The 144,179-nt window shown below is 33.8% G+C and overlaps 4 protein-coding genes and 1 long non-coding RNA gene across 6 annotated transcripts in view; all 5 read left to right on the top strand.

The window, feature by feature from the left end:
• Positions 1 to 13,784, top strand: part of LOC123558289 (centrosomal protein of 128 kDa-like) — a 46,284-nt gene extending 32,500 nt beyond the window's left edge. The window contains exons 14-16 of the mRNA XM_053543213.1: positions 1,404 to 1,484; positions 8,340 to 8,447; positions 9,322 to 13,784. Coding sequence (XP_053399188.1) covers positions 1,404 to 1,484; positions 8,340 to 8,447; positions 9,322 to 9,762 — 630 coding nt within the window. The 3' untranslated portion in view covers positions 9,763 to 13,784. The remainder of the gene's footprint in view (positions 1 to 1,403; positions 1,485 to 8,339; positions 8,448 to 9,321) is intronic.
• A 12,819-nt stretch (positions 13,785 to 26,603) lies between these two features.
• LOC128557470 (uncharacterized) lies at positions 26,604 to 33,990 on the top strand. Its single transcript, XR_008371174.1, has 2 exons — positions 26,604 to 28,469; positions 30,951 to 33,990. It is a non-coding gene; the product is annotated as an uncharacterized LOC128557470 (long non-coding RNA).
• Positions 33,991 to 39,059: 5,069 nt separating this feature from the next.
• Positions 39,060 to 51,562, top strand: LOC123556869 (uncharacterized). 2 transcript variants are annotated; one of them, XM_045347924.2, is made up of 9 exons: positions 39,060 to 39,290; positions 40,433 to 40,661; positions 41,157 to 41,323; positions 42,187 to 42,231; positions 43,971 to 44,054; positions 44,201 to 44,417; positions 45,284 to 45,364; positions 47,051 to 47,158; positions 47,421 to 51,562. In XM_045347924.2, exons 1-9 carry the CDS (start codon positions 39,244 to 39,246, stop codon positions 48,048 to 48,050), a joined length of 1,608 nt encoding a protein of 535 aa, XP_045203859.2. In that variant the 5' UTR covers positions 39,060 to 39,243; the 3' UTR covers positions 48,051 to 51,562. The 2 variants fall into 2 exon arrangements, with proteins under 2 accessions (XP_045203859.2, XP_045203860.2); XM_045347925.2 differs by having other exon boundaries at positions 39,062 to 39,290; positions 44,201 to 44,396; positions 47,421 to 51,561.
• A 5,881-nt stretch (positions 51,563 to 57,443) lies between these two features.
• LOC128546081 (trichohyalin-like) lies at positions 57,444 to 90,478 on the top strand. Its single transcript, XM_053544535.1, has 25 exons — positions 57,444 to 57,590; positions 59,110 to 59,338; positions 59,971 to 60,146; positions 62,212 to 62,301; positions 62,683 to 62,766; positions 63,081 to 63,158; positions 64,245 to 64,319; positions 65,923 to 65,997; positions 67,958 to 68,068; positions 68,417 to 68,491; positions 69,479 to 69,589; positions 69,934 to 70,017; positions 70,735 to 70,809; positions 71,624 to 71,734; positions 72,090 to 72,164; positions 73,986 to 74,060; positions 83,749 to 83,859; positions 84,180 to 84,263; positions 86,082 to 86,156; positions 86,321 to 86,437; positions 87,350 to 87,433; positions 87,970 to 88,165; positions 89,154 to 89,234; positions 90,132 to 90,204; positions 90,450 to 90,478. Exons 1-25 carry the CDS (start codon positions 57,535 to 57,537, stop codon positions 90,476 to 90,478), a joined length of 2,430 nt encoding a protein of 809 aa, XP_053400510.1. The 5' UTR covers positions 57,444 to 57,534.
• Positions 90,479 to 124,247: 33,769 nt separating this feature from the next.
• Positions 124,248 to 140,428, top strand: LOC123558900 (gamma-aminobutyric acid receptor alpha-like). Its single transcript, XM_053543212.1, has 9 exons — positions 124,248 to 124,360; positions 124,997 to 125,064; positions 127,335 to 127,448; positions 128,365 to 128,492; positions 134,451 to 134,533; positions 134,930 to 135,067; positions 136,241 to 136,393; positions 138,691 to 138,932; positions 139,868 to 140,428. Exons 1-9 carry the CDS (start codon positions 124,288 to 124,290, stop codon positions 140,144 to 140,146), a joined length of 1,278 nt encoding a protein of 425 aa, XP_053399187.1. The 5' UTR covers positions 124,248 to 124,287; the 3' UTR covers positions 140,147 to 140,428.
• Positions 140,429 to 144,179: the final 3,751 nt, after the last annotated feature.

The following is a 144,179-nucleotide window of genomic DNA, read 5'->3' as shown; positions in this document are numbered from 1 at the left end:
CAAATGAAATCTATTAGAAGATTCTTTGGAAGCATAAAATGCAACCAAGCACATTGATTGATTGTGTTCTTGACATTAAAAGAAAAGTGCAACACAACTTACCATTCCTAGCCCGCCCGCTTAGCTAAGTAGGGAGAGCGTTGGTCTACAGATCGCGGGGTCGCGAGTTCCATCCCCGGGCGGGGCGTATGTTCTCCGTGACGATTTGATAAAAGACATTGTGTCTGAAATCATTCGTCCTCCACCTCTGATAATTCATGCGGGGCAGTTGGCAGTTACTTGCGGAGAACAATTTGCACTGGTATAGAATCCAGGAACACTGGTTAGGTTAACTGCCCGCCGTTACATGACTGAAATACTGTTAAAACGGCGTTAAAATCAAACAAACAAACAATTTACCCTTCCTAGCGCCGGCTATTATCAAGACATTGAGAGTGAATTGTTACGACAACAGCCATACCAGAAGGATCTAACCAGAGGGACAGAGCGAGAGATAGAACAATATTAAAGAAAGAGAAAACATCCAGCTCTTTGCGAATATACAGCTTGTACTTTAACTTTGACCAGAATCCGAGCCCCATGTTTCAGGATTTTTTCTTACGCACTTACAGCAGCAACAAAAAAATCTCTTCAATAAACTACTATTTGATAGTTTAACAATCGAAGGTCTGTCATAATATAAGTTTCAATATTTATCTTTAGGCCGGTTATATTACTAGACAAAATGCCCGAATCTCAAACTAATTCCGGCGTGAAGTTTTATTGCTGATTTATAAGCTTTAGTTCAGTATACAAAATGTACAATACAGGACAATGTCATCAAAAGAATTTCAAGCCAAAGGTGATATTTAAAGGCAGCTTCATTTAGATTTTAGTTAAGTATTGTAAATATATCTTTAATAAAATCAAATAAATAAAGACCATTTTTTATTGACATGCATGCATCGCAAAATAAAGTAGTTCAAGAACCATGAACGATGGTGGACGTTGTACTTTAGAAATTCTACACTGACATAAATTTGATCTTATATTAGGACAAATGGTAGGAACTGGACGAATAAACTATTAATACAAATGTTCCATCTAAGTGTAAGCGTTGCAGAATGGTTTTTTATTGTAGAAAATCTTAACTCGAACATTTGTAGCAACGAAATACATCATTGAATATATCTAGGTATGTTTGTGAAGTATTCAAATATAAGCTGAACACCTCTTACATAAACATGATAACTACTCTACAGAGATTAAAATTCCTTTTTATGAACTAAAATCAAATAGAAACTTTTTTAAGTTATCATGCATTTGTCTGTTAACGAAACTTGTTTGTTATCCTAATTGATGAAGCAAGTTACAATTCATAGATCAAGAAAAGATAAGGATAAAATAAAACATTGTCCTTACAGACTGCGTACCATGAATGTTACAGACTGGCAAATGAACATTTCTTTGAAACAGTTCAAGCTGCAATAGAATGTCCAAGACAGGTGAGACAGTTATTTCTACTAACATTTGGGCTACATACCACCAAGATAACCATTTACTCATCAGGTGTTCGGGTTTGTTACTGAAGACCGTTTGTACTTGAGAAGAGTACAACTGTACTGATTCATTCTGCATAGATAATAGGCTTATTACTGATAAAAGTAGAATTGAAGATAAGTTCAATTCTTTGCTAATTTTTCGCTGCGCAATCGTTATATTAGGGACTATCTAGAATCTTGTGTTCGATAATCCTTCTTAAATACATCACTTAGCGGGTGGGTCGGTGCGTTTTGGTAATGGTACGGAATTTAGCAATGCCGTAGATACTCTTCAAAGGAGGCGCAAAATTATCACAATCCGGGAACTTGCTGGAACAACCAAAAAAAGCGCTAAACAATTTAACGCAATTAACGCATTTACAAGTTATTTCCAGTTGTTTCATTATGCCTAAACGAAAGAGTACCAAAGCGGCGTCACGGCCGGACAAGCGGGGACGATCCGAGACAAGAGTTTCTTCACCTAGAGCGCAGGACGAGACTTACGAGAGGCCGAAGCGGGGCAGACGTGATGCCGGCGTCGGTGACTCAAACACGAGGGACACAGAAAAAGAAGGCCATGGCCCATTAGAAGGTATATGTACGCCTTCCTTCAGATTTCCAGAACCACCATTAGATCTATTTCAATATGAGCCTTTTGAAAACTTGATTGATAGTACGTCTCGCCCACCAAATTCTGGGGTTTCGGATACCTGCAACAATTTAGGTAGTGGCATACCATTGAAAATAAGAGAAAAAATCTGGTCAGGGGAATTTATAGACTTGGCACTATTGTTAAAATCCACACGCCAAATACTCAGAAGACTGTCCATTTGGATAACTGCAGTTCAGAAGTGGCAAACTGTTCATCACCAAACCGAGGGGGTCATCTTCAAAATTGTCCATCGAACAATGGCCATCGGCCATCATTATATTTATAAGCGTCTTTCTTGAACGATTCCCACACAGGTCCCAGGAGCTTTTAAAATACCTCCGGGATATCCGCCTGGCAGCAACAAGGTCGGATTCATGGTGGAAATATGATGAACAATTTCGCCAGTTGCAATCGTCCAAACCCTCCAGTTCATGGGGCACCATTAACTTAGAACTTTGATTACTCAATGTTAATGGTCAATCCGCTAAAGCACCTGATTATGTTGGTCAACCCCCTATCATGCTTCATCTTACAGCATGCAACAACAACGACTCCCCCCTCAACCATCCACTGCTGCATTAAGGGTAATTAAACAACGTGGTTCTGTTCCCAAAGCATTAACATGCACTCATTACAATTCGGGACGTAATTGTCTTTTTATTCCTGTTTGTAGGTACAAGCATGCCTGCAGGCTCTGCGGAGGCAAGCATCCAAAGACAGTATGCCGCACTGCTCAATAAAACACCACCTCTGTACCAGACAGGTTACACACCTTTGAACATTTCTGAGTTAATTAAAACTTTGCAGTAATATCCAGACAGCACAGCAGAAGATCTAATAGCAGGTTTATCAAATGGTTTCCCCTTGTAATATGAGGGCCCCCGGGAACACAGAGACTCCCCAAATTTTCTAAGTGCTAAACAATTACCAGGGGTTTTACGTAACAAAATAATTAAAGAAATCCATGCCGGCAGGGTGGTAGGCCCATTTCTAAAGATTCCCTTTACTACCTTACAAATTTCTCCAGTCGGTTTAGTTCTAAGAAAGGCGGTGACTACCGCCTTATCCACCACTTATCATACCCCAGAAATAAGTCGATAAATGACTTCATTGATGAACGTCTTTGCTCAGTATTGTACTCCACCTATGGTCGCCAGACTGCTTTCCGCCTTCTCCCAATTTCCCCAGCAGACTTTGATCTGCTCGGTTTAAAGCATTGGTCAACTTAAAAGGCAAGATGTTTACCTATTATTTTTACGATAAAATGTTGCCTTTCTGGTCTTCAGTTAGCTGTGCTCTCTGGGAAAAACTTGCCACTTTTTTACACTGGGCAGTAGTTGCTGCTGGTCACAATTTTGACATTCACCATTATCTCGATGACTTCCTTTTTGGCGAGTCAAATATGTCGTGCCAACCAGGACATACGCTGCAGTCGTTTAAGAATACTTGTAAAATATTTGGAGTTCCTGTTGCACTTGAAAAAACTTGTACTCCATCAACATGTATAGTCTACTTAGGGGTTGAATTTGATACTGTTCAGATGACAAGCTCTTAGAACTGAGGCAAAAAATAATCTCGGCTATAAAGGCAAAAAAGATTTCCCTAAAAGATATGCAGTCCCTGCGTGCAGAGTAATTGCACCAGGGCGCGCATTCTGTAGAAGGCTTATTAACTCTACAATAAAAAAAAAACATCACAAAATACGAGTTTCGGTTAATATGCGGGAATACCTTGGAATTTGGTTACACTTCCTACGGTCCTACAATTAACCTTGATAGCCGACTCCATTTGGCTCTCAAATGACACTCTTCAATTATATACGGACAATACTGGTGGCAATACTGGGGGGTTTGGAATCTATTTCGTGGGTCATTGGTCACAGGGATTATGGCCTACCCAGTGGGTAGAAGGAGGCCTGGTCCGGGATATGACCCTGTTAGAGTTATTTCCAATTGTGGCAGCTATTGTCACTTGGTCAGAATCATTTCGCAATAAGAAAGTTCTATTCCATATAGATAACCAAGCTGTCATACACATTATTACATCCCAAACGTGCAAATCTGACAGAGTTATGAATCTGGTCAGGCATCTAGTTTTGGTTAACTAACAATATTTCTGTTCCCTTCAAGTAAGAATGTAATCGCAGATGCACGTTCTCGTTCACAGTGGGGCAGATTCAGACAGGCAGCGCAAGACGTAGACTGGCAACCCACACAGATTCCTTCCCACCTCTGGAACATCTAGATAGCCTTACGCTATTTTAATTACCAGTTCGGCGGCAGCCTCTACCCGTAAAACATACGCTTCAAGCATTCAAAAGTTATCCAACTTTAGGGTAAATTATCATTTACCAGACATATGGCCTGTCCCTCTAAAAGATCCGTTACTTTTTATCGTTCAATGCACCCATCAAGGTCTATCTGCATCTTCCCTTTCCACTTACATTTCGGGAATCAGTCATGCCCACAAGGTCCGGGGTCTTATGGACCCAACAGAATCTTTCTTGGTGGTTAAAGCAGTTGAGGGCCGTATTCAAGGAGGTCAGGTTAACGATCTAAGGGCTCCAATAACACTTCCCTTGCTTAGCGAAATAATAGGCAGTTTGAAGTACATCTGCAGCAATACATATGAACAAGTTTTGTTCACTGCAGCTTTCTCTTTGGCATTTTTTGGATTGTTATGTGTCAGTGAGTTCACTGCACCTAGCATCACGACAAGCAGTCAAAAACAATTGTTAGTCAGCGATGTACATGTGTCCCGCAACATGGTCCTCTTACAGATTAGATGGTCAAAAACCAACCAGCTTGGCTTGTCAGTCACTCTACAAACTGAAGCCAAAGATGGCATCTATTGTCCTGTTGATAGTTTATATAAGTATTTAAATATCCGCCTTAATTCAGACAGCAGTAATCTGTTCATCCACTTCAATACGAAACCGCTTACAAAGTACCAGTTCTGCTCGGTTTTGCAGAAAGCCTTGCGTTTCATAAACGCACCACGTCACGTCAAATCACACAGCTTCCATATTGGCGGAGCAACCTACCTTCATAATGCAGGTGTGTCCGATGAAAGAATTAAGGTCACGGGTCGGTGGAAGTCTGAGACTTTCACTCGATACATCAGGTAACCCCCTAAGCTCCTTTCCCATTCCACCTTACCTCATTATAATTATATCCTATTTTTCAAGTCATTCAATTTTTACCGTCCCCAAGTTATTTCAGGTCATCAACGTCTCTGGATAGTGGGGTCTTCAATTGTACATTGGGGCTGAACGGGCAGCAAAACAAGGTGACCCACAACTTGGACTCGGGAGGTTGAACATGTCAGTTAAGTGGATAGGACGCAGAGGCATCAACATGGATGAGCTAGATAATCTTACGGACTTGATGTTGAAAGAAACGCCAAAGCCATAATTCATAATGATCCATTGTGGCTCTAATGATTTGACATTAGACGGTATCTCAGGTAAAACTCTGATAGAGAAAATCCAGTGTTCCATCTTGCGGTACCAAGCACTTTTTCGGGACACTACAATAATATGGTCATCCATCCTTCAGAGACGTTATTGGCATTTCGCACTTCTTGATACTGGCAAAGAAATTGAGAAAAAGCGCACTAGAGTGAACGCTGCTATCAAGCAATATATCCGGACCAATGGTGGTAAATACATTAACAATGACAGTCATATCTCAGCTAAAGAAGTGAACTTATTCCATACAGATGGGACACATCTGTCTAATTTGGGGAACTCTATTCTAATCAGTAACTGGAAGGCAGCTTTACACTCACTATTTAATGAAACCACTGATAACACTATCCAACCACCAAGGTCAGGTAGCCTCTAGGGCCTGTGCTTGACCTTTCAGAAACCAGTGTCAAGTAACATAACTTTGCGGTGAACATTTCTTTATTCTTGTTACCTTACATATACAAGAACAGTCATCCAGTTAAAAAAAGCCAGATTTTTTCTTAACTCACAGGTGTGTGTCTGACAGTAAGAAATCAGTGTCAAGTAATATAATTTTTAAGTGCACATGCCTATTTTTGTTACCTTGCATAAACAAGGACAGTTCTATAGTTTTAAAGGCTAATTCTTCATAGCTTGCATGATTGTTCTTATTTTCCTTATTTGTTAATCTCTGTTGAAATTTTTATAGTGGGGGAAAATATATCATGTTCTGTGGCGGCCCGGGGAGACGAAGAAGGGGGTTACGGGTACATCAGCCTGGCTCTTTCTCCTGGCTTGACTTGCTTGAAGGCATGCAGGTTCATTGTGTGTATTAGTTTTGTGTGTTATGGTGGGGTGCACTCCAAGGTAACGTTGGCACCCCCTCCACCTCTATGTATGGAGGGTAGGCCTAGGGCAGGGTTACGTCAGGGAACGCAGTAGCTCAGGAGTCAGAAGTAATCCGGGCTGCCCGCTAACAATCGTCCTCATCAGGGTGTGAAACTGTTGGGACTGACACCAAGGTTTCCAACCTGGGTCACTGACTTGCCAGTGTACTGTTAAGGGAAGGCAGTTAGTTGTCTCCCCGGGACTGTATGAAATTTAGGCCCCGTCTGCAGCCAATATTCTGCCACAAGGTCTTATCATATAGCCTGAATAAAAGTATTGATGTCAAACAATTAAAATCTTGTTTATTTGTTGGTTCTGGTTGCACATGTATGTGCCTGTTAGGGACACACTGTGGAAATCAGTCAAATGATTGTCAAGAGTCAGAGTATTGACTTTGTTCCCAAGAACTATATATGTGTATTCTCCCTTTGTCTGGTAGAGAAATCTATGTATAGTGATCCCTCTTTGTCCGTCCCATAGTTTTTGGTTTTAATACTAGAAGTATGGAATTTGATTCGTTAATGCTTAGGTGAGTTTTTATGATCGCTCGATGTCCGGCGTCCGTCGTTTGTGTGTCGTATGTCTGTCAACATTTAGATTGTGTATGTGATAGAAGTTGTATTTATCAACCGATCTTCATGAAATTTTGTCAGAATGATTGCCTTGATAAAATCTAGGCCAGGTTTGAAAATGGGTTATCTGGGTTAAAAAACTAGGCCACTAGATCAAATTAAAGAAAAACATTGTTTATGCGATAGAGGCTGTATTTTTCAATTAATCTTCATGAATTTACTTCAGAATGATCCCCTAGATACAATCTAGGCCGGGTTTGAAAATGGGTTATTTGAGGTCAAAAACTAGGTCACTAGGTCAAAATAAAGAACAAAAAACTTATGTATGCGTTAGAAGCTGTGTCTTTAATTGATTTTCATGATTTTTTTTCAGAATGATTGCCTTAATGAAATCCAGGTCGAGTTTAAATATTGGTTATCTGGGATCAAAAACTAGGTCACTAAGTCAAATTATAGAAAAACCTTGTGTATGCGATAGAGGCTGTACTTTACAACTGACCTCCATGAAATTTAATCAGAATGATTGCCTTGTTAAAATCTAGGTCAGTATCTAATATGGGTTAGCTGGGATTAAAAAATAGGTCACTGGGTCAAATCAAAGAAAAAACTTTGTATACGATATAAGCTGTATTTTTCAATTGATTTTCATAAAATTATGTCAGAATGATTGCCTTGATAAAATTGAGGGCAAGTCTGAAAACGGTTTATCTGAGGTAAAAAACTAGGTCACTATGTCAAATCAAAGAAAAACATTTTCTATGCGATAGAGACAGTATTTTTCAATTGATCTTCATGAAATATGGTCGGAATAATTGCCTTGATAAAACGTAGGTCAAGTTTGAATATGCGTCATCAGGTGTCAAAAAGTAGGTCACTAGGTTGAATTAAAGAAAAAACAACTTGTGTTTGCAATAGAGACTGTATTTTTTGATTAGTCTTCATAAAATTTAGTAAGAATGATTGCCTTGATGATATCTAGGTCAAGTTTGAATATGGGTCATCCAGGTTCAAAAACTAGGTCACTAGGTCATATGTAAGAAAATACATGTTTAAACTCAAGAGACCACATTTTTGGTCCAATCTTAATGAAAATTGGCCAGAATATTTTTTTCATGAAATTACTAGGTCAAACATGTTTACAATTTTATAGCGTGTTTCTCAGGTGAGCGGCATAGGGCCATCTTGGCCCTCTTGTTACTAAATTTAATTTCTTAGTTCTTTTACTTTTTGCTTTTATTAAAGTTCAATATAAATAATAGGTTTTACAGCCATCGCGCTATCAGGTGGTGATGACGGATCAGCTGAAACAGCAAATCAAGGAATTCAGAAAAAATCGAGCACCAAAAATAATAGAGGAAATAGAAAAGGTAAGTTTGATTATCAAATTAGATTAGTTATTGTTATATGATTCCAAATGAATCGTCTTCGATAAACATATATGCATTAATCACATATCAGTTCATGTAGAACAATAGTAATTTCACAGCGTGTGGGCGACTGTTTTTGTTCTTAACAGGTCTGAGATGTACATGCTATAGACCAATGTGGCAGTATATTAGTGAAAAAAGGAGAACTTTTAAACAAATGAACTTAAACATTTGGCTACATTTATCACATTGTCAGTATCTTTCATTTTATTGTATTGCATGTTTATTTTGCACAGTGTTTTTTATTCATTTTTTGATCTGCATGAAACTTAGCCAGAACGACCCATCTAGTTCGAAATTGAGATATCTTTTTTATTTTTGAATAAGTGTAGAAATATTCAACATATGAACCCAATCAAAAAAGAATTGTTGGTGTGTTCTTTAGAAGTACTTCCCTTTAATATGGTGAAATATTTCATTACATAAGTTATCTTAGTTTCCATGTTTTTAAATATCATTTTTTTATTTATAGATCTTTAAGCAATCAATAACAGTCACTGTAGATTTATATATGTTCAAATTCTTATCCAAACATTGTATGTTACAATTTATTTTATATATAGCATGTTGAAAAATTGTATGTACATCATTGGCAGATGTCAGATCATTAGGTTATACTGCAGTTGAGATAATGATAGTCACCTTCCAGCAGGGGACTTTGTATTGCATTACAGCTCTTCATTCACTTGTTTTGTCTGTGTCTGTGTAGTTTTATTAATACTTGCTCTGCTTTAAGACAAGCTTTGAGGGAGACTTAAATTTTGGAACTTTGCCCTTGTTATTAACAGTATAAACGACGAATATCTATTCACAGATTGTAAAGCCAAGAATCCCACTCGCCAGCAATCGGTCTCAAGAGATCAACAGCTATCTGTCAAAGTGTGTTGAGATTGGTTGGCTAATGGTTGTTCAAGACCCGTCATTAGCACTTGTAGATAAATCCACTATTAGCTTTGACACAAACAAATTCAAGGACTACACGAAACGTGGTCGCTATATAGAGTACGTTGTTTGGCCGGCTCTTTTTCTACACGAGAAAGGACCCCTGTTAGGAAAGGGAGTTGCCCAGGGTTGTGACGTTAAGCCAGATCAAACAAGAAGCCTTGGAAGGGCATTGGGCAAGAGACAGGGAGGTCAGAATAGCAGGATGTTAGAGTCATGCATTCTGCAGACTAGTCCCAAGAGACCAGTTGTCGACGAACGGTTCTTTCAAGCACCTGTTCAAGAAAGTGCACGATCGTCAACAAATGTATAAGCTCTGTCCGCAATGATATGACATCCTATACCTAACCGCACATAATACTTCATACTAGTTATACTTATCATTTAGTAGATACGAATTCACATACCAAATTTGGTATATTTATATGTTGAAATGTGGGTGTTACAATCAAATGCACTAAAGTTTATGCGTAACTCTACACATATCGTATAAAAATACGCATTCAAAATATCTATCATTTTAGAAGAAATAATGTCTTGATAAAATGAAACATTTTTTTTATCTTAACATGTTAAACGCCGACTGTACAGTCTGATAATACTTTTTCCATTCAGGATAAGGATAAAACATTATCCCGTGCATTATTTTTCACGAGTTGTTTCTCTGGCTTGAAGCTTTTATGTATTTTTGCATGGTCATCTACTTGTCAGATTTTATTCATTAACTAATAATAACTTAACAACATTAAACAGCAAAAAACAGTTTTTCGGAGACTGAAACATGCAAACCAAATTCATTTCATGAACACAGTCTATCGAATTTTACCACTGTAAAATCCACACGTTTGAGAAAAAGTTTAGGAAATCTTAAATAATCAATACAAATCAATCTTTATAACTCCAGGATGAACCTTATTACAACATTAAGTGTAATAAAAACTACATCGTATTGTGTTGTTCATTATATTTCACAATCACTTTCTTTTCTGTCAAGAATAACAATTTTTGAATTTCACTATTTTTCATTTTCCATGTATAAAACTAGTGGAAAAATATCAAGCATTGTTATATACGTTTGTGTCTTTTTAACCCACCATCATCAGATGGTGGGCTAATCAAATCATTCTGCGTCCGTGGTCTGTCGTCTGTCCGTCCGTCCTTCCGTTTACAATTTCTCGTTTACGCATCTCCTCAAAAAGTATTGGGAGGATTTTGACCAAACTTTGTCAGAATGATGTATTGGTAACCTAGTTTTGTCCCCTTGAAAATCAGACTGGTTCAACAATTTACTAGTGGCTTATGGCCCTTTGTTTATTTTTATGATTTACATAGATTAATATAGCGAAAATGTTTCAATTTTTTTGTCCTAAACCACTAGGTATAGGGCTTTGATATTTGGTATGTAGCATCATCTAGCAGTCCTCTACCAAAAACATCCTAAATATTTCCCTAGTGTCAAATATGGCCACACCCCGGAGTCACATGGTTTATATAGACTTATATAAGGAAACACTTTGAAAATCTTCTTGTCATAACCTACAACATTCAGATTTGGACATTATGTATAATTTTGAGTGGCCGGATGAACCTTGACATGAGTTGACCTTCATCTTGACCTTGTGACCTACTTTTACATATCTGTACCTACAGCCTTCAAACTTGGACCACATGCATAGGTTTGTGTACCGAACTAAACTTTAACCTTGACATTGACCTAGTGACCTACTTTCACATTTGATTTGGACCACATGCATAGTTATGTGTTCGGAAACGAAATTTTTCCTTGATTTTGACCTAATGACCTACTTCCACATTTCTCAAGCTACAGCCATTAAATTTTGACCACAAGTATAGTTTTGTGTACCGAAATGAACTTTGACATTGAGATTGACCTAGTGACCTACTTTCACATTTCTGGACGTACAGCCTAGTAACCTATTTTCACATTTCTGTACCCACAGCCATCAAATTATGCATAGGTTTGTGTACAGAAATAAACTTTGACCTTGACATCAACCAACTTTCACATTTTTGAAGATACAGGCTTCAAATTTGGACCACACGCATAGTTTTGTGTACCAAAATGAACTTTGACCTTGAGATTGCCCTAGTGACTTACTTTCACATTTCTATAGCTACAGCCTTCAAAGTTGGACCACATGCATAGTTTTGTGTTCTGAATTGAAATTTGACCTTAATTTTTACGTAGTATCTATTTTCACATTTCTCAAGCTACAGCTTCAAATTTGGACCACGTGCATTAACTATATGCACAGTTTTGTGTACTGTAATAAAGTTTGACCTTGATTTTGACCTTGATCTAGTCTTGGAATTTGGAACGTTCAAAAATGGCTCAATGGTGGGCGCCAAGATCACTCTTTGATCTCTTGTTTATATGAAAATAGTTTTTTCTTGTAGAATTCATACTTTAAGATGTGTAATTATTTAAGTGTGCCTTTCAGGTACATATAGTAGGGTTATTATTACATTAGCTCGTTCTGGGATGCTGAATTCTGCTTGTGTGGATTTTGCAAGATCTGATCTCATGAGGCGCGCATGCGCCGAGTGTGATCCGTCCTCGGGCTTGCAAAATCCATGAGAGTCGAATGCAAAATTGCAGATCGAGCTACTGTTGTAATGACTCTTTAATTATATAATTTCACCTTTTTGTTTGTTTATTTGTAATCGAACGAAATCTTATATGTTTGTTGATGATAAAATCAAATGAGTTATGTTTTTGTGTGCGCTATTTATAACTGTGTCAGCTCATGCATATCAGTGGAAGTAGTCCGGCAACATACAATACGGTTGGAACAATACGGGATTTAAGAAGGTACAAGGATAGTTATCAGCCTGCTCTATTTCCTTGTGAAATGCAAACTGTTATTTTGGCAGAATTTATATAGGTATATGATAAATGGGCATACGTGCCGTCTAATGTTTAAATGCCGATTAGATCTTAACAATTCACGTCTGTATGTGTTTCTGGACAAATCACTGAGCAGAAAGAAAATGCTGCTGTACATGTTGTTCCCTACACCTACGTGTAATATAAGATCCGTGGTCATGAACAGGAAACTATACTAACCCATTTCAATCGTACATTTCTCTCTTCAACCCCAAAGCTTGGTAAATAGATACTATGCATATTGAACAAGTGCTAATTTATCTTCCATCATACATCAGACACTCTATCTCAGTATTTTGTATCGCTGAGACACCCTTGAAAATCTTGAACGAACTTCCCTAATGAACTTCCGGTCTAGACGGTACGGCGGTGTGCACATGTTAGGTGGAACGTAAACAAAAAAAAAAGCAGAATGTATTATATTCACAATTGTACAATTAAATTCGATTTGATGAATGAAAGTCATTTTAGAAATTATTATAAGTTTGAAATCATTCAATGGTACACATTTGTATTGCTCATTTAATTCACATTGCACATTCATTCATACACATTCTAACTAAAAGACGATTGACATGCATATTCCACTTCAGCCAGTCAGAATAATTTTGTTATCTAGACCAGGACTTCATAAGGTAAGTTAACTCAAGTTTATTTCTGTAACATTGAAGAAAATACAAACTATGCGGAATGTCTCTGCAATTAAAAATATGTTGAGGCAATGTGACTGGTTAGACGGTGAATACAAGTGGGTCTACTCATAATACATTGGTCACCTTTCAGCATAGCTTAGTGTATTAGTGTCAGAGCTTTTTCGTCCTCAGCGGACTGCACTATTAGATTTTGAACGCCGTGTTAAACACAATATAACTTCAATAGAGTATTACTTAACTGATATTGTGTTAATGCATCATACATTTGCCCGGAATTCTTCATTAATGTGCATCAAAGTCTAGAACTGTTTGAAAGGCGAGCCTTATAAATTATCCATCACGACTTTTCTAAACTAAAATTGCAAAATACTGACAATGACATCTTTCCATATTCATTTTAAACTTTTCATTACAGTTTCGATCATAAACGATGTGTCAAACGCCCACAAAAAAGACGAAATGTCGTTTCGAACGCGTAGATGCTAATTCAGTTGCATGCATATAATAAAATGATCATTAGGATTTTTCAATCTACCAAAGTGGGTCACACTTCCGGTTTGATCATTTGTAATACTTTTAACCTATTATATCATCAGTAGTTTAGTGATTTGTTGGTATAATATCGATTGCTTATGTATATTGTTTAGGATATCAAAGCATATCAAAGCATAATAAGTTGCATTTTAAACTAATAACATGTTGTGACTTATTTTTACTGCATACCCTGCGATAGTTATTTATCATCTAGTGAAATATATAAATAGTTAAAATCTATAGAGTTTACATTGTTAAAGTTTCTACATTTCGACCTATTAAACGTATAAGATCTTAATACGTCAACATTATCAAGAATGCCGCCGACACCAGTTTTTCTAATAGACACATAGTTCTTCTCTTATACTTCGAGTGGCGTTCAATATGTTATGTTACTCCGTATGTACAGTCGTAACTGGTGGTTATTTTGAGATGCGATTTTCGGCTCATCATATAACAATTTATTGGGAACACAATGCTTAGTAAATTATAAAAATCGGCAGGTTAAAAGTAAAAATATAATCTTTTTAGTGAGGTGTACTCAGGTATACTGGACCATAACTATAATGTAGGTTTGTCCTGGGCATCCAGAGTCTCAGAAAAATAGAATAACTTGTAAAATCACAAAATTATATCATTTTTCTACGAGGTACAGCCATTTGTGATGCGTTTGCATTTGTTTGAAACTATTTATTGCATTTTTAATTTTACAACACAACTAAAAAATCTAAACTCGAGGTTGATTCCATCTGGAATAGGTGTTGAGAGCGATTAATTAAAGTTGTAAGAACTAGTTTCGTAATCGAGAATTAAGATACAAGTATCAACTCAAAATACAAGAATTTTTAAACGATGATTATCGCGCCTGACAAAATTGCAGAGGCTTATTATACTAACCTTATCATTTTTCGAGTAAAAATATACACACTCAATTTAAAACTGTTATTAACTTGTTTATTTTAGTTTTCATAAGTTTTGTGAAGGTCATGATTCGTTCTATCTACTTAAACTGAAAATTTAACTATAGTTCTAGTTGTTGAATAGTAGAATCAAGGAATTGCATATTACAATATCAATATTTTGGACATAAAATTGTCCAGTATACATGAGTACACCTCACTCAAATGATTACATTTGTACTATGAATCTACCAATTTTTATTATTTATGTAACATTGTGTTGCCAATAAAGTTGTTTTAACGTGCCGAAAATCGCATCTAAAAATAACAAGCGGTTACGGAACTACATACGGAGTAACATTACATATTGAACGCCCCTCGTATTGGAACGTCACGGTTGTGTATGTAGTCAGTCTTTAGCTGGCCTACGAAAGGTCTGCGGGTGTACCAATGCACCCGCTGCATTTGACGGCATCTGGTGTCTGCCTCCAGACCACCGTCAAAGCTGGTAATTTGCTATATGACCTATAATTTTGTCAGTGTGACGTTAAACCCAAAAAAGAAAGACAATAAACAGTCTTTGCTCAATGTAATTTGTAATTTAGCCAAACAAAAAAAGCTGATCAGTCACAGTATATATTAATATACTGAAGGTTAATGTGCTGGTATAAGGTATACGTCCGTTATACTGATATAGAATTACGATTTTAGGTGTTTGCGTGACCTTTGGATAATTATTGTGTTCTATTTTAGTTACATTACCTATGCCAGTAAACCAAAGAACCACTTAATGTAATATGCTACTGGGGCCTCCATGACCGAGTAGTTAAGGTTGCTGACTTCGAAGCATTTGCCCCTCACGGTTGTTGCTTCGAACCTCGCTTTGGTTGTACAATTACTCCATATGACGAAGTTATCCGGCTGGCTTACGGAAGTTTTGTGGTTCTGCGAATGAGCCCGTTAGTGCTGAAATACTTCTAGGAGAGGCATGAATGTTCTTCCCACGAAAATTATATTCACTAAGACTTCTAGAACATTGTTCGTGATACGAGGCTATGTTCACATATTGAAGACCTCTATTTTCTGCAAAAGAATGAAATGATGAGCTCTTAAATCTCCTGCTGATATTTTCTCCGCTTTTGGTTGGACCTACGCATAATCAAACTTATGGTATACTACTTTCTTAAATGTACATAGTTTTCTAAAATGTAGCAATTCAGTTATCAAATTATCAAATGTTAGCGCTTTGTCGGGCATTGTAATTACAGACCACGAGTTCTCTGTTTTCTAGACAAGTGTACTGTCGGGATATGTAGTTATCAACTAGTAACAAAAACAATACGTACTGAGTCGAAGAGTCGTATAGTATCGTGAGAGGCATCCAATGAAACGTACCCATTCGTAGTGAAAGCGTGACACTAAGTCGCTATTGCATCTCAAACTGGACAATGCTGTTGTGTATTTGGCCACCTCCAACAGCCTTGCTGTTGGGTTAACCCTTAAGCGCAACTTGGTTGAGTTAGGATCAGGGGGTCCCAGGTTTAAACCCAGCTGAAGGCTTGGGCTTGTTTCTCCTCAAGTGTACCATAATGGCGACGAGGATAATTCGGTTTAGGCCGCCGACGGGAGCGGGAATGGGATAGAAACAGTTAGAATGTACAGTTGAGGCCCGGCTCCAGAAAGGTAACAGGGGAAGAGTATTGTGTATTTGGGCAAATACAACAGCTTTGCTATTGAGTTAATCCTTTAGCGACATGCTTATGTGTCCGCCTTAGGTCAGGGGATCCGAGCTTCAAACCAAGCTGGATGTTTGATATTATTTCTCCTCAAGTTTACTATAATACATAGTAAACACGTAATGGAAACTAACTATAAACCAAGGTAAAACACCAAAATCAGGCATCAACTTTTCAATCAATAGGGATGGGGAACATAGAAATAAATTGCTCTTGATACCTGACAGTGTAATTGGGCTTGACCGTCCAAAGGCGATAATCCTATTTTAAACATGTTTTTTGTTAGTATCGTTTTATGCATCATAAATTGTCTTGTATGTTCTTGATGTTTCTTACATACCAGATGGAGATTTCCGGTATTTTTACTTGTGCTGGAAATATCCATCTTACAGCCAGGAGTGTTGACTCTCGTGCTGTAAATGTCGGGAGCTTAAACCCCCAACTGCCATATAAAAGCCACAAGATGGTGCCGGGGCAGGTTTTTATATAAATTATGCATGTTTTACATCAGAGAGCCCTTTTTCAAAATTTTAAATAAACCACTGAATAAAAAGTTATGGCACATCTATTCCTATTGATGAGACAAGATTTCATGCGCAATACCCGGGCCATAGGTTAAAGGTTAAGGTCACACTTAGATACAAAAATGACTTTGTCCGGAGCATTTCCTCTCATGCATGGGGGGTTTTGATGCAACTTGAAACAAATGTTCACCGCTATGAGGCACCCTTGTTTTTTGAATAACGTTCCAATTTTGTTGCTATAACTATATTATATTGTTACCATTTTATTACTGGCCGTTGGGAAAATTCGAGATCACTTTTCTGTGGTACAACATGCATGTTACATCAATTTTTAAAATTTTTAGGTTTATGTTGTACGAAAGCCCGATTGTGACTTCCGAGTTCCGGGTTCCGGCTTCGCACTTCAGATTTTTCATACTATAAGCATATGGAAGTCAGAAGTCGGAACTCGGAACTCTGAAGTTAGAAGTCGGAAGTCGGAAGTCGGAGCTTGTAATGTCAAAATGAATCAATTTAGAAAAAAATATCAACATTCAGTCAGAAAAGCGCCACGTTTTATTTAGGTATGCATACCATAAATCTTCCTTCGCAAGAACATGAACCAACTGTTCAATTTTCATGTGAAACAACTCTTTCTTTCTATGATTTGGTGTTGTTTGACTTTTTTCTCTAAACGTACGGCTGAGCGATAAGGCTTTGAATTGATCTTTTTCAGCATGCTGTTTTAATGTTTTTAGCTCGACTATTCAAAAAAAAGGGGGAGCTAACCTACTCGCCCCGGCGTCAGCGTTAGCGTCACACAAATGTTTTAAAACGTTTGCGTATCACCACAAATATTTTCAAAGTCCACTGAGATATTGCTTTCATATTTTGTAAACTTGTTTACCATCATGACATCAGTCTGTATAAAGGAGAAGGCAACTCTATCAAGCATTTTGACTGTATTATGGCCCCTTTTTGACTTAGAATATGCTTAATGCAATATTAAAGTTTTACTCATAGCTTATATTATACTATCAAGCAACGAGAATTGTCGAGCTCGCTGTCAACTGACAGCTCTTGTTAATTTCCATGTAGCCGCTCCTGCAGATAGTCCTACCTATCAAGCTATTGATAAATATTTCATCCCGATTATTGCAGGAATAACTTCTCTCAATGACGGAAAATTGTAAGATAAATGCATATTTTATGATATCAGAAAATGTTGTAAGTCTAATAAAGTAAATTCAGATCCACTATTTAATCTGAAATTGAGATATAATGTTATTCGAACCATATCATATATCATTTATAAAAGAGATACAGAAAGAATTAAAAAAACCGATATGTAAGAATATTTAAATACTGGTTTCAAGTAATCAAAGCTAGTAATTGCATTATAAGCACTTTATATGAACGGTTGAAAACCGATATGTATAATAAGATTGTAAACTGGTGTTGTTATGCAAAGAACAGATCATACGTAAATGCTTTTGACTATGTATGGGAAACGCCAGCTGTAAACAGTTCATACCTGGAGAAACAGTGTACAAATTAATCAGGTGTTAATTGTATATAAGCATCTGAAACGAGTCTCTGTACGTTATTTAAAAGTTGAAACTGGACGTTATGGTCAAAGCAAAATTGACATAAGTGAACGAGCCTGTGATGTCTGTGATTCTAGAGACATAGAAGATGAGTTTTATATGATATGTTTTGCCCGCGTTATAAAATGTTGAGAAAACGTTATATTGATAGATATTACTATGAACGATCAAATATGTGGAAATTTATTAAATGTTTGCTATGTACACACAAGGAGACACTTAATAATTTAGCCTGTTTTATCAACTGTGTATTGAAACTAAGAAGAAATACGTTAGAACATTAAATAAGTATTTCAAAATGTATATATCCAAGAACATATTATTTATCAATATCTAATACTGATGATACCTTTATCTTACAATTGGTGAATGTTTTATGTTTTGTATTATAACACATTTAATTGACACTTATAGCGATTACTATATTTTAAATGTTTTGTAAATATGTTTTAATATTTGATGACCTTGATTTAATATGTATATGTTGTAAGGATGAGGAGCTCATAGCTCAAATCTGAATAAAGCTTACTGTATTCTGTATAAAACAAGAAAAAACTATACAGTATTTACCAAGAAAATTAACGTTACATTGGAATTTCTTTTCACTAAGCTGTAACATACAGATGACTGTATGGATGAATGCAAGGTAGGGCTATTATCTGAGTCATTGAGTGTTGTGGTCTCTCGGGCAAGTTTGACCGCACTTAAATTAAAAATCTAAATAAAGCACTAAAGGCTACCTACCACCTACTACCCTGTCACATTCTTACTGAAGTTTAATTTGTACAGTGAGTGATTTTCAACAAATGATTTTACAACTATAGCAATAAACTGATGTCAGGATGACATATTAAGATATCATTTCATGATACAGATACGCAAGTAAAGAAAAGAAATTTTAATAATCTTCAAACGATTTTCCAAAAATAATACTAAATCAAGTTTTGCAGTCAAAATATTCTCATTAAGTTACACTTTAATCGTAATCTAAACCCGTTAAATGGAATAATATGTACAATACTGTGAAAAAAATGATCTTAAAATGTATGAAGCGTAATGAATGCCGCAAAGTAAGTTTTCATGCCTTTTTGATTGTTTGGGTCTCATTACTTGGTAATATGGGTATAAGTTGCAACTTGTCATTGAATTTGCGAAATACAATATGAATAAAAAGCACCTGATAACTCCATTCGAATAGTAGAAACAGAAGCAGCTTCATACTGTAAATGAATTTTTTTAATGGAAGATGTGAAATTCCGTCTTGTAGAAATGGGAAACGCATTTAGCTACTTTTATACCACGAAGAGTAGCGAAACAATTTTCCGATTCAAAGTTTAAACCTCTTTCGGTCACTGGTGTGGAGTTTAATTGTGACATTATATACAATGCATTGTTCAAGATTATACGATTAATTTATACAAATTTATCATACTTGAAAATTATATACGCGTATAGCAATTTTAGTTTTCATAGCTTTAAATATGTCCATGATATTTGTGTCAAACAAATTAAGTAATTCATTGTAGATACCAAATTCAAACTTTGATCTTCCCCTTTCATTTTCAAATATGCTTCTTGATTGTAGCATCAGGGCCAAGGATGAGGGCCCATGGTGTTGCCTATATCAGTTTAGCCCGACTGTTCGAAGAATAAGGAGAGCTATCCTACTCACAACAGCGTCGTCGTCACACCTTGCTGAGGTTTTTCGTATCTGTTCACATTTTGACAAATCATTTTGTCATATAGCTTTGGAAACTTTCAACTCTTATGTACCATCACCTTGTCAAGTTTAAGGCTAGAGAACACAACTCTGTCAAGGATTTTGACTGAATTATGTCCTATTTTAACGTACACATCTTGGTGTTAAGTGTTTTGTAACAGTTCATATTTAGTGTTAACTGTTTTACATATAGCTTTGAAACTGTGCAAAGCCTAAAAACAAAAAGGGTAAAATACACCTCACACATGTACATGTAAGTACAGTGTTAAAACCGAAATGTTGTAAAAGTTGCTAATCGTTAATTAAAAACTGATATAAAATTGCATTAAAGCCCAATAAAAGCAAGAGTTCTCCGTAAGACAGCAAAGACAGCAGGCTTGACTTTCCTCAGCTAGAGCTGGGCTTAATTCTACCAAATATCGAAAGAAGCAATAAAACTGATCCGACGAGGGTATGAGGCTAGTGCCAATGTTTGCATATATTAGTAAACTATATTTTTTGTAGATTTGTATTTCAAAAAATATATAGGACTGTAGCCAGGTTGATTTTTTGATCTTAAACACCACATACTCCAGCCTCCTCCCCTTCGCAAAAACTATTACAAATCATTTGCGCAAATTATTTAGATTACATACTTACGAGGACATGTCTGAAGAATTATCAGACCTCGACGTTTCAGTCGTTCAATTAAGACGTTCCTTTTTTAATGAAATTTATTATCAAGTGGAGTGATTTATAAAACACTTCTGTTGCATATGCATATCTGAAACTCTGGGATACGGTCAAAATAAATATACTTGCATAAAGCATATAGATTCTAAATTTGCTTAATGCAGATGTTGGTACTCCTAGTCCTACAGCTAAGTAAATTTTTTACAACATTCATTTAAAAATTTCTACTGTAGACGTGCACTTTTATTTCACTATAAATGTTCATCTTGCTTAAATGTAGATGATACCATACTGGTTAATACCAACAAGTTGTACATTTATTACAAGAAGTGGATATCAGGTTAACATAATATGATATCCTCTTCCTGACTCAGACACGTCAGTAAAGAAATTTTAGTACTCTTCAAATCTTTTTAAGATTTAATTCTGAATTAAGTTACCGGTCAAAAAATGTTTACTGTCAAAATAACAGTATTTGATTCCAGATACATTTGCGCTGCTAAATGCAAACAAAAATTATCTAAAATACTATGAAAAAAAAATGGTGAAATTGCTTTTGAATATAAATATTGAAATGCATACCTATGTCAAGGTAGGTTTTTTGCCCTTTTAATTGCTTGGATCTCGTTACTTGGTAATTTGGGCAGAAGTGTCATTGCATTTTTAAAAAAAATGAGAGAAAAAGCTCCAAATAACTGCGTCCGAAACATATAAACAGAAAAACCGTAATATTGTAAATGTAGGGTAATAAAAAATAGCAGGAAAGAACAGTGTATGTTACCAATGGGAGACGTAAGATAAAAGCTCGTAATAACTGCGTTCGAATAATATAAACAGAAAAATGCGATAATACTGTAAATGTAAGGTAATTTAAAAATAGCAGGAAAAAAATGTCTTTTAACAATGGGAGACGTACACGTATTTAGCTATTTGAACCTAATGATAACTTCTTGTTACACGTTTACCCTTACCATTGCTTCAAAATTGTACTCGTGAGTATTTCATACGATTAAAAATTTATATATTTATCATGCTAGAAAAAGTATATTCGTTGAGTACACTTTAAGTCTTACAGCTTTAAATATATCCAAAGTGTCTGTCTAAAACAAATTTTGTCAAACATTGTAGATAACAGTTTAAACTTTGATCTTACCTAGTAAGCTTCAACATTGTAGCATCAGCCAAAGTGTTGCCCGAAAGTATATCAAAACAATGTCTTAGTACTTTTTATTCGGCACAATAGAATAGTCAGTTTGTGAAGTTTCTTGATTGGCTACTTAATGTTAAATACTTGTAATTGACCTCTAAGGCAGAATGTAAGGCTCGTTTAAATGGGTTAACCATGTTGTTGCACTTATTAAATAGACTTGCCCGGTTTATAGGTTGGTCAGGGCCTCGATTATGTATTGTATTTTGCTATCGAAATATTTTTATAAAATGCTTCTTTCCTTTCCGTTTGGATTCGTCCATGTTTACAAACACGTCTGTTTATTTTATGGACTGTACTGTATACTTCTATCACAGATCAACATATATGTCCTATATATGTAATAAAACAGGCCTGCTAAACCAACCAAATAGCTGTTTCCAAATATTCACAAGGATTGCATTTTTTCATGCGTGTAACATTCGGATCCCGAATTAAAATAGATCCCTCCCATCGTCATTTCGTACTTGGGCACTTATAGCCGGAGCAACGATTTATGGAACCTTGGAATCGGGAGGTAGGGGCATTAGAAAAGTTTACATACCTGCATTTTCTAGCTACTTTATGTCTAATTTCCTACAATATTTTTTTTTCAAACCTAATTTATTTCAAAGTACGGCCATCATTATAGTTTATATGTATTTCATTTTTATCATAATATCATTGATGGAGAACGGCGCGGTTTATATTTTTTTATTTTGAAGAAAATTAAGCGCGAAATTCTTGTTGAAGCCGACAATAGGTCGAACATATGGTATCGTGATCAGTTGATGAAACTCCATCTAATCTGTAATCATTAATTGATATGGATTTGAATGTTCTTTTCAACCTAATGAAGTTTTATTTTAATTTCATTTCGCAAACAATTTTTAAACGCATTTTTCTTACCTTATCAGTTATACTGATATCAAGCCTTTGTAAAAATATCCTTGTCATTGTATGAAAGAAGAACTTTTTATAGAAAACTAATGTCCTTTTCAGCATGAAGGCAACATTAGACGGACTTTTGATTTTAGGGAAAAGTGTGGTTTTTATATCATAAATCCTATTTTGGGGAGCCCCCTAAGACACCCTCCTATGGAGAAGGCTGGGACACAACCTTCCAAATGAATGCCTAATTTACCTAACAACCACGAACAAACGCACATACCCGTTTGTCTCGGTAAAATTTAGTATCTCGCTATGGCCATGTATAATGTAATTATTTATTAAAAATGGCGGATAATAGTTTAACAAATAAGATGAAATAATAGTGCCTAAGTTCGGTTATGCCTTTTAAGATGGTGACTCAAAAGATATCCTTTGTTTCCCTATGCCTCCCTGTGACTCAGAGTAGCTACGGGCCTGAATACACTGGGAATAATACGTAACTAAAATGAATTTCAGTCCTTATGAAGTTCTATTATGTTCCGAAATCAGCCTAGTGTAATTTTTACGCTCAAACAATTATTCGCATACCGGTTGAAAACCAGTTTCGGGGACTACAGGAATGCGTTTTTCCATCCGTCATTCCGTTAATCTGTCCGTCCACAAATTCTCGTCCGGTCCATAACTCCGTCATTTATGAAATGATTTTATATTATTTGGCATAAATTTTCCAAAACACGGACCCCTGGCTTAAAGGTCAAGGTCATAATTGGAGGTCAAAGGTCAACAGGGCCTTTTTCTGTCCGGTCCGTAACTCTGCCATCCTAGAAGGTATTCTAATATTACTTAGCAAAAATGTACCTAATAATAAGACGATGTGTCATGCACAACTTTTAGACCCCCAGCTCAAAGTTCAAGGTCACACTTGGCAGTCAGATGTTTACATGGCAAGAACAGGGTCTGTTTCGTGTCCAGTCCATAACTCTGTTATTCATCAAGGGATTTTGATATTATTAGGCACAATTTTTTTCCATGATAAAACAAATTATCATGCGAAAAAAACCAGACCCCTAGCTTAAAGGTTAATGTCACAATTGGAGGTCAAAAGTCAACATGGTTTTTCTCCTGTCCGGTCTATAACTCAGTCATCCATCAAGGGATTACAATATTACTTGGCATAAATGTTCCCCATGATTAGATGACGTGTTATGCGCAACACTCACAACCCTAGCTTAATGGTCAACGTCACACTTTGAGATTAAAAGTCAAAAGGATTTTTTTCCTGTCCGGTCTATAACTTTGTCATGCAAAACAGGATTTAAATATCAGTTGGCACAGATATAGTCCTGGATGAGAAAACGTGTCTTGCGCAAAACCCAGGACCATAGGTCAAATTCACACTTAAAAGTCAAAAGCCGAAAGGGCCCTTTCCTTGTTCAGTCTGTAACTCAACAATAAAGGAATGTTATTATAACTTCGCACAAATGTACACCACCATGAGACAGTGCCATGCGTAAGAACCAGGTCCCTAGGTCTAAGATCAAGGTCACACTTACAAGCCAGAGTGCCAGGATACGAGTTATAAGACCCAGGGAAGTGCCAACGCCTTTAATATCTTGAACAATGGAATGGATCCAATCGCTAAGGTGACTATGTCTTCGGCTATCTGACAGACTCAATGTTTCAACTAACAACCTTCAACTAATGAAATCAGCTCAAACGTCTATAGGCTGGAGATACCATACTTGCCTGGTCTTTTGGTCGAAGCATTCAGATGCTCAGCCTGTATTTACTATCCTTTATAGCATTCAACTACAGTTAAGGTAAAACTCCTATGTTTTGGCCCTATAGCTGGAAACCTTGTTCTTCTTTAGTCTATGAATTTATACCTAGCAGAAGTGAGCTTAGATTGGTGTTATTTAAAGATTCTGATTCTAACTGGTCCAAATTATTACATAGTATTTTACAGCGGGGACTTGCTTTAACAAATAGTTGGTTCCCATTAACTATCGTTTGTAATAAAATCTGTGATGCTGGGATCCAGCTAACACTGTAATTAACTCAAGTCGTCTAATAGATAAATGATCCAAATCTTATCATTTACATATATTCAAATATAATTATAGTAATGGTAGCATGAAAAGGGAGTCAAGCACTAACTGTGCTTATGTGTTACGTCAATATATAAAAGATACAAATTATTCTAACACAGAGGTCAGATACAAGAATGTCTTTGTCCTTAGCATTTCTTTTTCATATCATCATATCATGCATGGAGGGATTTTGATCTAACTTGGCACAAATGTTCATCATCATGAGGCGGTGCATGCCTATGTCTAAGGTCAAGGTCACATTTAGAGGTTAAAGGTCAAATTCAAAAATGACTTTGTCCGAAGCATTTCGTCTTCATGCATGGAGGGATTTTTATGTAACTTGGCACAAATGTTTATCGCCATGAGGACCCAAGTCTTTAGAATTGCTTCCCTTTGTTGTTACTATAAAAAGCTTATGATGTAACGTTTTTGTTACTGGTTGTAGGGAAAAGTCTAGACCACTTTTCTTTGGTACAGCATGCATGTTATATCCAATTTTTATTTGTATTTTGAACTATCTCTACTTGGTAAAGAGTTCTGTGCGAACTTTTGTTATATAGATTTTTTAGGATATACTTCCTTTTGTCGTTACTATAAATAACAGTAGAGAAAGTTAGGTGCCTTCTATTAGGGGATTTTGTATTGCATGACAATACTTCAGAAGAGATCCCGCCATTTTCACGAATTACACCACAAATATTAATGTTTGCTGATTACTTTTATTTATTTATAAACAGAAACCTACCAGGCCTTCATCATATTGGTGTACTTATGTATATGTGTTTCAGTTTACCTTTTTGTATTATCAAACCATGTGATTTCATGTACGAATATTTAGTGTCTTTTAAGAGAAGATTTGCCGAATGTCTTAAATTGGGAAAATATGTTTTTAATACATATATATATATATGGATAGGAATATCCGTCTCCCATGTACCAGTAACTGTTTTGCGGTAACTCTGCAAGGCATTAGCAAAGCCAGAAACTTGCACACGAGCCGAATCTGCAGTAAAGAAGAGCAGTGACCAAGAAGTATTTCTAGTAATATGTTTTGAATCCTTCTATTGCATTACTGTGTAACATCACTTTATTCGTGTAAATATTTTTATACTCTGTCCTCCAAAATGTTGTGTAGGAGTTATACTGGACTCTTGTTTTCTGTTTAAGGTCTGCACTTTTCCTTCAAAAGCCAATGCCAGGATTGAATTGAGCTTTGTGAGTGGATGATACCAAGCGTAAATTCGTTGGTCTTGGCAAGAATTGTTTGGGATCATTTTCACATAGATATGGCCCTTTTCTTATGCAGAGAGCTTATACATACTTAAAGAACTTCTGGCGAGATTTGAAAGAAACTTGAGAGAAAGTCATATTAATTCTTTTAGTAGGTTTAGTTACAGCCTTTTATTTCGAGAAATTGTACAAGCTTCATCCTAAAAATAATTTGCTCAAACTAGATAAAACTTAGAAATAAGTAATAAGCAATAACAAATAACTAGTAAGTATTGAGAAATAAGTAAATTTATGTTCTCTTATGAAATAGATTGTTTTAATTTTGGTGGGTATCGTCTTGCCTAACATAACGCCTCACTGCTAATCCGCACCTGTATTTGTATTTATTGTCATATCAGTTCAAATACTAGTCTGACAAGTTTCAATACCACGGGATTTTCATGAGCAAATTTAGTGCAGTGACAAGTACATTCTTTATCGGAAATCCGTAAAGGACAGATCGTTTACAAAAGAATACGGCAGAAAAATGCAGAGCTACTGTTTTGAGAATTCACAATTCAGATGAGTATACATTATAAATTTTCTTTAGATGTCTGCGCTTATAATTTTGATTGATGAACTTTCTGTTTGTACGGCATTTGAATATGTCCTCTGGAAAGTAATGTAGACACGTGTTTATCTTATAATCAGCAAGATATTTTATTCAATCACTGACTGAATCAGTCTGAAGTGAATTTTAGTTATAAAAAAATGAATAAAATAAACAGGCATAGTGAGCTGACAAACACTCACAGGTAAAACATGGGTGTGGTCGAGCGTTTTTGTTTGCATGTACATGCGCAAAAATGCAGTACGTTAGTCCATTATTCTCGGTCATTATTATTTATGGACTTAAATCATATGTACAATCACAGACAAGTTCTGGTTTCACCCGAGGTGTATTGAGGTTTATGCATTTCTAACGTACATTGTTGCGGAAATATTTTGTAACATGATTTAGTATCGTTGGGATGAATCAAAGAATTTTGCTTTATAGCCTAATATAATTTTCAAAAATTTACAAACTATTATGTCATTAAATCAAATAGAAATATACATGTGCTTGTTTCTTACCAATTTTCAAAATTATACTTTAAATATCTTGCTTCAAGAGTGATAAAAAGCATGCTGCATATTCTAGTTCTAGTAACAGCTTAACAGATCCGATGAGAAAGTAATTGGTTCCATGCTATTTTCAACAGTATTTCAGTTATGCAATGGCGGTCAGATGGTTGAAGTGTTCGTAGAGACTGCAAAAGGAAAATTGGTATGTAATAAGGTAATGTAAGCTTACGCTTTTTACGTGTCCAGGAACGAAATTGGCTATATTAACTTGATTGGCTATACTAGCAAGAGAGCGTTCCAGTTGGGTTCGTACCATGGCATGAAACATTAACAGCTGACAAGAAAGATACGTGTATATTGGATGTTTTCATAATGTAACATATTGGTTAGCTGCTGTTTGTTAGATTTCGAAAGATATGTAAGATATATTTTCATTTTATACATCAGCAGTGTAACCTAGATCTCAACTGTTATAATGTGTAACAGTAAATGATAAGTTATGCTTATGAAAATTAATAACATACTGTCACAATTCTAAGTCGTTGAAATATTTCTTAAAGCACGAAAGCGCCATGTTTAAATAAAATAATTCACGGATTTATAGATATATTATTAATTCATTGTAATGAAATTACAAAGCTCTTTCAGAACTGTAAAACAATATAATGCGGACATGTTCGAAGTAAGGTAAAATGTGTTTTTCATACTTAAGTCTGGTTACTGTTTCTGAGAGTATTTTACATAAGAATAAAATCCAGCAAAACAACGAAACTTATGGAGAACGGTGCTATAGAAATAAAAACACAAACATTCTGAGCTAAATGGAATAAGCCACACTACTTGGGAGTGCGACAAGTGATTTCCCATGAACCAAGTTAATCGAACCGAATCTGCTAATGCTTTGCATGGTTCCGTTCTGCAATAATTATCATACACAAAGACTTATATAAATAAATACAGATTATTGTTATATTTTGAAAAATATTCAGCTATAAATGTATTTCTTAATGACTAAAATATGGATTTGAGTTATCAATTTTGTTACACGCTAATGAAATGCATACACATTATTTTAGACGCAGTTCTAGCCTGTACGCTTTGATGCGGATTATCCATTACGTCAGCAACTGTAACACCAGCATTAACACGGCCAATCTCTGGTATAAGGGGCTGCAGAAAACTAATGTCCTCAACCGGCTATTCTCCTAATGACTTTAAACAGTTTAGCTATAAGAGCGGCGTGGCATGGTTTGGATCGGCAGCTATTGGGGCACCTTGTATTGAAAGGTAACTGCTGTACCTGGTTAATTTTATTAGATTATCTAGGTCCATTGCATGCATTATTTAACTGGCTGCATGTAAAAGAATAAGTTATAAAAATGCATTGATATGGAAAAGAAATATCAAGAAATATCGAAAATAGATGTAAATCAGAATTGAATCAATTATGAGAATAATGTTAATAATAATAATAATCATAATAACAATAATGATATGACTAATAAATTCGATAATATGAATGCAAAAAAGACGTCACAGGAAACTGTTCTATAGAAAAAGTGGAAAATCCACAGGTCGCTCAACACAACAAAAACAAAAATGGTGCAGGCTCGGTTTGATTGAGCCTGTTCATGGACGGTAGTGGAAATGCATGCTACCGTCCACGCCCTCTAGCCCCGGGTTGAGAAGAACTCAACATTTACACATGTCAAAAGTACAAAAAACAATTTAGAGACATCCGCAGATGTGTTCATACGGCGGTGCACATGGAACCTTCAATGCTACACTAGTGTGTAATTCCACGAAAAGCGGCGTATGGTCCCCAGTTAAAATAATGGGTTTGCCCTAAACGGGAAAACAATGAGCAGAACTAAACAAACTGGAATTTAGAAAGGGGATCTGGGGTTATCGAGCCTGCATATCACAGGAACTGCCAAAAGACAAAATTAAAAAGCAGGCGCCATATCCAAGGGGTGATTATACAATACCCAAAACTATAAAAGCGGGAGTATTGGAACCACCCAGGCCGAAATGCTCATGTTCAGAAACTAAACAGTACCAATAACACGACATAAAAAAACAGTACCAATAACACGATAAGCATATGAAACTAAACAGTACTAATAACACGACAAGCATGTTCTGTTTACGACGTAACAAGTCAGTGGTTGTAAGACTCTTCTAATTGAAAGTCTTAAGGCTATTGGTTTCTTATCCGTCTGTCCTTCCGTCCGTTCGTCTGATGTTCGTTCAAAATAAATAGATAATACATTTTGACTGAAACCTCAGCAAATGGCTTCATGATGACCCTGGCTTATAGTAATCGAACTGTTGGATATGTACATATGTACATGTACCTGAATGACATTGTAACGTTTAAAGATATACAATATGTAAAATATGCAGCGAGTTTCATAGATTTTGATACATCTTAAAAATTAAGGTACATAGCAAAAGGTATTTTCTAGCTCTAGACTTTAACTGTTTGTCAATGAGCTGCTGTACCTATTGAGTAAACGTGTATTCACTGCATACCTCGTTTTGGTGAATTCTATTTTCATAAAATGTTGAGTGGCCCTCAATACACATATTGTGCATTTCGGTATGGCATATTGTAAATCTTATAAGTCTTAAAATCTAAAATGAATTACATTCGTTGAAATCTATAGTTATCATCTTATATCATAGAGATCGGTGAGAGCATCTTTGCCTCGTTTCTCATTAGTGCGAAGTACTAGAACCTAAAATTTCCTATTAGGTCTGGTATGTTCTGTGCTTATTTTCATAGTTTTCTGCACCTTCGCGCTGCTATGTTGCTTCCAGGCATTTTAGCTGGTGCTTTGTCTTTCATATTTTCTCATCATTTTCATATATACCATGCTATATATTTACAATATGCCATAAGTTTCATTTGAAAATTAACAATAAAGTCACGGCCTTATCCCACATAATTTTGTTTTGTTTTTGCTATATTACATTCACCTTTGACTTACAACCGATGAACTCCCTTATGCAGTCAGACCCGTACTGAAGACAGCCTCCAAAAATATAACCTGCTTACTATGGTCACACGTCACCTGTCTTGAAAAAATATATGTTTTCACAAATACCAGCATTTTCAGTCCCCAAGGGAGGTTCTGCAGCCGGGTTTGACCTTATATATATATATAAATACCCTAGCACCCACCAATAAATTAAGTACAGTGTAACGTTAAATAACTAGTAAGTATTAAGAAATAACAAGTAACAAATATTAAGTATTAAGAAATAAGTAAAACAAAAAAATAAAAGACAAAAGTAACCATAAAGAAATTATAATAAATTGTGGTAGAAAAACGATACAGCTCCATCTTGAAATAATATAATTTAGTCACAGACAGTATTCTATCTGTAACATATGTACATGTTTACAAGCTATTCAGTTCAGCAATGTGGAAACTTTATTTTTAGTATATTAATCCTTTTAGCACATCCATCTTTAGATTCCTCAGTCTGTGATCACTCTAATTATTCACTGGAATTTGATAGCTATTGGACAGAAAGTGCCTGAAGAAAGCCTTCTTTTATCATTTATTTTCAGCAGAACTTTGGTAGCCATTTCAGCCATTGGAACAATTCTTACATGTAATGACTCTAACCGTGCGATTGTTTCGTTAAATATACAATGAATTTTATTTGCATTCATTCAAATTAATATACGGATTTTGGAAGTCTCTCATAATGTTATGTATATGAACACTGAATTTAATGGCATTTCTGTATTTTTAGAATCACGTTTTCGCTAGTACTAGTGCACGAAACATAACCTAGAAGTTAAATGTGATGGGAACATTAATCGTTTGGAAAGAACAGAAATGTGGCTATCAAAAATAGAAGGTGCTGCCAAATTGCTGAATAATAAAAGCCAAAGATTTACTTCCCACATTTTCAGGGGTTCTGTTCATACTGTTGTTATTGTGTGCATTTGAGAACGTCGAGAGTATAGTGCCGTCTAATATTTCCCTGGCTAGGAATGGTCTGATCAGAAATGAACTGATCGAAATCTATTTTGCCGAAGGACGAAAGTATTAGGAAATAGTTGTTTTTATTCTGTAAACACAACATTAAAATAAGCAAACGTCATTTGAAACGAATCATGCGGGAATTGTGTTTACGGAGACATCCTCAGCCCTACTCATCTGCAGAAGATATGATGAACGGAATAAAGTGCGAGTGGAGTGTAAGAGGGCAGTGTTTAAAGTATGTGGAAAAGGCTGATAAGAAAGAAATTAAGAGAAACGACGTCATGAAATTCACAAAACAGATTTGTCCAGATGTAACAGAAGAACGAAAAGTACATAGGTTGAAGAGGAGAGTGTATACATTGAAAGGACCTTATTATGTGTGGCATGTGGATGAATACGATAAATCAAAGCTGTATGGATTCTGTATTCATGGAAGCATTGACGATTACAGTCGTAGTACCATGTGGCTTGAAGTTGCATCCAGTAATAATGATCAGTCTGGTTTTGCCAAGTTCTACATGGACTGTTTTAATCATGTTCAGTGTGCTCCAGTAATTTTACGAGCAGATATGGGGACCGAAAACAGTTCTATGAGCTGTTTGAAGCCGCATTTTACGTACGATTCAAACGACTTTTTGGCACTAAAAGATTTTACTTGTGCGGAAAAAGTACAGCAAACCATATAGAATAGAGCATTTTGTGGAATACTTCGTAAGCTCGGTATTCACTGGTGGATGAATTTATTCAAGGATATAGGGATTGCGAAATATTTTACATCGATAAAACAGTGATAAAAGAATGATTAAGATTTTGTTTATGGACGCGTTGCAAACGGACTTAGACAGAACTGGACAGCACTGGAATTCTCACAGTATACGACCACAAAACTCGATGTGTTGTATTTTGTCTCTGAACTGACTTATGCCCAATACTTTGGGACTAAAGTGAAAAGTGAGATGTGAATGCGTGCATCGGTCATTTTTATGCCCCCGCCATATGGGGCATATAGTGTTACACCTGTCTGTGTGTGTGTGTTCGTTTGTGTTTGTTTTTTTGTGCGTTTCTCTGTTTGGGAAAGGATGGTGTTCTAGTACGGGCCATAACTTTGACATGCATGGTTCGATTTCATAATAATTTCACGCAAATAATAAGCATGGATAGACAATGTGTCATGCGCAAAAACCATTTTACTAGCTTAAAGGTCAAGGTCACAGTCCTTGGTTGAACTTAGTCAATTTTCACTACATATATACTGATGATGTGGTCTTTGTGTCCGGTCCATTACTTTGACATGCCTAATCCGATTTCGAAATAATTTGACACAAATAATAAGCATGGAAAGACAATGTGTCATGTATAAAACCAAATCCCTAGTTCCAAGGTCAAGGTCACACTTAGGGACCAAAGGTCACATACAAGAACGACTTCGTCTTGAGCATTTATTCTTCAGCTTCATGCATAGAGGGATTTTGAGGTAAGTTGGCTCAATTGTACACCATCATGACACAGAATGTCATGCGCAAGAACCAGGTCCCTAGTTTAAATTTACTTCCATTGCTGTTACTATAAATAGTTTATATTGTAACTTTTTATTACCAGTCGTAGGGAAAAATCAAGACCACTTTTCTGTAGTACAACATGCATGTTACATCCAATTTTAAGATGTATTTTGGCCTGTCTCTACCTGGTAAGGATTTTTGTGTGGATTTCTTTTATATTGTTTTTTTTTAAGATTAACTTCCCTTAGTTGTTACTATAAATAACTTATATTGTAACTACTTTATAATTGACCGTAGGGAAAACCAAGACCACTTTTCGGTGGTACAACATAGATGTTGTTTTCAAATTTTAGGTGTATTGTAATGTAACTTTACCTGGTAAGGAGGTTTTTTGTGGACTTAGAATTTTAACAAAAGAATTACAATAATAACTACACAACCACAGAATTAAAATTCCATTTGCAAATACAGGTGCTAGTGTATATTTGCTATGACGGGCGTATATTGTGACATGCTGGCACTCTTGTTGTAAATAAATAGGGTCAAGGGTCATCCCTTTTGTTTGTGAGCAGTACCATGCCTGTGACCATTTTCCTCTGTGTCTGTGACACATTTCTAGTTTTGAATACGGAAGCATTTTTGCAGTAGAGAATTTAGAGACCTTGTAAAAACTATAAAACCAAGTGTACAATTCTATGTTTATCCATTTGATGCCTTAAAAATTTTCACCGAGCTGAATAGTCCTTTGGAAGAATACATGTACATATAGAGAAAAAATATGTTGCATAGCTATAACTGAACTGGAATTCTTTTAAACCAAACTTAATATGTCCTTAAAGTGTCATTTTAATATATGTCACCCTCCTACACATTTTATTTGAACTGTGTTGTGGACTTATTTCTTTGTTCAATTAAATCCATGTTCCCTGACTATAAATGAAATCGATTGGATTAACATATTGATACTTTCTATATTTTTAGCCTTTCCGGTGTGGTTAGCATGGACTTTTTATAAGTATATATGAGTTAAATGTATATTATCAATAACTTTACATTACAAATTCTGGGGTTTTAAACTTACATATAGGGGCCTCCATGGCCGAGTGGTTAAGGTCGCTGACTTTAAATCACTTGCCCCTCATCGATCTGGGTTCGACCCTCACTCGGGGCGTTGAATTCTTCATGTGAGGAAGCCATCCAGCTGGCTTACGGAAGGTCGGTGGTTCTACCCAGGTGCCCGCTTGTGATGAAATAATGCACGGAGGGGCACCTGGGGTCTTCCTCCACCATTAAAGCTGGAAAGTCGCCATATGACCTATCATGTGTCGGTGCGACGTTAAATAAAAAAAAAAACTTACATATACTTGAAACAAAACTTTATATGGTTTAGACCATGTTGTCGTGCGTGACTGATTGTGTTATTTTCTCCTCGTGCTTACTAGAATTATTGTATACAGAAATAAAAAGTAGTCACCTTTTACTAAATTTGTGTTTTCTTAGTAATGTTACTTATGTTGGTAATACAACGAATTATAGTATAGAGTACTTCAAGATTAAATCATTGTCACGATATGGTCTTTCGTCACAGGGTGGTATATGTTGCGTAATTTTCCGAGTCTCGAAAGGACTAATCATATGCGTTCAGAATGCTATCAAACTTCCAACATTATGCATGTAAACTTGGTCTACTGCATTTACAAGAGTTTTCTATAATTTCCATTTTGCTATACAGAGAATAATGCACACTTTGCAAACCAAAAGTCCATTATGTTAGGTGTCTGAAAGAGTATTCTGAAAGTTTTTTTTCACATGGTGATGTATGTATGATAAAACCTGTCCCCTTGCGACATTCTTTGGCATATCAAAAGTACTTGAAGGTATTAGGTAGCTGGCCTTTAAAGGTACGTTTTGAAATCTTAAAGTAGTTTTTGAGAAGATGTTTTGAAGTTTTTTTCTTGGTTTCTAAGGTAAACTTAGTTCTGCAAGCAATTACTGTGTAACATTATTTGAAGGAATTCCCAAAACACAACAATCAAAGCAACAATCATCAAACGTTTTGTTGAATTTTAGAAGGTGAATTTATCAAAATCACCTCCCACTGTACTTAAGCAGAATTTGATATCTAATATGAAACGGACTGTCTCTAAACAGTAGGATATGTTGTTTGGATGAATTGTTGACGACACACGAGGAACATTTCACTGCGACCGCTAGTCACAGGGCAATCACAATAGCTTGAGCTTTTTGTGCTCAGGTGAGCTTCTTATGTTACATATGTTCAAATCAACTTACATGTATGTTCTAGTCAACCTGACACACTTTTATTTCTCTTTACTGTTCATGATTAAACATGATCACATGAGGTATAAACATGACTACACTGTGATTTTGAATATTACCATTTTGCGTAGCATTTGGGCATCTGATATTATATTTGGTAAACCAAGATACTAGAAATAAATTGATTAGAAAATGTAATCATCAACTACGATATCAGATGCAATGCTCACCATTATGTTACGTCAGTTTGTTTGGGTTCCGCGCTGCTTCATAGAATTTTATGTGAATGGTATTGTAATAACAAATAAGTCATAACAAATAAATTATAAGAAGTAACTAAAATGTCCCTCCAGGGCTTCCGTAAATTAACTTATATGATAACTTTATTATAATATCAGTTGATTATGTTATACTGCAGTAGAAAAATATTAAGTTCCATCCAGTAGGGTGCTTTGTATTACGTGGCAATACTTCATTCACTTGTTTGACTTATTGACTTGTTGGGCTCGAACTCCCGACCTCTTGAGTGTGAATATTTTATGTTCCAATACCAGCGTTTATAGAAATTAGAATTTACGTAATCCTGGGATCACAGACAATAACTATTGTTACAGTAATTTTTTGTAATGTCATTATTGTCAATTACGTTCTTTTTAGAAGGAAGAATGGGACTAACTTTCGGCCAAAACTACAGCTATGAATGGCGTCTGGTGTAGGAGATCTACATCTCCAATTTTTTATTTTTCTAATTTCGGAAAACAAACCTTTTTTAAATATTTTAAAATAATCATAATTTTACTCAGAGATGAAATTCTTGAAAACCCTTGTTAAATTTACTAAACTGCTAACAGTCTAGGTTTATTTGTCACGTCTGTATCTGAAATGTTCTCTTTGTCTGTTCTGGGGTCTTTATCTCACTCTTCGCGCCCTGTGTGGCTGCATTTGCTATATGTAAAGCGCCTTTGAACGTTTATCATGCAAAGAGCGCTATATAAATCTGATATAATATATAGAGGATATTTGTTTGTTTTGAGTGAATATGGAATATATCTCACTGAGAAGTGAGAAAATTTCAAATATTTTCACGAGCGCGTAGCGCGAGTGAAAATGTGAAAATTTTCTCACTTCGAGGTGAGATATATATTCCATATTCACGAAAACAAACAAATTTTCTTTTTATTTTATGCTCAATTACGTTGAGATTTGCATTTAGCAACTATTTTTAATCTCAGCGCGGGAAACAGACGCACGTAAACAGACATGACGTCAGACGTGCTGTGACGTTATAAAGACGCATACAACATAAAGTTTCATTTTATTTTATTTTTTGCTGCATAACGTTATGAAATTCTCTTTAGGTAAAATAATTTGAATCGAGAAATAAACTATAAAGAACAAAGTGCGACTACAATTTTCACCCTGTTTTAAGTTAATGATATAAAATTCATACACAATGTAATGAGGGGGTGGAGCTATATCTCTCACAGTGTGAAAATATAGATTTCATATTTTCACAGTGTGAGTGATGAAATATGAAAATATTTAACTGATAGAATACAGTATTTCATTAGTTAGCATAAAATAAATATAATTATTTTAATGTCAACCTTTTAGCTCTATAGGGATGCCAGTAGGAAGCTTTTTATGTTTATTCTCATTTGTACAGCCAATCGTTTTTTTTTTCCAAGTGTAGAACTACGGTCAGAGATTTTTAAGGTAGTGGATGCAATATATGTAAAAGGGGAGAAGAGCAATATGTGATTTTCCCATTTTCCACGCCTGTTAATATGGACCCCAAAACATACTTTTAATCTGTATCTACTATACAGGGCAGGGAGTACATTAGAACCTAACATAAAACAAAACGCTTGTTAAAAACAGTCTGGTGTCGGTGGGGCTCAAATTTCCGACCTCTCGAGTAAGAAACGGGTGCACTAACCTTTACCTCACAGCGGAACTATGACGTCATACTGTACAAACATATGTATAAAGTATATAATAAATTTCAGTTGCGGCCGTTTCACATTGAGATTTATGTATTACAGCTTTTACCCTGTGTAGAAAATGTATTGGGGCTAACTTTTTTTATTATCAAACACTCATTTACATTGTTATTCATTGTTCAAAGCAGTAAGCGGGACGCTTTTATTTTATAATCCGTAAACACCAAGCGTCTACTGGCTTCGCTAATTACTGTGCGCATCGTCTACTGGATAAAACCCAAACAATGCCGATTCCAAAATAGATCAACAAAAAAAAATGAACACCGAACAATATGTAAATGTAAAGAAACATATTTACATTGTCATTACACTGCATATAGCCAAAGATATAATTTTTAAGTGATATCTGTTCTAAGTCTAAAATTTTGGATGGAATTCACTTTTCAACCCGTTACATAAAGATGCGTTTTCATAAAATTTCAATCATTTGCATATTTATAAGGCTGATTGAAATTATTATTCAAATGTACTTTGTTTAATTCGAAGTTAATAATTTGAAAGTGGTGATTTAAAAACATTTCACATACAATGTAAGAATCCTATCAAGCTGACATACAAATCTTTTCAAATGCTGATAATGGACTTGAGGTCTTACTATTAAAGTAGCATGGAATGGTTGATCAGAACCGATATTTTAATGGTAAGGGACACTACAAATGTTTCATGAATACAATAACACCCTGTGACGTTTTAAGTTGCCTTTAGTCGTGTAAGAGTCAAACACAAGAAAAATCCTCTTAGTGTATAATAATCGTTTTACTGTAGATATATTTAACGATGCAAAAGACTAAGCCTATGTAATAGGACCTCTTTTAGAATATATATTGTACACTGCATAATTAAATACCATTATTAACAATGAAACTGCTTAAATGCACTTACTCGCAAACCAATGCAGCATTAATATCCACATGCCCGCCATACTGTTGCAAAACGGTGTTAAACCCAAAACAAACAAATACATTAATTTTATGTTCATTGAACACATGGTAACTTATCAGTGCAAGTGCAGTCAATTACTTTATCCTGTTACCATGCCTTCCTAGTACTTAGTGTTGCTTTGCTTCGAACATGTCAGCATAACATTCAAATATGCTGCGGTAGTGTAGATTATAAAAGAGCATTTACACTTCTTGCTAATGAGCTAGCTTTTACAGTGATGTGGTAGAGTGTCCGCCTTAGGTGTGAGCGGTTCCGGGTTCGATTCCCCGTCAAGGCTGAAGTATTTTCAACAAACATAAATAACTCACGGGTAGATATGAATGGCGCACTGGCACGTCCCACAGAGGTTCAAACTCCTGGAATTCGAGGACGACGAAAACGAGGGGGCATATATGGAAGGGTAAAGTATAAGTGTATTGATACTTCTTGCTATTAAGCTGGCTTCTATAGCGACTTGGTTGAGTGTCCCCCTTAGGTGTGAGAGGTCCCGGGTTCGAAACAAGTAATAGCTAGAGTATTTTTCCTGTAAAATCCAATAATCTGTACCTGTGTATACGTTTCTTAAGTGGTTTTGTTTATTTTGTTAAAGTGCAAAAAGATTATTCTGAGGGAAATTTAGCCAATCAGATTTCTACATTTTCTTAACTACATGTATGTTCCCATCATAAAGAAATGAGATCATTTCGTATCTTGGTTCAGTCTGATCATTTCCTTAAATAACAGTAACATTAAAACATAAAAGTATGGAGTATCATAGTTGACCATGTTTACGTTTTATCGGCATTACGAAACAAATCTCCATCTCTCATTTATTTTAACTCGGCAAGATTTTAACCTATAAATTTTGGTATTTCGCCACGCGCCTATAATGCTTATAAATAAGACAGTCAGCTTTTAAAAGATTTTGCATCATTTAGTGACCTAAAATGCCTCTTAGTGTCATTTATTCAAGGGATGTTTAAACGCCTTTCTAGGGTGGTTTTTAAAGTTTTAAAGGATGACTTTCATTTTTGATTAAGCTGAACTTCCACGTCGTTTAACATATACCAATATGCAAAACGCAGTTCACCTTTAGCGGGATACAATATATTATATTACCGGTTTTTTCACTTCATAAGACTTCCTCCAACATACAAGGCTTAAATATTGAAGATGAACATGCCCGCAGCAGTTTAAAAGTTTGCTTATCGAATGTACTTATTTAATTGATCGTATACCAAACAGGGTATATCATGTAAATCGATCGCCTCCATTATACTTAACTACCTTCCTGGTTTGCAATACGAAGAAATAACAACATAATAGTTGTTAGTTTTAAGGATTTTGGAAGGAAATGGCGCCATTTCAAGAAACAAGTCGACAGATTTCTGGTCCGGAAAGGTTTGTTTGTTTATTAATTTATCTTCTTATTCTTTTATTCCATATTGTTAGTAAGAAAAATTGAAGTAATTCAACCTGAATATTGATTAGAAATTTTGAACAGAAAAATCTATTTTTAATCTAAAAGTAGATAGATACAAGAACTATTAAAACATTTTTTGTAATGCAAGATACCCTTGATTGAAAACGAAGGTTGAGCAAAATCAAATTCAGTGTTAATGAAAACCGAAAGTAGACGGCATTTGATATTAAGGTATAATATGTGATAATGTTTAAAATTGTAAGATGTAATTCAGAAATTTATTCTTAATTATCTACTTTTCACTATTGTGTGTAATGAACATAAAATATATTATTGTGATACATATAGACTATTTTAATTTCTAACTTCATTTTACATTTTTTTTTTCAAAAAAAAAATGAAAAAGGTGCCTAAAAATATTAACCTTATGTATCAACGACGATATTTTTGACACTTTTGCATACATTATAAATAAGGCCCAAAATTAGGTGGGACAGACTATAACAGTATCCTTACTGTTGAGCTGGCTTTTATGCTAACGTGGTAAAGTGTCCGCCTTAGGTGTGAGAGGTCTCGGGTTCGATTCGCGACCAAGGCTGAAGTTTTTCTGTCTGTTACGATTTAATGCCCAGCTTAGATAACTCATGAGTAGATATGAATGGACACATTTGAACGTCTGACAGAGGTTCAAACTCCAAGAATTCGGTGACGAATTCAAAAAGAAGGGGGTGTATGTAGTAGGATATAGTAAAAGGGTGTACTTATACTTTCATCCTATGAGCTAGCTTTTATAAAGTGTCCGTCTTATATGAGAAAGGTCTCGGGTTCGATATCCGGTCAGGGCTGAAGTCTGCTACACATAAAGTACGTACCCTTTAATGTTTAGATTATAAGACAGTTTGTCATAAATACATGTCTTTCTACAATAACTTATTTGTTTGGTAAAACTAAAGAGGTAACTGAAACCTAAAATGTCTTCAAATACAATTAAGCATATGAGGAATTAATACAAACCTGTACAAGTATACATCTTAAAAGCTCAACACATCCTATATTCAATAAAATCGACTAATACAATACTTCCATAAGGCTATGATGTCATTCCTTGTTTTCACTTCAGCGAGGTAATACAATGGGCAAGAGATCATATAGCATCTTTCAGGCACGACATTGATACTATAAAACTGCAAGCAAAAGCTATTTTGAAGGAAGTTGATAAATTGTCTAAAGAACAAGGGAATATAGAAAGAAAATCTAAGAAAGAAAGAAGCAAAGAGCTTCGCGGGTGTATTGACAAGTATCAAGATAGTATTTCGAGTGTGCAGAGCGCATGTGAGAAGATATCTGGGGTACGTGGTCAAGGCAGTTTAATAATTTTATTATGTATGAACTACTTAGAAAATAAAATACATCATTTAAATAAATACAAGAAGACGGTATATGTACCAGTACGACCTGCAGAGATATTTCCCTTCTTGAAATACATTTTGGAAATATTTCCTGGATTATGTATGATGATATATCACTACTTTTCTTTAAATATTCCTTAAGCGCTGACTTTGTTCTTCACGAAAATATGTAAAAGATAATTTAAAAAAGATCCTTGTGGATGTTGCCGCCCTTGGAAAATTGTCAATTTAACAATGAATAATGAAAAAAATGTTAGCTATATGGTTGGCTTGTATATCCCTGCTATCTCATTACACATTTTTTATTGCACTGACTGATTTTAAGTACATCACCATCAGTAAGTTCTGTTATGTTTTGTGCATTTTACTTCTTTTACATGGGACGTGAAACAATTTTCGCAAGTTGTTGGCTATTAAAAACATATGTTTCAGTAGATTGTGGATGACAAAACACCTAACGTACCTCTGGTTGACAGACGTTCAACATATGATGGTAGAGGAGGCAAGAACAGGAATTCATCTTCATTTGTTGATCAGCGAGAATGCAACCTTTGTTACAGAAAAGCAGTTGAAATCATGAAGCTTCAGGCAGATCTGGAAAGGTTAATACCGCAGTTACTCTTTATTAGATAATTAGGCTTATAGCCAACAATTAAAATAAGAGAGACGTTTTTAAAATCAGTATGTTTGAAAGTCCCGCTTGATTTTAGAAAAGTTAAAACAACAGAATGTGAAGCATAATTAACGTGTTTCAATGAGTATGAGAGGGCCTTCGCCTCATCTCTATAACTAAAAACAGCGATGGCCCGATATTACTATCTTGATAAGTCGGAACAATAACAGTTGAAACCATGATGATGATATCCCAAAAATGTACGATGGTCCAAAACTCGAAAATAGTTCGCATTTTATTCACCGTAGTTTTTACTTTAAAATTTCATCATCGTAGCTAAGTTGTTTTTGAAAGCCTCAGTCGCGGTTTCGACTTTTCAGTGCTTCGACTTAGTAATTTGACTTTTTTATCATCATGGATTGACTTTTCTATCGTAGTATCGGCTTTTTAACATCGCAGTTTTGACTTTTCACTGTATAAACTTAAAAATTGACTTTTCCCACATCATGAATTTGACTTTTCTATCGTGGTATCGGCATTTTAACATCATGGTTGCGACTTTTCAACCACGTAATTTCTATGTTTTGACTGCAACATGGTAGTATAATGTTTTCGTTGTTTCGAGTAAAATGTACCATGTTGATAAACGAAACTTTGATGGTGGAAATCGAACAACGATACTGAAAATATTAAACCAAAATGTCAAACTACTATATTGAAACACTGAAAAGTCAAAACCGCAATTGTGGTGGTCGTTTGTATACTCGACTGATTGCTGTAAAAAATCACTGTAAATCATAGATAGAAGGAAGCGCGTGCAAGAATTTGATTGATTCCATTTTGTGGTTACAGCATGAAAGACGACATGAAAAGAAAGGAAGCTGAGTATAATGAAAGGTAAATTGTCACTCTCAGATTTTCGACGTAAGATATACAGGAAAGAATTACTAATAGTTAAAGCCTGATATGAGATAACTGCTAAATGAGTTGTTAAATGTAAAAAGGTTCATGAATTTGATTTGTTTCATTAAGGTGGTAGCGTTTTCTTTCATACATTTCCACCTACACAACTAGGTACTGTTGAAAATAAACAACACATTTCATAATATTATATTGATGTTTCATCCCAAGTATAATACTAACTTAAAAAGCTATCTTTTGAAAGTGTTATGTTACAATAACTTAAAATTTGTTGTCATAACTAACCACAATGACGAATTTTCAAATAAAGGCGATTCAAACAAAATACATGCTAGAAGCGTCATATAAAGTTTAATACAATTTCTGTTGTTTGGGTGTACAATTTGGTAAACCAAAATGCAGTGTAAGGGAAACTGTCAGATGTATTGCATTTGTGTTGAATTGTTGCATTTATCAGACATAAAAATGATTAACTTCCATTTTAGTTGTGATAATTAGTTAATAATGAATACCTAATTTCCAATGTGATAATGATAAATATATCAGCATGTCGAAGTATTTATTATAATATTTGCATACATGTATTTCCATAGTAGATTGTACATATCATATGAAGGAGGCTCATATTGTACTACATATTTTTCATTTTGGACACTTTTAGGTTGAAAACAGGTTTTTTTTATCAGTCTGGTAATTTTTTGTCGTCTCAGGTCCGATACTAGTGCTTGTGGTTCCAGAATCCCATTATGTCAAACGAATCTTTAATAGGCCATGTTCTGACAAGTAAGATAAGTTCACATCAGGCCTATTTTATGAAAATGAAAATAAACGGAGAATGTGCATATAGGAAAGATAAATATTACCAAAGAAAGTTCCAGATTACTCCAATACTGTCAACATCTAAATTCTGTAATGTTATTAAATAACAGACAAAGTCCCCTGAGTGCTCGTTTACAAGTACTTTGGAAAGATTTGGGCCTAGGAACCGAAATTCGTCTCCTTCAAAACTACGCTGTCACGTTTCATTCATACAGATGCAATAAGGCTTGTGTTCAAAACTTAAGTCTTCGTAAGCTAAATATGTTAAACTTTCAATGTTCTAGCAAAGTTAAGACTTCAGCTAAATTTTACAAACAGTAAATGCAGAATGGCAAACAGACCTACATCGAATCATTTAAATATCTCGAAAAAAGGAAGGTCAAAGCATGGCGCGAGTTAAAAAAAAAGAACAATTGAAACAAAACATTGTCTCATACTGCTAAAGCTTCTGTCAAATGCATTCTATGATGCTTTTGATAATTTTGTTGGCCGGCACTTTTCAAAGCCTTTTTCCATTGGGAACAAATTTTATGAACGCTTCATGGACCGTAAAATTTACTTGGCTGATCCACTGATTCAGAGAGAGTGTTAAGGTAATCTTTAACGAAAGCACTGACTGTGTTTTCATGTATTTTGTTAATTCACACCAGACTTATCATAAGAATTTACGACATCACGTGTAATAGAAAAAATAGATTTGCCACTATTTTTTCATGTGAGCAACCCATCCAGCTGGCTTACGAAGGTCATTACTTCTATCTAGGTGTCCGCACATAATATTACACTATAACGCCCAGAGGGGCACACAGGATCGTTTCCTATCATCAATAACTGGTAAAAGTGCCTAATGACCAAAAGTGCATCAGAGCAGTTGTTAACATAAAATTCTATTACAGCCGAAGAAGAATGCAATACGAAAATGAGAGGCTTCATAGCCAACTGCTGAAAGAAGTTGAAGCAAAGGAGGAAGCCCTAAAAAGGTTTTTATAGTTTTCTTTTATAGTTGGTTTTTGTTTTGTACTTTTGATAAAAATAACTGAACGGAAAACTGAAATACTTTCACAAGACGAAATCGGTACTGTATTTCCGATTCTATTCAGTATGCCTATACTTCTACTTACTTCAGGTTAAGTTCAATGGCTTCCAGCAAACTGCGTGACAACAACCCGAACATCACTGACCTAAGTGACCAGAACAGACCTACTAAAATAGCAGAACGTTTGTCAGAGTTGTACGACAATCAGTGGACAGATGCATATGATGTATTAGAAGGTTCTATGCAAGAAGGACAGATCATACAAACGCTTCTGGGCATATTAATGGTAACGTGGGGAAAAACAGAAGTACAAAAATATTGCAATTTTCATCTACAAAATAGACTAACGAAAAGTATAGTAAACAACACAGGAAGTATTGTTGAACGACCTGTGAAGTTTCCACTTTTTTCAATTTTAATAAAAAGTGCCGTAAATGATCGGTAAACTACACCTAGCTTTAGCAGACAGAATATTTGATATGTTCGTCGACTAAACACAAGATTGAGAAATTGCATTATAATATTAAAGGGTAATATACAAGAAGATATCACAATGTTACAATCTCATCAAAATATAAAGACATAGTGTAATATAAAAGATAGATTACTGACACAGAATGGCCAGTAAAAGGAAATATATGAAAATGTTTTTGAATGTTCAGTTCACACTTTTCCTGATTTCAAATTGACAGAGGTAAAATATAAATAAAATTAGAGCTATTTCAAAATGAGCTACATTTAAATGCTGACGACAGTGATATGAAACAAAAATGTTAAGTCAGCCTGGTTTATCATAGCATAAATATACCCGAAGAACTAACAGTATTCCAATTAGGATACCACTTCATAAGATAGGACAATAGACAACTCACCAAGTCCATAATTATAGAAGTAAAGGGTTTATTCACCAAAGATGGCAAAAACTTGCTTTTTGAGTTTGGATCAATGATCCCTTTCTAAGAGTATTTCATTGATATACTTGTTTCCAGAAAACTTTTAAAATGTACACCTTAGTGATATTTAGTACATAAATGACGTGTGCACTCTATGCCACATTAATACAATGTAATGTTATATAATTGACATTGTAAAACGGTTTTGTCAGAGATAAAAAGGGATAAAATGTTCAGTGTCACTCACAGCCTACTCATCACTCCTATAATTTCTCCGCAGAAAGTGTATGAAGAATGTTGCAAACTTTCGAGTGTAAATTTCTACGAGAGGATCCAAAACTGCATTGAGTCTCCACTTGAGGTATGTTAAGATTAAAATTATTCCCTGCCCGGACGTGGCTGTCCCTCAAGCGTTGTTCCTACTTTCAACTTGCTTTTTGGTCGTTTTGTATTATATGTTATGCAAATTGTCTGGTCTATCGGTGGTGTTACTTTTCTTCCCATCCACCCCCTACTTTTACGCCCCTATCCTACGTTTACCATCATTTCTCAGTACCTTTCTCCAAACCTCGCCCAACTACGATACTGCGGACGTTATTTACATAGTTCATCCACGAAAATTCAGCTGTTCGAAGCGTTTGTGAAACGTACTGAGGTATGATAGCAGACGCTTTGTGTGGAGGAAAGCTCTCCTTTTGCTGTCTTAAACGTACTCTATCTTACGAAAATCCGTCAAGTAATAAGAAAAATATAGACTAGGCAAATGTTACCTAAATCAGAAATATTTTTTTTCCTTGTGTACGATATCCAAAAGTAACGTGAGTAAGTAATGACCAGAAAGATATGATTCGTCGTAGATTTAGTTAAGGACACTGACCTCCAGGTCGCACGACGACTAAAATCTAACAAATTTTGTTATCAGGAAATTATTGTTTTATTTCTTTAGAAAGCTTTGAATCTTAGTTCCAGACAGATTGTATGTTTTAGAAACACATGATAGTTAGTTTTTACTAATTTTTCCTTTTAAAATTGAAAAGCGTTTGTATCTTGGTACCGGAGGTAAACTGCCTTGATAATAAAGCTTTATAATTAATAGCTGTTAAGTACGATTTCCTTCGTGGTGTACTGGTCAAGAAGGTACAAATGTTTTACTACCAAGGCGCCGCAGGCTCGATTCGATTTTTTCGATTTAGCTTTTATTAAGAGTTTAAAAATAAACGTGATTCAATATTTCCAAAATTCTCAAATTTAAATAATTATCTTTATTTAGCCATGGCCTGGAGTCCAGTCATTGTAAGTGTGTCTTGCAAATATCACAGATTTGAATCGTCACTGTGTATACATCGCTCATCGCCTGCCCGTTCGTCCTTTTGTTAATGAAATCAAAAAGATAAACGTCAAGAAAAAAAAGAGTAGAGGATAACATACAATGTCTCGCTTAACCAGTTCAGTAATTAGATGATTAAAATTATTGACGACACATTACTTACCATTTATAATTGCATATATATTTATGTAGTAATCATGTAATGTTCTACATCAGATATTTTGACACTATACAGTTTCCATTGCTAGTAGGGACTTAAGTAATGGATTTAATGTTTGCGTCTTCTCTCACAAATTGCCAGATTCTTTCTTAGCGAACGGTGTAGATTTGACCGCATTCAGTATTAAGTTTAGTTTAGTTTAATAGTATTTTATTGTTTTTGTTATTAGGCATATAAACAATATTATGAACACAAAAGTAACATATACATATACAAATGAATTGGGTCACGAATTATATCAATATCAGCAAACTGCTGATTCACTATTTAACCCCTCACGCTTAGTCATAATGCATTAGTAATGAACTTTAGGAAGAATGAGAAGAAAAAGGGATTAATTCATTTTCAAAGTTAAATAACCTGATAAAAAGCAGTGCTCTTTAATATTGTGCTTTACTCTGAAACAATTAATAGAGTCATCACTTAACACATGTGAGCATCGATAACTTAGAGTTAATGTTGTTTTTGTCAAATTGTTATACATGTGCAATGTATTTTAGCCGAGGAGCAAACAACCTACGACAGTGATCTTATCTGAACAGTTAAAACAACAAATTAAAGAATTTCGTAAGACCCGAGCTGCATTTGTTATCAAAGACATAGAAAGGGTAACTTGAAAACTATAATTCCTATCACAAGGATTTTGTTACATTTTTCTTGCATTCCGGAGAAAATAAGAATTAATATCGATCTTTCTTAGAATATTATATATATGGTTATATTATTTCATTTCTATAAATGTTGATTTTTGCACGTATGAAATTCCTATCTGTTTAAACTTTTTAATAACTGGAATAATCTTTGATAAGATTATTTGAACTGTAAAGCTAATAGTTAACACAATGCATATATTCACTCTTTTACATACAGGTAATTAAACCAAAACTTCAGGAAGTTACAACAAGAATTCAAATACCTAAAAGTCATTTAAATGTGATACAAACGTACATATCACACTGTGTATGGATCGGATGGTACTGTGCCGTCCAGGATCCTCCACTTGTATTGAGTGTATCTACGTCAAGTAAGTTTGATACTACTTTGTTCAAAGACTACACAAGCCGTGGTCGCTACGTTCAGTTCGTAGTCTGGCCTGCTTTATACCTACATGAAGGCGGACCTCTGTTGTCTAAAGGTGTTGCACAAGGTTGTGACCATCAACTAGAGAATAATACAGTGATAACAACAGGCATTGCAGACAACAAAATACAATTGACAAAACACCAAGCGCAAATGATGCAAGAACCCGTATATAGCCGAAATTATGGTACGAGTGCGAGGCATGTCTCGACATTCAACATGGGTAATACACGCCAGACACGACAGACAGGTCAAAGTTTAGAATCGCAATATGTTAATGATCGAAGAAGAAGAGAAGGCAGTCGGATGGCACAAACGGTACATAGGCCACATGCTCATACCCAAGTCGGACACGGCCGTGCCAGAAACAATAGCAGACAAGCTTGGGTTGTAAATGAACGTCAGTCGACAATGATTTGATTTAGATCTTGCACAGAGGATCTTTGATTAAACAATATGAAATTAAAATAGTCCTTGTTACTACATGGCATGAACAGCTGAACTGAGATATCAATGTTTATGCTTTTATTATTGTATATGTAGAAGTGTGTAGCCTTTTGTACACTTACTGATTTTAGTCAAATTTTGAAATCTATTGAGTCGAAGAGTACTGTTGTATATGAGGTAGTGGTTGTTCTAAAGCCACGGACATATCTGCTTAAATGATTTTATTTCTTTTTCACAATTCGTGGGCGGTTGTTATTCAAGATAATTATTTGTTCCGTAATTTAACAGTATATCAAATAACACTATTTAATTTTCAACAGCTTTTTACATAATACGGTTGTGATATGAAAGTGCGCTTCTACCCTTTTCATGGGTAATATATCTGCATATGTCAACTTGAAAATACTGTTTGTATTTGAATACCACAACCAATAGATTTTATACCTTAATGAACATTACTCAGAACGTGATTCATAGTCTAACGTTTATTTACAGTTTTGTTTAATGTGTCAGGAGGCGTGTTTTTAAAGTTTACAGCCATCAGATTTAATAACTTAATGAATATTATCCAACCCGTGATTCATAGCCATAACATATACAGGTTCGCTAAATATGTCCTCAGGCGAGTGTTTAAATACTACACCCAATAGATTTCATACCTTTATGAACATTACTTAAAATGCGATTGATATCGAACATTTACAAGTTTCTTCCCCTTTTATTTACATGAATTTATTTGATCCAATTTATCCTGTGTTGCACACTTTGGAAGTTACAGACCTCCATAAGGACCAGATTGTCCAGTAATGGTGATTGTTCTAACCTCACGTTTAGTTGGGGAAATCAGGTGAAATGCAAATGTATTTCAAATGACGACATGACAAGTTTTAAAAAGTATACCTATTTGGATGTTTAAATGTTGGAATTCTTTTAGATTTGTGTAATTATCATAAATAGAGGTGTACACTTCTATTTAAGAAAACGCTGACTGCAATCAAGAAGGTGTGATAACCTTAGGACGGCCAGCACATATTTATGCAATCTCGCCAGGCACATGTATGTTTTTGACAACACAGAAAATGACGTCACTCGACCGTCAGCTATTTCCGGAAGTAAATAAAATGAAAGTAGAAATGCTAAACTTGAAAACGAAAGCCGCATTTTGATTCGTAGATAATCAGGGGTCACGCGCAGGGCAGGGGTCACCCCGTCTAAATGTATGCGCGTGGACTTTTTTTTTTTTTTTTTTTTTTTTGCTATTGGGGAGCCAATTTTCAGCACTTTATTACGAATTGAAATTACCTGGGCTTTAGTACAGCATGTCAGCTTTTAATCTATGAAAAAATATTTGAGCTCTGGATAAACAGAAATCCCACAGGGGTCCGTAACGGACGAAGGGTACATCGATAATTTTGGAACTTCATCAAATCGCTCAAAATCTCATTTTTGATGTTGTCTGAGAGTGTCAGTATATGCCTCAGATGTAAGATATAACCGTATTTGAGAGCTGCAGACCTAGACATTTCAGAAATATTTTCAAAATAAGTTTCGTGTAATAAATGTTGTTTCTACGGAAGCGTGAAAGGGCCATCACACGCTAATACGTTTTAGTACGTTAAGGCTGCGGAAAGGATATACAGATTTCCTAAAATGCATTTTAGTTGAGCCATTTTTGTCTCAAACGTCAGTTTTCGTACAGACGTGTTAAAAAATGTCGAAAAAGCACTGATTTTTAGATAAAAAATGATTTCTCTAACAACCTTAGGACGGCCAGCACATATTTATGCAATCTCGCCAGGCACATGTATGTTTTTGACAACACAGAAAATGACGTCACTCGACCTTCAGCTATTTCCGGAAGTAAATAAAATGAAAGTAGAAATGCTAAACTTGAAAACGAAAGTCGCATTTTGATTCGTAGATAGTCAGGGGTCACGCGCAGGGCAGGGGTCACCCCGTCTAAATGTATGCGCGTGGACTTTTTTTTTTTTTTTTTTTTTGCTATTGGGGAGCCAATTTTCAGCACTTTATTACGAATTGAAATTACCTGGGCTTTAGTACAGCATGTCAGCTTTTAATCTATGAAAAAATATTTGAGCTCTGGATAAACAGAAATCCCACAGGGGTCCGTAACGGACGAAGGGTACATCGATAATTTTGGAACTTCATCAAATCGCTCAAAATCTCATTTTTGATGTTGTCTGAGAGTGTCAGTATATGCCTCAGATGTAAGATATAACCGTATTTGAGAGCTGCAGACCTAGACATTTCAGAAATATTTTCAAAATAAGTTTCGTGTAATAAATGTTGTTTCTACGGAAGCGTGAAAGGGCCATCACACGCTAATACGTTTTAGTACGTTAAGGCTGCGGAAAGGATATACAGATTTCCTAAAATGCATTTTAGTTGAGCCATTTTTGTCTCAAACGTCAGTTTTCGTACAGACGTGTTAAAAAATGTCGAAAAAGCACTGATTTTTAGATAAAAAATGATTTCTCTAATAACCTTAGGACGGCCAGCACATATTTATGCAATCTCGCCAGGCACATGTATGTTTTTGACAACACAGAAAATGACGTCACTCGACCTTCAGCTATTTCCGGATGTAAATAAAATGAAAGTAGAAATGCTAAACTTGAAAACGAAAGTCGCATTTTGATTCGTAGATAGTCAGGGGTCACGCAAATGTTGTTTCTACGGAAGCGTGAAAGGGCCATCAGGCGCTAATACGTTTTAGTTCGTTAAGGCTGCGGAAAGGATATAGGACAATAGCTGGCAAATATATACCGTCGCTTTAACTTATCAGGTAATATAGCTATGGATTACAATTCTTTAGGCTGTAATAAGTTGTATGTATGATCATGTTTTATAGCTTTATATTCCCTGTATTTTCAAGAGACATTGATGTACATATTCAACTACAGATAAACTGTCCATATAGACCAGTTAGTATAAAACTTTAAAAATGTACACAAGTCAAAACTACGTATTTAATATTTTAAAACGACACCGAGATCCCCGTTTCCTGAGATGTTAGTTATAATGTTTAAACATGCACTTTTAGTATGCATTCTAAAGTGCAGTCAGAAATGTAACTTCGCTAGTTCGACACTTTTTACATGTATGAAACTTGAAATTAGTCACTACACTTCGTTTAACTTATTTTTTCATTCCTGTACAGTTATCTCATATAACTCCTATCACCTGCTACTTATTCGGAATTATATTGATATTCTATGTATTGTTTGTCGGATTTGTTAAAAAATAAAACTTCTTACTAACCGTATATAAATTCATCTTTGATTTCTTTACTTTTGTTTTACAATATGACAACATGAAAGTAGTGTTATTGGTACTACGGCCGCATTTATTTGTTGTACAGTATTTGTTGTTACACGGCCCACAACAGGCGTTTCCGAAACACGTCGGCTAGATTGTTCACGTCTCAGTCTAACAAAGGTGACACACATCTCTGAACTGGCTTTATAAGCTAAAATCCAAGGAAGATGACAGGTAGTGGAGATGCAAAAATGATAGGAAATAAAAGCCATCTAGCTAGCTATATCTTTGATCTTTATCTTTTGACATCACAATTTGAACATAATTTCATAGCTTTTAGAATTGTCTATATTTCAAAATGGCAATAAAGAACTGAAATTCGTATTATTAATATACGCAAAAATACTGCATAGTACCATAAAGAGAAAGTTACCGTATCATAAACAATATACACAGTAAATATTGCATAATACCACAAACAGAAAGTTGCTGTATTATAAACAATAAACACAAAAATTTACTACATGTCACCATACACAGAAATTTTCTGTATTCACGAAAACAACATGAATAAGATCCAATACGCCTAAATATCAGTTGCTATGTAATCTATACAAAATGGACGATGTTCACATAGCTGCCATACACAGACAGACCCATTTCAGAGTACAAATCCTTACATCATTTTGAATAATTATCCTAAAATCAAGAGAAAAGTAGGGGTCAAGTATATTCTAAGAGATTTTTTATCCTGTCACATTTGCTAACTGCAAAATCATATCGCAATCATGGCGCTGGTTACCTGGTGTTACAGCTCACATTATTCCACATCAGATACACCTTCTGTTCATTTCTGTTCTATCAGTCAAAAATACCTTCATAATGAAATTCAAACTTAATCAAGACCTCTGTGGTCAGCCAAAGTGAGACATTAGTGTTCGATAACCTGCCCGCCATTATGCGATTAGACTAGATGCTCCCGCGCTGGCTTCTGTAAGTATGGTCAGACCATGATAACTATACAAAATGTTTGCAATATATATTTTCTCTTACCAAAACAGAAAAAGAAGCAAACACTAGTCTAGATGATGTTGAAAAATCTAGGCTACAAAGAATGTGCCAGGAGAAGGTTAACACAAGGAGAGAAAACAATTACAGTAATATTACAATGAGTGTTTAATTTTGGCTACCGGAATCCTAAGGCGGTGCCCGATTGTTGTTTTGTTCTGCGTATATGTGTGCGTTTGTGTACTTGTGCGTCTATGTGTCTTGGGCGTTGCCATACAGTGTTGTTATATCTTACTTGTCTGTTTATCTATGTTAGTTAGTTGTGTGTGGGTGCGGGTTTTTATGTGTGTCTTTGGTACATGAATGTCTGCGCTACTGTGGTTTACGTTGTAGTGTAACTGTGATAAAGGAACGTAGCATTCCCTTTGTATATTCATCCTTGTTCTTCTTTCCCTTTCATTCCCCTTCCCATCCTCCTTTCTACCCCTTACCCCTTCCTCCCCCTCTATCTATATTTCAACCGCCTCGGTAGCCTAGTGGTAGGGCGTCCGCTTCGAGTGCGGGAGGTCGTGGGTTCGCTCCCCGGCCGCGTCATACCAAAGACGTAAAAAATGGTACTAGCAGCTTCCTCGCTTGGCGCTCAGTATTAAGGGGATAGTGCTAGGACTGGTCAGCCTGGTGTCTGTATAACGTGCTTGGGTTGGGTATCATGCCACGTGTCTACGGCGTGATATTCCAGTGATTCAGCACTATAAAGTTGAGCATTGCGCTCACTACTACAAGTAGAAACCGTCGTTTATATGACTGAAAAATTGTTGAAAAAAAAAACGTTAAACCCAACACACACACACGCACGCACGCACACACGCTATATTTTGCATAAAATTAAAATGTACTTGTTGGATTTTAGAAGCAACCTGTCTGTAATATTTTTTCCTTTACAGCTTATTTTTGTTGCAGGCCTACTTTGCAAATGCGTGGCTCTGAGGCTGTGTTTGTGGTGCTCAGTGCTTCCGAGAAATCTACCCTTACCTATTATATTTTTAAAATTTATAGTGTAATCGTCTCTGGGTATCTGTGATGTGCGCCATGTGTTGAAATTTTCTTGGAGCATTCTGGAAGTTTGAAAGTATTTGTCATTTTTGAAGGCGCTTTCTATATTTTGAACAAAAACAAAATGCATTTTTATTACATTTTAGGCTTTAAATGGCAGTACAATAATATGAAAGTTTGAAGATTTGTAAAGCTAAATACAATAACTGGAAAAGATTATATTGAAATATAGTAAATGGCAGCTTACATGTACATCCAGCTTAAACATTTATAAGAAGTTTTGTAAAAATGCAGTGAGAACTGCAAAGTTTCTCGCTGATGCATCAGAAAACAAACTGTTACATGATCGAGTACTAAATTCATCTTTTTATCCCCTTTGTACATAGTAGTATCTCTGTATCACTGCTTTTATATTTATTGGCTTACAAGATTTTTGTCTAGGAAATAACAACGGCCGATAGACAAAAAATAAAAAGAACACCAAATAAATGGAAATATTTTCTTTTTGATTAGTAAATAAACATCTTAAATCCTGTTACAGTTTTAAGAAACAAGAGCTGTCCGTAAGACAGCACGCTCAACTTTTCTCAGTGCTTGACTCTAAATTAGAGTTTTGCCAGTAAAAAATTCCAAGTTAAAAAGGGACATAACTCTGTCAAAATTATAATCAGAGTTATGGGAATTGTGTCTCCTGGTGTAGACTTTAATAGTAAATAACTATTTAGAGTTTCAAGTCAAAAGCTTTAATAGTAACAGAAATATTTGACTTTTAACAAAACATTCTAAGTTAAAAAGGGGCATAATTCTGTCAAAATTATAATCAGAGTTATGGGGATTGTTTCACCTGGTGTAGACTGTGATGGTAAATAATCAAAAATCTGAAAAATAGATCCCTCGGAAGCACCGAGAACAAAGCAAACAGTGAAAATTGCAGACTCGGTTTTATTGAGTCTGTTCATGAGCAGTAATGGAAAATGCAACACTGCTCACGCCCCCTAGCACCGGCTTAAGCAGTATTCAATTTTCAAATCTAAATGAGTTGAAATCAATAAGTATTTTAAGTTTCTGGTCAAAAGCTTTGATAGTAACAGAGATATTTGACTTTATCGAAATCTTTAACCAAAAAAAATAAGTTAAAAAGGGGCATAATTATGTCAAAATTCAAACCAGAGTTATGGGAATTGTGTCTCCTGGTGTAGACTTTGATTGTAAACAACTATTTTGAGTTTCAAGTAAAAGGCTTTAATAGTAACATAGATATTTGATTTTATCATTTTTTTTTAATCTAAGTTAAAAAGGGGCATAATTCTGTCAAAATTATAATCAGAGTTATGGGGATTGTTTCTCCTGGTGAAGACTTTGATGGTAAATAAGTATTTTAAGTTTAAAGTCAATAGCTTTGATAGTAACAGAGATATTTGACTTTATCAAAAACTTTAACTAAAATTTCTAAGTTAAAAAGGGGCATAATTCTGTTAGAATTCAAAGCAGAGTTATGGAGATTGTTTCTCCTGGTGTAGATTTTGATAGTAAATAACTATTTTAAGTTTCAAGTCAATAGCTTTGACAGTAACAGAGATATTTGACTTTATCAAAAACTTTAACCAAAGCCGACGCCGGGGCGAGTGCAATAGCTGTACTTTTTCTTCGAAAAGTCGAGCTAAAAATGTAAGTAACAAAAAGTTAAATCAACAAATGAATTATCAGTTACCAAAACGCCTGATTTCGTAGTTCGATATTTTAAAGTTTCGTCCCAATTAAGAAAAATTTGTCTTAAAAAAGCGAATGCCAGTTTTGTAAACCAAAACTCTTTAGAGAAGATACAAACTTTCGTTCATTTCAGTGGTGAGAAAGGAAAAAGTATGATGTGAATCAAGAACATGCGCTCTCAAGAAAAGCTTAACGTAATAAGCACACAGGAATGAATCAAGAACAGTGAACTTAAATAGAGGAATTTATAGTGAATATTCGCTCTCAAGAATAGCTCCTATAAAGCGTAGGATATGATTGGATTTATAATGCTTGCATTTTTGTTGAAAGCTTAAATGTTTTGGGCTCTTAAAATTCTGTTTATTTTCACAAAAAGTGAACGATCGGAATTTATTTCTTCTACTGGACTTGTAACGAGAATGAAACGCAATGAACCCTTGCGAACGTACTAAACAATTAAACGGAACTTTTTACTTTCGGGTGTTGATTTTCGCTTAAGGTTAATTGATGAATGCAAGAAAAAAGACCTTCAGCTATTGTCAACGGAATTATATCAGCAACAAACAGTACTGTATTTCTTAAAAGTTTGAAAATTCGCTCTGATACGGATACAGCTTCTTTCTTACAGTTTCTTTCTTTATATGTTTGCAGGCTCCATAACCTCAGATTCCCTTTCTTAATTCATATTTGTTTAATTCTGCCCAATGTTTTCTCGTTTAGGGCAAACCAATTCTTTTATCTGGGGACCATATGCCGTTTTTCATGGACTTACACGCTAGTGTACCATTGAAGGTTCCATGTGCACCGCCGTTTTTTTTTGTACTTTTAGCATGTATAAATGTTGAGTTCTGCTCAACCCGGGGCTAGAGGGCGTGGACGGTAGCAATCATTTCCACCACCGTCCATGAACAGGCTCAATCCAACCGAGCCTGCAACATTTTAGTTTTGTCGCGTTAAGCGACCTGTGGAGTTTCCACTTTTTCTATGTTACTAAGTTTTTCACTTATAAATTTTGGAGACTTTTTTCTCCATTTCTAATATTTACCGGTATTATAAAAATTATCATTGTATCAAATCCTTTGCCAGGTGTTTTCGGCGATGTTTGTTATTGTTTTCTCTTAAACTGAATCTCAGATAATTGTTTAACGATAGTGAAATTTGCACCGCATATACGCTTGAAATCACCTCAAATACTGATTATGAAAATCAAACCAATACACATAACGAAAATAGGACCAATGAATGCCGAAACATCCACATATACTAAAACTCTGCATATACAATGGAAATCACCACATATAAACTGAAATCACCGCATCAGCAATGGAAAACAATGCAAATGTAAACGTCATCGTTTAAATCATCGCATAAAACATTACAAGCACAACATATAAAGTTAAAAGCACCTTATATACAGATAAGTGCACCCCGTACACAGTTAAAACCGCATAGAATGCAAAGTTAAAAGCACATCATCAACAGCTCAAGCCGACGTATATAAGATAAGGTGACTTCCACATCTACAGTTGAAACGGCCGCACATAAAGTTATACTGGGCGTCATTAAAAAGTTGCCACTTAATATATACCTCTTTATTTTTTATACAATATCGACGTCACCTTTTCATGGTTTGTGCGCGGTCTATTACTCATAGACCCTGTCTGATCATGTCTCCTAACCCATTTCATGACTGTCAGGTGAGAACAGCACATATGGCGTGTAATTCCACAACATGAAAGTTCGGCGTCAACCGTGCCAATGGCCTGATGGCGTTGGTCGTGCCTTAAACGTGCAATTCTTAACAAAGATATTCTGGTTTTTAACGTATTCCTTTTAGTCTATCGACTCACTTTCAAGTGCGATGAATGATTTTTGATAAAATTTTCGTACATGTCGATTTTGCTCGAAAAAGTCATTTTGCACGTGCAGCCCGTGCCTCAAATGGAATTCATCGAATTTGACAAATCTTTACACCAGTGACGTCTCAGTTGCGTCAAAAATGTAGTCGAGTTATGCTTTTAACACAGTCCAATGCGATTTTTAAAATATAAAGGCCATTAGGGTGGTAACTTTTCAGTGACGCTGAGTATATATATACGGTATACATTCTATCAAAGTATACACCTGAAAGCATTGCATATACGTCTAAAAGGACCGCATACCACAAATACTAATAAAAACATCCATAGCGAACCGTACACATGTATAAACATGGCACATATATGTGGAGGATATAAGTACAGCAGTATTATATCAACATCAGAAGACAGCTATGACTTTCCATATATTGGTAAATTAAACCTGTAACGACCGTAACGATTGTCCCCCTTAGTATAATTGAATACCTTCCTGGTTTAAGGTTTACGTGTTGTCTTTAGCCGGATTTATCTCAGGATAAAGAAAGGAAATGGCAACAGCATCACCTTCTCACGACATCAGTCAAGAGAGGCCCGAATCAGAAAGGTTTGTTTGTTTGTTTGTTTATTTGATCATTTAGTTAGTTAGATACATTTGTAGATATATTGAAGAAAAACAATTATATTGTTATTAATTCTGAATTGTAAGCTGAAGTTTTAAACAGAAAAAGATATTTTGAAGAAAAACATAAATGTAAGAACTTTTCAAACTTCATTGTATGCAAGACACATTACATTTAAAATCTTGATAGAAAAACGAAAGTACAGAATTTATAAAATCTTAAAACGAAAGTAGGTGCTAACTGATAGTGAACACATACATGTCAACATACACGCATTGCGCGTGTGTCACACGCATTTTGGCCCTAGATCACGCTCGTACTATTCCAAGTCACAGGCATTTAAAAATGAAACAATCAGATTTTTTTTCGTAGAAAATTACTGAATCGAACTTGACCGGCGACATTGACACGGTGTTTTCATTCTGTTTCATATCGCATAATACAGCTTTTACATTCACCAGTGCGACAGGTAATTTCTACCCATAAAAAGTAAACATTGAGGGAGACGATTTTAAACCAGGTCTATTTTGTATTGAAAAAAAAAACACCCTGAATTTTCCATGTTGGGGCGTCTCAGGCTTCTATTGGGCTTCAGCATCCAGACCCTCCAACCTTCCCTTCGAACCCCAGTCACACTCGAGACCTTTGTAGTGCCTTGACAGCTATGTGAACATACACATTAATGAAAGATTACATGTCAGGTATAATTCAAAAATGTAATACAGGACAACTTCTCCAGAGCGACCCTCTCTTAAGCAAAACCCTCGCTATAACCACAGGGATCCGTCACGTGCTGTGATAGAGGGGTAAAATTTCTTTTAAATGTTTTTAAATGAAATTCAAGAAAAAAATACATATAAACCATATATAGAGACAAGGGGGATAACATGGTGAATTTCAATTTTTTCCCTACGTTCTTGTACCCTGTGCTATCGTGCAACATTTTGGTAATAGCCGACTCGTAACTACTGAACTACACGAGCAAAGGATGATAGTAACAGAAAATGTATACTTTTCCCACCTTAAAATGTACCAAAAATCGTAAATTATAATTTTCTATATGCTGATCGCGTAAAGCATTGACACGGTCATGTCCAGGTGCAAACTGAAATAAATAGCGGTTTATATGTATTTTTTTTTTTCTTAATTTCATTTAAAAACATTTAAAAGAAATTTTACCCCTCTATCATAGCACGTGACGGATCCCTGTGTCTATAACAACATCATTAAAATTTCCCAAAGCTGAAATATACTATCGAATTTACCTCTCCAGAACAACAACCTCTACATAACAATCAATATTTGTATCTTCCGAAGGGTGTTGCTTTACAGAGGTTGTACTGTATACATACTTTCGACACTTGATAACGCATATGGAGAATTTATACAGACCCGTACTTGCATGCATACACTTTAAAAAGCTAGTGTTCATTCATGCTCATGAGAGTCGGCAATGGGCGTTTTTTTTTCAGTATTTACAAATATATTGGGTTTGAATTTTAGGGAAATAACATTATGGACAAGAAATCATATTGCATATTTCCAACACGACATTGATACCCTAAAACTGCAAACACTAGCCGCTTCGAAGGCATATAAAGATTTATCGAAAGAACAAGCAAATATAGAAAGAAAATCACACAAAGAGAAAAGTAAAGAGCTTCACGGATGTATTGACAAGTATCAAAACTGTATATCGGTTTTGAAGAAAGCATGTGACAAGATTTCTTGGGTATGTAGTCAAATTAAATGGTTATTTTATATATGTTTAATCAATGTATGTAATCTTATGTATATATATTATGCTGTCATTTGATTAGGCATACATATATAAAGTACAAATCCTCTTCTGAGAAAAAGTAACGGCATACCTTTTTATGATTAAAGTAACTATCGATTATTACTATCAATATGATGTAAAAGATTATTCTCTTTATAAAAGGTCATATTACACTTGATTCATGTAATATTTTCAAATAACTGAGACCTTTGCGTGTTTTATTGACTGATTTACCACGGCTAAAGCTCACTCTAGGATTTGAATCCTCTTCTTTTGATTCTAGTTTAGCACCGACAATGTTCTTTCTTTTTCATTGTAATTAATTAGGTAGTGTTAGCTTATTAATTGTTTTTATGCCATCAAACACCAGACATTGCAACTTTCGGCGTGTATTTTCTAATCCCTGAATTTCATTACATGACTCTTTTTGGCGCTGAAACGTGAACCTGTTTTGTTTTAATGTACACCACCAATAATCAACGACATTTCTTTTTGTTTGGTGATTTTTTTTACGAATGAACGGAACATATTTCACTTAATTGTTTGATACAAAAATGTATGTCTACAAATGTTTCTTTTTATAGGTTGTGAATAACGAAAATCCTAAAGTACCTTTGGTTGAAAAAAGATCAACATATGATGAGAGACACAAGAAAAAGAACAAATCTTCAAGCTATAGGGACAATTTTCAACAGCAAGAATGTGCCCGGTGTTACAGAAAAGACGCTGAAATCATGAAGCTTGAATCAGATTTGGAAAGGTAAGCGTTACTCTTCATTGAGCCGCACCATGAAAAAACCAACATAGTGCGTTTGCGACCAGCATGGATCCAGACCAGCCTGCGCATCCTATAGTGCGTTTGCGACCAGCATGGATCCAGACCAGCCTGCGCATCCTATAGTGCGTTTGCGACCAGCATGGATCCAGCGCACAGTCTGGCCAGGATCCATGCTGTTTGCTTTCAAACCCTACTGTAATTAGGGAAACCATTAGCGATCAACATGGATCCTGACCAGACTGCGAGGATGCGCAGGCTGGTCTGGATCCATGCTTGTCGCAAACGCACTATGTTGGTTTTCTCATGTTGCGGCTCATTTATATGTCTCTTCTGTAAGATATTTGCATTTATCGAACAAAGAAAGAAAACAAAAGCGTTAAGACCTAAATGCTAATCATTTGTGCCAAAACTCAGTATTTAAGAAGGGCCCTATGGTATACAATTTCGGTCAAATGTCTAAGGTAATGGAATGTAATTTTGGTCTGTGATTTAAAATTGTTTTAAACTAAACGCGGGAATACTGACGGAAACGGTGCAAAGGGAAAACAGTTAAAAGATAGGGAAATATTTTTGAAACGATTGTTAAACAATGTTGCAGGAAAATGGTAGGGGTTAAAGCCAGAAGATTGTCGCAAGTAAATTAGTTAAAATACGGTACGGGTACGACGCAGGAAGTAGGACGAGTGGCGTAATCTTTATAGGTAGAACAACACTTAATCTGGCTGTTCTTTATTTCACATAAAATCTCAAGCTCCTCACAGCGGTTACCTTCATTTGCGTTCATTATAACCGCTGCATTCACAATACACCATGTGACGATGAGAAAGTCACTTGCCACTGCAAAATGGCGGAGTTCTCTTACTAGCAGATTATCTATTTTTCTTATCTATTTGACAAAAATCACTTCAATTTGTTATTTGAACAATATTAAATATCTAGTTGTGAATAATGCAGTTAAAAACTGTTCTGTTCTGTTCTTTTAACCTAATGAGATTAAACAACTCATGATTGCAGGTATTAAATATACCGTAAGGGGAAGTAATCGCTGCGGGGAGTTTGATAGAATCCAGTTACTTGATAACGGTACTGCGACATTTCCTAAAATATCAGAGTTTCAGAAATTTAATGTATTCCCATAAAGAACCAGATCTATACTTACGATAGAAAAAAAAAGATAAAGGAGTATTTACGTTTGTAAAAGAAAGCTAAAATTAATTAAATACAATCTTCTGCATTTACTCCTTTTCGCTTCTTTCAATGGCTCTTTTCGAGACATCAACTTCTTACGCCGCATATTTTTTTATTCAGCATGCAATTTCAATAGAATGATATACATACATACTGAAACGTAATGGGGTGAAAATAAGCGTGAAGGCACGAGGAAAGGAAGAAACGTTAAGTCTAATATTGATAGGCTTACATTTGACTTGGTGGTGATCAGTCTATATAGCAAACTGCATCCCTTGGCTACATTAACTTTCCTCTGTGGGGAGACCACTGCGTGAGGGATTGTCTGTGTAGCGCAGACGCTGCAATCAGACGCTCTTCGTATTTCCAAACCCAACCAGAAATGAATACGAAAAGTGTTTTAATGTATTTTTATATTAATATTTTTATTTGAGTCATATGTATCAGTCTCATTTCCATATTTGTATGAATTGGGTTATTCAAAGAAAGGTCATCGTATTTGTCTATTCAAATCAAATATGAAATGAGAATCAACATATTGAATGTTTTTGTTTATAACAGTTTAATGACATCGATTGCGATAATAGCTTAAAGATTATTTGAATAGCGCTCAAATCCGATTCCAGAAAAATCTAGAACCGTTGTTACATGCGATGGTCATGGCCCCTGAGGGCTCGAACTAACACCCTCTGGACTTTAAACGTAAAACACCGTTTCGCTATTTTTGTTTTGAAGCCAAAAATGAATATTGAGGAAAAGACAATACGGTGTTCAAATTGGTTTAACATAAAATATCACAAGAAACAGATGTGCAAAATTATATTAACATCTTTTGTAAATATTGTTTACATGTATGCAGGAAAATAGCGGATCATGGAGAAGAAATGAAAAGAACAATAGCGAGATATGAAGAAAAAATTAAAAGAGAGGAAATCGAGTACCAAGCAAGGTAAACTATAACAATACAATTTTCTACATAAAATATCAACAACAAACTATTTAAAGTTGACCTAATATTTTTAAGCTTGATACCAAATAAACAACAAATCATTTTTTGTCGTATTTGTTTTCGGTGCATACTAAATGAAGAACAAAATACATTTATTTCATATTGTAAAGAGTTTGCATTCACTTATTCACAAGGAAGGTTGAAATAATAATTTATAACTGAAATTGAGACAAGTGTACTGAGATCATAAGCAATGGATTACATAAGAATTACTTTTATGCATTGTGTTGATTCACTTGAAACTAATTACTTGAAACAGAAACAGGTTTGTTACTTAATCTGTTGGAGAGACAATCAATATCCTTATTTCTACTTTTAAAGCCGAAAAAGAATGCACGATGAAAAAGAAGAACTTCTTGGACGATTGCAAATGGAGATTGAAGAGAAGGAGAATGTTCTACGAAGGTTTTATTGTTATTCTAAATCTCCATTCTAACTGCTGTTTGCTTTGAAGGTTTTGAATCATTGTTTTTATTTTTCTAGACCTTTGAGATCATGTAGTTTAATGACTGAGTCTTCCAAAGGATCTTTATAATGGACTTCCAATTAAGCCTATGCTAGAAGGTGTGAGGGTTGTTACATTTTTCATTCCCTCTGAAGAACAAAATCATGCCGAGATATAATCTGCTTGATTGCAATCTACATGCACACATCCAGCGGATCTCCGTATAACGAAAAGAAATGTGTGTAAAATTTGAAACTTCTTTTCTTTATTGCAGAACAAACGAAGAAATGGAACGAACAATTATAAAGCATGAAGTAGAAACGAAAAGAAAAGAAGAGGAATGTCAAGAAAAGTAAATTTTCACTATATAGTTTTCCACGTATGAATTGAAGATGAAATGGTATCAATTTTAGTTAGCCTAATTATTTCAAGCTTAAAACCAAAATAAAATATAGTACATGTAGTACGAAAGGTAATGTTTGAATGAATGTTTCCGAAATCATTATGATTTCACACAGCAGGAGATTATTTCAATACATTTGTGAATTGGGTTCTTTTCACTCAACTAGAAATATAAACTCTGTCATCAATGAAACAAAGAAAAGTGATCCGCTGAGTTACTGTAATAATTATGGAAGTGGTAATCAACATACTGATCTGTTTTCCTTTTAAAGTATCTTATATGGTCTGGATTTTGGCGAGACCTAAATGTTTATTTGAATTTCCGTAATGTTTTCTTCTTGGACAAAAAAAACCATTCACATTTGGGGCTAGAACCAACGAGTCTGGATTACGTGACCGACACCTTAAGCATTAGGCCAATATTCCCCTCTTATTTTCTAGAAGCCAGAGTCACAAATGGATATGCAGTCCTTAAAAATTAATGTTGGTTTCCTTTCTGTTAATATAACTGATATTTTGTCATGCACATAAGTGTCGGGTATCATCCTAGATTATAAAGGGAAACATATTTTAAACCTTCACTTCACGTGACAAATTACTTTCCATAACATTTGTGTTAATCTGTTACAGAAAGTAAAGACGGAAATTCCTTTTATAATTATTATATTTATGAACACAAATTTAAAAACAATATTAAACTCATTTCGTTTTCCATGTACTATTTATATATTACATTTTGGAAGAACATATTGTAGCACGAGAACCTAATTATATATTTCCCTAAAATGTACCAGAACTTACTTTTCAATGGTGGGAAGTTGAAAATGTACAGTTTTATATCCAGTTATATCCGCGTGATGGAGGCCAAACACCACAGTTAACCTTTCCAACATTTACTCTATAAAGGTTTCGCAAGTTATGCCGCAGTAAATGCGTTTTTGATCCGAGCGATACTGGAAATAAAAATTTGATTTTCCCAACTATTTAAACGACGGAAAGATAAAATGCGTAAAATCAAAATGTTCTATTTTTACAGAGCCAATGAAACGGAAATACAAATTGCAAAGTATGAAGTAGAACTCAAGAGAAAAGAAGCGGAATGTCAAGAAAAGTAAATTGTTACAATATGATTTTCTTGTTCAACAGGTGATATGAAAAACAAAATATATAAAGTTAGTGTAATTGTTTCAAGCTGAAAACCAAATTATACACGAAAACGTATACAAAAGGGATTGTTCAGTCTAAACATTTGATTTGATAAATCCATGAGGTCAAGAACAGTAAATTATTCCAGGTTTTCTTTTATGCATTGTTTAAATAAACAAACTGACGGAAGGGGAAGAAGCCTTTTATAGATTTATTTCGATGGCAAAATACAATACATATCTGTAGCTCTGACCAGCCTATAAACCGGGCAAGTTTATTTCATAAGTACAACAACACTGTTAACCCAGTTAAACGAGCTGTAGATTCTATCAATATGACTATTTACGAAATCAAAATGCATGGCTATAGATATAGGATGATAATTAGATGGTTATCAGTTAGAAATGATAAGTCTAATTCGATAATCAAGTGAGATCATTTATTATTATAATAAGCTGAATTGATAAGATATCATTTACGCGCTAATTTAAAATCCATTTGGTATTATTGATATTTTGTTTTATTATACCTCACTTTTGTCTACAATGGTAAAATCCCATTACCCGAAAAGGAGATATTTTGACTATCAGAAACATTTTCAGTCTTTTTGACACGTGACCAAGCGAAAGTGACTGTCAGGTCATGTGACCGCGCTGATATTTTGAATGTCATATAAGGGCAAATAACTGCTTCAGGTTTTTAGCCATATGATTGCGTCCCTTGTACACATTGTCATATTGTAATGACGTTGCTATTCAGTGTGTACACAACTGATTACCGCGCTAAAGATGAAACTGTTGAATTAAATGAACCAGAAACATTTTTAAAACTTTTTTATGTGTTTAGTTTTGTTCGGTATAATAAAATAAATACCATATGGCATAGTGTGTGACATTGATATTGTCAACCCTCGGAACAGAATGTCACCACTCGGCTATCGCCTCGGGTGACATTCTGCCCTCGGGTTGACAATATCAATGTCACACACGCTGCCATATGGTATTTATATAATGTACAGAAGTGTCAAGTAAAATCCCAAAGAAAGATATATTTTAAATACTTTTTTTCACACGAAAATTCCGTATATATACATTACTGGCTATCTGTCATGTTTAACGACTCAAGAAATGAAATGCTTTTCAAAATTATAATTGTTTTAGAAGAAAAGAATTAAAAAAAAAATACAAATTGGAAAATATCGCTAATTTATTTTATTTTGTAAGTACATGTAGCACGAGAAACTAATTACATTTATCCTAAAAATGCTTCAAATATACTAGAAAATTGTTACTTGATGACAATGGCTAAAAACTCGAAAGTGCACGTGATTAGAGGCAAATTTAATGTCACGGTATTGCAGTTCTGCCTTTCTAACATGTATGCATATTTTTGAAATTTAGCATTGCCAAACAAATGTCATCGGTAACAATTTGAGCGATCATTCTTAGTTAGGTCATAAAAAAAACTTTAGGTGCTATCACTTTGAAAATAAAATAATGACTATTCTCACTATTTGCGCGAAGGATAGAAATGAGCGTAAAAATTCAAACATATTCTCCGCATTACAGAATAAAGGAAACAGAAAGACAAATTTCAGCTTATGAAGAAGGGCTTAAAAGAAAGGAAGCGGAATGTCAAGAAAAGTAAGTTGTGTTTTCCGCGTAATGTGAGAAAAAAAAACATTAATACTTTGCCTATTTATTCAAGCTGAACACAATTTTTTTTCTATGGAATAATATACGAAAGTCATTGTTTAATCTATACAGTTTCGCATTTTTGTGTCATACGTCATGTTTAAGGTTAACATGTCAGTTGAATAGATCGATATTTTTTTATGGTAATATTAACTTTTGGAATGATTTACCTGTAAAATATTCGCAATGTATGTATTAAATAAATAGTCTTAAATGTTTTAAAGAAAGTTACAAGATATGTCTAAATTGTAATATACAGAATCATTGATTGGTCCTTTTTAAATATCACTAAAATGAATTACATGTAGTTGCATATCATTATTTTTTCGATATCAGAGTCTTTCGTAAAATGAATGTATGAACGAGTCAAGTATTTAATTACGTTGTGAATGAATGGTGATAGTATGTAAATCGCATTATCTGTTTTAGTGATTATAGATATTTCATTTTTGATTGTACATGTAGTTTTTGATATAGTTTTGGCGTTGTCCGTCCGTCGTCCGGACGCATAACTAAGAAGTGGTTTGGAATATCAAAAAGCTTCATATACATGTTCACCATTGTAGGGAAATGCAGCACGTCAAGTGTCAATCAGATTGCCCATGTAACACCAGTGTTACGGACCGTTGTAGTTTCTAATGTTAACTATAAATGTTATTATAAATGCGGCAATGTCTGCCTCGTAACTTGTAAAATATTTGACCTAGAACTATGAAACTTAAATTTAACTTATATCACCATTATGCGGTAGTGCACACATAATTTCATAATGATCTCTTCTGTAACTTCAGAGGTATTGCCCTTTAATTGTTTAAAAACACATATTTGTACATAATTAACTAACCAATCGATAGAATTTCATTAAACTACATTCATTTTATTCCATGAACATTTATTATCAACATGTGAAATTTTTACCAACATCCGATCACCCTCACCGCCCTGGTCAAACCCCCTCCCCCACCCATTTTTCTCATTTTTTTCCCATCAATATTTATTATCAAAAAGTGAAGTTTTGTACCCTCTGCCGGTCACCCTCATCCCCGTGATCACGCTATGATTATGATTTATTTATGCATCGCGGTAATTGAATCGTGCTAAGGTTAGTATTTATTCATGCATCGCTGTGATTGGATCATGCTTTGATTAGGATTTAACAAAACTAAAAGTATTTCAATAGTCTATGCATCGGGATTTTTTCAGTTGATATGGTATCATGATGAAAAAAGAAAGGTTATTTGTAGTTTCTTCGTTTATACTAAATCGTTTTATTAAGTTATGTTGTGGTGAAAGCTTATAGTTATTTGATTTGCTGGAGTTTTTTGACAAAACAGAAATGATGTCATATGAGTAATGTAGACAAAATTCTATATTGAGACTGTAGTAGAACGATATAGCGGACAGGCTGCTTTAAAAATCCAACGACAAGTATTTTGACCTAAAATCAAGCTGCAAAAATGGTGATGGGTAGCGAAAGGTGTAGGTGTCTTTTGGGAAGTGGTAAAAAACTAACATGAATATTCAAAAACCCTGCGGATTGAGTGTTCGACACGTAGCAAATAGATCACCACTCCCCTCTTACTTGTTTGAGGCCACAGAAGAATGCACGACCAAAAGAAAGGCTGTCATTGTCGATTACACAAACTTTTAAATTCATGTTTTCTGTTTGTAACTTTATATGTTTTATATTCCTGTTGATCATCACTCTTCTGCTTTTATAAAAAAAATCAGATATATCTGAAGAAGTATAACTATTGATATGCTTGAAAATAAGAGTGTACTTATCTATATGCTTTATTCTTTAGAATCAACTGGATAGGTAAAATTAAAATTATACTATCCCGTTTATATAAAATAATAGATGAAAAGAACTTAATGTGCAAAAATATAAGTTTCATTGTCGTTGTAGAATAAACCAATGTTTGAAAAGTAAAATAGCAGATTATGAAGCAGAAACAAAAAGAAAAATACGGGGATATGAAGAAGAACTTAAAAGGAAAGAAGCTGACTATCAAGAAAGGTAAACTATACCAATATATGATTCAATTCTTTTTCAAAGTTCTCGACAAAGTATTCAAAGTTAACTCCAATTTATATCCAGTGGCATCAGTGAGATTGGAGACAATTATAAAACAAAATGATAAAACACTTAACTGACATGTATTCCGTAGATGCCTAGCAAATATATCGGCCATGCGGCCATGTTCCTATTTTGAGTTGCCAAACAAAAAGCCATCGTCAATAATTTGAACGTCCAGTCTCAGTAATAACCAAGTGTAATTTTAGGTGCTATCACTTTGGAAACAAAATTATGGCTATGTCAAATATTAACATAATGGAAAGAAATAACTTGTATTCTTTATTACAGAACAAAAGAAACGGAAATGCAAATTGCAACGTATGAAGTTGAACTAAACAGGATAGAAACTGAATGTCAAGAAAGGTAAATTGTCACAATAGTTATGATTTTCCCCATATGATATGAAGAATAAAATTAATCATTTTAAGCTGACGACCAACATATAGTATGAAAACAAATACTAAAATCATTGTTCAGCCTAAACATTCTCACATTCTTATACCATCTATACACTATACTTCGTATTGAGATCCTTATTATCATTTAACAAAAACGGATGTCTATTTCAATATCTTCTTGCATCAAGTAATTTTAGGTAAAACTTAAACTTTATTTAGTATTCTAATATACGGGGGAGAGTTCTCTGTCTTAATATGTTTCAAATAGAAGGGGTTATCAATATACTGGTTTGTATCTTATTTATTTGAAATCGATTGTGGTGACAGCCTATAGTTGTTTAAATCTCTGGATTTCTGGAAAAGTAGCAATGTTATCATATGATACGTTATTAGGACTGAAGTGGGGATTGAACCAACAACATCTGGATAGAGCAGTTAAACCTTAACCGCCAGAGCACGGCTCTTGGGTTGTTAACTCTACTGAAAATATATACCCTGTCATCAATGAAACAAAGGAAAGTGATCCGCTGACTTACTTTGATAACTGTAGAGGTTGTAATCAACATACTTGGTGAAACCTAAACGTTTATTTAAATTTCCGTCATGTTCTCTTCGTTGAAAAAAAACAGACCAATTTGGGGCTCGAACCAACGACGTCTGTATTACGCGACCAACACCTTAAGACATTAGACCACTTCCTGAGGCAAGAGTCATAAATGGTGTGCAGTATTTTAAATTTAATATCGGTGTTCGTATTCTAAAAAAGCAGAATTCCTTGCTAGTAACTTCATTATTAGACACATCGGCTTTTATCTTTTATATAAAGAGAGAGATATTTAAAGAAATGTTAATATCGATGTACATGATCATGAGAATATTAATTTAATTATTCAAAATATAGATATTAAATGTAATGCGTTTTATAAAATATATGTTTTCTTTAACGGTGCAGAATAAACATAGATGTTGAGAGAAAAATAGCGGACTATGAAGAAGAAACAAAGAGAAAAATATTTGGATACGAAGAACAAATTAAAAGGAATAAAACTGTTTACCAAGAAAGGTTAACTATACGTTTAATTAAAGTATATATAATTAGTAAAAGTATGTAAATATCACTTAATTGATTGATTTAGATAACGCAAACAACACATCATTACATCATATCAGTTTCACTCAATGCCATCCATCTAATTAAAAAAAACGTGTTTATTCTCATGCAAAATTAAAAAAAAACACTTCTTACAATAACTTTGGTAAATGCGCTGAAATTACTAATAGTGTAGTAGTTTATTATTTATTTTATGTTTTCCAAACTAGCATGTAATACAGTATCACATGAATTGAAAATCCGTTCGCAACTAAATTTGTTAGAGCCTCAATCAGCATCATAATTTCTGTTTAAAGTCTAAGAAGAATTCAAGACGAAAACGAAAGTCTTCGTAGTCAACTGCAGATGGAAACTGAAACGAAAGAGAGTGCTCTACGAAGGTTTTAAATTTATTTTGATTTTTTTCCATTGTTGTTTGTTTTTAAAGTTTTGATGTGTTCCAGTTCTTTAGGGTCGTGTAGTTCATTAAATGTTTTAGTATACGAAAGATAGATACTAGTTACTGTAACTGTTTGATAAGTTAAAGAAAGAGACCCTAAATCGAAAATTAGTTAAAGTTAATCTAATCCGCATGAATATGAAATTAATTAATCACTAAATAGGAAAGAAATAACTCGCATTTCTTTTCTGAATATATTGCTGATATCATGTTATGCACACAGGTGTCATGTGGCACGTTACAAATACCATCTCATGATTTCAGAAAGACCTTTGTTTATCTGTAATTTCTAATGAAAGATAGTTGCAAGTAAGGAAAAGAATTGCCCTGTATAATTATTATATTTATGAACACAAATACACGCACGTGAAGAAAGCCAAATATAACAAAATAAGATCACAGTTATCCTTTCTAACATATAAATGTTCCGCAAGTTTTACCGCAGTGAATGCGGTTAAATTACATTTTTACATTGTCCATGTTGCCAACAAAAACAAGATTATATGATCTCAGCGTTCATCTACAACATGTTTATCGGCAATGAACAGTGAACAGTTCTAACTTTAGATGCTATCACGTTGAAGTAAAATTTTGACTATGCCTACTATTAAGACGACAGAAAGAAGAAATGCATTATATTAAAGTGTTTTTATTGTAGAATAGAAGAAACGGAAATACAAATTGCCAAGTATGAAGAAGAACTCAAGAGAAAAGAAGCGGAATGTCAAGAAAAGTAAATTGTCACAATATGTAGTTTTCCTTTCCTTTTCCACATATGATATTAGGAACAAAATATTTAAAGTAAGCATAATTATTACAAGTTTGAAACCAAGTTATACTATGAAAACGTATACGAATAGAAAGGTATTGTTCAGTCTATACATTATAACATTTTTGTTTTATGCATCAAATCCAGCCTTATGTCCATGCCTCATCGTATCAGGATCGGGCTGTCATTATGATAAAGTAATATCAGGGAATGATTTCAATATCGCTATGCATCTGGTTATTTAATTTATATCTGAAAATTTATATGCTGGCATAATGCAATAGAGAACGTTTCGAGACTTTTTGAGAGTTTTGAGAACTTGAACTTTCTCTTTTTGTTCTAATCCTTAAAATTCTATTGTGGTGTAAGCTTAAAGCTATTCTCTGGATTCAGTGCTCAGTATTATGTAATATGAGATGATATTGTGTTCGAAGTCAGATCGAACCAACGATCTCTGAAATGAACCACTAGAAAAGATTAGACGTTGTCGGAGTTGGTTTGGCAAATTTCAAATCGATGTTTTATTCGTTAAATGTTATTATTGTTAAACAAACGTTGTATTATTATTAAGCTGTTTTCTGTCTTTTGTTATGTTTTATTTTGTAAGCTTATCGTCAGACTCTTATGCTTTTATATTCAAATACGATTTTAAAGAAGCATAAATATTAAATTATGATCAGAATCAAATCAAAACATTGGTACTGTCACTTTTATACAAGTTAATAGCGATATCATGAGCAATGCTTGTGCAAAAGTATACTTTTCTTTCTTGATGCAGAATAAACAAAGATGTGAAAGAAAAAATAGCAGAAAATGAAGAAATAACAAAGAGAAAAATAAGGAGATACGAAGAAGAAAGTAAAAGAAAAGAAGCAGAGTACACGGAAAGGTAAATTACTGTGTAGCAACATATACTTATTGACAAAATATTTACAATTAACCTAATTACTTTAAGCGAATTACTCAATTATCAATTTAATATCAACACACAAGTTCGTCATTTTTAACCATTTAGAATGAAATATGTATTCACTGATTCACTCGGAACTGTAAAATAACTTACAACAGAAATTTTGATAAATCCACGAGATTACGAACAGAGAATCATATCAGATTTTCTTTTATGCATTGTTTTAATTCACTTCGGTCTCACATATACATGTATTAGGAAATCACTTAAAATAGAGCTATGTCCGTTAGTTACTTTGTTGGGGCATCAATAGACATCATTATTTCTATTGAAGAATACGAGAGGTAACAGACAGACTTCATGGTCAATTACAGATGGAGACTGAAGCGAAAGAGAATGCTCTACGAAGGTTTTATAGTTTTTTTAATCGTTTATTATTGTTGTTCCTTTTGAAAATTTTCAGTAAGTGTTGTTGTCCTTTTGGGGTCAATTAAAACATGTTAGGGTACATGAGATAGATATTAAAAATGTGGTTTAACAAATTAACAAAGGAAGACAAATTCAAGATAGCAATTTTGAAATATCAAAGTTGGATTTTTTTCGTTGAACATAACCTATTCAATTTATAAAAATAATGTCATAGTGGTCTCACATTAATTACAGGATGGTAATTTGATGGTTATCAGTAAAAATGATCAGTCTAACTTGATAATTAAATAATTTAAACTGCATTGATAAGATACCATTTAGGCACTAAATTAAAATATCTCGTTGATATTATTGATATTTTGTTGTAGGGATAACGCATGTTTTTTCGTGTTATAACATCTGCAGAATCCCGAGGGATTGGTTGGTGCCCGAGCCCGTTAGGGCGAGGGTACCAACGTATCCCGAGGAATTCTGCAGATGTTATAACACGAAATCAACATGCGCTAACGCTATTCTAGCATAAAACGCGTAAAAAACTGATAAATGAATACATTGTCACTCAACGTCATTAAATTTCCACGAAATGCGCGGGAATGTCTGAGTTGTTTTTTACGTTGACGTCATTTCGTTTTGAATTATCCGTTTTGGGGCCGAATGGCGTTTACGCTTTGCCACGAAACGCGCATATATAAAAAGGTGTTATAACAGCACGCGAGCGCGAGAATCTCCTTGTTAACACACGTTTTCTCTCCTGTTAAAACGCCCCCGAAAAGTGACAATAACAGCAGTTTTATGCTAGAATACGTATTCTAGCTTAAAACTGCTGTTATTGTCACTTTTCGGGGGCGTTTTAACAGGACGTATTCTAGCATAAAACTGCTGTTATTGTCACTTTTCGGGGGCGTTTTAACAGGAGAGAAAACGTGTGTTAACAAGGAGATTCTCGCGCTCGCGTGCTGTTATAACACCTTTTTATGTATGCGCGTTCCGTGGCAAAGCGTAAACGCCATTCGGCCCCAAAACGGATAATTCAAAACGAAATGACGTCAACGTAAAAAAACAACACAGGCATTCCCGCGCATTTCGTGGAAATTTAATGACGTTGAGTGACAATGTATTCATTTATCAGTTTTTTTACGCGTTTCATGCTAGAATAGCGTTAGCGCATGTTGATTTCGTGTTATAACATCTGCAGAATCCCTCGTGATACACTGGTACACCAACCAGTCCTAACGGGGTTCTGCAGATGTTATAACACGAAAAAACATGCGTTATCCCTACATATATGTCAAGTTATATCCTAAAAAGACATATTTTAAACGCGCTTTTTCACATGAAAATTTACTTTCAATAAGATTTTCGAAAATGCCGTTTAGATACATCACTGGTTAATTGTCATCTTTAACAATTTTAATGACATTCATTTTAAAACAAAAATTGGGAAATACCGCTAATTTATTTTATCTATAAGTAAATATTTTAGCACGAGAAACTAATTATATTTCAACTTAAAAATGCTTCAGATATACCAGAAAATTGTCAATTGCTAACAATGACGAAGAACTCGAAAGTGCACAGTTTTGTATCCAATGTCGTGGAGTCGCAGTTCGACCTTTCTAACTTTCATGCCATTTTTTATCGCCCAGCAACAGTCATCGGTAACAATTTGAGCGATCATTCATAGTTATGTCATAAAAAACTAAAGGTGCTATCACTTTGAAGACAAAATTATGCCTATGCCAACTGTTTACGCGAAGAAAAGAAATGTATGTAAGAATTTAACTTCTTTTCCGCATTACAGAATAGAAGAAACAGAAAGACAAATTTCAACGTATGAAGTAGAGCTCAAAAGAAAAGAAGCGGAATGTCAAGAAAAGTAAGTTGTGTTTCCACGAAATGTGAAAAAATATTTAAACTTTGTCTATTTATTCAAGCTGAAGACAAAATGTTGCTATGAAATAAAATACGAAAAGGCATTGTTTAATTCATAGAGTTTCGCAGTTATGTTTCATACATCCACTGTCTAACATCGAATGTATTAATGATTAAGAATAAAGTGTTGGTTGAATAGATCGATATTTTCTCATTATAATATATTTACATTTTGGATACATTTGCCTGTAAAGTATTCGCAATGTATTTAAATAGTCATAAATGTTCTAAAGAAAGGTACAAGATATGTCTAAATTGTAATTTACAGAGTCATTGATTGATCCTTTTTTAAATATCAGTAAAATGAATTTGTTGCATATTATTATTTATTCGATACCAGAGTCTGTCGTAAAATATATGAACGATACAATCATTTTATTGCGCTATGTATCAATAGTGACAGTACGTAAGTCGAATTATCTGTTTATGTGATCATAGATATTTCATATTTTATTGTACATGTATGTCTTTTTTAATATCGGGATATAATTTTGGCGCTGTCCTTCCGTTTGTCCGTCCGTCCGGAGCCATATCTAAGAAGTGGTTTGGAATATTTAAGTATAACTTCATATAAACGTCAACCACTAATACTACAGTCCCTAGGGGTGTTTCGTGTGCAAAAAAGGTCCAGAGTTGATTTATACATCAATTGTAGGGGAATATCTCAACTTTCAGAAAATCTTAGGTGCATTTGCCGCATCATAGTACATTTTAGAAATCCAAGATGGCCGCCAAGATGGCCGCCAAAATTTTACAAATACACTAATTTTCACTTTTGGGTCCTTATCTTATAGAAATACGAATGGATTTTTATTCTGATGTTCAAAAACAATAGAGAACACATTTTGCCACTGATTTAAACCCATTTTTGTCAGTTCTTGAGATATACATCGGAAAAAATATTGAAAATATCGTGAAATTTTCACAAAAAACAGCCAAAAAATGGATATGGTTGTAAATTTTCATTTGTCTTATTTAAAGGTTCGATAATAGTGACCAATTTTAGTGGTTTGTTAAATTCGACAACATTTTTCATTACCTTGATACCATTTGTCTTGTATAATGACACCTCATTGTTCGACTATGGCTAAAATAAGTGGGTGGGGTAAATTGAAGTTTTGCTAGGAATACATTTATTGAAATGTATGAATTTTCAATGATGTTTTTTGTTTCCTCAGTAATATAAAAACGATGTTTGCGATGTTTTTATTGTTACTTACAAATGTGGAGACAAAAATACTATATTTCGTTTAAAATAATAGGTCAGTTGTGGTCGTTGTCATGGTTACAGCAGTTAAATAACGAAAGTACCATTAGAACTGTTCAGGTGAGTTTGGTTTCATGAGAAAGTTAAGAATACTTTATATACTATTGTCTAAATGACAAAATATCGAAAAACTTTAAGATTCATTGTAGCGAGACCGCGAAAGCTCATTTATAAGTGTATAGGCACTCGGACAAACAAAATTTCGGATAACATTTAAAGGTATGTTGAAAGCTTGTGGACACTTATGTGATATTTACTACCCCCTTAGATATTGGCATTGTACATTCCTGATACATTGCTACAAAAGCTCATTGCATTGTAGTATTAAGTTCTTACAAAACCAAACAATGTTCCTGAAGAAAATTTGTGGTTGCTGGTTACAGTTTTATACAGGTAAAAGTTTTGCATAGTGACAATATTGATGTACAATGCCCCTCATTTTGCTGAAATGATATGTATAATATCATATCTGCCATATTAAATTACATAAACTATAGTATCGCATAAATAGTTTTCAGTAGAAGTACATAATGCAAATTTTATTATGTTTGAAAAAGTATACCCTAAAACATTACTTCTATACTTTCATACCAACATTGTAAGAATAATTATAAAAACTGCCTTAATATTAAGAGGACGGGGTAAATATCACTTATAATTCAGTAATAAAATCGATTTGAGGTATCTTTTGAATGATTTTTGAGACACAAACAAGTTCAGAATTTCTATTTTCAGTTTATTGCATTTATCAGGCGTTTAAAACATTTGTTGTGCATATAGATTTCAACACATTACCACATAATCACGGTGTATTACATCAATTATTTTACAATATATACGTACTACCATGTACATGCTATCATGTACAATACAATACCAGTTGTGTACATCATAACATAACATATTTAAAATACTAACATTGTTAACAGGCTTGCATAAATACTACGACTGATACATTGCTACAAAAGGTCATTGCACCAAAAAATGTTCCTGAAGAAAATTCGTGGTTGCGGGTTACAGTTTTATACAGGTAAAAGTTTTGAATAGTGACAGTAGTGATGTACAATGCCATACATTCAACATGTTTCACATTAATTCTAATTCATTCACAAATTACACATGTATTAAGAAATTAAACACACAACATATCTGTATTATTGAGCCACCAGTAACATATATAATATAGAACCTTACGTATTTGTTTAATGAAGTTGCTATTGTATAAGGTTGTCAGTCGAGTTGAGAATATAAACCTATCACACCGTCATATTGGTATGTTAAATGTACATAATTGTGAACAAATGTAAGAGAAATTCAGCTGATTAAATATAAATACATATAAGGCAAAGGGTATATAATATACAGCCTGTGCATATATTTGCTGCCGAAACAACGCAACCTATTTCAAAATCACAGATAAAGTTATCACAATTTGTATACTTTGGAGCATAAACATATTCCTAAATGTCTATAATACAATTTATATTCTGTAAACCATAAGCTACATAAGGTGTAACGTTTTATAGTTCGTTATGCATATCAAAATACACGCATACTAATGAAACAAGGCAGTCTGAAAGACAGCTAAATCCCCCGCCACTATTATGGATAGTGAAAGGGTAAACATTTGACCTTGACCTGTGACCCTGACCTTGAACTAACATGGCTCACTCATTAATTCTGCACATTGTCTTCATGAGGTGATCTTTTGACCCAGGTTTCATGAAAATCCATCAAGGGGTTTAGGCGATACAGAACTCAAACCTATGACCTTGAGTTGTGACCTTGACTTTTGAGTTGACATGGCTGATTTATGAGTTCTTGATGAGGTTATCTGAATGTAGCACGAGTACAGACACCGACCGAAGTATATGTGCACGCAGAGAGTAGCTACTCGGCGGTAGTGAATTTATGTCGATAGTCTTGCTTGTGTAGTACATGGAATATCTCAATTCACCCATTGTTTTATATTTAGAGCTGTTCTCCAGCACTTTACGAGAAACTACTCTGCTCAGTTTGCAATGATTTCTCATCGGTTTTGATCATTTACTGTTTTCAAAAGTCACAAATCGAAGAAGCTGACGTGCGTCTGATTCCACATGCTCTTCGTGCTACGGATTCTGGAGCTAAGCGTATTGTGGCGATTTTAAGTGACACAGCTATTATGGTTCCGGCACTTCACTTCTTCTAAAGGCTAATAGTGGTTTGGCAGAGCTGTGAATACGCACAGGAGTAGGTGACACGACCAGATATATTCCACTACATTTGACTGCTGAAAAGAAGCCGAGTTGTGTCGTGTTCTTCCGGCCGCTCATATTTTGACTGGATGTGATACGACCAATAAAGTAGGCACAAAGCATTTAGCATTGAAGGCATCGCCTGAAACATTCTCTGTCAGACGTTGGGAAAACAATAAATGATAAAAATCGGGAAGAAATCATTGCAAAAACAGAGTGGTTTCTCTTTAAAGTGCTGAAGAACGACTTTGAATATAAAACAATGGGTGAATTGAGATATACCATGTACTACACAAGCAAGTTCACTGCCGCCGAGTAGCTTCGTGCACACATACTTCGGTGTTTGTACTCTTGTTACATTCAGATAAACTGTCTTCAGAATATAGATGTGGATCCAACCCTATATGGATATGAACATTAAAATGGCTCCAGATTATATTTACTGTTACCAGTTAATGACCATCAAAGTGTCCCAGGCAGTATTGTGGAGGTATGTCGATGTAAGAAATGTTCAATCAAACGATGTACCTGCCAAAAAGCTGGAATATCGTGCTTTATATTCTGCCACTGTAGCAATAGCAATTTAGGACCATTTTGAAAAATCCCCATGTACTCGTTTTTGTACCAGTAGTTCTTTAGGGTGTAAAGATAATAACACAGACTTGTGCTGTATCACTTTATTGAAAGAATGTTATTAAGTTTAAATGAAAAAAAAAAAAACACAGGTGGAACAATGTGTTCATTATTTGCCTTTTCCGATAATGCACCATTGCTAAAAACAATGTATGTGAATACTGTTATCAGAGGCTATGTACATGTGTCAACAATGTTGAAATACCCATTATGATATTGGTATTGACACTTTTTGTATTAGTATGCGTATATATGGATATGCATAACAAACTATAAAACGTTATACCTTTCTGTAAGTATGTAGCTTATAGTTTATAGAATATAAATTGTATTATAGACATTTAGGAATATGTACAAATAGTGATAACTTCATCTGTGATTTTAAAATAGGTTGCGAATGTATTTGATACAATTAAGTTGATCAGACAGTAAATATTTGCACAGGCTGTATATTATATATCCATTGCGTTATATGCATTTATATTAAATCAACTGAATTTTTCTTATATTTGTTCACCATTCTGTACATTTAACATACCAATATGAAGCTGTGGTAAGTTTATATTCTCAACTGGTTGTGATAGGGTTGCAACTTCATTAAACATATACGTGAAGTTCTATATGATATATGTTACTAGTGGCTCAATAATACAGATGTATTGTGTGTTAATTTCGTAATCTGTGTGTTTAATTTCTTAATACATGTGTAATTTGTGAATGAATTTGAATTCATGTGACATATGCTGAATGAATGGTATTGTACATCAATATTGTCACTATACAAAACTGTAGCCGCAACCACGAATTTGCTTCAAGAATATTTTTTGCTTTTGTAAGAACTTACTACAATGCAATGAAATTGTGTAGCAATGTATCAGTCGTAGTATTCATGCAAGCCTGTGAACACTGTTAGTATTTTAAGTATGTAATGTTTTGATAAACACAACTGGTATTGTATTGTACATGATAGTCATGTACATGGTAGTACGTATATATTGCTAAATAATTTGTGTAATACATTATGATTATGTGATCATGTGTTGAAATTTATATGCACAACAGATTTTTAAACGCCCAATAAATGCAGTAAATTGAAAATAGAATTTCTGAACTTGGTGCTTCTCAGAAATCATTTAAAGGTTTTATTACTGAATTTTAAGCGCAATTTACCCAGTCCTCTTTAATATTGGGGCCGTTTTTATAATTATTCTTACAATGTTGGTATGAAAGTAACATTTGCATTATATACTTCTACTGAAAAGACATATAAAACATATACCCCAAAACTATTTATGTGGCACTATATTTTATATAATTTAATATGGCAGATATGACATTATACAAATCATTTCCGCAAAGTGCTATGTAAGGGGGTAGTAAATATCACACAAGTGTCTATAAACTTTCAACATACATTTAAATGTTATCCGAAATTTTGTTTGTCCGAGTGCCTATACACTTATAAATGAGCTTTCGCGGTCTCGCTACAATAAATCTTAAAGTTTTTCGATCTTATGTCATTTAGACCATAGTATATACATTATTCTTAACGTTCTCATGAAACCAAACTCACCTGAACAGTTTTAATAGTACTTTCTTTATTTAACTGCTGTAACCATGGCAACGACCACAACTGACCTATTATTTTTAACGAAATATAGTATTTTATCTCCACATTTGTAAGTAACAATAATACTTCGTAAACATCGTTTTTATATTACTGAGGAAACAAAAAAACATCATTGAAAATTCATACATTTCAATAAATGTATTCCTAGCAAAACTTCAATTTACCCCACCCACTTATTTAAGCCATAGGCTATCAATGAGGTGTCATTATACAGGACAAATGGTATCAAGGTAATGAAAAATGTTGTCGAATTTAACAAATCACTAAAATTGGTCACTATCATCGAACCTTTAAATAAGACAAATGAAAATTTACAACCATATCCATTTTTTGGGGCTATTTTTGTGAAAATTTCACGATATTTTCAATATTTTTTCCGATGTATATCTCAAGAACTGACAAAAATGGGTTTAAATCAGTGGCAAAATGTGTTCTCTATTGTTTTTGAACATTAGAATAAAAATCTATTCGTATTTTTATAAGATAAGGACCCAAAATAGAAAATTAGTGTATTTGTAAAATTTTGACGGCCATCTTGGCGGCCATCTTGGATTTTTTAAAACGTACCATGATGCGGCAAATGCACCCAAGATTTTCTGAAAGTTGAGATATTCTCCTACACATTGATGTATAAATCAGCTATGGACCGTTTTTGCACACGAAACACCCCTAGGGACTGGAGTATAAGGGAAAATGCTGCATGTAAAGTTTCAATCAGATTGCCTGAGTAATAGTAGAGTTATGGCCTTTGAAATTAACTATATAGGTTACTATAAACATGGCAATTTCTGATTCGTAACATGTGAACTGTTTGACCTAGAACTATGAAACTTAAATTAAATGTATACCATCATGATGTGGTATTGTATACACAATTTCGTCAGGAACTCTTCAGCAACAAGAGTTATTGCCCTTTAATTGTTAAAAATCTACGTATTTGTACATAACAAACTAGCCAATTGGCAGAATTTCATTAAATGTCTTTCATTTATAACTATGAACATTTATTATCACCATGTGAAATTGTGCACACACATCTACCGCCCTGTTCAAACCATCTACCCCACCCCCACAATATTTTTTTCTCATATTTAAGCCTTAAAGGCCTAGATTCACTACTATATAAGTGCCCCCCCCCCCCCACAAATCCAATATACAACTCCCATCTTATCTGCTGCTTATCAGCGATTATGTAACCGTAACTGATTAGAGGGCAATTAGCACAGCAGGGACCCCAACTAGACCATGAAGATGTGTGCAGTGGAGTTGAAAGAAATTTATTTTTCTTCAGTGAATGTGGAATGATAATATCAATTATTATTTTGATATTATATAGACGATAATAAGTATTACTTTAATGTTATAATAATGATGATAATAATAATAATAATCATTATTATTATTATTGTTATTATTATTATTATTATTACTATTATTTTATTACATAAAGGATGATTAAAGATACAGTAATAATATTGAAAATAATAATGATAATAAAATACAAGTACAGTGAAAACTTCAGGAGTCCTTTGTGCTGACAAACAATATTTTTCTAATTGGAAACTGGTTTTCTTGTATTCATGTAATCAACATTATTTGAACTTAAAATCATCTATACTGAATTTTCATTTTCAGTATGTTGCCAAAAGTGACTTTTTTTCATTCTTTGCTTTGTGACAAAACTTTGAAATGCACATTCTAATTTCAATTTTTAGACAAATGTTATTTACAATATTCTGCAAGCTTTAGATGAGTGAAAGTCACAATTTTCTGAAACATCACAATTCTCCGGACAGACTTTGAAAAAATAAAAACTTGCATATATTTCTTTAAAACTTGCATATATTTCATTATTGTGAAAATAAGTTTCTGATTATCTTATTATTGTGTTTGATCAACAAATATTTTTCTTTACATAGAAATGCCAAAAAAGAAACCTAGTATAACTTTAAAAGTTATCAATTATATATCAGTTTAAGATAAATTACATTGTTTCCCCTTCTCACTAATTGATACACTTGTATGGTAGACTGACTCTCCAATAAACATTGACCCTTGTTAATTGGAACCATACTGTGATGGTCACTAGCCCCCAACTGTGCTGGTGAAGACAGAAATCCCTTGGCCCACTGCCAAAATCTAGGCCTTTAAACCTTCCATGAATATTTATCAACATGCAAAGTTGTACACTTCCCCAATCATAAACCCCACCCCATTTTGTTTTTCAATTTCATTATCCGTCAGTATTATCAACATGTGAAGTTTTGCTATAAACAGGTTCAAAATCAAATCGAGTCTGCAAAAATATTTAGGTCGTGTTTTGGCGACATGTGGTTTTCCACTTTTTTTTCTTTTTTTTGTGCCCTCACCTGGTCACCCCCACCCACCTTTGATGGGACCACGCTATGATTATGATTATTCATGCATCGCTGTGATGATAAGTATTCGTTCATGCGTCGCTGTAATGGGATTGCGCTATGATTACGATTTATCTATTCATCGCTGTGATAGGTTACCGCTATTTATAGCATTCATTCATGCATCGCAGTGTTTGGATTGCCTTATAATTATAATTTAACAAAAAAATATTTTATTAGTCTCTGTATCGGTTTTTCTTTCAGTTGATACGGTATCATGATGAAACAGAAAGGTTATTAGCATACTGATTTTGTTTTAATCGTTTATACAAAATATTTTTATATCGTTCTGTTGTGGTGAAAGTTTACAGTTATTTGATTGCTGGCAGCAATAATATCATATAAGTAATTAAGACCATTGTCGATATTGAGACTGTAGTAGAAGAATTAGCAGACAGATTGCTTCAAATCAAATCAAACAACAAGTTTATTTCAATTACAAGCAAGCTGCAAAATGGTGATGGGGTAGAGAAAGGTGTGGGGTGTTTTGGAAAGGGGTAAAAACTAACATAAATATTCAGAAACCCTCCGGACTGAGTGGTCGACACCTAGCAAATAGATCACCGCTCCCCTCATATTTTTGAGGTCAAAGAAGAATGCACGACCAAAAGATAAGATGTCATCTCAGATCGTTCAACACGACTTTTATGTCGTGTTATTGGGACTGTTTAGTTTCTGAACCTGAAAATTTCAATAATCCCGCTTTCATAGCTTAGGGTGTTGTATAAACCTATTGGATATGGTGCCTGCTTTTTAATTTGGTCTTTTGGCAGTCCTTTTGATATGCAGTCTCCGTAACCTCAGATCCCCTTTCTAAATTCTATTTTGTTTAGTTCTACCAATTGTTTTCTCGTTAAAGGCAAACTCATTATTTTAATTGCGGACCATACGCCGCTTATCATGGAATTACACGCTAATGCATCATTGAAAAGCAAGGACAAATATCAAACATTGAAGGTTCCGTCGTATGAACACATTTGCGGATGTCTCTAAATTGTTTTTTGTACTTGTAGCATGTGTAAATGTTGAGTTTTGCTCAACCCGGAGCTAGAGTGTGTGTGCGGTAGCATGTATTTCAACTACTGCCCATGAACAGGCTGAATCAAACCGAGCCTGTAACATTTCTTTTTTGTCGTGTTGAGCGACCTGTGGAGTTTCCATTTTTTCTATTTTGTCGATTAGGCAAACTTTCAAATTCATGTTTTCTGTTCGTAATTTTATAGGCTAAATGTTTTATATTCCTGTTTATCATCAAATTTCGGCTTTTATAAAAAATAAAGATATCTGCAAAGAAGTATAGATATTGATGTACTTGAAAATAAGGGTGTACTAATCTATATGCTTTATTCATCACACTCAATGGAGAGGTAAAATTTAAATTTATGTACTGTCCCGTTTATATAAAATAACAGACAAAAAGAAATGCATAAGTTTCATTGTCGTTGCAGAATAAACCAATGTTTGAAAAGTACAGCAGCAGATTATGAAGACGAAACAAAAAGAAAAATATTGAGATACGAGGAAGAACTTAAAAGGAAAGAAGCTGGCTACCAAGATTGGTAAACTATACCAATATATGATATATTGATTTTTCAAATGTAACCCTTATATTTTAAGTTAAATTACAAAACATCATTACATAATATCAGTTTCATTTATCCACCTATTAAGAATAAAACTTAATTGTGTGATATGTGCATAATTCACAAGGAAAATTTTAATAAATTATGACATATATAGGCCTATTATCAAATGCACTGAGATCACGAGGTTAGTATTTCTTCAATGCTATGTGTTTATTCACTTCAGAATAACTTCATTTACTTTAAACTTATCACCAGTCAAATATAGATGTGTTACTTAATTTCTGTTTTCAAAGTCAAAAACGAATGCAAGATGAAAACGAAAGGCTTTGTAGTCAGCTGCAAATGGAGATTGGAGCAAAAGAGGATGCTCAACGAAGGTGTTATAATTTTTTAGATTTCGCTTTTTTAATGTTGATTCCTTGACAGTTTTTAGTTCATTTCTTATTCATGTTTGTTTTGAAGTGGTAATTAAATGTGCAACACCGCTCACGCCCCCTAGCATCGGCTTTTAAATCGGAATCTTGCTATAGAAAAATTAATTGTTCCCCATGGTCCCGTGGTACCAGAAGATATAACAACACTGAGCTCAAGTATATATATGAGGAGGCTTTCTAGAGCCACCAACCGGCACTAAAGATTGCTGTGAAAATTAATATCTTTGAAAAGGTCTTTTGTAAGCATGGAACGCAACAAAGCAAAATAATAAGACACTTGGTCTGACTGTGTCTGTTTATTAGAGGTAATGAAATGTACTATGTCTCATCGATAACATGATATTTACAAACATTACTATAAATGAGCCGCGCCATGAGAAAACCAACATAGTGACTTTATGATCAGCATGGATCCAGACCAGCCTGCGCGTCCGCGCAGTCTGGTCAGGATCCATGCTGTTCGCTTTCAAAGCCTTTTGCAATTAGAGAAACCGTTAGCAAACAGCATGGATCCTGACCAGACTGCGCGAATGCGAAGGCTTGTCTGGATCCATGCTGGTCGCAAAGCCACTATGTTGGTTTTCTCATGGCGCGGCTCAAATACATTTAAACGAAGCATAGGGAATTCAACATTTTTGTAAATTCTCAATAGTTCTAGTTTTCATACCAATTACAAATTAGCTCGGAGGTAAAGCATGCTTATGTTCAGGACATCTTTTGCCATTTGGCTTCAAAACTCAGATTGTCGTTTCTGTTTTGCTTCAAAAGTTTAGATCTATGGCACAACGACAAAGAAATATCTGAAGCCGAAATGGCAGATGAGAAAGTTTTAGTATCATATCAAAGATTATATTAGTGGAAAGCATATACTAAAGCGAATGATGAATATAATATCATGTTGATAAAGACATATATACAAATACAAACAAATCCTCACGAGGATTCGAACTGGTACAAAACGATTTGCAGATTTCCAGTTGTTTTCTGCATTTTACCTGACTGAGCTATTTTGCCGTATACATATTGCACAGTTGAAATGAAACCAATACTGATATCTGCATGTCAAGTAATGTAAAGGGCAATATGAATTGTTATTTTATCAGTTATCATGAAACGGACGCATCCTCTCGTTTGCGCGGGAAATACGATATCATTGGGGATTAGTAATAAGTCAAATTCTGTATTAAAATTAAGATAACTTGGGTTGCATTTATAAAATTGTAGGTTCTCGCAAGTGATGCTCTTAAGTACTTCAGTTATTGTATATTTTAACTTTTCATGATTGTGGTGACAGCATAAAGTTGTTTGAATATCTGGATTCCTGGAAAAGCAATGTTGTCGTATAAGATGTTATTATTACCGAAGTGGGACCGAACCAACAACTGTTTACATCTGGATTGACCAGTTTAACCTTAACCGCTATAGCACGGCTCCCCTCTTGCTTTTTTAGCAAAGAAGAATACTCAACGAAATGATAAGAAAGTCTCAAAATTGGTTAGGCAAACGTGTAATTCCATTAGTGGTCCTAGAACATTAGGTTTTCTTCGCAAAATTTTATTATTTTTCATTTAACTTTTATTAGTTCCAATTTTGTACTGCAACAACAAAAAATGGGTAATGAATTGAGTGTTTGTCTTAATTCAGCTCGGTTATTAACTACTCTAGGTGATGTTACTTTTGAAATGAAATTATGGATATGCCTACTATTTACAAGATGGAAAGAAATATGTGTAAAGTTTGAAACTTTTTCCTTTATTACAGAACAGAAGAAGCGGAAAGAACACTTGAAGAGTATGAAGTAGAACTCAAAAGAAAAGAAGTGGGATATCGTGAAATGTAAATTATCACAATATGATTTTCCACATATTACCTGAAGCCTTAAGCTGACGATGAACATATACTATTAAAACGAATAGACTGATAAAGTTAAGATTTCGGTACTTTCCTTTAATAGGAAGGTTGAAAGAAATGAGTGTGCATTAAATATAACTTTCTTTTAGGTGCAGAATAAACGAAGATATGGAAAGAAAATTACAAAAATATGAAGAAGAAACAAACAGAAAAATATGGGGATACGAAGAAGAAATGAAACGAAAAGAGATGGACTACCAAGAAAGGTTAATCATTAAAAATATAATTTTGACAAAGTATTTAAATTTAGCCTAAATATTTTAAGCGAAATCCCGACATTCATCAACTTTTTTTTTCACGAAGGAAGAATAAGATATGTTTTAACCATTTACTGATCTACATGAAAGGTAATTTACTTTAATTGAAGTAACTAAGAAATCCACCTGCGGAAGCATCCTTTATTCTGTATTTGCCTGAAATAAGACGGCAGTATGCAAGAAAAGAGTTATAGATATTAGTATTGTTACTCCCCTGTGATGCTAAACACATGTTTAAAGTTTCAAAGCTATAGCTTTTACGTAGACAATAAAATGCATCTAAAATACATATCTTTATTACCAAAAGGTTTATATTTACATGAAAATGCACTATATGCTTGATCTGCAATTTTTTTAAGTTAAAAGGACCACAATTCTTGCAAAATGTAGTTTAGTGTTATGGTCATTGAACAACTTACTCGCCTAAAAATGATAATCAAATTGACAACGGTTCAAAGTTTCCACTCTTCTTGTGCAGCAGAAAATTTGACCTATACGTACAAAAAGGGTCATATTATGACAAAATGCAAGTGAGGGTTACTTACTCACCTTATGATGATGAACAAGTGTATAAAGTTTCAAATGTTATATAGTTTTTAAGAAAATCAGGGCGATAAAGTGACGAGAATATTTTGTAGGTCTAAAACAGATATGTACTGAGATCACAAACAGTAGCAAGAATCTACGTACTTTTCAAATGACCATCGTAGTTCACTAAACGAAATGAAATATCTTGCAAGTATCAAATTGTGAACAAGGTTTATAGCTTGGAGTGATCCAGCAGTTTTATGATCATCCGTGAAATAGTTATAAATTCGCTTGTCTGAGGGGCCATAAACATCTTAATTTCTATTTTCAAAGCCAAAGAAGAATGTACAACGAAATGGAAAGGCTTCGTGGTAAACTGCAGACGGAGACTAGCGCGAAAGAGGATGCTCTACGAAGGTTTTATAGATATTTTAAATTCTGGTTATCGTTGTTGTTTGTTTGATATGCATGACTTAAACGGAAAACTAAATACTCAAACCAGACGGAATTAGTGCTTTATTGCATTAAATGAATCAGGACTTAGATAAAACCAGCGTAAACTCTTATTGACCTAGAGCAGCGGCGTTATAACATTGTGACGTCATAGAACGTGGCGTCGTACACAGTCAATGATTATAATACAAGAAAAATATATAATACCAATTTTAATAAACAAATATTGCCTTTAAGGTTCGGTCAATATTAGGATTTATTAACATGGGAAAAGGGATATCGACCTCACTAAAACGCAATAATTGCATAATATATCAATTCAGAAGTATAAACAAATTGAAAAAGATGTCTGTCCTGCATCGATTTAAATAATACTTAAGTTTTATAATCATATAAGCACAAGTTGTCTATGCCATTTGTACCATTCAACTATTTTGTGTGCACTAATAATTTATACCGAAGATCTTTACACAGTACTTCTGTGATATTTCTTTAAAAAGGTTCAGTTCAATGGCTTCAAGCACATTGCGGGACAACAACCCTAACATCACTGACCTTAGTGACCAGAACAGACCCACTAAAATAGCAGAGCGTTTGTCAGAGTTGTACGACAATCAGTGGACGGATGCATTTGATGCACTAGAGAGCTCTATGCCGGAAAGACAGATAATTCAAACTCTGCTGGACACTTTAATGGTAAACACGAGACAAAAGAGAAATACTAAAAAAATACAAAATTATTGTTCACAAAATAGAAATTTGGTAAGGTAAAGTTGCATAGGAAGCATTTGACAAAACAGTGTCGCTAATGAAAAGGTAAATCACAATTGGAATATAATTAGAAACTTAAAGCAGACGCAGTCCTTGATACGTCAATCATCAAAATGCTTATCTAAAAAAGTACACAAACAACAAATGTATAACTTGCCAGTGTATAAAGCACTACCATATAATTGCAGTATTTAACAAATGTATGTTCAAACAAAGTTTAAATATCTAATGATATGATAAAGCATTCCATTAAAAGATGAATATAACATACTAGTATCATTAAATGCATTATAAAAGGGCAATATATATGGAGGTATCACAATCATGTACAAAACAAACGAGCATAAAGCAATTTGAAAATAGGTCATTGCCATTGATGGCTAGTTACCTGAAATATATGAGAACTTGGGGATTTGGTTCGTGTTTGTTCAGTTCACATTTTTCTTATAACAAATAGAAGGAAAACTATAAATATTTTCTCAGCGAACTAAGATCTGATGCTGGTGACAGTAAAACAAGAATGTTGAAACAATTGTAGTATCACAACTCAAATATACCCTTAAAGTACTACCAACATTACTTTTAGGATTTCACTTTATTAGGTACGAGGTAATAGTTTGCTCACCTAATCCATAATCATGTAAGTATATGGGTTAATCATCAAATATTGAGTCACTCTTTTTAACAAATTCTGGAATACAGAACTCCTTTTGTTTCACAAAACACGATTAAAATGAACGCAATATTAAATACCAAGTACAAAAATGACAGTTACAATATAGTGCGCATGATATATAATAGTGTGCATGATATTAATTAAACATTTTACAATTGTATTTTCTGGGGTTTTAGTAAACTTTTGACATTGGTGCACACGCAAACCCAATTTCACATTTTTATATTTTATCTGCAGAATGCGTATGAAGAATGTTGCAAACTTTCGAGTGAAAATTTCTACGAGAGGATCCAAAACTGCATTGAGTCTCCACTTGGGGTATGTTATGATTATATTCAAGTAACTTTCAGCTTTGGCAAAGCTATAATGACCGATGAAGTAAGATCGTCGCATGAATAAATATTTTAATGGATTTGACGGATAAATGAAAATAAACGCAAAACAACATACAGTTTTCACTCAGTCTTATTCCACCATGAAATATAATTTTAGTTCACCTTTATACATTTAACTTGAAGACACCAAAGTTTTGTTTTTTTTTTTCGTTTTTTTTTTAATTACACCACATACAGAACAACTGCGTGCAAGAATGGTTCAAAAAGGTACCTTAGAGTAGTTACTTTACATTTCCCGCTGAAAAATTTACAAATTCTTTTGTTAGATACCAAATCAAAGGCACATAAAGAGGTTATACGTTTGAACATTCGAAAATGCAGAAGTTTTCTATGTCTCCGATCATCGACGCACGATTTAAAAAGCATATTTGTGGCCTGTTTGTTTATCGTTGTTGTTGTTTTTTGTTGTTGTTGTTGTTTCTCTTCTTAAGCATAATCTTACAAAATATAAATTGGATATTCCAAAAAGTAGAATTTGTATCGTTAAACGAGAAAGCAAACAATCAATGCAGTGCATTTAAAAGTAATACAAAAACATAATCAAATAAATGACATTCACTCAAAGACTTAAAAAAAATCCTCATCTGAATATTTGATCTAAGAAGACTTTTCGTTCAAATACAAACATCTGTGCAACCGTTTCTACAGACCTTTTCTTTCATACTCAGTCTGTCAGACTCTTTCTGAACGGACTGTTACGCCCAGGAAGCTTGCACATGTTTCTCTTTTTATCCCCTCACTTCGTTTTAACCTGCATGCTATAATAGGGTTATCACTTAACCCAGGTATAACATTGTCTTTGTGTACCTTTTATGTTTAGCCGAATAGCAGTCCATCGACGGCAGTTGTCTTACCTGAACAGTTAAAAACAGCAAAATTAAAGAATTTCGCAAGTCCCCCCCCCCCCCCCCGAGCAGCACTTGTTATAAAAGACCTGGAAAGGGAATTAAAAAATTATTTCCATGTTCAATGTTATTTGAAATTTTAATAAAATTTTGATATTTATGTTTATTTTATCCTATTTTTATTAATTCTGTCTCCTCGCGCATACGTTTTGATATGATTGTCTGAGACTGAGCTGTAAACGCATTGCGTTATTAATAAATATTATACATTTATGTTTTTTTTTCTCATACAGGTTATTACACCAAAACTTCAAATACCTAACATACATTTAGATGCAATGCAAACGTACTTATCGCAATGTGTCTGGATTGGATGGTTCTGTGCCGTCCAGGATCCTCCACTGGTGTTGAGTATATCTTCGTCAAGTAAGTTTGACACCAGCTGTTTCAAGGAATACACAAAACGCGGCCCATACGTTCAGTTTGTAGTCTGGCCTGCTTTACTGCTACATGCACAAGGCGCTATGTTATGCAAAGGTATTGCACAAGGTTGTGATTGTCCGCCGGAGAAATAAACTGCGCTAACCTAACAGCAGGCTTACAGACATCAAGTCGACAAGACACTACGCACTGATAAAGTTGACATCTTTAGAACACAGCCTAAATTATTATACGAATGCGAGGCATGTCTAAACAACAAGTTCAAAGTTTAGAATCGCCATATGCTTATACTGGTGGATGAAGAAGAGGTACACACGATTCATTCGTCATCAATTGCATTTCTTCTTCAAGAACAGACTTTAGGGTGCGTTTTTAATGTATGCCGGTTTACAACAGTATACTTTTATTGCGGCTAGAGAATATTTACGAAACATAACGATTTAGTTTTTATCGTTTTACTGTAGTCATAGTAATATGTTTTTGTTTTTGTTTCGTGTAGAAGTGAGTAGTACTATTAAAGAATGTCATCAACAATACTATTTGTATAAAATCTATTATATATCGTTTTAATTTTGTCACGCTGAGCCAATTTCGTCAATACACATGTAAACATATCACTTCCGGATTATTTTGTGTCATTTTGTTTTTAAAAGTTCGTTTTAACAAGTCAAAACTTTAAAGGCTTTGCCAAGGTATAATTACTACTGAAAGAAAGTACGTATAAATTCTTCTTTCTATGTGCTTTAGCTTGTAATTAATCACGTAGTGAATACCAGTTCTTACAGTTTGATTTTTGTGCTACTATAACTATTTCTATTAAGTACTAGCATTTAACTGAGTGAGTGAGTGAGTTGGGTTTTACGGCGAATCGACACAAAATGGCATTTAACTGAGAGCCCAAATGAGCCAAATCTAGTTTTCATCAGCACTGCATGTATGTACATGTTAATGTTTCAGAAGCTGTATACATATATTTGTAGTTGTGATGTATTTTATTTAAGAAATTTAACGCGCTGTGGTTATATATTTGCCTGTATTTAATAATACTGCCAATACATTTTTTTAAACGTGATTCATTTCTAACATTTACAAGATTTGTTTCATTTATTTTTATTTTTTATTTTTTTTATTCAGTGCTTAAACGTTTTAGAATGTACAGACCTCTTTAAGGATGAAATGCCTAGTCATGCGGTTGTTCTTATGTCATATTCATAAGGAGAAAGAAAAAACAAGTACATTATATCTGTTTGACACGTGTTGCAAATAATTGATAGCGAAAATGTGTTATAATTCTTAATGAAAACCTATATTCACAAATAATAGTTTTGTGTGGTTGTCTGCGAAAACCAGCCGTGATACTTTAAAACAGAAGAGCTGATTCCTTTTGTATTTACAGTACATTTAATTGAAGTGTATTTTAACTTTAGCTGCTTTTTTAGATAGGTGGAAGTACAAGAATATTTATGTTACACCGTGCGCAAATATTTTAGTATATAATAATAGAAGAATTAATCTTTGCAGTTCACATCTGATTAAGGTTCTAGGTTTTAAGAAATTTCAAGGTGCTTAAATAATTCTTTAGTCTAATTTCTAATTTTTCGGTAGGACTGTCGCACTTTTTATCTGTAAATATTTGCAAGTGTAGCTCAGTTTACCACATATCTGTTATAACGTGATTGTTGTATTTGAATTAACCTTTCAATGTACATGTCTTGCATTAGCTGACTCATCATTTTGAATAGTTTTAAACTAAAGTATATTTTTGGGAGCTTTTGTGTTTTCGTTTGTAGGATTAACATTATATTACAGTGTAATAATTATTTTTGTTGACCATATAATATGACTGAATATTGAAAAGTTCTATTGTAAGTTCTTTGTAACGCTGTTAAAGATTGACTGATTGCATATATTGAACCTTATGTATTTATGTTTTTCGGCGAACGCCGTCTAAGAACGAATTCATTACCTATGCCACGTGACTTCAGTTTGCAAATCAAACTACTTGATAACGGATTATAGATAATTTATCAAAATGGAAGATTTATGCAACACTCTGCCTGATTGGACGAAAGTGTCAATTTCTTTCACTCTGTTGATTGTGCTACGCTGAGTGAAATGTAGACAAAGCGTTTATCTTAAACGACGCTGTTCACAGTTTTAAAGCTAACTTTGGCTCAGTATATTTAGCAAGAATATTGATTTATCTCAAAATGATAAGTAAGTTTAATAAATATGATAAAAACCTGTTCAAATACCAACATATATCAAATTAAAGAAAGAGCTGAATACGGTCTGCGTATCACATGAATAAGAGTGTGAAAAGAGTCTTTTATGTAGAGAAGTGCTTTTTAAAAGATTTTCCTTGTTATAATTGTCGTCTGTATATGAAAAGGTTTCTTGCTTTTGTGACTTATTCAGATTGCATATTAAAATGAATACTTGTTTGCTTTGATATATTTGTTATAAATTATTTAACTGATTTATTATATATGAATATTTTTCTTTAGTATGGTATGCAAATATTGAACTCAGTTGAAATCTGTTTTATTATGTATTATGCTATATAATGACTGAATCTCATTACACTGAAATGAAGGTGCGCTGCATACATTTTATCTATGTGATATGACTACGGTCAAACTTTGCTTAAAAAACAGAAATATTGAAATAATTACAACTGTATGTTTTGCTTGACCTTCACTTTTTTATAGGTGTGACATCATTGTCCAAAGATTCATGAATAGCGGATATGCATTTGTTAAAGCGGGATCAGTTGGCCTATTTTAGAAATAAATAAAAATAATAAATAAAAAAATGCTTTAATTGATTTTTTCTCATGTATTCTAATCAAACTTGATTTGTAGCATCTTTATTAGGCCCGCAGCCAACTTTGTTCAGCTGAGACATTTGACCCCTTTTAGGGGCTGCTAGAGCTAAAACTAGAAATGCCTTTATACAGCGTCTCATGAACAGCTTGGTGGATCTTTGTCATACTTGGTCTGGAGCATCATTATAACGTCCTCTTCCAAATTTATTTATATAGGAACTTGGGCCCTATAAGGGACCACTATAGCTAAAAGTAGATATGCCTTTCTTCGCATTAACCACAAAAATGTAATGGATTTTTATCAAACTCGATGTGTAACAATATCGTAAGGTCTCCTGCTATTTTGTTACAAATGGGGATAGGGACCAATTTAGCTAAAAATATAAACACGTTTAATGACCTCTTCTCATGAACCGCTTCATGAATCTTCATCAAACTACTGCTGTAATTATTCGTCTAAGGATAAACGAAACAAAGTGGCAACCCTACGAAACCTTTGCGAAAAATTAAAAGAGAACCGTTTAAATTGTTAAAGTGCGGTGTTTAGTTTTGCAATTTGAAAAATGTTAGACGAAAGATGAATGTTAGATGAACAATTCATAAACTTCTTTCCTTATTACAATTCGCCGACCATCATGTTTAAAGATATTTCTTGTTACTCATATTAGTAAATAGTTGCGACTATAACAAGCTATATATGTTGAATATTGAACTTGATGTATTTCCGTTTGTTGGGTGTAACGTCGCATCGTCGGATCGTTGGTCATATGGCAACTTTCCAGCTTTTGATAGTGGATGAAAACCTCAGGTGCTCCTCCGAACATTATTTCAGGCACATGCGGGCACCTGAGGGCAACTAACACGAAGTCAGCAACCTTAACCACTAGGCCACGGAGGCCCCTCGTTTCAATATCAGTAATATAAGTTAGTTCGTTTTAAATTAATATTCTTACGACAGGCTTTATCAGAATTTGTGGAAGATATTCGAAATGAAGATGAAACCCAAAACGTATATGTTACAAACTGAATCTCTGCAACATAAAAATACATGTTATTATCCGTTTCAACCGCATCTGCATTTGCTTCTTAACAGAGTGCGATTGTGTCTTATTAATGAAAGACTTGCTATGTATCTTATGTAGTATAATATGTACAAGATGTTTTTATTATACTTTCTTTTTCATAGCGAAATGCAAATTGAGTAAATAGAAATCTTCAAAACGTATATACGATCAAACACTTACAATTTCATTTCTTTTAGAAATATATCTTTAGCATTTCCAATATTAAATTGGAATGTTCTTCTTATGATTACTCTAGCTGCGAATATTTCCCGTGCCCAATCAAAACTTCAAGTCCATCAATAGTTTTTTCATTTGACTTGACAAACAGCCTTAATGTTAATTTGTTCTTGAAATTACCTAAATCATGACTGGTATGAAACATGCAAGTTTAGCAACTAAAAGCATATCGCACAGCAAGAACATTTAATGCAATTTACAACTCATTAATGGCATTTTCTACCGATAAGAGTGGAATTAAGGGAAAAAGGTTTCTGAGTGGCTAGATGATAAAAAAGCCCACTTGTCCCATCGAATGAAAGATAATACTCCGAATTAGGATGGTAATTGCCGTTGTCTGTGACATTTTCATTGCGTATCTAAGGACTTTATGTTACTTGCCCACGTCAGTTGTCTGCTTCTCAAAAATCAGAGAACCATTGACATTTAAAACAAATATGTCAAATATGAATACATGAAAAAAAATGCACTCAAAATTATGCATCCTATACAATTTGCCAGACGTCTTAAAATCGTTACTTTTGTGGAATTAAGAACATTTTGGTAAATATCACATTTTATGAAGTTTAGTATTGTCTCATAAGTTTATGAAACATTTGCTTTTAAAATTATTAAATATTCTGTGAATACTGTACATTATCTCGAATACTTAGAACTGTAATTATAAATACTATTGAACTCTAGTTGTAGATAGAACTCATTAGCAAAACTACAGTTACTTCTTCACTGTATATTTCCTTCAGGGAATCAGATCATTTGATACACAGATGTCTGAAAACAAGTTTTAAAATAGTTTTAGTTCAAATTTATTTATGCTAAAATCAACAATTCGTAGTACGGCAAATGTCAAAAAGCAGGATTTTGGTAAGAATTGTACACTAATTATTAGATTCTGTAACTTAGTATATTTTATGCATATTGCGCAACCTAGCGTACTCAGTTGTAATGTTCAAAAAACAAATGAAAACATCAATGTTGTTCCGTTCTAACCACATACATGTAGTTTGTCTGGCAAATAAATGTCGGTGATATGCGGGCAAAGCTTTCCTGCTAAGTAACAAAATAGCATTTCTCGAAATAAAGAATCAAAGTTAAAGTTAAACATTGCTGGATCAGGATAAGGGTTGATTTGATGCAATCGCATTGAATAGGTTAAACAACTTTTTGTGCGGCGTTCTGACTAAGATCATCCTAACTGCCAGCGGTAGTTCAGAGATTTCGGTAAGTTTATACAGACATTGATTGCATGGTTTGGTTTACGAAGTATTAACTATTTTTCAACATTATATTTAATCGTTTCTGTTTCGTTTTTTTTACGGCGCGACAGCATGACAATGTTTACATCAAAAAATTGATGTCTACGCATGTGCCGAGGCTAACTGTGTTATTTTTATTATTGTTAAATGTCGTTGACGACAGTTACTAGATTTGTGATATTTCCATTCAAAATCTTTGAAAGTACGCCGAGATTCACACTTTGCACTGCTTCAGAATTGAAAACAAAATTATTTGACCTTGTACAAGTAGAACAAACTTTTACTTTAACGAAACTTAATTGCTCTCTGGAAAAAGCTTTAACGCAATGATTAATTCGGTTTATAATAGATCTTGGATTGTTTTTGCGGGTGCTTCATATAAATTTAGGTAGAAAATAGATTCAGGAGTCAAATTTAATTTGGTAGTATGCATGACAACGTATTTACCAATTATGTAAATCTCCGTGGCTCACTAAATCACTTCGCCACGCTAACAATAGGTGCCATCGTGTCACTACATACTTACAGGGATTATGTTTGGATCGATGTTAGGCCTTCTTGTAACACTGTGATTTGTATATAGTTTACTACGAAATATACAAGTTGTTCTTGTACGATTGTTTTTATTTTCAAAAGATCGATTATTCTTACGCTCAGACTATATTTGTCAAAGCAGTCCCAATGTAATTGATTCGCAGTTAAAAATATCAAATGATAAATGATATTCATACTAACAAAATGTTTTTATTACATTTCGATTTAAGCAGACCAGTCTATAGCTTGTTTATCGGTTTTTATTCTCGAATTACATTGTTAACAGGCCAAAACATTTTTTTCATGTTATGACGCAGACGACATTAAACAAATTTGATTTGCGGAAGTTTCCGCAGAATGTTTGCTAGACATTTTGGAACACAGAGACATGTCATTGAACGAAAAGGAAATGGCATCAGATACAGAAGAAATAGGGAGATTGCTTAACAAATGTGTTATGTTATGAAACACAAATTATTATGTGGGTATCCACTGTCATTAAGAGGTTACCGTTTCAATTGAAAGTTGTTTCCTTTTTTCGCCATCCGTTCTAAAAGAATATTTTACTGGTTGCAGATGCGAATTCTGTAAAAACTGTGAAAGTGGTTACGTTTTTGGTTATGTATTTAAACTGAACAATAACATTAATATAATTATAATTAAGTAATTATCCGTAGATAAAATAAATTAATATGTTACATTACTGGTTCCTAAAAACGCATTAGAGTAATACTCTGTAATAGATTGTCGGGCATGAAATAATTTATTTAAAAAATACTAACCCTGTGAATGTACGTATGGCTCCATTCATCATGGGAGTGTTTAAGGGATATATGTGGTAAAATGTCCTATCAGCATATTCGTTGTAAAACTTTTCTGGAATCTGAGGACAAATATGATATCACTGGTGAAAGTACAGTAAATCTTTGTTAATGCTTAATGTATCTTATCACAATAAATAACCCTTATTATTCAAATAGGAGAGTTTGTAAATATTTATTGTCGTTACCATGTATTAAGAGAAACGAATCACCAATAATCATAATAAAACTAATGACGGAAAAATGTAAACATTTTGTATATAACCAGGATCTTCTAATGTGTTTTTGCTAGTACAATACCTATGACAAAACAGTGATTAAAAGTCAGAGATTATGTTTTCCCATTCAAATAAATGAAGTTGATTTTATTTTTGTTTTCATTCAACCTGCAATTTATTCTTTCTATCCTTACAAATCGCTTCTGATTTTGCTGAAGAAAATCCTCGTTTGTTCAGATGACTTTTCTCTTTTTTTTCTTTGGCTTCTAGTTTGTGACTAGTAAATGCTAGAAAAAAATGAATTTGAATTAATTGCATGAATCTTATTTAGTTATTGCTTAAAGTACTAAATTAAATACTGATTTTACATGTACATGATGAAACTGTAAAAAGATACGGACTAGAAGTATTTGAAGCAAACGTCGCTATATATCAAAAGGTTTGTCTTAAAGTTATTCGACAATTCAATACTTCTACAGAAATCATTAGGTCTTTACTTTTTGGGCAGTAAATGTGTGGAACAGTTTAATTCTTGGTTGTCTCACATAAATGTTTATTTATAAGGAGAGAGTTTCAAATTAGCTTGGCTTTCTACTCATTCCTTCATGCTGTAATTATGTAACGTTTCATGTTGTAAATATATATGGATAAGATATTGTTTAAACCAAATGTTTATTTAATACATAATTATGAACACTCTGTCTTAGAAAGGATTTATAACTCGCTTGTGATATGTTTGGCGAGGTTTGAAAAAAGTGTCCAAATTAAAGCTTTGACAAAGCTTTTTTATCCCCACATGGGCGGTATCTGAATTGTGGCCCCTGAAAGAAGAAAATTAATGGAGGCACTTGTGCATTAGTGGTTTGATCAATATAGAGAATGTGATCATGAAAGATCACAGCTGTAGATACAAGAGAATTTGAGACGTATAATTCGGTTTTTTTTCTGTTCTTATCGTAGTGTACGTGCTTGGTCATTTTTATGTTTATTATCCTATTTTTCTGCAAACGAGTTTACTGTAACTTGCTCCAAAGATAAAAGTTGATATTTCCTTAATACTTTATCATAGTACGAAAAAGCAAATAGTTGACGTCTCTTTAAATGGCCTCCTCCCGACAGGTTTTGCTAAAATAATACTGATTCAATTTTGCCTGCAATCACTGTGTCCTCTATTTCATTTTGTACATTTTCGACAAATAGTATGTTTTACGCGTGTTGTTGAAATATTTCATGTGATTAAACCAAAAGATAAATTTATATTTGATTTATATGTCATTTAAGTACGATTCAGCAATAGATCTAATCATTTATCCTGCAATGACTTCCCCCTTTCCCAAACGTATTACAAGTATACGGGAATGTTTATAAAAATATTGAAATTGAGTATGTCTCTCTGTTGCACATTATCACCATTGAAATGAAAACATTTTGCTGTGAAATGTAAATAAGATTAAATTAATATGAAAGTTTAATTCAGCAATGATATCTTTTCTTACACCATTGTTCTAATTTAAACCAAATTTCACAGGAACGTCCTTTGATGTCCCTACTTCGGATTTTTTCAGACCTGCTTCATCTAGGAAAATACTGGCATCTGTAGTGAACAAAAACTCGTCTGTTAAGGAATAATTTGTACTCAACAACAAAAACCCTTCAAGTTAAATTGTTGTGTTTTTTTTTCAAGAAACATGGTCGCCAGAGTCGAAGCTAGATCTTTCTAAGTAGCTATGTGAATAACTTAAATTATATTCTGCTCTGAAACTGCAAGCCAACTTTCTAAATTATTCCGCTGAAATATCTTTTGGGTGAAACCCTTAAAATACTTATAAACCATGATGGTTTGTTTGAATACGTCTAGGGATTTGTTTCTCTATATAGCAATTTGAAAAGAACTGAAAAAAACGTCTTTCAAACGGCCTGCTCGATCTCAAACTAATTTCATACATACTTCCCTTGGTTGACCTTATTTCAAGTTCTTTAACACGAAGTTTGTTCTTCAAAAGCATTGGCCGCTAAATTGCGTGATCATGTTTCCCTTTATTTTTAGACAGGGGAATCTTTTGAATGTTCCTGTCTGAAACGTCTGGCGTGATATCAAGATAATTTTACAAAAACCTGTATGATGTAGATACCATTTATATATTCTAAAATGCAAAAAACAATATAGTTCGTAGAAGAAGTGAATACAATGTGCATTTACCTCAAACCACCGAAACAAAAACTCTCTTGAAAATAGACATTTACATACAACAAAAAACATTATTGCCAGTATAAAATGTTGTCCTAGAATATCAATATTTTCTACTGAATCATTACCATATATTTGAGAAAAGCATATTTTCAAGAGCCAATTCTTTAATATGCATGACAACGTATTTACAAAGGACGTAGCTTTCCTAGACCCATTTATACCATTTTCATGCAAATAAACCGTTTTATCATGCCTAAATATAAACAGAACTACAGTATGATTTATGCATCTGTTACTAAAAAGCGTGCCAATGATTCTATGACGACTGGCATATTTTTCAAAAGATCATTGATGTGGACGCTCTCTTTCGGTAATTAATTTTGTTAAGCTGTCAACAAATATGGTTTATTCTGTACCAGTTCGACTTATTTTACAATAATGTATTACATCAAACTGTATGCCTTTAGTTCGCTGAAATCAATAAGTTTTAGATTTAATGATACTGTTTTTCCGACATTTTTGCATGTTTTCCGTACCATTTAGCCGAAGTTTTAAAACTTGCGAATTTAAAGTATGAATAGGAGTAGGAGGTCAGTCAAAACTGAGTAATCTGTATATTATTATTATGACTTGAATTACATCTTTCAATAAATAGTTACTCAAATATTTCACGGATAATTTGAAAGCATGCGATTAAACCTCTCCTTTGGAATGTAATATAAAAACATGTTTTGCTTTTGATAGATATCCACTTACAAGAAATTATGATGATATAAACAGAATTGAATTGTATAAAATTCTCAATCATTTGCAGCTGTTAATATTAGCGATGTTAGGAAATGAACGTAGATTAAAGCATGGTAGTTCAATAACTTCTTATTATCCCGTAAGTTGTAACATTTATTAAGTTATTGTATAACTACCGATTCTATTACATTATTTTAATACAATGATATTTTCTTTAAAGCAAAATACTAGTAGGAGAAAAAAAAACGAAGGACAAAATTCCAATAGGAAAAACTCAAATTAGAACATCATTCATGTAGTACTGGAAGTATGAATGAATTGATAAAAATGGCTAATTCAGTGTTCAAATGCATGTATTAATATTGAATTGGTTTTGTGTTAAAGCAGTATAAAATTCATGGCATATATTATGATAATGATGTAACGATATATTTGTCATGTTCTAAAACAATAGGTTTCCTGATTTGAATAGTTATGGACGTATATGCAGCCAAAACAAGCTACTCCAAAAACAAACAACAACAACAACAACAAAACACTCGTCAACAAAACAATCAGTTTTATTCATTTTTACAAAACTGTATGTAAAACAAATATCTCAGTTTTCGAGAAAGTTAAATTAGTGGCAATTAATTTCATTCCTAGCTGTATAGTTTGCTAAGTAAAATCTTTTACTGATTTCACTATTTAAGTAATAGAGACCGCGACCTTTCAGGCCTTTATTTTTCTGATATAGGTTAAGATTACATCATAGTTTCATACAAATATTGAAACCCATATCTTTGATGAGAGTGAAAAGACCGAAGGACTGAGTGATAATGCCAAAATTCAAAAATTATCCCCCCCCCACACACACACATACACCTTGGAGTTGTGAATGATGATGCTTGTAATTAACATATACAATTACTAGTTATTACTAAATTAAAACAAGTCAGATGTGACAGTAACTTATGAGTCATTCTGTAGAAGTTTTAATAATTTTCATAAGTGTGAAAGGACTAACAGTTAAGTAAAACTTGGTAAAGTGACGTGTGACAAAAGAATTTTTTTTCTATTATTTTATGGGCTTATGTCTTGGATAAACCCTATCTATACACATCCGTGCGCGAAAAGTTGTTGTGAAATTTGAAGTGGAATGCTAGATATAGACCAAACTTACAAATGGAGGCTATAATGCCTTATGTTTACTTTTTAAAATAATTCATCAGAAGAGTTTTGCAATTAAAACAATGTTTTGAACTGCGGCGAATTATGTATGACATATGAGGTCAATAATGACGAAAATCTCCTAATTAAAAAAAGAATTAAAATATAGACATTTATTCATTTGTTTGGTGTCTTAAATTTTGATTTATAGATACACCTAGTTGGACTCATCCTCTGAAATGAAATTCAACTCAAAAATGACATGATATTCTTATAACATATTTCAGACCCACGGCAATGTTAGCATTCACGTATTTTTGTGTCATTTTCTGACTTTTTGTCATGTGACACACATAATTATGTGTTAATGTGTTATTCTGTGAAATGCGATTGATGTATTGAATGCCTCCATGAATTCATTTACTTCGTTTGTGTATTTATTAAACAATTAGTGTTCAGGGTAAGTTCTCTGAATTTTTATATAGGTCAATTCATTAAATAATGTTTAGAAGAAATGTCTCTGTCACATATGCATATTTATATATATATATTCTGGAATGTGACACTTGTAGGACAGATATAGGATGGCTGGGGAAATTACAATAAATCTTAGTTATTTCTTTACGTATTATATCGCCATAAATAACGGTTATCTTATATTGATTATCCGGACAGGTTTTTTGTAAAGATGTTCTGCGGTTACCAATTATAGGTCATATGGCGACTTTCCAGCTTTGGTGGTGGAGGAAGGCTCTACGTGCCCTCCATGCATTATTTCATCACCAGCGGGCACCTTGGTAGAACCATCAACCTTCCGTAAGCCAGCTGGATGGCTTCCTCCCATGAAGAATGTTAGATCTTTATTCAAGCTTCCTGGACATAATATCGCAGAACTGTCATAGGTGGTTTGGTATCATTATGAAGAACATTATTACAAAATCATGCAGCAGTAGATTTAAGTAAATCTAGACATGTAGTTAGTTTGAAATTATACATTGTAAGGCTGTCCGTGAAACAGTTGACATTTATTTCTGGTATTTAAGCGGAGCTGGAAAACTCTGTCTTACGTACTGTTTTATTCTTCTGCAATTATTTGACGAACACGGTATTCTATCATTAATCACGGGTTGCTGGTGCAGATATTGATATCCAGCGCGAAGGAAACTCTTTTTGGTGGTGGTAAATCAGTTCATCTTCGTCTCCGCCTAAACAGTAACTTTCGAGAAGCACTAACAGCAAGTGAAAGAAATTTACAAGGTACACCATTTTCAGATTATCACTCTTGTACATTTGTGTCTTCATTAGCATCCAAAACACAGCGCTTCAAGTAAAATCATGAGTATTAGTTTTTTGTAGTTTCCCTTTAATATCATTTATTTGAACGCGTTTACGTGACGAAAATGCTAAATGCTTATTTGATATATTACTGACACAAGATGATAAATATTTTATGTATGGAAATTTAACTGTTTTAGTTACTTTAGGAATCACACTTTAAGTGCGATTCTGTAGTCAAGCTTATACAACTGTCATGAAATAACTGTCAGAAATTATTACAATTACGCGGCAATTTTCAAAGATTTCAAGGATTTGCATAAAGATATATCCCTGTTGCACGCTAAGCGCTACTTAAGTCATAAATAAGCTATCAAGATAAACGTATGATTCAGTGAAAAAAATAGCTTAATTACTTAGCCTTTTTAGACTACCGATATATAATTGTTCAAAATGTAGCCGGTATGAAAACTTTCACATTTATTATTTAGAGCTTCAAAATATATTAATTTTTCATATTGTTTCATATGCACAACTAACGGGTATATGTAAACAGTAAATATCGGAATGACTTGCGTTGTTTTGAACTTGAACAAACCTCGCTAGTTTGTCTGCAGATTAATTGCCATGAATTTGATTAAAACATATTTCCAAGAGCCACTGTGACAATATGCATGACAGCGTATTTACAAATCATGAAAATCTCATTTATTTCTGTGCTAAATATTAGGTTTTATCGTCTTCAAATATAAACAAGACGGTGATGGGATTTATGTAGCCAATGATTCATAGACGATTGGCATATTTACATTGATGAAAGGCTTCTTTCGTCCTTGCAAAACATTAAGCAATGGTTGCTTATGTTATATGAAAGCAGTTATCGAAATATTTGGTTCTGTACTATTCGGATTGATCGATTTTGCAATAATTTGTTATAATTTGCAGTATGATATTTGAATAAATAAATATTTTATTTTTTAGTAATTTAGAAAACAGTTCTAATGCTCAGTAAATACGTCGCAGTATCTAATAGTATTTTCAACAGACTACAATATATATCTTTTAAACTTTATTGTATTTGAATTAAACATATATCTGTGACGAAGTAACAGAAGTGTTAGAAATATGTGTAGATGCAATCATGTATACAATGTAGAAAAACAATTACATATTAGTACTAAAATAAAAAAGTCCACACATATTATATTTAATTCTTTATACTCTAAACTAGATAATAATTATTTATTTAGTTTTAGCTTTTTACCTCGCCTACACTGAATACATAAAAAACACACAAGTTGCTGAGTACATAGGTGTAATTATACCTTAAACTTACCCTGTTTATATGTTTTCCTTCATATAATCTGGTATTTTCTCACTAATGTTAAAGCCTTTCTAAGCGGAGAGTTATTTTAATTACGCTGTCTTGTCTAACTTGTTGAAAAGTTGTAAATGTGAGGTTGGCATGCCCTAAACGCATTTATACACTCAGTTTCCTAAATATATCTTACTGACCTTCCAAGGCGGTGCTCCTGTTTCAAACTTATTTCTTGCCCGTTTCTTATTTTAGTTACGTATTTTGCTTTGTTACTTACTAAAAACAACAATCCTCTCTCCTTGCATATATACCCCATCTCCTTTTACTATGACGGAAGTTAGATGTCCACCATATTTTTGCCACAGGCCATCCCTGGGCAATGTCCCACTGCGTTGTTTTTTTTCCTGCCTGTCTGTCTGTTTGCTTTGTGAGCGTATATGTGTTTGTGCTTGTCGTATACGTCCGTGTTTGTGTTGTTATTTTGGTGCGTGGATTTCCCTGTTGAATATTTGAATATTCGTCATGGATTTTTTAAACTTCCCCAAAAAAATCCTAACCCTTTTTCTACCCTTTACTCATTTCTGTATTTTGCATATAATTACACCCTCACCAAACATGTTGGTGGGGGTGGGGGGCTATATAGGAGTCAGTTTTGTCGCGTCACGTCGCGTCCCGAAATCTATATCTCAGTTATTACTAAATAGATTTGATTCAAACTTAAAATAGATGTTCCACCTTATCACCCACATCATGTGTCACAAGGTGCATAACTCTGACACCAATTTTCATGAATTATGCCCCTTTTACTTAGAATTTAGGGTTAATTTTGATGCATTTTCACTATATCTCATTTATTACGAAATACATTTGTTTTAAACTTGAAGTAGTTGTTCCACATCATCATCCACATCATATGACACAAGGTGCAAAGCCTTGCACCAATATTTCCTGAATTATGTCCCCTTTTTGCTTAGAATTATACTTATATAGTGTTTTGATACACTTTATCTGTACCTCCCTTATTATTTGATATTTTTTAACACAGACTCAAGCTATTGTGCAATATTCATCCACCATTGGAGTCATTAAACACTCCAGTGAAGTTCTTGACAGATTTAAATGTTTTTGGTATACAGATGTAACATTATAACAAATCAGTTCAAGTTCGATTTAAGTTGCACCTTCTTGTGGCCATGTCTTTCTTATGGTTGCCATTCTTCTGTGACAAGACTGTACTGTGGGGGTATCCGTCACTGCTGTGACAGATCTAGTTAAAATGTACTTGTTGTTGGATTTTTTAAGCAACCCACCTGCTATATCTTTGCACTAAAATATCTTTGTCTTTGTTTAGGGCCTACTTTGCCATGCATGGCGCTCTGGGCTATGGTCGGTATGCTCTGTGCTTCCGGGAAATCTACCCTAACCTTTTTATCTTTTATTAAATTTATTAAAAAGGAGCCGAAAACAAAGACCTTTCAAACGAATTTCTGTTAGAATTCTGTTCCACAGAGTTAATGGAAGTGTAAGCCAGATGCAACGATTTTATAAGAGTAGAATCTTTCATATTGGCCCCTTTTTAAAAAAAGATCATTTCAACGCATCGGATTTGAAATTGAATTAGCTTCTTAAGATTTCTCCAGTTGCATATCTTCCCCTGATTAAACAAATTTCAATCCATTGATATTTCTCTAATTCAAAATCAGATATTTTTGCTTTGCTTCGGCAAACAGGCTTAATACTAATTCGCACTTGAAATTATCTAAAACTATCCGGGACGCCTATAATTTATGGAAGTATATAGATGTTGTATTTCTATACCGACAAATACAGCAAATTTTAAATGGCAGTTGTTTACCGAAGTCAATAAAAACGTGACATTGAGACAAACGTAAACGTTATTTAGATTTATTGTATTCATATTTACGCCAAATACATCGGACAGGATATGGTTTTCGAGAATGAAATCCATTTTCCAGCAGATTACAAGCTTATATTCGACAGCCTGATGGAAATTCCAGATGTCCGTGAAGTTGTTATCGCAAGTTATTGTTTAGAGACCTTATATATTACAGACATAGTTGGAATCTAATTCTAGACATTGCTCAGTATCAACTTTAAAACGAATGAAGAGAAATGTCCTTAAATTTCCAAACACATGCAAAATGGTGTCATGACAGAATGGGTGGACGGATAGCTCAGTGGTTTGCACACTGGCCTTCCAATCCTGAGGTCGGGGGTCGATCCCCGGCAGCTACTCGGGAATTTTTAGAAACGCTTTTCAGTGTTTCCCACCCAACTAGAGGTGTACTGGTCAGGATCCTAAGCAATCCTTGCGTGTATCAGTGCTTTACACTGGGCACGTTAAAGAACCAGGCTATCTATTCGCAACGAGCTAGGCTAAGTAAGCCGGACAACCCTGTATCTGATTTCTGATCTCTCTGTCGTGGGGTCTTTGTCTCACTCTGTCCCTCTGGTCAGTTCGCTCTGTGTCTGTACTAGTAGATGAATTATGCGCCCTGTGTGGCTGCATTTGAACTATGTAAAGCGCCTTTGAACGTGAAATTGATCATGAAAAGGGCGCTATATAAATTTGGTATAATAATAATAATCAAGCAAAACAATTAAAATTCCGTGTAAATGTTCTTAACAACACGTTTGTGAGAAAATAAAAATCAACAGAGAGATATTATTGCGGAATTTAGTAAGAAAAGATATCTTTTTCTCCCGTTTGTACATGTATATATTGTGGGAACCATAATGTTGAGCAGCTTCGCTAGAATTTAACAGCTGTTTAGTCCTTTCAGTTTATATTCGAATTCTTTAACTACATCGAGTTAAACCAAAACTAATTATTTTTTACATTACACGGGCATCTGTTAATGAAGCTACATTAAAGGACTACATAGCAAATAATTATGCATGTGATAAGAAATGAAATACTTGAATTTTGTTGCATAATAATTTTCCATGACATGAGCAACATTATCGGAACACTTTAATACGTCAACAGATGGTCATAAAGACATTACTTATATGAGCCGTGCCATGAGAAAACCAACATAGTGGGTTTGCGACCAGCATGGATCCAGACCAGCCTGCGCATCCGCGCAGTCTGGTCAGGCTGCATGCTGTTCGCTTTCAAAACCTAATGGAATTAGAGAAACTGTTAGCGAACAGCATGGATCCTGACTAGACTGCGCGGATGCGCAGGCTGGTCTGGATCCATGCTGGTCGCAAACCCACTATGTTGGTTTTCTCATGGCACGGCTCATATATTGTTTAATGCTCAAATGTGTGACAAATCTTCATTAAATATCATCAGATAAGTATTAGTTAATGAATGATCTCTGCTAATGAATGACAACGCTTGAACTCGACGAAACAGGTTTGTTCGAGTTATCAGTACTTCGAGCCATCGAACAATATACAGGGATTTTGCCGGGATTCGAGGCGAAGGGCGGTGTTATATTTGAACGAAACAAAATATATTTCAAGAGACGATTTGATAAATTGCATGACAACGTATTTGGAATCATGTAAATATCTTGTGAACACTTTCACTTTTCCATGAAAAAACCAGGTTTGATCATTTTCTGATATAAAGTGGTTGTGATTTATGTATCTTTAACTATAAAGTATGTCAATGAGTTCGGGGCTAATATCATCCTTTCTTCCAAAGTACCATAGATGTTTTCCCTAATAGCTTTCTATCAATCGAGTGATCTGTAAAGCTTTTGTAGAAATATAAATTTATTTTGTATAAGTCCGATTGATTTTGCAACGATTTGTACGCTAATAGTTTGCTGAAATGATATTAGATTTTCATGTAGTTATCCTATTTCCAAGCTTTCTGTGCAATTTTGAAATTGTTTGTTTAATTGATTAAATTGAAATATTGGTTTGTATCACATTCATGCGTGTGGGGTTTAATAAATCATGAAATCTATGGTGATTTAAATTCATTATCAATTATGAAAAACACAGACGTTTTATGTTAGAAACTGCCTAAAACATTGAAATAAAAGAAATGGAAGACAACAATAAAATTGCTTTTATTACTTTGTGTAATGCCTTAAAACATACAGAGACTCTTTAGACAAAAACGTTTGAGTACTATTTGTCTAGTACAATTGATGTGTATTTAATTGCGTTTCTGACAACAAAAGGAAAACGGTGTGTTTCCTTGTCACTTTGCTTGAGCAATAAACGTAATATCAGACTTTTCGCCGACATGATTTAATAAACCCTAGCTTGAGCAAATCCAAAATGAAACGCATTAGTACTTTTTAAAGCTATATCACCACCAGTCAATGTCCTCTTATACATTTTTTTTTTACATTTATATCAGCTAAACAATTTGGGTAATCCAGTACAAGTCATAAATATATACTGGTCAGTGCAAACATTTAGAATGGCGAGGAAATTTATCAGTGTATAATCATCAGTGTAAATTTGTGATCAACAAAGGAAAGTGACTGAAAAGGGCCATGAAGCACAATCCATAATTATACAGTCACTTCTAACTTTTCCGAAAACAACAGTTTGCAGCATGATTCACTGATGTCATGACAGTATGTTTGCAAGACGATGTTCCTTAAATGTAGGACCTAAATATAAAACATGTTGCACATTTTTTTCTTCTTACGTACATACTCTAACAAACCATTTTTTCTTTAATTTCACTTGGTTTCGTTCTTTACTTATAAGGGATCTATTTCTGTATGCTAAAAAAGATAAAACGTAAGGATAGATTTCACGGAAGCACAGAGCACCCCAAAGGTTGCCTTGCTTATTAGTGTTTTCTTTTATTAAATAATAAAATTTAACGTGAAGAAATATATCTTGCACAGAAGCTTTGACATTCAGTTTTGGCCATCTGAAGTAAAAGAAAATACAGTCATGTTAAAATTCATTCCATTCATCGGTGAATAAAACACATATATTAAAGGCTGACTTTTTATGTCCGAGCACGTATTGTCCCCATTACTTGTATGTAATAATAGCAATTTAAGGATCTTTTGGCAGAATAAAATTTAACCATGCAAAGCAATCGTCAAATGAAATGTTCAACACCTCTCTCCCAACATCTTCCACCCCCAACCCCAACATGGAATTCTATCATAATGAAACTGAAAGAAAAGTACCGTAAATTATAACATCATTTGAGTTTTAATTATGTTACTGATTCCGTGAGTTTATAACTTGTTCCCATGCATTAAGTAAAACGCGGGTTTTAAATGGACTAAAGAGCATACAGCATTGCGACGGTTTCACTAAATTAAATAATACGTACATACGTACCTGCGTATATCAAAACTGCGAGTTTCTTTTATTATTATTTTTTTTTTTTTTTTTGGTTTTGTCTTCGTATGTATTTCTGTTTTCGTTCTATCTGGATATTAATTCTACGCTGCTTTTATTTCTGAATTAATAGTAAAATAAATAAAATCACCTTAACAAAAGGGAGCACAGTTTCACTCAAACGTTCGCTTAGAATTACGTTTTCTATGTCAGTGTAGACGTCAGAGAGCTTCTGCCTCATCACCGTAAGTAGGTTCCGATGGATGACCTAAAATCGCTATAATCCGAATGAGGAACTGTTAAATTACTGTTTCATTATTATTATTATTATTAGAATAGTTATTATTATTATTAGTAGTAGTAGTAGTAGTAGTAGTATATTATATTATTAGCAGAAATAGTTAATAATTTAGATTAGTACTTGGCACTGACTGTCAGGTGACATGGCACCGTATAGCAAAGCGTCGCACGGCAGCAGTCCCCAGCTGTCAAAGAGCACAATGAACATGTGCTTTCCCAGTGATCTGTTGGCTCGAGCTTTCTTCGGCGGCGGTGAATTCGAGTTCTTCCACTGACTACTTTGTTGTTTCGTTTCACGGTTATAATAATATAGCCAGGTTACATCCGTTGATCCTATCGAGAAAACACTGTCCTTCCCGTTTATACCGTCCCAGGAACCGCTGACTATGCCTCACCACTCGTGTTCCCATCTCGTGTTCTGTAAGTATCCTAGGCACCATTTTCGCACTTCAGTCAATATATCCAGCACAGAACCGTAACTCAAGCATCCTACCTCTTCCCAAAGTTGCCTAATCGTTGTCCATCTATCTCTGCTCACCGCTATCTTTACCCGTATTACATTGACGTCACTCCGTTTTACCGTTGCTCGATCGCGTTTCTGTTCGTCTTCAATGTCAGCTCTGCCCTAACTTAATCTCTTTTGCCACTTGCATTTCAGTGATCGACATGTGCTTTCCTTTCCAATAGTTTTTATTCTATGTTTTGTCTGTTGTGTTAACACAAAACATTATAACTGCTCGTTGATCTAGAGACGTCGTTCGACATTATTGTTACGCAAATCCCCTTGTCTCAATCGACGTCGGTAACAAAACAAGATATCATCTCCAAGTGCTTGTTTCTTCCATTCACGATGACGTCTGTTAGATGCAGATATGCTCCAAAATAAGTCTAAATTCTATGTCTGCATTATCGCTAAATGTATATAATTATGAGCTGCAGTGGTCTAGTTGTACGGGTTTGCTATGGGGATTTATAACTGATTCATAGTCAAGTTCGATTAGAAAACTGCATGCATGCTTGTCTCATATTGTTCTACAAAATGATGACATTTCTGTGCAGTATCGTTTTCTGAAATAGAGATATTGACGTTATCCTCGAATTCATTGATCAACCCTCGTATATACATTTCTGTTGTATATCATCCAAAATTAGATAGAAGCTACACCTAAGACAATTGTAATATGTGTGAAGGTATTACAATCAATTTATTCTTCACTGTAGATATTTTCACTAAAATATTTTTGTCTTGGTAGTTTATGTACATCATTTAAAAGGCGGTGGCCACTGTATTTCTTTATTTGTTGTTTTGTCTAATGTTATTGTTTATATATGTTTTACTCTAAGTCAGGCGTGTTTGATGGAAAAATTTCGTCTTTGCAATTCCCTTTGATTTTATTCCCTTTTAAGCTGTCATTAGAGAATGTTTGTTCCATATCGATCTCGCGTATTTTGTTATGATTTATTACCATTTACTTCATGCTCCTAGTTTGCCCAATGTTCTTCAAACTTGTAAATGACTTCAGTTATTTCTTCTTGCTCCATAACATGTTTCAGTTCAGTTTAAATCGGTGTGCATGATTGAATTATATGGTTGTTGCGAATTTGATTTATGAGTAAGAGGTCAGAAAATACGAGTACTTTATGGTGATTCAACTTCCTTTTTATGTTTGGAGGAAAACGAGAAACAAAGTTAGGCCATGCATTCAAACAGGCGGAAATAATAAACGGTAGCAGTGTTTTAACCATCTTTCTGGTATAGTTATTGTTTTATTAAAGATAACAGAAAATTTAATGCTGATTTTTACAGCGGTTCCGTTTCTGTCCCTGAAATGACACACCAGCACGTATGTTCATGGCATTATACCGACAGTTAGAGTAAATTGTTAGAAGAACTTGTATGGACTCATCATCAAACGAAGCAGATGTTTTCTCTTTGAAATGTTTTTTTTTTCTATTCATCTAAAACATGCTAGGTGTATGCAGTTATAGATAATAATGCCGTTATGTAATGTAGAGAACATAATAAAATGGTACATTTTACACAAATGGTACATAACATTTTTTTAAAAAGATCTTTCAAAATTTAACTCATTTAATTTATAGTGTTGCAACCGGTAATAAAGCTTAGGACAAACAGTATAGAAAAGATACATTGAGTTACGGTCAGCCGAAATAAATATACGCAACATCAATAAAGGAAGTTATTTCTTCTGCTACAACAGTTATTGCAGGTGTTTTACCATGAATTTGGTAACAGCCAGCTAGTTAGAATTTTATTCAATACATAACGTCTGCGATTAATAAGGGAAATAGTACTTATCTTGTATTTACGTTTTTGTCCATTGTGCTAGTTAATATTATACTTTAAATATATATGGTAATATAAATAGAATACACAGCACAATAAATTCTTCTAACAGACGTTTAACTCTTCTACCTACATACATTCAATTAGGAATATAGTAGTAATTCTATTGAATACAGTAAGTCATGAAGATATTTTCTCATTGTGAACATTTTCACACATTCCCCAAATGTCAGTTATTTAGGAATGTTAGTAACGTTAATTGTAAAGGATGAAATATGTCCCTGATCTTATATATCTTAATATAAGATTGATGGGACAAAACAAACAAAGCACTTTAACCGACCAATTGATATTTTATTTAATGTGTGAGCCTAAGCAGTAACTATTAAACATTTCTGAATAATAACCTTTGTAAAATGTGTTTGCTTGAAAGGTATGAATAAAAGAAAAATACTAAATGAGCTGAAAATGTTCTGCAGTTCATACTGATCCAAAACGGCTGGTTTGTTAGAAATACGTGTGCGATTATTTCAAGAAAGTTTGCGGGCCTACTTTGCGAGTCATGGGCTCTATGGCTGTGTTTCGGGTGTTCTGTACTTGCGGGAAATCTAACCTTACCTTTTATATTTCATTATCTGTCAAACTGACAATGAATTGGCTAAAATAAATTTTAAGTCAGATAACTGCTTGTAGATTTCTTATTTTCATTGAGATGTATTTAACTTTCCAATATGAAAAAATCTTTGCTTGCATGCTTTTACTTTTTAAAGTTATTTAATTTATTGTCAAGGCTTAACATGTGCAGTACATGTATGTAATCAATACTTAGGCTTTGGAACTCTCTGGAGGTAAAAGGCATAATTTATTCATATTTCTATAAAATTACGAAATTTTATGAACAGAAATTAGTATATTTGTTTTGCCTGTTTCACATGCGACGTGTCTATTTCCAACTCGAAACAAATCCCAAGGAATGATATTATACATGAGAAAATCAAGCTGTTGATAAGTTATTATGATACTAATAAAAGTAAAAATATGATGCAACAATAATACCGAAAAAGATCCAAACATGCTTTATTCCAGTTCTAAATATAGCACTCAGTATATAACAGCGTAACGTAATAAATACAGGAATGAATTTTGACGCACTGTAAGCACATTTAATATGGCCAAATGAAGGAACGATGCAAAACTTCATGTTAAAATATACCATTTTGAAAATCGATCTTTTGTTCGGATAAATCTCTTTTGTAAATAACATGTGTTCGTTTGACTAGCGCTAAAATATATAGCGGAACAAGACCCAGAGAAGAAAGGAGGCGATATATCAAATAATTGTTTCCGATAATGAAAACTCAAGATACAATTTGTTTCAGATCATCTTTACGTTAAACAAGTATTTGTTTCAAATACATAAAGGCTTTGCTATTTGTTGGTAAGAATTTTGTTACGAAGCCGCTTCGTGTAAACTAGTTTCCTTAAAATTTTAGGGTCTATCTCTTTTAAATAGTATAAAAGTAAACATGGAAAAAATATGTTTGCCCGGTGCATTTATAATTGATATTATTCATACAGTGTATGTTCAATGTCAAACTATAATACAACGAAAAAGGTTTGAATACAGAATGAAGGACTCGGCAAAACGCGGCTGAGCTAACGGTAATTTATCGAATTGCAACGATTTTATACGAATACGGTTTGTCTATTCTTCCATATTGCCTATTTATATAATTATATATTTCAGAGAATCGAATTTGAAATTGAAATTTCCTGTTGAGATTTCCCCAGTTACACATTTTCTTCCTGATCCAATCAACCATTCCTAGACTAGTTCATCGATATTCTCTAAATCAGATATGTTTTGCTTTGACAAACAGGCTAAATGGTAATTCATACTTGAAATTACTTAAAACCATTGGGACGTCTGTGATATATGGATGTGTAAAATCTGTATTTCAATACCGACAAGCAAGTTGAAAGGCTTTAATGGCACTCTACCGTTTGGTCGAAAAGAAAGGTACGCCTGTGCCACAAACTTTTACGGAACTTGTTTTTGTATTGTTCATATTCTCGCCAAATGTATCAGACAGAAAACGGTCGTTTAGTAGTTAAATGAATTTTATCTTTCATTCTAGGGGTTTTTCCTAGTACATTAGAAAGCGGAGTAGGAATTTAAAACATCTGTGATAATAACAAGCGTTTTTACGAATTACAATAATGCATTTTTTTTTCTTTTTCTGTAGGATTAAAGACGAATAGCACTTTCTAACAGGAGCAATGAAATGTTTCTATTGGTGTCGTTATGCTTGTAAAATAGCACTAACCCATGCTAATCAAACCCAAGACAAATTAAATGCATTCCTAACATAACGAATGTCATGACACTAAAACTCGCAATACATTGCAATAATTATATATAATGTCGTGCATTCTGGAGGAAGATTAAAGCATTCTGGTCGAATTCAAAACCGCCAGTCTCATCTTTGTGTTGCCATGTGAACAAAATAGCTGAACCGCTTTGCATTTTTTTTTTACCAATGTGCTTTAGCGTAAATGTAAATCACTACTGACATACATCTTTGAATTACAATACTCTGAAGCTCGTTGCTGTTTATTTCATGTATTAAACGGATGTCAACTTGTTGGTTATAAAAAAGAGCATTATATATATCAAGATTTTAAATATTAGCCTTGTTATTGTATAATAATTTGACATGGTATGCGCGATATTATTAAAAAACTTCCAAATGTCATCAGGTGATCGAATAAATAAATTAATTAACAGTGCACTGCTTAACATTCAATATTTTTCACAAAATAACAAAAATACATGTCTAACTATAATAAAGGAACAGCGCGGGATCCATCTGGTCTAGACAGGTTTTTGAAGACTAATTTTTCACTCGGTACGGCCACAGAGGTCTATATTAAAGCTGATTTGTTTAAATTGCATTGTGGATGTTTGTTTTGACATTTTGATAGCAACAATGGGAGAGGAGGGTTGTATTTGGTGAAGTGAAACTCCATTTTAGTATGGGTAGTACTATCAGGTCACAGCAGTGTGATTTTGATGTGATTTTACAGTAAGCAAATGTGACAAGAGAAATCTCTCTTAGAAGATACATGACCCATACTTTTCTCTTCATTTTATATCAGTTTTATCATAACTCTTTCAAATGAAGTAAGGATTTGTTCTCTGAAATGGGTCTAGCTATGTTTGGTAGCTCTTTAAAAATGTCAGTTTTATATAGAATATATAGGGAATAATATTTACTGGTGTGTGACCTATCAACATACAAAATACGTGAAAATTGAATAATTTGCTATGTTATACGTGCACGTTGATTTGAAAATGCTAGATCATGCATTAATAAGAGCTGTCGGAGGACTACAACGCTCGATTATTCAACAGCTTTGTCAACTGAATAAATATAAAAGTCGAAAAATGGGCACAAATTTGTAGATACAGGCCTGTCCGGCTAACTTATCCTAGCTCTTTGCGAATATACAGTCTGGTTCTTTTTAAGGTGCCTAGTGTATAGCACCGATACACGCGAAGCCGTCTTTCCTGGGAAAGAACCAGTACATGCCTCTTCGTAAGGTGGGAGACACTCAAGAGTATGTCTGAATTAGAACTTATTTGTGTATTTTGAACTTTTATATCAAACTAAATGGGTTAAATCCAAAATGATGAAGTCTGGAACTGAACATATATATTTATATAATCATCTCTTACTGTCTTACATATCATAATAAAATAGTACATGAACTTTCAGTGTATTTCGTCCATTTTTGTTACCTGCACTTAGTCTGATAAGAAAGTATGTAATGAGAGCTGTACCAAAATAAAAACGTTGATCTAGAATTTTGGTTTCTTCTGTGTATTCCTCACCAAATATTATTTTAGTAAGACATACTTTAGGTGCCAATTTGACAAATGGGCTCATAACGTATTTTCAAGTTATAAATTTTCTTGGCACGCTAATCTCTTTTCCATGCAAAAAGACTGGTATAAAAGTGGAAGCCATTGTGATTTATGTATCTTGTACAATAAAGCGTGCCAACGATTCTGGGTTGATTTGCATGTTTCGTTCGTTATTGTTGTTGTTTTCAAAAGACCATTGATCGGACTTTCCTCTTTTAATGATTCTATTAGCTTTATTTGGTACCAATTCGATTGATTTTTCAATGATTTATTGCATTTTATTGTGCGTTGAAACGCATCATGTTTTGAATAAATGACAGTATATTTTCAGGTTACTGTCCTATGTTTATGCTGCTGTCTCTGCAACTTTGGAATAGTTTTTATGGTACATATAATAATTGCATAAGAAGTGGGATAAGATAGGAAAACATAAAAAAATATTTCAGGTTTTTTAAACACATTCCGCCTATTTTTTTTAAAGGAATAGTAACGCCATTGCCTTAAACAGTAAATTAAAACTGAAATATATAATGGGTTCTAATATCTTCTAATCATGGCTATCAGTTAATTAAGAAGTAATGTATAGAAAAAACATATTTTAACGTTATTAATACACGAAAAAGAGGTTATACGTCCGCGGAATAATTCCACGAGGGCGTCATTTTAGCTTAAGCGTGTTTTAAAGGAAACAAACATGTCAGAATTATAATTAATAATATTTTTATGAATCATTTGTCTAGTACATTTAATATCTACTTTAGCCGCTCATCTGAAAATAGAAATAAATCAGATAGCTTTATCACGGGGCTAATCAGAATATGAATTTGAAATCATTTGATATACAGTTCTAGCAAATAAATGATTAACGTATAGCAACTATTATAAACTAAACATTTTGACGTAGCGCGTTTTGTTTTGATAGTTATGTACAGATTTAATAGCAATGATTGCCACAAAAAAAAAACAGAATGGTTATCAAAATAGTTGTGTTTGTTATTTTACAGCAATGGTAATAGCTAATGATCTGCTGTAAAGCTCTAGTCAAAAGTCATTACAGGCAGAAAAATCCTCACATTGAACAAATATTTTCTGCCGTGGAGTTATCTGAATTGATATCAGCTGCCATACATGAACTATATAGATACATAATAATATGAAAAATTAACAATAAGTAAGAATACGGTAAACAATAGTGAACCTGTAAATCATTTTCTTTTTACAAATATACTATTTGAACCCTATTAAATGCAAGTAATACTAAAGTTTTGAAAAACAACACAACTAGGTCCTTGCAGCATATGCCCAAAATCTGAAATCAGGTGATATATCAAATTTAACAGTAAATCAAACAAAAAAGCCGAAGTCCAATTCCAATGTTGTTGGATGAATAATTAAAAATATAATAAGACTTTGCATGTTAGCTTGTTATTTGAACGAAACATAAATAATAACTATTCTTAACAATTTATGACTCGATTTTTCCGCTCAGCTCACTGGTCGGTAACTGGTCACATAGTTGTCCATAGTAACGATATTCACCGCAAAAAGTGATATTTATGTAAACAGACTTGACCACAAAACTTTTCTTCAAAACAAATGCATATTAGGTAAATGCAGTCATGTAGTAAGTTCAAGTGGGCTGATTAACTGTAACAGTAAATATTTTTTCCATATTAACAATTTTGCATTTACGTTTTATCCACCCGGTGATGAACCAGGAGGCCTGTTGTGTTTGGAATGTCTGTCAGTCCAATCCGTCCGGGACACATTTCCTTCGTGCTCAACTCTTCCTTTAGTTTCAATCTCAATTGAAATGAAAATTAATCAACCTGAAATTAAAATTCCCATATCGCCGTGGCTGTCATGTCCAGTTATCTGTATGGATTAATGGCTTTTGAAATATGACAACCACATCAGACCATTTTGTACTCAACTTGTCCTTCGGTTTCCATCCAGTTAAAATGAAACTTAATAAACTACAAGTTGGCATGCACATGTTATTTGGGCCTTTATGTCAAATTATTTTTTCTGGAGTTATGGCCTTTTTGACTTTAGAATATTAAACCTACATCAGAATATTGTGTACTCAGCTCCTATAGTTAGCATTCAGTTAAAATAAGTAAAACGTTTTCTTGAGTTTAAGCCTGTTGTGAACTTATTTTATTATTTTGTCAAGCAACTTCGGGGTCGTATTAGTTATTATGCACTGAAAACAATGTGTTTTAAAGTAATTGTCAAATAAAATATTTGCTGCATGATGATATCCAGATGATATTCACCATAGCCAATCGAACTTGAATATCACCTTGGTCTGTTCCATAAACTTGACTATTCGACTTTTATCGTGCAATAACTGTTCAATAATAAGCCTTAGCTACCGATCGAGGCTTGTTGATGCGAGTTTAAACCAGGTTCTGCAACGTATATTCTTCATCTGATAAAGCAATAGAAAATTAATTGTTAGATTCTCATCCCCGCCCGCGCTATCTGAAACCTACCCAAACTTTTTATATGTCAAATTCCCGATTTCCAAACATTTACGCCCAGGTACTGATACACTATGATCATGAAATTGCCAGTTTAAGGAATTGCTTTGAAATATGTTACCTTTGCAAGTGCATTTAGTTAATTGACAGACATTTGATTTTTTCACTTGTCAAACTACGTATTTTTTATGCTTTTATCGATTCCACTGGCATAGCTTCAAGCACGTGCACAGCGGCTGGAACGACGATTTATTTCAAAAAGATTGATTGTATTTTCTAGAGAACTTGATTGTACTTTGACAGGACTACATATTTTAAATTTGCATATAAACTAGATAGACAGATATTTCTTTTTCATGTATTTTGTAAGGATATAATCAGACATCAGAAACATCATTCGTAAAAATAACATTTATGACATTAATTTTAATATATATCAAAAAAGATTTTAATCAAAGACAGGACAACATATACTTTAATAAATCGAATTTTTATCTATCTGTCAAATCGTTATCAAGTTTACACTATTTTCAAACTACAAAATTCCGATTTACCCCATTTTTCCCAAAATTTGGATGAGAATCTAAACATTTATTTTCTCTGACGAAATGACATCCTATGAAACGGCCTAATATGGCATGTCAAACGTTGCTAAATTATATATATATGTTATTATTATTGTATGTTTGTTATTGTTATTCATTGTCGTGTCATTCATATTCTAAAATTTGCTATTGTTATTGTAGATGTCGTTATTCTTATGGTATGTTCGATATTCTTATGGTAAATATCATTATTGTTATTCTATGTTTCGTTATTGTTATTGTATCTTTGATATTGTTATTCAATGTCGTGTCATTCATATTCTAAGTCTTACCATTGTTATTGTATATGTCGTTATTCTTATTGTATGTTTGATATTCTTACGCTAAGTGTCATTATTGTTATTTTATATTTCGTTATTCTAATTGTATCTTTGATATTGTTATACAATGTCGTGTCATTCATATTCTAAGTGTTACCATTGTTATTCTATATGTCGTTATTCTTATTGTATTTTCGATAGTCTTATTGATAAAGACGTTATTGTTGTTGTATATTCATTATTGTTTTTGTAAGCTTGATATTCTTATTGTATGTGCGATTTCCCGCGATATAAATAGCACAGCGACGCTATACAAATACAATCACATAACATAGAATAAGAATGACACGTTTTGTAAATAGAATCGTCAGTTATTGAACAACAATGATGACTTTTACCATAACAATATCGAACATACAATAAGAATAACGACATATACAATAACAATGGTAATACTTAGAATATGAATGACTCGACATTGAATAACAATATCAAAGATACAATAAGAATAACGACATATAGAAAAACAATGGTAAGAACTGGAATATGAATGACAAGACATTGAATAACAATAACAAATATACAATAATAATAACATACATATATAATTTAGCAACGTTTGACATGCCATAGCCTAATCCTAAATTGCGTGATATTTTGCTTGTTTTAAATTCTGGAAATCGGAACGAATGAATTGTCCTAGAATTTGAATAATTTCTGGAATATAAGACAACACTTTCTAAAGAGCAGTCAATTTCTAGGATCGTTTTATGTTTTTCGTATGCTAAACAATCGGTAGTAATCTGCTGAAATGTATTCAAGACGACGTTTTGAATATCAACCGGCAACGAATGAAATCGGGCATTCTAATAATCGGAATAAGATTCTAAGATTGATTTACCTTTTGCGTTAAGCCTTCCAATGATAAACATGATTCTTTTATTAGCTCACCTGAGCACAAAGTGCTCAGGGTGAGGTATTGTGATCGCTCACCGTCCGGCGTCCGTCCGTCCGTCCGTCCGTCCGTCCGTCTGTCCGTCCGTCCGTCGTCCGTCCACACTTTCCTTTAAACAACATCTCCTCCTAAACCAACAGGCCAATTTTGATGAAACTTCACAGGGATGTTCCTTGGATGGCCCCCTTTCAAAATTGTTCAAAGAATTGAATTCTATGCAGAACACTGGTTGCCATGGCAACCGAAAGGAAAAACTTTAAAAATCTTCTCTCAAAAACCAGAAGACCTAGAGCTTAGATATTTGGTGTGAAGCATTGCCTAGTGGACCTCTACCAAATTTGTTCAAATCATGACCCCGGGGTCAAAATTGACCCCGCCCCAGGGGTCACTTGATTTTACATAAGAAAATCTTAAAAAATCTTCTTCTCAAAAACAAGAAGCCTTAGAGCTTAGATATTTGACATGTAGCATTGCCTAGTTGACCTCTACTAAAATTGTTCAAATCATGACCCCGGGGTCAAAATTGACTCTGCCCCAGGGGCACTTGATTTTACATAGGAAAATCTTCAAAAAATTTCTAAAAATAAACCAGAAGGCCTAAAGCTTAGATATTTCACATGTAGCATTGCCTAGTGGACCTCTACAAAATTTGTTCAAATCATGGCCCCCGGGGTCAAAATTGACCCCGCCCCAGGGGTCACTTGATTTTACATAAGAAAATATTTAAAAAATCTTCTTCTCAAAAACCAGAAGCCCTAGAGCTTAGATATTTGACATGTAGCATTGCCTAGTTGACCTCTACTAAAGTTGTTCAAATTATGACCCGGGGGTCAAAATTGACCCCGCCCTAGGGGTCACTTGACTTTACAACGGAAAATCTTCAAAAGTTTTCTAAAAACAAACCAGAAGGCCTAGAGCTTAGATATTTCACATGTAGCATTACCTAGTGGACCTCTACAAAATTTGTTCATATCATGACCCCCTGGGTCAAAATTGACCCCGCCCCAGAGGTCACTTGATTTTACATAGGAAAATCTTCAAAAATTTTCTAAAAATAAACTAGAAGGCGTAGAGACTAGATATTTGACATGTAGCATTGCCTAGTGGACCTCTACAAAATTTGTTCAAACCTTGTCCCCCGGGTCAAAATTGACTCCGCCCTAGGGGTCACTTGATTTTACATAGGAAAATCTTAAAAAAAAATTCTAAAAATAAACCAGAAGGCCTAGATCTTAGATATTTGACATGTAGCATTGCCTATTAGACTTTTACAAAGTTTATTCAAATCATGACCCCTGGGGTCAAATTGACCCTGCCCCATGGGGTTACTTGATTGTACATAGAAAAATCTTCAAAATTTTCTAAAAAAAACCAGAAGAGCTTAGATATTTGACATGTAGCATTGCCTAGTGGACCTCTACAAAAAGTTTTCAAATCTTGTTTTTAAAGTTACTTAAAGAAAATTTCAACTATATTTTCTCATAATTCTTTTGATTGATTTCTATTATGATCTTTTGACCTTGAAGACTTGTCCTTAAGTGCAATGATAACAGGTGAGCGATATAGGGCCATCATGGCCCTCTTGTGATTGCAACAGATTTAAAAAGAGCACTGATAGAAGACGTTTCGTCCTAATAATTGTCTAATTTGTTCAAGTGTGATTTCACCTATATTTAAAGATTTGTTACAATTACTCAAAAAACCTTAATTTCACTAAAATACTTCAATGTTGGATTAATGATATGATTAATGATATTTGTCTTTTCCTTGTTTCCTGCCATTTTCTTGAATTTTCTCCGGAATTGGAACAGTTTGCATGATACAATTGTTAGACAAAACATATTTTGATTAATGAGTAATAGGAATGGAAATCGAAGTTTGCACTGAATTTAATGCAAGTAATTATTTATAATGCTGTTTTGTGATTTTTACAATGTATATTGAACGAAAAACGTAATTAGACCAATCTTAAGTAATTCCAAGATGTTTGTAGTCACATATGTTGTTCTTCTTGTTTAACCTTCGCAATGTGAAAGACTGATGCATGCGATAACTATTTATGTAAACAAAGCAATACATATCGGTATCTCAGACAGGCATCATCATTATGTCAAAGAATTTTAACCTAATCTTAAACGAAAAGCAGTTCGGTTAGTTGGATAGTTCGTTTTTTCTTACAGTTTACGAAATATTGTTGAATGTTATTAGTGATATGCAATTCATATCTTAAAGGTACTTTCAAATTAATCCAACACTTCCAAGACAGCGTATTGATTTGATGCAGGTACTTCTATCATCTTTCGCCATTATCTAAGGTACATTTTGCATTTTTCAGTCTCTCTTATACTTTGTCTGTGCTTAGCTGTTCCATCGCATTCACATACATATTGAACGAAGTTTTAAATGCAAATAGGCTATGGTTGTAATTTGGCATTCTGTTGAGTGGAATGAGGTTTTGTGATTTATATATCACTACTTTAAGTCTGTCCATTTTTCCAGTACGACTGACACATCTCTTAAAACAACATTGATGAAACGGCTTTTCGTTTTTACAACTTTCTTGCAATGATCGATTTTATATTAAAGAGCTCTCATTGAAATATTGTATCTAATCTCGGTGATCCGACCAATTCTGTAATGGTTTCTTGGGAGGTACTTTATATAATATCAGTGTTTTTTATTGAGCTATCTTATTTCTAACATTCTCCCTGCTTAAATGTTATAATAATTGCTTGATCATATAATTGCTAAACAACTGTATACAGTCATGTACTAGACTTTTAATTATGAGCGACACACGCAGCAGCATGTTAGAAAAACCAGAATTGCCTTGTATTTCGACTTCTGTTAACTTTTCAGGACATGACAAGATGTATTTTTACGACTTTGTCTCCTGAAGGAGCATTCATAAGATGCCTGCTTTTAATACTTAACACGAAGCAATTCAAAAAGATTTCTGTTGAAATGCATGTCTAAAGCGGTCAAAGACCATGTCGGCATAAGTCTGTAAATTAATCGTTGCCAAGAGTGAACTTTACCATAAACCGGTTTAAGCTCTCTTGTGGTGTTTTTGCCACTGACCGTTCCAAGGCGGTGCCCCACTGTGTTCCTTTGTTTGTTCGTTTGGTCCTTTTGTGTAGGCTTTGTGTATGTGTGTGTGTTCCTTTGTTTGTCCGTTTTGTCCTCGTGTGTTGGCTTTGTGTGTGTGCAAGTGTATGTGTGTGTATGTGTTTATGATGTGCACGTCTGCGTGCTGTAGGTTTCTTTTTGGGGAGGCTGCGATTTTGGTACGTGGCATTCCCTGTTTGATATTTGTCTTTGTTTTTTTTTTTTCACTGAATTATTACTACCTTAGTTTATATATTGCAATTTGATATCACAAGCGAGAAACCTGAAACAAACTTTCCGTCATTCTTTTCGGTAAACCAAGAAAATGTCTGGGTCACTGGCATTTATAAACGTATAACATGTCACATATAAATTGCAACTCCTATTTTAGCTAATAAAAATGCAATTCCTTTCCTAAAGTTTAACAATCTTAACAAAGATGTGCGGACGTGACATATTTCCAAATAAAGTCAAAATTAGATTATATAAGTTCAATCTATTTAATTTCAGCATTAAATACACGAACAATAATTTTATCTATTGATATGATAGAAAATATGTATATTATTAACTGTAAAAATGTTTCGTTAAACTGGACATTGAAAACTACTTTACTGTACTTGAAACTATCATAAACATTGTGATTTGCTCAAAGACTCCCTTTTTTGAAAAATAAAATGACTTTCTGAACATGCAGGATCATACGTTTTAGTTTAATGTAACACTTACACGAAATTATTGATAACATTATTCTTTCAGCAGTACAAGTGATGCAATTACAGACACCAGCAATATAACAGAAATGGAGCTAATCACGGTAGCTCTAGAAGACATGCTGAATCACTATGATAAACGAATACGACCTGGATATGGAGGTATATCATTATAAAATGTTTATTTATAAATCGTAAAGCTAATCAGTTTCAGATGGAATAACCTGTTTCATATCATCATCAAATACAACAAAGGTTCCAATTATGACATAACAAAATACCAAAACCGATATTTACAATGTCAACAACCATTTATTTAGAAAATTGAGTTTTGTCAGTCTTTAAACATGTTACTTTTCAATCTAAAACACGATTTGTTTTCAATACAGGAAAACTATGTACTAATTTTGTACAAAGGTCATGCAGATTCGTCACTTGTGCCGTTAGCTTATTTTAGCCAGACATTAGTAATGCCGCAGCAGTGAAATCAACGTGAAAAAATATGATTATGTACATTGTTTAAAGTAACAAATCCGAATACCCTACTAATGAATATAAAGGCTACAAATTAATAGCATGTGTCAATTACAACTAGATGCAAGATTATTATTTTTAAGATACCAGGAGGTCCATGTATTTACTTTATATCGAGAATGGGGGCTAGATTTTAGCATTGCTTTTTTCTTACGATAAGTTTTGTTGATGACATGTTAAAAGTATTTGGTATTATAATCAAAACAAATATTTGTTGGCCCCATATATTCTTATTAATCATTTCTCTTTATTGATCACTTTCAGGTGAACCAGTAGACGTACAGTTAAATCTTAACATAAGATCTTTGGGACCTATATCTGAAATGGACATGGTAAGAAAACATTAACGTCTTACAAAAATGTGCTATTCCATTGTCATAGATATGTATAAAAGGTTATCATCATATTATATAATTCTTCTACAGCTAAATTTAGTTAGTGTTAGATTTCTATTAATTGATTACTTCAGACAGGAATTTTCAAAATTCGACATTGACAAATAAACAACAATTACTGACCATGATTCGAGGATAGATGCTAGAAGGTGTGAAAGGTATTGGAGACTCTATTACCATATGAAAAAAAAGATATATTGCACTTAAACAATGGCAATTAAATGTCCTATGGATGTTCCTGTTACCCCTTACTCTATATTAGCGCTTTTATACAAACTGGTAATAGTTTGTTCCGGTTATATTATTATTTAGTACAGATACACTTGAATGAATGTTACAGTTAAGAAGCGGTTCGAAACGCCTACGGACGTTCAAACTTGAATCATTGATAACCGTCAACACTAAAACTATAAGGGGATAACGTTTAAACTACTTGGCAATACCCACAAGAACATAAAAGGACGTCTGAGTGTCAAAATATCTTTAACCAAGACGATGAATCGTTTGATTTTTAGAAAAAATAAATAATAGTAAATTCATAAATATTTATCAGTTTTGGTCATAACGCAAACTCTTAAATTACAGGAGACTAAACAATGTACAAAGCTACTAAAGTTATGGCGAAGGTTAACAGTAATTATATATAACATATTTTGGTAAACCTGGGTTTTGGCTCAGAAATATTTTGCTTTTTGTAAATATCTAAATAAATAGTTTTAGTTACCATGTTCTTTTACCGTACATTAAAGAATACATTATGACAGAGCTTTGCTGAAAGTTTGACCCTTATTGAGTAAATATTGGTCGAGTTATTCCCAAAAATATACCTAAAAAACTCCCGACTTCGAGAAAGTTTATCAGCAGAAACCATTAAATGCTCCTAAATACATATTTTATATTTTGCCATGGTATATCCACTTTCAATATATTGTAAATATATGTCTTAATATTTATGTAAAGTTTGAGGACATGACATTATGTAGCTTTAAAGTAATTATGAAAAATCTACTTTGCTTACATTTTTGCAAGTCCACTTCTTACAGACTAGAGCTGACCAATGAAAATATTTATTAACAATATTTAGAGATACTGTTCAGGTCTGAAACTTTACTGTCATGTCAATGATATTAATTTTTAGTTATGTGAAATTTTGTAGATTTTTTAGAATCCTTGTTCTGTTGTAATCCTTTAAAAATGGCCCTTAGATGTGAAGACTGATTTTGGCAGCCATATTGGATAACTTTGGGAGAATTTATGTGTCAACTCTTTGACACTTGATTTTAGTGCTTTAAAACCATTATTTGTAATTTGAAATATACTGATAAGGTGTAATTTTTCTTCTAGTTTGTGTTTATGTTATTGTCTTTTGATGACATTTGTTCTATTTCTTGCATTTGGTGAGAAAAGTTTTACATATTTGGGAAAAGGTCATTGACCAATTAGATTGCAGCATTTTTGGTGCTTCTCTATAAATATGGGCTTATCAGTTACTTCTTGGCTCTTCAAGTTTACACTTTTGGATTAAACACTTCTCTTAATTAGGAAATTATTGGAAATTTGGAGCCAATTTTAGGAACTTTGGACTTTATTTTTATTGGGGAAGAATTGGAATTCTGAGTTTAATTTATTTGTTTAAGAAAATTACTGGAATTTATATGCATTTTATTTGGACTTTTCCGATAATTTTGACATATTTTTAAAGTACATTATATGTAACTAAATTGCATAACTGGTGTATATATTAATTGCAGAAACTTATTTGTTGACATAATTAATATCTTTGTAGTTGTGAATGTGTGGTTATGAGAGCTATAGGACTTTTGATTTAATAGATTTGTAAAACTGGACTTACTCTTGTGTCTTCATTTATTAATTTCTACATAATGTGTTGACTTTTCCAAATTATAATCTAAGTGGTGTTACAATAACTAAACTTATTATTACAGCACTTGGCATTATAATAACTTTGAAATAGCCCAGAATTTAGCGGCTTTATGTAGGAATCTGGCTTTTCCTTAAATTAATTAAGCCAGTGGTGTCGGTCATCCTGAACATTTACCCCCAAAACTCGAGCAATAAGAACATTGCCAACAACCACAATTAAGGTCCTCGTCGAACAGTTTAACCCCGGGACTGGGGTTTACGACAATATGTTTATATGCATCATATAGGATTTTGTAAACCGAATACTTCACGTATAATTGTAGGCATTTACCATGGATTGCTACTTCCGGCAGGTTTGGACAGATCCTCGATTGGCAATGGGAACGACTTATAGCAACAGCACTAAATCCGATGAATTTATTCAACTAAGTATAAAGGTAATAACGTTGAAATAATTGATTATCGTTAATTAATAACGTATAAAATGATCATTTGGAAGCATAGAAAGCAAAGAAGACTCGGTTCGCCTGAATCATTTCGCGAAAGGTTATGAAATATACTGTACCTTTCCGCCTTTTTGCACCGTCTAAATAGTGAGGTATGAAGCAACACTGACTCCAACAAAACAGAAGTAATTAAAAAAGTTAACGATCAATGCACGAAGTGTGAATTTCTAGTTACTAGTTTCACATTGCTTTTCTGTTTGTTTTTGCTGTTTTTTTTTTCTCTCTTTTTTTTTCTAAAAAGAGCAAACTTGACAGTTTTAGCTAGAAAATATTATACTTAAACGGTTAGTTAATCTTTCTAGTGGTATTGTTTGCCAGTTGTCGTTCTAAGGTGGTACTCCACTGTGTTCTTTTAATTGCCAGTTCTATATACATTAGTATACTTATATCTCATCCGTTGCAGGTTTCAAAAGAAACCTCTACATAATGTCTTCATATATTTAATATGCATGTACATAAGTTATTTCAACATATTTATTACGTTTTACTAAGATTTCATCAGGGAACTTTGCCTTTACTTGCCATCATTGAAGCTACCACATACAAGGATGTAAAATTTATACACTGATGGGATTTAGTATGAAACACACCTGTGCAATCGAGTAGGAATTTAATATTTCCTCTTGAGGCTTATCATCAAGTTATTATAAGCTATTTAAAATATATCTTATTCACATTTCGACATTTCAGAGAACATAGTCTTGAACTTGTGTTTAATACGTTATATTTTACAGAGAATAGACTAACGTGTGATTATGTTTTATAGCTGGTTAATAGACTGATACCGTTTCATACAAATGAGTTTACTGATTTTTTTTATTATTTCATAGTGCTTTTTTTACTTTAGATTTTAGAGAGAATTTGGTACCCTGACACAGTATTTTATAATGGCATGAAGTCATATTTACATACAATTACTACACCTAACAGATTCATCAGAATATATAGGGACGGAAAAATCTTGTTTTCGCAAAGGTAAGATATATTCTAAACACTGATAATAAAGAGCGATATAATTTTCATCAGTTCTGTTAATATTTTTAAGTGTCTTTGGTTTCTGCATCTCAATTGAAAGCCATTTGTCTTTAATGCTAAGACAAATAAGACAGACTCGTATTTCAGTTACCGTAGAGCAAATATCCCAGACATAAACACATTAAAAAAATCAAACATTTATCTTATTAAACTTTTGTATTTGCATTAAACTAATTATGCATGTTGATAAACCGGAAGTAAGAGCATAACGTCATTTATTCGGATCACGTAAAATAAAGCCTGAGCTCGTCATACGGGAGCAAAATTCATTTGATAAATCTGTGGGAACCATTTAGTAAATTCATATAATGGCATCGCAAATATCTTCCTAGAGATTTAGTAATATATTGAAAGTGTTGATACCTTAAATAATTGCAAAAAAATTATATCTTAAGGTATTAGATCACTAATAGTAATGTTTACAAAGTGGTCTTTGTTTGGTATATTCTGAAAGGTATTTGTGTTTTGCACTATTTTGCAATTTTTAAACAACTTTTACCGTGCCTTTTTTTATAAATTTTGTATAACTTATGGTATCTCCTCAAGCTCAGGTAGAGACAGATTTCAAAGTGATAGCCACTATCCAAAACGTTTGCAGAGAACTCATTTTACCATTAATTTTAATAAAAGAAACATCAAACTATTGGTAAACAATTATAAAACACAAAATAAAAATGTCAATATCATTTTTTTCTATGGTGCCTCAAGTAAACGGATTTAATGAGACAGAATTTATACTTTAACATTGAAAAAATACGGTCGAATGCTGTGTTTCTGTTTTGGATTTTGCTTACTCCATTTAAAAATAATCTTACGTCAGACGTAAAACCTAGTACCTAAATTTCTTCCACAATATGTAATCTAAGAGTGAAAGCAAAATAGAGCATGTAACTCAATATTTTTAAAGATTTTTCACTTTGAACACCAAGAAATCGCTTATAAGATTTATCTTTTTCCATTTTTGTACAATAAATCAATAATAAGTCTTGAAAGAAGTAAAAACTTCCTAGAAAAAAAGGAAAATAAGGGGGGAAAATTTGGTCCCAGTAGGGCTTGAACCTACGCCCCCTAAGAATTGCAGTAAAAGTAGGTTTATGTTAGGAATTGAATACTCTTCAAAAAGGAGGTTCTCTGTTAGTGATCTAATACCTTAAATCAGCTTCAAACAAACACTTGGACCTATAAAATAACAATATTCACAAACTATAGCCAACACGTGTTTAGGGCTGTGATACGTTTCAGTAAAATCTACGTTTTTAGAAAAATATCTATTCCCAAAAATGTCATCAAAGTTGTGATTTTCATAAGGATGTTCGTTATAAAAATTTCCCTGACGTCCAAAAGTTTCAAACCAGGCTTGCAAAATTCGAGCGCTCGTCGAAGTTTTGAAATATTGGAATTTAATCAAATTCTTAATTGTATGAATAGGTTTGATCCGAAAATGTGGAACTACCTTAAGAATGATTTTAAAAAGCACTGAAAATGATCTTTATAATATATTCTATATTGTATCATTAAATCTGTAAGAAGACCTTTTGGAAACATAGAGCAAAATATTACATAATAATGATAGCAGATTTGGTAGACTGAGTCTGTTCATGAGAGTTACTTAAATAATTATGCAACACACCTTATGCATCTTGTCACCGGACTAAGCGGAGCTCTACTACACTGCGTCATGATCCTAAAATTAATTGTAAGTTGTTAGTCAAACAATTGATTCCTAAATGATATATGAAACAAAATGAATCTTTGTCAAGGAATGGATACAATCCTTCCTATGTATTTATGACGAAAAACGAGGAACGAAAAAGGTATTTCAATAAAAAATTAAACAAGTTTCTTGCTAAACAAATCTCTATCACGAAAAACCTATCATTTAACACTAACCATTCAAGACCTATGCAAAACTCAATCTTAAATCATAATTGTTTTCTATTACATCATTAAGCTTTTGTCTATAACACTTGTGATATAATAACTTGTTTGCGATAGAAAACAATTCATAAACGTTTATACTGTTATATATTATTATATCCTGCAAACACAAAATAGTTCTGAAAAAACTAAATGCATATTTACACTTGCTGCCCGTGATATGGCAAAAGTTTATATAAGAATACTTTGCTGTTTTGCAATAATGCTTAATTTGGATGCAGTCCGAAAATACAAAAATGTCTTTAAAGGTAGTTTTCAAATTATCTTTCAATTGAAATAAGTCATTCAAAACGAAATCGAATTTTTACCGTTTTAAAAGATCTTAATTCAGGAAAATGTTCTAATAAGTTCCCTACTAAAGAAGAAAACCATGGTAGAGTTAACCATAGATGCCATTTTCTACAATGTTCGAAGCGGTTTTACGTTCTGTGTTTTAAGTAATTTTAAAAACAAATCTAGATGAATATTTGTGCACACCTTATGTAAATCGAACACATGTTAAATAAAAAGCTAATTTATTTCCAATGAATGGTACTTTATCAATGATAAAGAAAGCACCTGTATTCATTATTTTATCAAATAATATAGATTACCGAATAGGACAAAATATACGAAAAATTCTTTGCTAAGGAAATCATAAAAACATGATGGTACAAACCTGTATGTTACACATGACAAACGATAGTATTATTGATCTTTTAAAATTGAATTAATGTCCTAAATTCTTCGATTTCTTTCCTTGTCCTTTACGCCACGTTATTTTCTTGTATAGCTAATATTAAGTCAGTTGGAGAGCTAAAAAAACTGACATCTCAACAAAAGAGCTGTCTGATATTAGAAAAGGTCATTTGATACATGAATCATTGTTAGATTCTGTCTGCGAATGCTGGGGTGAAATGTTTAATAAACATACTTTCTGATAGTTTTCAAGGCAAGAAATGGTGTTTAGTAATGACTCTAAATAGCTATCTTTGTTTTCAAAAATCAGGGAAACATCTATTTATTTTAGATAATCATTTATCAAAGTTTTAGTAGGAATATGGAACGAAAGTATATATGCACATAAAACATTTATCAGAGTCTTATAATAAGAAATATCTTAATAAAATGAATAAAATGGATGTAATCAGGAGAAAATATAATTCACATCTCTATTCGGTTGGTAGACTTACGTAAGCTTCATTCGTATAACAGCAAAAGAATTGAAAGAAGCATAACATTATATAATAATGATGGTACTGAAATATGCAAAGCCGTTCTTTGACCGTGCCTTTTATAAAATGATTTCAGAGTAAGCTCTCTTACATATGGGTTCACATTTTTAGATATCTTCATTTTAAAATGTTTCATAAAAAATTTTGATATCATGTTAAAAAAAAAAGAAGACTGAGGTAAAAATTGATGAGGGAAGTATTTTTATATCAAACTTGCGAACGACATATACTATTCTTTAGTTTGTCATTGGACTGTGTATATATTATTATTATACATCATTATACTATACAATATGAAACAGAGGTAGATTATAATTTTTTATTCATTGATAAGCAAACGCACCTGATACATTCAGTTAAGCAATCCAGTGTACGTTTCAAACCAATTAGCGTCTAAATATATACAATGCTTAAAGGGAACATTTGGCTGCTAACTGACCAAAGTGGCAGGAACCCAAAAATCAATTTTATTATATGTTATTTCGGAGTGTGGTCAGTGGCGCAAGCAATAGATTGTGACCATTATTGAAGTCGCTGTCAGACAAAGGAGGGCTACAAATTGCTATATATTTATATAAATTTTCCCCATTTATTTCCTTTACTCGATAATACTTGACCAGACTGTGCCTCTGTACGCGACGAACTGTATGATCGGTAGGTAATAAATGATGTAAGACAGACTTCATTTATGGTGGCATATTTCTGCATACGATAACCAGACAGGTTTTGCGAAAATATATCAAGTTTTCAGAAAAGTTTTCGCGAAAACATAGAAACTTTTCATGAAAAGAACTGCAGATATGAAGTGGAAAAAACTGCGTTAGTGCCCACATCTGCATAAGAAAACCAGATAAGTTTCGCGAAAATTTACCAAACATAACAATATTATCAAATTGAGAATTTCATGTGGTCTCCCATAATTATGAAAACGTGTGTGAGCGTTAAATGTTTCAAAACAATCTAGCAGAAGTCATGATCACAACCCTACCTTTTTTTGTTCATTATGAAGTGTTGAAAAATCAGTGTTTAATCCAATTCTTCAGTGAAGAATTATTTTTATCCGAACGTGCAGAGCTATCGTCAGTGATGTCACATTTCTATGTATACTGTAAATTAATTGACTATGGTCTGTAAGTTGAATCATATAATTAATCAGAAATATTAATATATTTGCTGTCCATGTGGAAATGTTAAAATATTCGATCTTGTCGTACAAAATGTTCATCCGTAAACTAATTATACAATGATGCACGTTGTATCCTTTCTATTTTCTGTTCGGTTGAATTACGTATTTTAACGAGGATACAAATCAAATACCAGCTTAAAATAGGTGTAATTATGATTCTATTTTACATGTCAATTGCGTAAGCACGCTGCTTTAAAATATATTCCACTTAAATTAGAAAACAAATCATTATCTCTAAATTATTGCTATCGACTTTTGTGTACTTTTTCATATAGATGTCTCGCTGTTATTTGAATTAATGTTAAATAGCATTTCTAGTATAAATCAGTTAGGTCAAACTGACTTCTTTTTGATACCATAAATGAATAAGATATATGGTAAATGTTTGTACTTGGCCAAAATAGGTCTCTTTTAAAAATATAAATCGTTGTTTATCTCAGTCTTGCACATATAAGACTATTTTCTTTTTACCATGCGATGTCGTCTTTCCTATAGTATATGTATTAAGTAAACAAAAGTAAAGATATATGTTATGTTCACAACCAAATGGTATCAGATGTTTGTTTATGACAAAAACTAAAAGAAAATATTGATGGAAGTCAAACTATAACTGTATTATCTTTTACGGAAGACTAACTCTGTAAATCTTTTGTTGATTTAATGTCAGTATGTCTGGAAATTTGCACGAAAATCGACAATTATATACGCAGTTTGTTCAGCTTTTCCTCTTTATTGATATATAGCCAGTGAAATAATTCCATATAAAAAGTTTATGATACTTGGTTCGCCTTATATTACATTTTCAATACATTCTTTAATCAAAAGCAGTCATATAGGCGTTAATTTATTGCATGATCACATAAAATTATTTAGACAGGATGTAAAAATCTAATTATATCAAAGGTTCGACTTAAATTTAAACAGAAGTTTTAATAAAAGGAAGACCCCGAGAAGGGTGGTCTTACTAACTATAAAAATAGCAGTATTTAAGCGCTAGGTGGGGGTCATACAAAGCTACACCGTACTTTAGGTGTTCTTTTAATTTTCTGTTTCTTTTGGATTGTAGAATCTGTTCAGTGTACAAATGTACTTGTATTGTAGAGTTCCGCTTAAGTCAGTGACACATGTAGGGGACGTTGAACATTTCACTAGCCCCCATGAACAGACTCGATGAACCGGGACTATTATTTTGTTTGGTTACGTTCTAGCCTTATACATTCAAAACATTCACACAGTAAACTTGTGTATAGAGTCGCTAACCAAATTATTGTAATTTATATGTTTTTTTTCCTTTTTAAGTAAGCGTTTCTGTAGTGCTTTTATTTACAAACTACTTGTTAGCAGGTCGACAGATTGTATAAAGTCAAAGTAGCAAATAATATACATCTATATATCGCTATTTACAACAGTCAAACAAAATCGTGCAAATAAAATGTTGTTCTGAATGACATTATAAAATTGGTACACGCACGAAGTTTAAATATTACGTTTTCTTTCAAGTAAGTTACTCAAACAGAAAAGTATTTTTGAAATAATATTTTTCACATATTTTAATTTTAGATTAACCGTTAGAGCGAATTGTAAAATGGAGCTGAGAAAATATCCCCTAGATGAACAAAATTGTCCCCTGCATATTGGAAGTTGTAAGTTTTTCTGTTCAGATGAATTTCTTATTATTGCTAAAATAAGTTTGGTTAATTATATTTTAGTTCAGTTTTGTTTTGATACAACCAGCACCACAATACTGTAAAGTGTAAACGGTTGTTCAAATTTTACATTCTTAAATCATTCCTATGAAAAGATATTACGGACAAAGTTATTAGTTCTGATTAATAAAAAAATGTGTTTGTGTATTTCTCAGTTCGCGTGATATATCAACGTTGTAGACATTCGTATCATTTAATATATATTTCCATATCTTGAATGCGTCAGTCTTGCACATGTAATGCATTAAGGCGTTAATGAAGCCGCTAACAAATTTATCACATCTTTTCCTATAGAAAGTGGTTCATTGTGTTCTCTATATATATTTCTTACAGTTGCATATTCTACAAAAGATGTAACATATTTATGGCGCCATGAAAACCCAGTGGAAATGCCAAAGGATATGAGACTATCACAATTCGATCTTTTGGAAACCCCTTTCAATTACACGTCTGTGAATTTCTTTAAAGGCGGTAAGCCATGTTGAATTTATTGAATTGTCTCTTTTTCAGAAGTCTGTAGTTTCAAAAATGATAAATGTTTGCCGGTATAACAAGGTCAAGGATCAAACACAGGATTAGTACTATGCTATTACGTCACATGATTTCTTTTTTATATAAATAGTGTATCTGTAACTCGAACAAGCAACTTTGTTGCACGACACAGAAAGGCCAAGCTTTATTTATGATTTCACCCTTAAAATGTGTCCTAGCGCACCGCGCTCATGTTTTTAGGAACAGGTGTGTGTGCGGTTTTGCTCACTGCGTGGAAAGAAACCAATTTAAAGAACTAACAAGATAGTTATTCATATTGTACAAGTAAACATTTACTTTAACTATTCGCTTGTCAGGCTATTCGGTGTCAATTACTACGCTATTTAGCACTGATTCTATATAGACTTGGTATAGAACTCAAATTTTTAAATCATTCAATTTTGTGCTGTGTATCGTTGTTTGGACTTTAAAATGCAGGGAATTTTGCACCAATTTTATGACGTATGGTATTAGACAGAATAAGTAAGGACAGATTTATTTTATTAGTGATAAGAATTTACGATTATTTAAGAAATAATAAGTTCCCAAACGTGGTTTATCGTAGAAAAACCAGAGTTTTGAGTTCTTATGCGTAAGAATATATCACGAAGGCCTTCGTGATATATTGTTTCGCATAAGAGCGAAAAACCCGTGTTATTCTACGATAAATCACACTTGGGAACTTATTATTTCGATTCTAACACGACATACTAGTATCAAAAGTGTTAGAAAAAAATAGTAACTACTTTTTACGACCGTGCTATGCACCTGGATCGGATGACGTCATTGTACGCGAGTGGTTTATTGCAGAATAACCCGAGATAGATTTTGCTCTACATGTATGTAGGTTATTTGCTGATCGTGTTAGAATTGTTGTTCACATTCTCCCGCGTTCAAATATTAGTGTAGCAGCAAACAACCAGCGGACTTGAATTGATCATTGGAATCATCAGGATGTAATAAATGGTTTATCAATTAATATAAAATTGTTTTGCTTTTCAATATAACCAAACATCTTAAATAATTGCTTTTAAAATAAAGAGTCATTTACTATAAAAACATATTTAAATAGCAGGGTTTCTACGATTCTGTTCCTTTCTTTCTTTTTTTCAGCATGGCATACAGTGCTTTCCGTAGATTTCCGATTAAGTCGACATCTGGGATATTTTCTAATCAATGTTTATGTCCCATGCTGTTTGCTCGTAATTTTGTCCTGGGTTGCCTTTTGGATAAACAGAGAGGCCACAGCGGACAGAATAGCCTTAGGTACGTTAATGTTAAGTTATCTGATGCAGCTATTCCGGTCAGGTTAATACATAATGTAGAAAAAGACGTGTGATAACAATGATTAAATACAATCCCTCTTTTCATTAACTTTGTCGTCATTGAAAAGTCAAACAATCTCACATAGAGTTTAAAACTAAAAGGTCTGCCGCATGTTTTGTGCTTAATAATATGTAATTTCAAGCTTTTAAGTTAATTAAGACGCAGAAGAAATGTATTCATCCTAAGCTAAGTCGATGGGATGACAAATGTCATATCAATTGAATACGATCCATCACAACATGTATGTTAATACTAAATGTGATCAGGCGTTTTGGCTTATGTTTATAAAGTAGGACAAGGTCAACATGATATATTCAAAATACGCTTTACGCTAACTTACCCAAACATGACCCATTAGCAGCGATTTTAAGATAGCAGTCTTTGGCTTATGACGAAACTACAAGACAATCTAGTGAATTTAATTATGATGAAATGGATGTGTTAATATGCAATAAACTGCACATGAAAATATCCCTTTACCTAATACGCTGGTTGATCTGGTTGACGTGCTTGTCTATATTTCTCGTTTTGTTTCTATTTTTCAATTTAGACTTCGTCTAATTAATATGTTCCTTAAAGATACCACCTCTGATTCATGTGGGGAAGTTGGCAGTTACTTGCGGAGAACAGGTTTGTACTGGTACAGAATCCAGGAACACTGGTTAGGTTAACTGCCCGCCGTTACATAACTGAAATACTGTTGAAAAACGGCGTTAAACCCAAAACAAACAAAATCCTCAAAGATAATCGTTGGTAGTCGCGTATAATGTATCGTCACGTCAGGGATAAAATCTACAATAGAAAAAACGAAAAGCTCCCTATTTCACTTAACCTACATGAAAGGGATAGCACATGACATTGTAACAATTAAATTTTTAGGAAACTCAAAAAACATGGATCTGTCAACGAAAGAATTCAAATATGCATAAAACTTGTTCTTAGAAAATATGAAATAAAGGTATTAGTATAACTTCCGTTTACATATAAATAAATATTCCCTCGTTTTAAACAAGACACGTGTTGTACTTCTACGACTTTTCGAAATTGATGTGTGGTGGCGAAATGAATAAGATTATGATAAGAAATATGAGTCGTGTCATGTGACTGCACCGAGTTTACGAAATGTAACTAATTGTATCAGTGCTTTTAAATAACTTAATTCTTTCCATGTAACATATCAAATACGGTGAAAGATGTTATCTAAGAGTTGCGTATATATAGTACTCTATAAAACTGAGATGACTTGACAATATGTTTTATGCCCCCGAAGGGAGGCATATAGTTTTTGAACCGTCTGTCGGTCTGTCAGTCTGTCTGTCGGTCTGTCTGTCGGTCTGTCAGTCTGTCTGTCGGTCTGTCAGTCTGTTCGCAATTTTCGTGTCCGGTCCATATCTTTGTCATCGATGGATGGATTTTCAAATAACTTGGCATGAATGTGTACCACAGTAAGACGACGTGTCGCGCGCAAGACCCAGGTCCGTAGCTCAAAGGTCAAGGTCACACTTAGACGTTTAAAGGATAGTGCATTGATGGGTGTGTCCGGTCCATATCTTTGTCATCGATGGATGGATTTTCAAATAACTTGGCGTGAATGTGTACCGCAGTAGGACGACGTGTCGCGCGCAAGACCCAGGTCCGTAGCTCAAAGGTCAAGTTCACACTTAGACATGAAAGGATAGTGCATTGATGGGTGTGTCCGGTCCATATCTTTGTCATCGATGGATGGATTTTCAAATAACTTGGCATGAATGTGTACAACAGTAAGACGACGTGTCGCGCGGAAGACCCAGATCCGTAGCTCAAAGGTCAAGGTCACACTTAGACATTAAAGGATAGTGCATTGATAGGCGTGTCCGGTCCATATCTTTGTCATCCATGGATAGATTTTCAAATAACTTGGCATGAATGTGTACCACAGTAAGACGACGTGTCGCACGCAAGACCCAGGTCCGTAGCTCAAAGGTCAAGGTCACACTTAGACGTTAAAGGTCATTTTTCATGATAGTGCATTGATAGGCGTGTCCGGTCCATATCTTTGTCATTCATGCATGGATCTTAAAATAACTACGCATGAATGTGTGACACAGTAAGACGACGTGTCGCGCGCAAGACTCAGTTCCGTAGGTCAAAGGTCCTTAACTCTAACATCGGCCATAACTATATATTCATTAAAAGTGCCATCGGGGGCATGTGTCATCCTATGGAGACAACTCTTGTTTCTGTTTCTTTCTGACTAGGTACAATGACAGTATTAACAATGACATTTCTCGGACTGGAGTCACGGAGTGATTTACCACGGGTATCATATACAACAGCCTTAGATATCTACATTGCCATGGCTTTCTGCTTCGTGTTAGCAACCATGGTCCAATTTGCAGCTGTTCATAATTACACGAAGCACGGATATGGCGAGCCACTTCCTCCGCCACCCGAGAGTCATGGCACGGGGGATGAAGAAGACGAGGAGCATGAAAAATTGGTTTTTATCATCTTTCAATCTTTAATGTCAAGCAAATACCTACATAAGATTCAAATTTTCAAGATGAAATTTAAGTTATTATCATACACCTTTAAAGTTGAAGGTGTTATTCATAGGGTATGTGCATATTACTGCGCAATGATCAATACAATTTTCAGTAATTTTTGAAGGTTATATTATGGGTTATATTTCATTCAATATTTTATTACGAGTTGGTGTATTTTTTTTATTATTTCGAAATGTTAGAATTTTTTATTGTATGTGCTGTGGACTGTATTCCTCAAAACGTGTAGCTCGTTATATAAGGCTACTAGTCTGAAACATATACGAGGGTTGGTATAAAATAACCAAGACTTACATATGGCAAAATTCATTCAAGTGGCTCTGAAATTGATTTAATATATATAGCCTTCCTGTAACAGAATTATAGCGAAATCCTAACTGTAATACGTAATTACCAATCTTAAATTACAGTTTTAAGAATTACCTAAACATAAAGATTTTAAATAGATATTATGCACGTTTTAAATTTGTTTGTGGGGATAGTGGGGAGAGGTTAGAGAAACAGTTATAAAATTCAGGTCATATGATAGTTCTTGATGGTGAAATAGTACCATGAGATCATTCAGGTACAATGTTAGGCACGGACGGGCAACTTGGTAGAAAAACAGAGAAAACCGATCTTCCGTAGGCAATCTGGATGGCTTCCTCACGTGAAGAATTTTGTACCCCAAGCGAGGTTTCCAACCAACATCGATGAGTAGCAAGTGATTTGAATTTGCTATCTTAGACACACGGCTTCGGAGACATATTACATATTGACAATTCGACAGTAAAATATCAAAATATTAAACAGGAAATGGTGCCGTATTCCTTACACATTGCCCGTTTGAGAATACTTAACTTAATAATGTTTATCATTTACTCTGCTCTAGCTACCAACAAGAAGACCTGGCACACGAACTGCACGATTGAAGCGACAACGTGCACATCGAGGCCACAGTCATACAAACGGAGGTCATCACTTTAGTCGTGCATCGATGAAAAGGGCAGCATCAAAAGTTTGGAGAAGTTTAACGAGACTATCTAAAAAGAAACAGGAAGAAGACCAAACCAATAGTGTCAGTAAAATAGACAGGGCTGCTAGGATATTATTTCCATTTACATTCTTTCTATTTAATGTACTGTATTGTTTAATATACTATTTACTGTAGCAAATATTTGGCATATTAACTATGTGTGATAATGTTTTACGTGATACTAAATATTTGCCGTAGAGGCATGAAAGTAACAATTGATTAATAGCCTCAGCAGCTAAAGACACTATGTTACCACATTGAATACAGATCTCTGTACGTATGGATGTTTACAAGTAAAACGATTGTGAATATAACATTGTGATATAATAGTCAAATTATGTTCTCTACAACTTTGCACAATGTATATTATATAATAATATGACTATGAAATGAAAAATATACAAAACATTTTGAAAAATTCCCATCATAATTGTTTCAATGCTTGATTCATCATAATTGTGTCAATGCTTGATTCATATCTATAAGAATATAACGCAAAACACGAAAAAGATCACATGCTTGTCCAATAGATAAATGGTATGATTTTATACCGCAAGGCATATGCATGTCGTAAAATTTTGAATAGTACCTAAAACCGAGTGTTTAAATAATAGCATTGCTTTTGTTTTAACAAAATTAAAAGGAAGAACATAGGATGTAAAAGCATTAGACTAGTCTGACATTTGCCGGTCGAGATATCGTTAAAATAAGACGAGCATACCTAGAGGTGAGAACATAAAAATAATATCGGACAGATTCTTCCACCTTCGGCAGTCGTTCCGCTGAAAAACGTTCTCATGTTATTAGAAACGATATACAATGTAGTTGATATTTGTTTGATTCAGTGAATTATTGAAATATCTTTCAAGAGTGAACACCAGATGCAATATTTTCACGAGTGGTAAGGCGACGGATGAAAATGTAAGATAGGGTATTCATGAGTGAAAGATATTTTCATCTTATCTGTAAAAAACAAATGTTTTTTATTTCATGTTTTGACATTTACCCATTTTACAGTTTCTTACTAGTGAAAATATTTGATATTTTCAGTGTGACAATACTAGATATATTTTACACTAACATTTGAAAAACATGAATAACAATTCAGGCATGTCTGATCACAGAACATTGTAATACTGACCCCAGATATAGCATATTTAGATCTAGAGGATCTTTTAACACATATTTCGTTGTTTTAAAGTCAGATTGAGTATTCATAACAATGCTATTTCCTGCATAAAATTGAACTCTAATTTAACAGCCTGAGGGATATTCACTGACCCTTGAATTCGAACAGAAACAGCAACAACAAACAACTAAAACAGTTTTGCAATTGTGATCTTTGGAATTAATAAGAGTTCTAAACTGAAACATTTTAAACTAAAACAAACCTATATCACATTATAAAAGTAGTATTAAAATTATAAACTTTTTTGTATCGCCCCTGGAAATCCCAAATTTAAAAATAATGTGTTCCGTCAATTTCAAACAGACACATAAATCTGCATGCTTTTAACTTGGCTTTATCTTGAATGAAATCGGGATTTAATTTAATGTTTTATGTGTCAAAGCTTAAACTGTTAATGAGCCCAGTACGATTAGCGGAGTTTTCTAAAGAAGATTAGTGTATATTAACGATTTTCTGTACTTAAAATCACAAGCTTCACTGAAAAATGTATGTGATTCCACAGAGACTTAGCCATGAGAATAATACTGTGTTTTTTTTCTTTTTAAACATTCACTAGCAAATAAAATGTCTCATGCGTAGAACTTTCGGAATTTTGCCCGATTAAAGTGCAAAATTTACGAGTACTTGATCGGTGAGCAACTCCATAACTTGTTTGGAAAATGAGCAATTTATGGTAATTTCACTGTGTGGAATGTTGTAAGACTCCGAAAGAAACATAATTACAAATTTGTTTTGGTCGTTAAATTAGGTTAACAGGTTATATTCTTAATGCCTCAAAACATGACTAAATTTAAGAAGCATGAATTGCGTAAGGGATGATGGACCACAGCAAATCAGATAATAATATGTTGAAACGTAGAGACAGTACCTAGCGTTCCTTCTATACAAGTGTTAAGTTTGACAGTATTATTTATATTGAAACAATGAAAAGTGGTCAAAGAAGGCATACGGATTGATAGCAAGTTTTAATGCATTTTCTTGTTGACAATCAAATGATTAAAATACAGTTACACTTCAAATCTTGATATTCGGGTAGCACTTGCTCTTTTCGTCTTTCTGCAGGTATTTAGTAAGTTCTACTCTAGGAACCGACTCAGCCATAACAACATTGTTGGGACCTCTTGATTAGGCCACCAGGACTTAGACCAAGGTAGAGTCCAACGCTGGAACACAGCAACAGTCATACTGAAATGAGAACTTGTTCAGACTAAAGTAAGAAAGGCTGAGGAGTAAGTCAGAAGAGTACGTTAAGTACAGGTAGGAGGACAGCGTCGGACGACCAGGTTACATCCTGTCACTGCAAATAAACCCTAGCTCAATGCAGATATCGATGGTGTCATGACTAAGTAATGCACAAGACAGCGGAAAGCAAGAAAGAAACCACGACCCCGAACTGGACCTGTCTTTATCAACTTATTAACTTCTTGTGACAGAAGGACGCACAGCTGGTGGAGGCACATTGATGCACACTACCTCAGAAAAAACCAAAAGGTTTGCGATTGTGGAACTCTCAGTTCCATGGGAACAAAGGTGCGTGGCAGATCAACGAGTAGAGAAAAGGAAATTACAAGGCTCTCCTTGATCAATTCTAACAGAGAGGATGGCAGATGAGGTAAGGTGCAGGAGCTTCTTTGCCTACTAAGTGTAGAAAATGCTCAACGCCTTTGTGGTTGTTGGAAAAGAAACTTAAGTAGAAACAGCGCTGAAATAAAAGTATTGGGGAAAATTTTCTACATTTATTTCTGATGTCATGTAATAAAACATTAGATTTTATTAAATGGACCTGGGGCAAATAGTTTTCACTTTGAACACTAAACCATTCATAATTTTAGACTACATGTAGTGATGAATAATCGGGAACACTGTTGAATGTCAGATGAAATAAGCCCACTATTAAACATCTGCTTTGTTATGTTTCTTTGACTTTTTGCTCTAGAGGTCAAAGCATAGTTGCATTTCTTTTGATCACATAATTTTCTATCAAGCCGAAATTTCAAATGCTAATAACCATGCGGCTTTGAAACTGTTATTTATTTAAATATTTTAAAGAATATATGCACATTTGTATGTTGTCCAATCTTTTTTATTTCGTGTTTTGAAACATAGGTATTGCCTTCGATAATTTGTTATCATAAATATCCTACGCAAGAAATATGCGACAAACATTTTTCCTTTTTAGGAATGAAAATTTTAAACGCTCAATATTTATACAACATAACGTTTAGTAAGGCACAATGTCAATGACATGCTACGAAACCTAAGAAGCATGCACTGTTACCGAACATATTAGGTGTTGCTGAGTATGCTAAAAGAATTAGTCTTGAGCGCAGTGTATTATATTACAGACATTTCTTGCTTACTATTTACTAGAAATCATTATATATTCACAAGTGTAAATCAGGCAATAACGGACACTAGTAATATTACAGAAACTGAGTTGATAACAGTTGCCTAAATAGATATATTAAAGATCTATGATATTCAGGTAAATCAGTTGACGCGCAATTTATTCTAAAATAAGTTCATTTGGACCTACTTCTGAAATGGTGCGAGCGACATTTAAAACAAAATGTCAGTTATTTGTACTGACGACCTGCCAAGAGGTTTATAAATATCAAAATGCAATAAATATGTTTTGAAACACATTCGGAGGCGAACAGATGAAATACTATATCACTGCATAAATAAAAGTTTAGTATTTATGTTACATTAAATCAAAGGTTTTAAGAAGTATAAATTGTCTTATGAATTTCAATTCAATGTTGTACAATCTGATTAAAATCATCTCCTACATGTATTTACGTCATGCATTGGATCTGTGGACAACCAGAAGAGGATGACGTTCAGGCAACCTTTCTGCCAGCCAATCAGAGCCTTGCTTTGAAAGTTATTTTGAAAGTGAATGTATAGATTTACAAAATTTATATTTATCCTGGTATAACAATTTTAGATTAGTGATTATCACGGGTTTAAAACTCT

Source organism: Mercenaria mercenaria, chromosome 5 (genome assembly GCF_021730395.1).
Source record: "Mercenaria mercenaria strain notata chromosome 5, MADL_Memer_1, whole genome shotgun sequence".
Classification (NCBI taxonomy): Eukaryota; Metazoa; Mollusca; class Bivalvia; order Venerida; family Veneridae; genus Mercenaria; species Mercenaria mercenaria.
Note: the sequence above shows the minus strand (reverse complement) of the source record. Positions and strands in the feature narration are given on the sequence as shown.

Bases quoted from the DNA above. Each gene is read 5' to 3' on its own strand.
- LOC123556869 (XM_045347924.2), top strand. From the start codon at position 39,244: ATGGCGCCATTTCAAGAAACAAGTCGACAGATTTCTGGTCCGGAAAG. The intron at 45,365-47,050 runs GTATGTTAAGAT...AATGTATTTTAG, and splicing joins GCATTGAGTCTCCACTTGAG to CCGAGGAGCAAACAACCTAC. The intron at 47,159-47,420 runs GTAACTTGAAAA...TTTTACATACAG, and splicing joins TTATCAAAGACATAGAAAGG to GTAATTAAACCAAAACTTCA.
- LOC128546081 (XM_053544535.1), top strand. From the start codon at position 57,535: ATGGCAACAGCATCACCTTCTCACGACATCAGTCAAGAGAGGCCCGAA. The intron at 83,860-84,179 runs GTAAACTATACC...CTGTTTTCAAAG, and splicing joins GAAGCTGGCTACCAAGATTG to TCAAAAACGAATGCAAGATG. The intron at 90,205-90,449 runs GTCCCCCCCCCC...TTTCTCATACAG, and splicing joins AAAATTAAAGAATTTCGCAA to GTTATTACACCAAAACTTCA.
- LOC123558900 (XM_053543212.1), top strand. From the start codon at position 124,288: ATGGAGCTAATCACGGTAGCTCTAGAAGACATGCTGAATCACTATGAT. The intron at 128,493-134,450 runs GTAAGATATATT...TTTTAATTTTAG, and splicing joins AAAATCTTGTTTTCGCAAAG to ATTAACCGTTAGAGCGAATT. The intron at 138,933-139,867 runs GTTTTTATCATC...ACTCTGCTCTAG, and splicing joins ACGAGGAGCATGAAAAATTG to CTACCAACAAGAAGACCTGG.